Source organism: Chelonoidis abingdonii, chromosome 8, assembly GCF_003597395.2.
Source record: "Chelonoidis abingdonii isolate Lonesome George chromosome 8, CheloAbing_2.0, whole genome shotgun sequence".
In the NCBI taxonomy this organism is placed as follows: Eukaryota; Metazoa; Chordata; order Testudines; family Testudinidae; genus Chelonoidis; species Chelonoidis abingdonii.
In genome coordinates, this window is record NC_133776.1 from 63,252,645 (window position 1) to 63,393,113 (window position 140,469).

At 49.5% G+C, this 140,469-nt stretch overlaps 5 protein-coding genes and 2 long non-coding RNA genes across 12 annotated transcripts; 5 read left to right on the forward strand and 2 right to left on the reverse strand.

Annotated features, from left to right (window-relative positions):
• Positions 1 to 14,177: 14,177 nt before the first annotated feature.
• Positions 14,178 to 49,641, reverse strand: AIFM1 (apoptosis inducing factor mitochondria associated 1). 4 transcript variants are annotated; one of them, XM_032786068.1, is made up of 18 exons: positions 49,588 to 49,641; positions 38,697 to 38,839; positions 32,951 to 33,041; positions 31,028 to 31,084; positions 30,024 to 30,056; positions 29,381 to 29,505; positions 29,109 to 29,239; positions 28,151 to 28,241; positions 27,356 to 27,440; positions 24,701 to 24,777; positions 22,846 to 22,954; positions 20,888 to 20,995; positions 18,810 to 18,898; positions 18,578 to 18,718; positions 17,837 to 17,979; positions 16,307 to 16,431; positions 14,906 to 15,102; positions 14,178 to 14,430 (listed from the first exon to the last, which is right to left on the reverse strand). In XM_032786068.1, the coding sequence occupies exons 2-18, from the start codon at positions 38,784 to 38,786 to the stop codon at positions 14,359 to 14,361; spliced, it is 1,764 nt and encodes a 587-aa protein (XP_032641959.1). In that variant the 5' UTR covers positions 38,787 to 38,839; positions 49,588 to 49,641; the 3' UTR covers positions 14,178 to 14,358. The 4 variants fall into 4 exon arrangements, with proteins under 4 accessions (XP_032641959.1, XP_032641926.1, XP_032641937.1 ...); XM_032786035.2 differs by lacking the exon at positions 49,588 to 49,641 and adding an exon at positions 49,356 to 49,499; XM_032786046.2 differs by lacking the exons at positions 38,697 to 38,839; positions 49,588 to 49,641 and adding exons at positions 37,047 to 37,174; positions 49,356 to 49,484.
• On the forward strand, positions 45,371 to 46,660 carry LOC142047204 (uncharacterized). The gene is made up of 2 exons (XR_012656405.1): positions 45,371 to 46,254; positions 46,293 to 46,660. It is a non-coding gene; the product is annotated as an uncharacterized LOC142047204 (long non-coding RNA).
• On the forward strand, positions 49,617 to 54,486 carry MARS2 (methionyl-tRNA synthetase 2, mitochondrial). Its single transcript, XM_032786078.2, has 3 exons — positions 49,617 to 49,886; positions 50,083 to 50,417; positions 51,623 to 54,486. The coding sequence occupies exons 1-3, from the start codon at positions 49,643 to 49,645 to the stop codon at positions 52,805 to 52,807; spliced, it is 1,764 nt and encodes a 587-aa protein (XP_032641969.1). The 5' UTR covers positions 49,617 to 49,642; the 3' UTR covers positions 52,808 to 54,486.
• Positions 54,487 to 62,871: 8,385 nt separating this feature from the next.
• RAB33A (RAB33A, member RAS oncogene family) lies at positions 62,872 to 68,401 on the forward strand. The gene is made up of 2 exons (XM_032786135.2): positions 62,872 to 63,177; positions 67,828 to 68,401. The coding sequence occupies exons 1-2, from the start codon at positions 62,872 to 62,874 to the stop codon at positions 68,281 to 68,283; spliced, it is 762 nt and encodes a 253-aa protein (XP_032642026.2). The 3' UTR covers positions 68,284 to 68,401.
• A 2,183-nt stretch (positions 68,402 to 70,584) lies between these two features.
• LOC142047203 (uncharacterized) lies at positions 70,585 to 78,072 on the reverse strand. 3 transcript variants are annotated; one of them, XR_012656403.1, is made up of 4 exons: positions 77,732 to 78,072; positions 74,836 to 76,266; positions 71,735 to 71,834; positions 70,585 to 70,927 (listed from the first exon to the last, which is right to left on the reverse strand). It is a non-coding gene; the product is annotated as an uncharacterized LOC142047203 (long non-coding RNA). The 3 variants fall into 3 exon arrangements; XR_012656402.1 differs by lacking the exon at positions 77,732 to 78,072 and having other exon boundaries at positions 74,836 to 76,486; XR_012656404.1 differs by lacking the exon at positions 77,732 to 78,072 and having other exon boundaries at positions 76,192 to 76,485.
• Positions 78,073 to 78,094: 22 nt separating this feature from the next.
• On the forward strand, positions 78,095 to 94,397 carry RBMX2 (RNA binding motif protein X-linked 2). The gene is made up of 6 exons (XM_032786104.2): positions 78,095 to 78,191; positions 78,986 to 79,101; positions 82,677 to 82,728; positions 83,928 to 84,057; positions 86,302 to 86,482; positions 89,553 to 94,397. Exons 1-6 carry the CDS (start codon positions 78,187 to 78,189, stop codon positions 90,014 to 90,016), a joined length of 948 nt encoding a protein of 315 aa, XP_032641995.1. The 5' UTR covers positions 78,095 to 78,186; the 3' UTR covers positions 90,017 to 94,397.
• Positions 94,398 to 100,067: 5,670 nt separating this feature from the next.
• Positions 100,068 to 113,314, forward strand: SLC25A14 (solute carrier family 25 member 14). The gene is made up of 9 exons (XM_032786123.2): positions 100,068 to 100,468; positions 101,372 to 101,519; positions 102,578 to 102,672; positions 104,218 to 104,303; positions 105,297 to 105,392; positions 107,900 to 108,024; positions 109,117 to 109,252; positions 109,816 to 109,896; positions 112,843 to 113,314. Exons 1-9 carry the CDS (start codon positions 100,405 to 100,407, stop codon positions 112,882 to 112,884), a joined length of 873 nt encoding a protein of 290 aa, XP_032642014.1. The 5' UTR covers positions 100,068 to 100,404; the 3' UTR covers positions 112,885 to 113,314.
• Positions 113,315 to 140,469: the final 27,155 nt, after the last annotated feature.

Sequence of the window (140,469 nt, forward strand, 5' to 3'; positions counted from 1 at the left end):
CAATGAGAGCTAAGGAAGCGTTGTTCTAAGTCAGCCATAAAAATGTTGGCATACTGTGGGGCCATGCAGGTACCATAGCAATGCTGCTGACTTGAAGGTATATATTGTCCCCAAATGTGAAATAGTTGTGGGTGAGGACAAAGTTGCAAAGTTCAGACACTAGGTTTGGCATGTAAATAGTTCACAAAACTCGGGGGGGTGGTGTGTGTTGGGGAAATTCAAGGGGGGTGTAGGGAAATCACTGTACAGGAGCCTAATAAAGTGCCAAGCCAGTGCTGTTTTCAGGGTTTCCTCCTGCCATCTCTGGTTCCTGCACGAGCCCATCTACCTTAAGATCTGCCTCACCAGTCACAGGATCTGAGCACCTTCCTGGAATATAGAGTGACAACAGGGAAGGCCTGCGTGGGCTTCCTGGAGGCTGGGCCTGGAGTGGGTGGGATTGACCTGTGCTGGCTGAGGGGTGAAACCTCCGGCTAGTGCTGCCAAGGTGCTATCAAAGAGCGAGGCTTTGCAGTGTTCCCCGAGTGTCAAGACTGAAGTTGCCCGATTCCCCCTGGAGGTTGGCTCCAGAGCTGGCTCCCCTCTGGAAAGAATGCTTTGCCCTCATGGCTAAGGCCTCGGTTCCCCTTGTGCTACTGGCTGGTGTGCTAGAGATCTGGGGCTGCGCCACCGGAACCTGCACCTGGGGGGCCTCTCAATGGGAAGCCGACTCAGCTAGTGAGTAAAGTGTCACACCTAGAGGTGAAACGTGGTGCCCCTTGTGACAGCACCAACCCAGGGAAACCCAGCTTGAGGCCCTGCTCCAGCCACAGGACAGTCTGGTTCATTCCCCCAAGCTGCTGGCATACAGCTCCTGGGCATGTAGGCGCATTGCATTTGCACTGCTTCCTGGGCCATGGGGAAGGATGCATTATGGGGTCCCATTGGTGGAGGGGAAGTGGGTATTTTGGGGCCCCTCCCACCACCCTAGGCACTCCCCTTACGCTCCCTGCTGGCCAGCCAAGGCCCTCAGTTGATGAGTCCATCCCCACCTGGTCCCCAGTGCTGAGGAGCAGCCACTGCTATGATACACGGCCTACCACAGAGCAGGTCCTGGCTCCTGGTCACAATGCACTCCCCTTTCCGGGCATGTTAAGGACTCAGGGTCTGAAGTGCAGGTTTTTAAAAGTAGGAGGGCAGGGCCCTTTCTCCCTTGTTTCCAGCCCTATGAGTTCAGGGCCCCTTGAGAATAATTTGGGGGGTGGCAAGTGCCCCCTTGCGCTCCTTCCCCCCTCCACCCCCCAGTAGTGCAGGTGGTGCCAGGGGGAAGCTCACCCAGTGTCATCTTTACTCTTCTACAGCTGGGGCTCTACCAGCTTTGGAAGCAGATCCCAGCTCCAGGGGCATGTGGCCAAGTGGCTTCCTGACCAACACCCCCTGTGGTGCTGTCCTGAACTTGACAGATGAAGTCCCCTTAGACTCATCAAAGCTGCTGCAGGCATGGCTGAGCTCCGCACTCCTGCATCACTCTAGGACCTCACTCTTCTCTTGCTCCGACTGGGGATGGTACACACCATACAGAGCAGCTGAATCACAGCTCTATTGGACAAGCCTGTGGCTGCAAAGCCCCTCCTTGCTGAGCTGCACAGCATACAGCCAGCACTCCAGCTGCGTCTACACTGCAAGCAAAGCCGTGTTCTTCACTTGGGTTAAAATAGCAGTTAGCTTTTCATTTAGGTTAGCAGTTCCTGGTCCCCAGGCTTCCTTATAGGCAAACTTGAGTTGCAAACTGTAGCCCATAGAGCTAGCTAGGGTATTTATTTTATTCAGCAGTAGCACAAGGAACTGACAGGCCTGTACAATGTAAGACACTGACTTCAGCAGTTAGCGTAATGCTTGAGGCCTATGAAGTCTGGCACAGGTACATAGCCTAACGGTCACCCCTAAGTTTTGGGGAACTGGGAACAGTGTGTGTAAGGGGCAAGTTTGTCCATAATGATACCAGCCAACCACAGGAACATGAGCCAACACCAGCTTTTAGATATTTTCGGATGGGAACATCTGCAGATGTCTGACCACAAGAGTGCCATGGCAACGAACTGACATATATAATGAGATCATTAATATACTAACCCATAGGAGAAGGTCATCCCAGCATTAGTAGGTGAGGAAATACAAACAAGGAAGAGGGGAGAAACCCTACTGAACATGCATTACACAGAGTGGCATCAGCATAACATATTATACAAGATGTAGCTCATCCTATGTGCAGAGAGAGAGAGAGAGAGACAGGAGGTGCCAGGATGATGGCCACTGGTGATGGTGAGGAGGAAGATAATGGCTAACATTTCAGGTTGTTCTGCAAGGGAAGGTGAGAGTCCGAATGTTCAATGGACCTGCCGTATTATCTCTACCTACATTGCTGGGTTAGAGAGTTTGGGACTTTGCTAAATGTAGTAACAAATCCAGAGGGGCTCCTAAAGTGTGAGTGTTGGAGCTGCCCACAGCAGGGTTCTCCACTGAACACTGATTTAAAGAATACTCAGCTTCTTGGCTCAACATCAGGCTGTCAAATCAGATCGATAAAATGGGGAATTATGAAGTAATCAATATAATTAACACATAATCTGTAGACTGGGTCACAAGACAGCCCATCTGCTGCAAGCTGGGGCTTTTCACAGCTGATTGACTTAGGGGCCAGAGATTTCACAACTTTGGACTGACAGCACTTAGGGATCCTCTCTAAGTTACAGCACAGCAGCAAACAAACTGCAGTGACCTGCAGCTGGAGAGTCCCTGGAAAAATACCCCCATGAGCAACAATCCAATGAGCCCTGCAAAGCTCACATAGTTGCATTTGAGCATCTGCACAATCTACTGTGAGGAGCATCTCCTTTGGGCTGTCATGGGGTGCGGTTATGGACAGTATCACTGCTCCCGCTGTCCCCTCCTCCAAGCCCTGTTTAATTTCCCTGGTTTAGTTTGTAACACACTGCCCAGGGCAAAGGACTCCACTATCCTGCCTGCATTCCACGCCATCTGCCTCACCAGCAGCTCCTGCCTCCCACAGCTGGGCCAGGGGTAAGGAGGAATTTAGCTGCGCAATCACCCCAAGGCTTATGGGGAGATGGAGTGGGCGAAGCCATCCACCCACCCCTCTTGCCTGGGGCAATGGGAACACAACACACCAGGCTGCTCCAGCAGGGGTCACTCTAGCTCAGCATTTCCCAAATGCCGCCAGCCGGGACTTTTCTTGCACCCACAGCCTCCTGGGCTGTGATGGGGGGGGGGGGGCAAAGCAGCAGCCCCTCCCCTTCCCTGTTGTTCCTGGATGCACTTCCTTGGTGTTGGCTGCTGGGGCTGCAAGCAGGGGTTGGGCTAGCAATAAATAAATTACTATGATTTGGACATGTATGTATGTATATTTATTTGTTTCTCCTAAAACTAATTAAGTATTTTAGGAAAAAGTGTGAGAGTGGCTACTAGCAAGAGTTCTGAGGCCACCAAAAAATTTGTCCTGAGAACCCCTGCTCTAGCTGCAGGCCTGAGGTGGCAGACTGTCTTGAGTGGTCTCTGACTGTAGCAGCAGTTTGCTGCCTGCCTGCTGGTGCCCCTGGGCATGCTGCACCCAGAACTGGTGCCAGTTGCAGCACGACAAATTCTTTTACATATAAAGTGAAAAACAACTCAGTACATTGCAACTGGCAAGACAAAAAGTGATTGGACTCCCAACCAGAAGGGACCCTAGCTCCGCAGTCTGTCTTCACTCCACAGTTCTGTCAGTTTCTAGGGCTAGCTGCCAGCCATGATCACACTGCTTCCCTTTTCTGAGAAACAGAACAGCTGCTTTCCTCTAGTTAGCTCCCACCTACCCTCTGGCTCAGGAGCTTTCATAGAGGGGTTCTAAGAATTTGGTGGCTAATTCCCTTCATAACCAAACATCCCTGAGGGACGTTGCACCCTATAATACTTTATAGAAATATGCTTGTGAGTGTGAATATAATGTAACTGGAATATGTTTCATGGAAAATGTCTCTTGTAAGGTATCATTACAAAGCTTATAATCTACTGAGTGTGGTCATCCTATTTGTATACATGTATCACTCTTGTATCTGAAACTAGAAATATGAAATATAACTGAGGTCTTATTGTAATTATGCAAAGTGTGGGCCATTAATGGTGGCTTGGAATCTTGATGGCTCCCATTAACCAGGACAATTGATTGTAAATAGTCTGTTTACTTGTAAGTCTTCCTGTATACATGTGTGCTGGCAAATGGGTAATGAAGTTTTACAGTGACATGCTTTAACTTTGGGTGCTTTTCATTTAGAAGGAGGGGGTGGAACCCAGAGAGGGACAAAGGATCTGTGCAAAAGATATATAGAGTGGAGAACAGGAACAAAGGGGCGGCAGTCATAGAAATCCCTAGCTACCACCTGAGCTGGATCAAGGACTGTACCTGGGACAGGATGGGCCCAGACTAAGAAGGAATCCAGTCTGTGAAAGCAGCTATGGACATCTCTGAGGTGAGGTTTCATCATCATCAGTTTCTTGCTGTATTAGGCTTAGCCTGCATGGTTTGTTTTATTTTTTGTTCTATCTATTACTTGAAACCACTTAAATCCTACTTTTTATATTTAATAAAATCACTTTTTACTTATTAACCCAGAGCAAGTAATTAATTCCTGGGGGAGCAAACAGCTGTGCACATCTATCAGTGGTATAGAGGACAAACAATTTATGAGTTTACCCTGTATAAGCTTTATACAAAGTAAAACGGATTTATTTGGGGTTTGGATCCCAGTGGGAGCTGGGTGTCTGGATGCTAGAGGCAGGAGCACTTCTTAAGCTGCTTTCTATTAAGTCTGAAGCTTTTGGTTCAGACCTGGGTCTCTGTTTGCAGCAGGCTAGTATGTCTGACTCAACAAGACAGGGTACTGAAATCCCAAGCTGGCAGGGAAAATGGGCTCAGAAGTAGTCTCAGCACATCAGGTGACAGTCCCAAGGTGGTTTCTGTGACCGAACCTGTCACATCCTGTGAACCAGACATGCTCCTGTCTGACATTCCTCCTTCCCAGGTACCCAGTACCTGCTCTCTCTCACTAACGTAGCATCTCCCTTCCTTACCAAGCTGGTTATGTTGCCTGTCCAGCTTGCTGTGGAAGAGTATGCTGTAGAGTTCAATAGCTCAGCTGTCCTGGGTCATTAACGACAATGACAAAACCTGCAGGTTCCCTTCACTCTGAAACCAGAAAAATCACCAACCAGAGAGGAGATTAAACTGAAGCTACAGTTCCTTAGCCCTAATTACACCCCAGCCTCCCCCAGCAACTGGGTACAGCGAGATCAGGCTGAGACTTTGGGTGTTGCAGACCAGGCAGGAAAGTGAATTGGTAAATTGAGGGTCCCTGGTAGCAAGGGCCATGCCAGCAGGGCAAAGGGAGCCCAGCTCAAGCTCCTGTATAGCAACACAGACGTTCAAAAGGGGGCAAATGAAGGTTAAACAGGCAGCCTTAATTCCAGCATTTCCTACCTTGCAGGTGCTTGACTTTGCAACCTGAATGTTTTTTTAATGTGGAGCTTTTGTTTGGCTTGTGTGGGGAAATTCCTAGGTTTTTAAAAAGCAAACTGAAAAAATAAATTCCCTCAGCAAGGTTGGAACCTTTAGATCCATCACATTGACACGTGAGCTAAAGCAGTGGTTCTCAGCAGCGGTACGCGTAACCCCGGGGTGAGGGCAGGGGGAGGCAGAGGTCTGCTACGGGATACGTCAACTCATCTAGATATTTGCCTAGTTTTACAACAGGCTACAGAAAAAGCACTAGCGAAGTCAGTGCAAACTAAAATTTCATACAATGACTTGTTTATACTGCTCTATATACTATACACCAAAATGTAAGTACAAGATTTATATTCCAATTGATTTAGTTTATAATTATATGGTGGTAATGAGAAAGTCAGCAATTTTTCACTAGCACCGTGCCGTGACACTTTAGTCTTTTTATGTCTGATTTTGTAAGCAAATAGTTTTAAGTGAGGTGAAACTTGGGGGTATGTGAGACAAATCAGACTCCCAAAAGGGGTACAATAGTGTGGAAAAGTTGAGAGCCACTAAGCTACTGGAGCAACTGGGTAAAAGGGTAAACAGGATGACCTGGGTAATTATAGTCTTGTCTGTCTGACATCAATAGCTGGCAAGATAATGACATGGCTGATACAGGGCTTGATTAATTAAGAATTTGAGGGTAAAATAAACAACAAGGAGTCCGGTGGCACCTTAAAGACTAACAGATTTATTTGGGCATAACCTTTCGTGGGTAAAAAACCTCACTTCTCTTACTGCCAATCATCATGGGTTTATTGAAAAGAGATCCTGTCAAACTAACTTGATTTTTTTTTTTTTATGAGATTACAAAATTTGGTTGATAAAGGTAATAGGGTTTATGTGATTTACTTGGACTTCTGTTGACTGGGTACAACATTTAGATTAAAAAATAGAATACAAAGTTAACAAGGCACATATTAAATGGATTAAAAGCCAACTAACTGCTAGGTCTCAAAATGTAATTGTGAATGGAGAATCATCACTGAGTGGGCAAGTTTCTAGTGCAGTCTTACAGGGGTCAGGTCTTGGTCCTACACTATTTAACAGCACTGCCCTTGCACAAAACAGGCAGAGTTTAAACCCCCCATAAAGTGAAGCATGGCTCCAGTACTGATCCTGGTACCAAGATTCTAATTTGGTCCAAAATGGACATAAAATTAAAACCTATCACTAGCACTAACTGTGCTCTTTACCTAGCTAACTACTAAGAGAACAAACACAATATACAAAGAGTGAGGGAAAAACTCGCAATAGCAAGACCAGAAGTGCTCCAACAACCATCACTGGTGGTCAGAAGAAACTGAAGGAGAGGAAGGGGTGGCTCTGTCCTCTTATACCTGCATCCAGTGGTGCAGAATGGCAGAGGGCACTTGAGCTGCCCCAACAAGTACCACTGAGGGAAAAAAGTTCTCCGATAACTGTGCATGAGGGCGTACATACCTACGGTGGAATGGACACGTGCAATTACTCCAAGAAGAATGTTAGCCATACTTACAGGATGGGGTGGGGGCTCTATCCTGGGAAGCAGTGACTCCAAAAGAGATTATCCATCATGGCCCAGATCAGCTGAACATGAGTTACCAGTGCAATCCAAAAGGGCTAATGTGGTTCTTGGATGCATAAACAGCGAAACAGCAAGTAGTAGAGAGGTTATTTTACTCTGAATTTGGCATAGGTGTGACTGCTGCAGGAATACTACATCCACAATTCAAAGTGTCCACAATTCAAAGAGGATGTTGATAAACTGGAGAGGGTTTAGAGAAGAACCATTAGAATGATTAATGGAAAATATGCATTAGTGTGAAAGATGTGACGAGCTCAATCTATTTAGCTTAAAAGAGGTTAAACGTTGACTTGTTCCCAGCCTGTAAGTACTTGCCTGGGGAGCATCTATTTGATAACGGGTGCAGTTACATGATCAGAAAAGACAGTTACTCACCTTTGTAACTGTTGTTCTTCGAGATGTGTTGCTCATATCCATTCCAGTTAGGTGTGCGCGCTCCGCATGCACGTTCGTCGGAAGATTTTTACCCTACCAACACTCGGTGGGTCGGCAGGGCGCCCCCTGGAGTGGTGCTGCCATGGCGCCGGATATATACGCCTGCCGACCCAGCCACCCTTCAGTTCCTTCTTGCCGGCTACTCCGACAGAGGGAAGGAGGTGGGTTTGGAATGGATATGAACAACAGCAATCTCGAAGAACAACAGTTACAAAGTGAGTAACCGTCTTTTCTTCTTCGACGTGCTTGCTCATATCCATTCCAGTTAGGTGATTCCCAGACTATGTAGGCGTGGGTCGGAGTGAAATGTGGCAGAATGTAAAACTGCTGAGAAGGCTGCAGCATCTCTTGACTGTTGAACCAGAGCATAATGCGAAGCAAGGGTAATGGACCGAGGACCATGTAGCTGTTGCGATAGATCTTGTGGGTAGGTACATCTGAGCCCAGCAAGGCGGCAGATGAAGCCTGAGCCCTGGTAGATGCATGGTGATGTGGCTGGGAAATGTGAGCCAAATCATAACAAGTGCGGGAGCATGTCATCACCCAAGATGAGATCCCTGAGAGGAAACAGGTAGCCTTTCCTTCAGTCTGCTACTGCGACCCCGGAGTTGGTAAGGTGTTACAAAATGGGTTTGTCCGCTCAACATAAATCGTCAGAGCAAAGCTCTACAGACGTCCAGGGAGTGCAATTGTTGTCCCCAATCAGCAGTTGAGTGTGGTTAAACATGAAAGGCTGAGAAACCACCTTAGGGAGGAAAGCCGGGTGTGGTCGTAACTGCACCTTGTCTTTTGTGAACATAATGTATGGTTGGAACCACCATAAGAGCCTGAGTCGAAGACTCGTCTGGCCGATGTAATGGTTTACAAGGAAAGCTGTCTTCCAAGACAGGTATAGCAGCGAGCAGTCGCTAACAGGGTCGAATGCGAGGAGACATAAGTCTGGTTTTAAACCCAGGTGAGGTCCCCAGGTTGGGGCTGGGCGGCGTACCTAGGGGCGTATGCGCTGCAAGCCCTTGAGAACCTCGAAACCATTAGAGTTGTGAGAATACACAGAACGACCACCTTAGCCTGGATGGAAGGTAGAGATGGCTGCCATAGTGTACCCTCAGCGATGACACCGCTAGGCCCTGCTGGTTGTCATGGGCCAGAGGGTAGTCCATAAAAGAGGGGATCGAGTGATCCAGCAGGAGTAAGACTTAAGCATTGTCGCACCTGTAGGAGAAACGCTTCCAGGCCTGGCCAGGTACGTTGACCAGTGGAAGGCTTCCTGCTATCCTGATAGTCACGTAGCAGCCACACCGGGAGGTGAAGAGACTGCAGGTCCGGGCGGCGAAAGTCTGCCGTCTGCGTCCTGAGGTACTGAGGTCTGGTGGAGTGGCAGGGTAATTGGTAGGCTATTGACAGGCCGAGCAAACGTGCGTATCAGTGCTGCCTGGACCACGCTGGAGTGATCATGATGATGCGCGCCCTGCCCCCTGCGAAGTGTTGAGCAGACCCAATGAGCCGGGGGAAGGTGGGAAGGCATAAAGGTGTTGGCCCTTCCACGGCATGAGGACAGCGTCCGAGATCAGTCCCGCAGGGCGGGAGAGACTTGGAAGGAGCAGACCTCCGGACATTTCGCATGTTCTCGCGCGGTAAGCGAACAGGTCCATCATGTGGGGAAAAATCACCCACTTCTGGCAACAGAATGCATCACATCGGGCAAGGGCGAACACTCATGAGACAGGAAAGACCCTGCTGAAGTCGAAGCGCCCAAGGAGAAAGGATGCTACCAGAACTTATCGAGTGGGCTATGCAAAAATCCCAGAGATGGACTGACCTCCTGACAAAAGGACGGACCATGTCCCTCCCAGGTTGTCTATGTAGTACATGGCCGTTGTGCTGGCTTGTAAACACTTGCAACGCACGGCCTCGCAGCTGCTGCTGGAACCCCTGGCACGCCAGGCAGACTGCTCTCAATTTTGGACATCTGATGTGGAAATGCCAGCTCCTGAGAAGACCAAAGGCCTTAAGCCCAAAGGTTACTGAGGTGAGCACCTGAGGCTGAGAGATGACCGCATCCGTCGTCAGGGACAGTGAAGGTGCTGGGGCGGATTAGAGCAGGCATCCCTGCCCACAACCAGGAGAGGAGTTAGCCACATTCTAGGGGAGCCTAGGGTGCTCGAGGAAATGGTGACTATCGTGACCATTGGGCCCCTGTCCCGGCCGTACGCCGATTGAGCCAAACTTGAGATGACAGAGCCAGAGCTTAGCGTGTTTTGGTACAAACTAGCAGGCAGCCATGGGACCCGGGAGACCGAGACAAGGTGCGAGCCAAGGTCATTTGGAAAGTTTGCCAGACCTCGGCATGATCGGTGCCATCGCCTGAACCCGGGCTGTGGTCTAAGCAGGATCCGGCTAGCTCGGAGTCCAGGATAGCCCCTAGCAAAGTCTAACTCTCTGCGTGGGAACCAGAGTGGATGTATTCTATAGTGATCATCCATGCCTAGACATAGTGAATAGGTCCTGACGATTGCCCACACGCTGAGTCGACACTTGTGTCTTGGATCTGCTCAGAAAGCCAATCATCCAGATACGGAAAACGCATAATCCGCACGTCGGCGGAGGTGGTGGCGGACTACGGCCACACGACTGTTATATGCCCTGTGGGGCTGTAGAAAGGCAAACAGCAGGACCGTAAACTGGAAGTACTTCAGACCGGTTGGCTAGAAAGTGGAGGTATCTCCTCGTGCAGAGGGAGAATGGCAATGTGAAAGTACGCGTCCTTCATATTCGATGAGCGGCATACCAGTCTCACAGGATCTAAGGACCAGGATACTCATGGTCTCCCAAGGATAGCCATGTGGGAACTCAACGCATCTTATCAATAAACTGGTGAGTCCTCGTAGGTCTAGGATAGGTCTGAGACCTCCATACGCAGTCTGGGATAGGGAATATAGGAGTAATTGCCCCTTCGTCCATCGGCGTCTGGCACACTCTTGTAAGAGAAATTGGCTGCCCGAGAGAGGAGTACCTGAAGAGGACAGGGATTGGAAACAAATTCGAGGTGGACCCATACTCCACCATGTGTAGGGAACAGCGAACTGAAGTTAACTGGACCCATGCCAAGAGAAAGTAGGAGTGGGATCCCGCATGCTTGTAACCGGTACGCCGCCCTCCGGCGCACCTTCGAAAAGTCGTCGGTTTTGCGGTCCCCAGTCCGTGATTGGTGAGGGAACCTCGAGTCTTGGACCCTCTATGGGTCCTGACGGTCGTCTGTGCGACTTTCTATTCTTTTCTCGCCCACGGCTGTCATGCAAGAGTCCTAATCTGTGGCTAGGCCAGAGTGTGCGGGACCTGTGTGGCTGGGATGGAAAGGCCTGCAGTAGGGTCGTTCGTCGCACAGTATGCACGCCGAGAACGAGCGCATTAGGACCTTGTTGCCCAGTTCAGGCTTTGGCAGTCTGGGTGTTGATTTCACCGCAAAGAAGGCCCTTTACCAACCAAATGGTAAGTCGGTGGAAAAGCCGGATGGTTTGAAACCTGAAGCCATGAGATGCTCCCTCTTGGTAATGCAGGCCCTGGAGAGAAGCTCTGGCCGCCTTTTTCCCTCTTCCTCCAAGAGGCCAGTGAACGCTAGTGGCAGAACCTTGATGAGAGAAGCTCCATAAATTTATTCACGTATCCACGGTTGTTTATTATTAAATATGGCTCCCTAAGCAGGGCTTATTGATTTAGCCACACAGGGGCTATAAAGGCCCTTGCAGAATACACCTTCGCTGATGAGTAGGTCATTCGCCCCTAGCCCCTTCGATTTTGGGCTGGCTGCCACCTGTTGGCCATGCCACCGTTCCCTTTTTTCTTAACTCAAACTGCCAGTGACTACTTGAGAAGGGAGGAGAACGGACAGACACAGAAGTAGCGTACCCCCAACAGGAGTATCAGCATCTCGGCCTGGATGCGTCCGAATTAGAACCAGGTAAGGTCCCCTTCTACTTGCGGCAACTGCCGATAAAGTGTCATCCCTTATCCAGGGTCCCCACCTCCTGGGACATTACCTGTGGTCGGTCTGTGCCAACAGCTTGGTGAGGTTCGCAGGGGGGAGATAACTCGTTATTGCGAGGTGCACGTGAGTGCTACTGCTCGTCATAGGAGGCCTGACGGGCTCTCAGGCTGGTTGGTGGGCACCCAGAACACGCGGGTCCATGGAGCCTAACAGCTGTCTGCCGTGGGAAGACACTGATGCTGTCCGGATTGGCCCATGGAGGGAGCTGAAAACCTCATGGGCCAGAGTGCTCTTAACGTCTACCAGACCTTGCCCAAACTCGGCACCCTGGGGCCGAGCCTAAACCGGCAAGCGCACACTGGTACGTGGACGAGATCCCCGAACCTGCCGACCAGATCGGTGCCGGAGAGGTCGACCGAGATCTCTGAGGTTGGAGCAACACACGGAGTCCACAGTGCCTTGGCTAGCGGCGCTGGGAGCCAGAATCGGTCGCCGAGATGATCGGTCGGTGAACAGGACACCAACCGGGGGTGGCGGACGGCGACCCCGGTGCGAGGAGAACACCTGCAGGACTGCCAGAGTGCCGAAGGAGCGGAAGCGCCGACGAGACACGCATGGTCTGAGACCGGTCGCATCACAACGGCGGCGTGGCCCCGCTCGCTGCGGATGGTAGGCAGGTGCCGAGCTGCGAAGACTGCGTCGATGCAAACGCGGACGCCGCCGCCCGGAGCCGAGGGACGCGCGGCAATGCCCAAGAGAGCATGTGTTGACCCCCGCACCGGCGATGCCGGGTGTTCGAGGCAGAGCAATCTACGCTGTTCATGGGCAATGAGATCCTCACCGCTTGACAATGCTTCTCGCGGCGTGAGGAACGAGCCTAAGCGACGTCCGTGCGACCCAATCACAATCGCGACTAGCCGCGGGACTGTCCCACAGCGCGGACTTGACAGCCCGTGTGGACGGGCCTGATCGATGGTCACTGCGACCGTCATGCTCAGTGCCTCAACAAGGTGGCGCCGGGACGCGACGAAGGGGAGGGGCGGAGGCTTAGCGCGAGGTGCCGGCCGCGGATCTGGCTTACAGCTGCGAGTCTCGAACCGGAGGTCCCCGGGTCGACATAGGCGGCCCAGGCGAGTGCATGGAGTCAGGGAGCTCGACCCCAGTGCACCGCCAAGCGATGGGCCGCGGCGGGGGGAGCAGTCAGGCAACTGGATTCGACGCCCTTTGGGACCGGGATCGGAGCGGTGCCGACGTTGTTGGTGCCGCCAGGTGTCGTTTGCTTCGGGCGATCCGGATCTAAGACACGGGCTCTCTGGCTGCCGGTGCAGTTGGGCACTGGAAGCCGAAAAAGAGGCAGGACTACAACACGGCGCATCGGGAGCAGGCAGGCACTGTTCGACAGCCCCCGCAGGACCCGAAAATCAAGGTGCCGGCGTCATCTAGTGGCCGTCTGCAGGTGCGTGCCGGCGATCCGACTAACCGAGCTCTCTGGCTGACGGCAGTTGGCACAGAACCAGCAGCAGGAGCTCACCACGGCGTGCCGCCGGGGAGCGTTGGGACACTGGCAGGAGGAGTTTGTGGGCCTTCCCTCAACCTCAGAAAGAGGGAGCGTGCCGAGTCGACTCGGTGCCAAGTACGGCCGTGCGGCGGGCCGGTGTGATGGAGTGCTTCTGTCAGCTGAGTGGCCAGCACTCGTGCAGAAGGTGGAGGTTAAAATAAATGAAAGGGCCGCTCCATGTTGTTCTCGGCTTAAAAGCCTTGCAAATGGGGCACTTAGCTGTGAAATGCGATTCCCCGAGGCACCGCAAACAGGAGTCGTGTGGATCTCCTGTCAGCAACGGCCTGTGGCAGGCCAAGCACGGTTTAAGAACCGGTGAGCCGGGCACGGGCTCCGGCACCAGTTGCGGGGAAGGAGCTACTCCCCGAACCCCGCTAACCATTACTAAACTAACTATGCTAGTAAAGAAAAAACGTATAAGAGGATTATAACTATATACACAAGAACTACGAGTAGCTAGGGAAGTGGAGGTCAGCTAAGCTGCGCTCCACTGTTCCAACGACCGACACGGGCGGTAAGAAGGAACTGAAGGGTGGCTGGGACAGCAGGAGTATATATCCGGCGCCATGGCAGCGCCACTCCAGGGGGCGCCCTGCCGACCCACTGAGTGTTGGTAGGGTAAAAATCTTCCAACGAACGTGCACGCGGAGCGCACGCACCTAACTGGAATGGATATGAGCAAGCACTCGAAGAAGAACTATATGTTGTGATTTTTAAGTACACATTTGAGATTCTTCTCCCCCTCTCTTGCTGCATAAATTCCTCCATCTGAATTTGCAGTAGTTTAGCCAGCACTTCAGGATGGTAGTCGGGAGTTCTAGAATCACAAGAATTGAAGAACTGCCCTCCTAAAGCAAGCAAAGGATGGAAGTGCCAAGTACCCAGGGTAATACTGTGTGAACATGTGCACTCAATCCCAGGTGGTAGCTCTGCAGGCTGCTAGAATGTGAATGTTAGGGGAGCAGACAACAACACTGCCTTCACCCTAGTGGACCAAACAAGTGACTAATTTTTCCACAACTCCTCACATCTTTAGGAAAAAGGCCTTGAATTTAGAAGAATCTGGTTTTATTTACTGGTGCAAATGTTAGAGTTCTAGATTACTGGAATTATTCACAAAGTATTCAGAACACAGAATCAGCGCTCCGAGGCGGGGAGAGCTCTCAGTCTGCAGCATGTGTGTCCCCACTTACACCGACGCACCCCAGCCAGACAGGTCTTGGAGCAGGGGCTCAATCTTCATGGATGTTGAAGAGCTTCGCTACTTCATTGAGGTCAGCATGCTCCTCTCCATCTTTAATGATCTGAGGAGACAGAAGAGGGCGCTGAGGGCTGCACACGCTATGTATGTGGAGTCCTCATTTCTAGTTGCCAATAGGGGGTTTCCTACACTTCCCCTGAACGACCTATTTACTGGCCACTACTGGAAACACTATAACTAGGTTAGATGGACCAATGGTCTGGTCTGCTGTGGCAATTCCTATGATCCATTCAAAAAGAGACTTCCCTGGCAAGTAAGAGTGTCTGGCAGAGGATAAAGATAGGGTTACTCTCCCTACAAAAACAGCCTGTCTACCTATTTCCCAGCTGGCTTTAAAGACAGGACAAGAAATCGCCGGTGAAGGTACATTAGATTTTAGTACTTAGTCGCAATTTCCTACTATGAAAATGTATTCTGCTGCTCTGATATGCATGGTTGCTGCTGACACATGCTGCGTACATGACACTTGATGAACTCAAGTGCGTCAACCACTCATCAATAGAGAGGAAACATCTCACCTTTCGAGCAATTGGCATTCTGTTGAAGATGTTCCATAAGACAATTCCCACCACCACTTTATCCCTGATGTAGAAGATGACTCCTTTGCCATAGTCTTCTCCTTGCTTTGGAACCTGAGGTGTTGAAGGAGAGCTGGCAGAGATTGTAATCTCAGAGGCTTCTGCTTCCGTTTCACTTTCTGAGCGGATGCCAGTCCCTACAGCAAAAAAACCCAAGAAAAACAGGGGTGAGTCACACATTGGAAATGTCATGCAAGAGTGCAGCTTTTAGTCTGCAAGGCAAAGCCCGTTGTAAGAACTCTGAATTGCCTATCCAGACCATGCCAATAGCTGCAGTGTTGCAAAATACAATGCATCACTGTGAAAAGGAGACGTGTCATGGGTGAAATAAGTTTCTTTACACAACAGAGTCACTTGTTCGTTAAGTGTAGTCTCTAGAAAGTACCTTACGATTTTGTTTGATATGTAATTATTTGTTTCCAAGACCTTTACTCACTAACTCCGGAATTTTTAGTTTTTAGTGACAAACTTATTCTTGTTTTCAAAGTACTGTGAGGTTAAGCAAAGGGCTGATCCTGAGTGGAATCATGCATGCTGGGGTGTACTGTGTTCCTTTGGGAACAGCAGACCTGGTAATTCTGTGAGTGGCCAGAGTCAGGGGTTGGCTGTCACAGGGGAACGCTTCAAAGGGACTCAGATGCACCTATTGTTACCCTGCAAGCTAACGGGCTGGCAGAGCCCAGAGGAAAGTGCTTGGATGGCTAGCAGGCTGGTGTCAGGGAGCTGACACTCAGCCAAGCACAAGCAAGGCTCCTTGACGTTGGTGCAGGGGTAACAAGGTGGTTCTCAGTCCTGGGCACCCCGAGAGCCGTCACAGCAGCATCCCCTGTATTGCTAGCCAACAATTTTTATACCAAGGTGAGCCACTAAACTGTGTTCCTATATCTCCCCTCCGTGCCCCAAAACCTTTGGTTGGAGCTCACCCCCTGCAGCAAAACAACCTGCCTTCTCGTGGAAGAAGATTGGACACTGCTTCCTGCGTGAGGCAGAGGAGATTCAAGCTGAAGCGCTCTATTCTTTGTTTAGACTGATAATGCCGTCCCCAGATGCACAGATCACTGATCTCTGAATCTGACCAGAGGAGCACCAACATTGCCTAGAACTCACTCACAAGGGTGCTGCTCCCTTCTCCAGAGTGGTGTGGCCAGCAGCACTCTCTGCAGCCTGGGCTGGAGGTGAGCCACGTTCAAAGGGCAGGTGACTCCTGATGCTCAGCACCCTGCACAGTTCTGAAACCCCTGCCGCAGGGGAGTGGAGTGACTGCCTTCAATACATGACAACCTTCCACATATTATCACTCTACAGGCAGCTGTACAGCCTCCAGCAATGCCGCTCCCCTACCTGACTGCTCCGTTGCAGACTTCGGTGTGTCTTTTGCAGTTGCTTTAGCAAAAACTCCTACAGTGGGCAAGCTACTGTCTACAAGGCCAATGGCTTCATATCCGACGTCAGGGCCCAGGTCACTCCTAGCAATAAACAGAAACAGACCATTGCAGTGTCCCACTTTGAAACATTAACTAGCCACTTAACAATCTGATTGATTTCAAAGAACCATGAGGCCACAGAACACCCAATTACTCCAGAACAGCTTTGTGCCCAGATGGGTTACCTGGTGGACAGAATACTAGAGGTGCCAGCCAGCACCAACAGGGTGCTTTGGCTGCACAGCTCTCAGCGCAGGCATTCAATGGACAAGTGTAGATCTAACTGAACATGGGAGGGGGAGATGGCCTAGCAAACTTGCCTGTTACTTCACAGTGAAATATTGCAATGCACCATCCCCCACAGAGCTGCTCAGCAATCAAATGTGCTTCTGGGTGGCCAAATACCCAGGATCTACACAGCGAGTGCTATGCCATGGTACCTGGTCTGGCAACACAGCAAGGGATTGGAGAGTAACTTTTAGCCACCACACACTGACAAATGCCAAGCGAGACCCAGTCTGGCTCGCCCGTGGTTAGAACAGTTAAAATAGAATACTGCATGTATTAATCCTACTTGGAACAGCTGCTCCCATGGTACAAGGTAATGTGTAAACATTTGCTCAGACTGTAAATCCCCTCAGGCAAGGGAGAAGCATTGCCCAGTGTGAATTTCTCATTCACCACAAGAGGTGTTATCCCCTGCCCATCAGGAAGGACTACTGTGTCCAAATGTGTCATTGTGGAATAAGGACATCGTTGATTGTTTCCCCCACAGCTCTGAGGAGGGGACACACCCAAGCCCTCATCCCATCGCAGCTTGAACACTGGGGAAAGGGAATAAAAAGGCCTGTTAAGGAGAACTGATTATTCCTTTGCTGCTTGAACTCTGAGGGGCGAGTTTTTTTGCCTAGGCAAGGAGTCCCCAACAGTTGAGCTTGGGTGAGCCCTAAAGGACACCAAGTTTTTTTTAAATTACAGAAGTTTCTATCATCATTTGGAATGGAAGACTAACTTGTGTGCGTGTACACTACCTGCTTTAACCCTGTAAATAACTCATTTCTTTTCTCTAGTTAATAAATCTTTAGTTAGTTCATTACAGTATCAGCTACAAGGGTGGTCTTTGGTGAGAGATCTGGGTGCTGTTGACCTGGGTAAGTCTTTTGGGACTGGGAGTAAACTGAATGTTATTGGGATTTTTGGTGTAAGAGACTATCTATTACAAATGCAAGCTTTAGACTGGCATGCTCAAGGGGACTGTCTGACACTCCACGGTAAGACTAGTGTGTTGGGAGTTCACACTTGTTACCAGAAATCTAATTAAAGAACATACAACCAATCTGGGGCTTGTGCCCTGCTCTGTGACAGTCTGCCCTGAGGCTGACACTCATACTTGTAAGCCACTCCGGACAGCGAGACAAAAGATATATAGAAAGAGGGAGAAAACTACCAGAACATTGACTGATGCCAATAAGGCTTAGCAGCTCCTGTCATGTTTTCTCCAGCTAATCTTCCACTCACAACAGCATGATCATGATGCTCCACCCGTCTTCTGCCTAGCTTGATATCGTAGAAGCAGGCGGCATCTCCTGCCTAAAAGATACATGCACGCAATGCAAAATGGACAAGAGAAAAGGCAAGTTAAAGAGAAAAAGAATGATGGGAAATGTTGCCCAACCATAAAGGGAAAGAAAACAAAGGGTTGCAGGACAGCCTCCAATTTAGCAGGTCTCCATGGCTTCAGCACTTCTGCCAGAACCAGGAAAACTAAGATAGTTTTGTGGTCATACTGATCACACTTCAAGGAGGTTTGGATTCCCTGCCAAGGACCTGTGTGTGTCAACACAGGACTCCTCTGGCATTAGGCAAAGAGGTGAGGAGGTTACTGGGATATGCCAACTTCTCATACACACAGTGCTCATACTTGTCAAGTAGAAGTTTGCACACAGTTCTGACTACAGGAACAAGGTGTGCCAGCGACTGTGCATCAATGAGCTACCTAAGATTGCCGGGAAGGCCCCAGATAGTGTTACGGCTGAGATGCTGTTGCTCTCTACATCTTACTTGTATTGTCAGCCCACAATCCACCCATTCACCTAAACTGGGTTTGTAATCACAGTTCTATGTACATGCTTATTCACTGCAACATAAACAGCAGATAAAGAAAAATCTTCCACCTGAACACACGTACCACCCAGATGTTGGAGCGTGCCTGCAGCTCTGCGTTCACCCTGAACCCTCCAAAATCAGAGTCTACCTCCAGGCCAGCAGACTTTGCTAACTCCACATTGGGCTCCAGGCCCACTGCTGCCACTATGTGATCAGTCTCCACCTGATGGAGAGAGAAATTCAGACCGGTTACATTACTGGTTCCTTCTCCACATTGCCAAGTGTCTGGCTCGCTATCTGCTCCTGGCATTTACCTTTCTTCCATCCTTCAGTTTAATTACCAGCCGGTTTCCACAGACACAGACGGACTTCACCACAGCATTGGGCATGACATTAACACCCTCTGGAAACAAAAACATAGAACACTCAACTGGAGGCCAGGGGAAAAGAGCAGAGATTTCAGGGGAAGCCAAACTGTGTGGTGCAGACACACAAGCAATGTACCACTTTTTGATTGTACCAGGCAGAATTGCGAATGGCTCAGCAGCTAAGGGACACTGGCTTCTTTGTTGTACACAGGATCCACATAGTCCAGAGTAAAAATGTGAACAGAAAGGAAACCAACTACAGTACAGCCTCAGAGTTACGAACTGACTGGTCAACCACACACCTCATTTGGAACTGGAAGGACACAATCACGTAGCAGCAGAGACCAAAAAAAGGCAAATACAGTACAGTGTTAAACGTACACTACTAAAAAAATAAAAGGGAAAGTCAAAAAACATTTAGCAAGGTAATAAAAATGTTTCTATGCTTGTTTCATTTAAATTAAGATGGTCAAAAGCAGCATTTTTCTTCTGCATAGTAAAGTTTCAAAGCTGTATTAAGTCAATGTTCAGTTGTAAACTTTTGAAAGAACCACCATAACGATTTGTTAAGCATTACAAACCACCTCCATTCTCGAGGTGTTTGTAATACTGAGGTTCCACTATAATGAGTCTGAAGAGGATTGTTTAGAAACACAGGAACTACAGCAACAAGTGATTGTCTGTAAGGAGATGCAAGTTACATGCACAGAAACATGCAGGGATTGGGACCTTTATTTTCCAGTCCTCAGGCACTATAATGGATACATAGGTTAGATATTGCTCCATTCCAGCCGGGTCCACAGACCGTATAAGGGATCTTCTGGGACCAGTGGAAGAGAAGGAGACCAGCCCCGTCAGTCACTATGCCCTGCGGCTAAGCCCCACGCTTAAAAGCCCATTAGCTCTATTCTGCCTCCATAGCGGGCTGGGTGATCAGTCCTCTTCCTTCCTCCATCCCAACCCTCAAGAAAACAAGAAATTATTCTAAATGGAAAATGCCAAAGAAGAAAAAGGAACTTCAGACCCGATCAGCTTGGCCAGCTAATCCCGTCAGGTAGGGAAAAACAGGGCCTTGCTTGCCCAAGATGGGAGGCCATGCAAGATGTGTTCCCTCTTCCACAAGTTTTGCTCCAGGCTAGATGGCTGAGGCACAAAACCAGAGGCAGAATCCCAGGTTCTGGCCATTATGTTCGATGCAGCTCAGGAGAAGGTAGGAAGTCAAGTCTTGAAGCCACACTTTGCTCCCAGAATGCTGGGGCCACCTGGCTGCTGATATTGTTCCTGCCACAAATTAGAACAGCCTCAGGGCCATTACAGAGATAGCCATGGACAGGGTACCCTGCCCATGCCCCCTGCACAAATGATTGGGAGGACGGGTGCCACAGGACCCACCATGCCGGCTCTGTGCTACCCAAGGAATCCTCAAGCAGCCAGGTAAGCCAGCCTTAGGGCTGTTTTGTACCACGTAAACAGACAAGTGTTCTATCTAAAACATGTCCTGTTCTGCTCATGGGTTGCCTGTCAGTGAACTGTGCCTCTACTGCACCAGAAATCCCCTCTCAGCATTAGGCAAATGCTCAAGCAGGACCCTCTCCTCTGGAGTGAAGGGACATTCCTCAGAGGGGATGCAGGGAAGGTTAAAAGGCCTGCATGCAGCTCTGGAGTTATGGCTAAGGAGCATATGATCAGGTCCAAGTGAGAAGAACAAGCTAAACCTAAAACCTAAGTAGATTAGAGATTCTACAGCAGACGCATGAAAGATGGAATCAGTGACAACTCCAAAGGTGTCAGTGAGGACACTGATTTTCATGGAAGGAGATGTCTGGCTAAGAGTTCACGGACAAAAAGGCAGAGGCTCTTCGCTGGGGCCAAGCTATGAGGCAGTGCTCTACCACCATGAGGGCTGCTGTCATATACTTTACACGAGTAAAACTGGTGAGGATGGATCTACTCTACTGCTCCCACAGGCTACCCTGTAGGAGAAAGAGCTCTTAGGAAAGGAAGGGGTTAAAGAACAGCTTTACCTCTTTTGACTTTGTCTGTTGTCCAGTTGCTCAGATACTCAGGCAGGACCTTGCCCATGTTGCCGTTCTCTGGGAACATTTGAATCACCTCCAGCCCTGCGGCTTGTCCTGTGAAGAGACCCAGAGAGCAGCCTCTTTATACCACATGGATAATGAGGAGCTGGGCAAAACTGCTTCTATGCTTGTTTCATGATAGTTTACCCTGCTTAGACCAAAGGAGTTCAAGTCCTTTCTTACTGTTAACTTCCTAGACACAAATCACTCTAGCCCTGTGTCTGGCTTCCAGAGTTCGCTTCACAGGTGAGTAACAAAGGGACTGTTCCTGGCCTTTGGGGTCAGACACTGTCTGGATCCCTGACTGGCACCAGCGCACACTGGGGGATCAGACACTGGATTTACACACAGAGACAAGATTGTGTTTGCCTAAAACAGTCTTAGCGGTGTCCATTTCATAGAATCATAGATTATTAGGGTTGGAAGGGACCCTCAAGAGATCATCTAGTCCAACCCCCTGCTCAAAGCAGGACTAATCCCCAAATGGCCCCCTCAAGGATTGAACTCACAATCCCGGGGTTTAGCAGGCATTTAACTGCCCTGAGGGCAGATTACGTCCATGCAGAGAGGCCTACTCTTTAGGAGACCTGCAGAAATTAGGTGAGGAAGATATTCAAGAATGCATGCACACTTGCTAGTGAAAACCCAACCCAGCAGTGCTGGGCTTGTGCTCACAGGTCTTTGGGAGAATTGTTGGAGTGGGGCTTCATTTACGAGGCAAACTTGACCTTTCTACAAGGAGTACTGATCTCCAAATGTACTCGAACCCACCTGCTATTCCAGACAGCAAGACCATAAGAGCCAGGCTCAAAGAATTGGAAAGCACTTCAAAATACTCTGATCCAGTAGTCCAGGGCCCCATTAGCTAAGGAGATGTGTGTGGGGCAATGGAGAGCCTGACAAATCCACACAGCCAGCCAAGAGTTCATGTGATAACGCACCAGACCACTACAGGCAGGCAGACAGCCATCTGTTCCACTGGCCAACTGCCTTGACTGGCAGGGAACCCAAGCCCCCACCTTCTCTTCCCAAAATAAGACCAGAGGTTGGGGAGAGAAGAGGGAAGGATATAATCTGAGGGCCTGTTCAGACAAATACATAGTTCGCAGCAAGCTGGGGTGTAAATCTACCCCGCACTAGACTCTCATTGTGCAGCAGGCTATGTCAGGGGTGGCCAACCTGTGGCTCCGGAGCCGCATGTGACTCTTCAGAAGTTAGTATGAGGCTTCTTGCCTAGGTGCTGACTCCGGGGCTGGAGCTACAGGTGCCAACTTTCCACTGCTTAACCCCAGGCCACGCCCCACTCCACTCCTTACCCCAGCCTTTCCCATCCCCTCCCCTGAGCCTGCTGCATCCTTGCTCCTCTCCCCTCCATCCCAGAGCCTCCTGTACACTGCAAAACAGCTGATCGCAGCAGGCAGGAGAGATGGGGAGGGAGGGAGAGGTGCTGATCAGCAGGGCTGCCGGTGGGTAGGAGGTGCTGGGGGCGGTGGTCGGTGGGACTGATGGGGCTGCTGACGTATTACTGTGGCTCTCTGGCAATGTACTTTGGTAAATTCTGGCTCCTTCTCAGGCTCAGGTTGGCCACCCCTGGTCTATGTGGATCCTGCTGCCATGCACTAAAAGTTCCCTAGTGCACTTTCACCTACCTTACTTTGAAACACGAGAAGGTCAGAGTGCACTGAGGAAGTGTTAATTCGCAGCAGCAGGGTCCACACAGACAGGCAGGCTAGCAAGGGGTAGAATCACACCGTAACTTGCTGCAAACTAAGCATGTGACTAGACAAGCCCTCGGATTTTTCTAGCTCTGGGGTTTCTTAACATGTGCCAGTCTCACGTGTCAGTCTCACATGTGTTGCCTCATGCAAGGGACTGAAGCAAGTGGCCTGGTGCAATCCACTCACCCTTTCTTCCCAGAGCACAGGCCAGCTCACTACCCAAGAAGCCGCCGCCAATAATGGTGATGGACTTGACTTCTCTTGAAATTTTTTCTAGAGCTTTGAAGTCCTCAATCTGTAAGAAGATTTATTTCCATTTCAGATGCCCCAGTCAGTGACAACAGCAGATAGCATTTTGCTGTAGGCCCTCCCTCCAAATGATTTGTGAACATGGAGAAATTGGTCCCACACTCTAATTACAGGAAACATTCTTTGGGCTAAGAGTCATCTGTACATATTTTCCCTTTTGTACTTTCAGCAGTAACTCTTGGATTTCCACCAGGGGCGGCTCCAGGCCCCAGCACGCCAAGCGTGTGCTTGGGTGGCATGCCGCAGGGGGGTGGCAGGCAGGTTGCCTTCTGCAGCATGCCTGCAGAGGATCCACTGGTCCCGCGGCTCCATCGAAGCTGTGGGACCAGCGGACCCTCTGCAGGCACACTTGCAGGAGGTCCACTGGAGCCGCGGGACCAGCGGATCCTCCACAGGCATACAGCAGAAGGCAACCTGCCTGCCGCCCCCTTGCGGCATGCCCCTGTGCTTGGGGCGGCAAAATATCTAGAGCCGCCCCTGATTTCCACTGCAGTCTGATTTGACCCACCTGCAGAAATCCAGAGCACAAAGAGATCTTTCCCACTCCCAGGGTGAACCATCTCCTCATAACAATTTCCCTCCAGTCAAGATGCCTAATCCCAATTAACAGGGCTCCAAATGGGCCTCCATATATCACCCTAAAGCAACCAAGAACCATGCTGCCCACTTTCCTCCTTCCCCAGCTGAGCATGCCATCCCCACCAGGTGCTCAACAGGGGTTCAGGACTAAAAGCTGGTCTGCCAATCGGTGGCACACAGCACGGCGCCTTATTACAGGTTCAGTAACTGAACTAGAATAGAGCCCCAACTTCCTCCCATTTATATTTCAAAACAACACCAACACTGCAGAAACAATGCACCTAAACCAGCGAGACCAGCTGGTCTTTGACGTGTTTTTCATGACTGTGAATTTGGTAGGGCCCTACTTATAAAGCATGCTGCACTTAATCAAGGAAGAACAGAACTATATATAGGAAAGGCCTCTGTAAGCAGGGATGGGATACTACTCAGGAGACATGCACCATACTGGGAATAAGGAGAGAGAAGCAAGAGCCAAGGAGGTAACTTTCCACCCCCCAACCACATTTAGTCACTACTGAAACTGAAATTTCTGTGTACTTGCGACTGTCTACCAAAGCTAGCTGGTCACGTAGTTAGTGGAATCTTCCTAGACTTTTAAATCCTCTGCTCTAATCCATCTGGGCCAGAGAAGACAGGGGCAGAATGAATTTGTGCTTATTGCACTGGACCGGGAATCAGGATATCTTGACTCAACCAATACAGCTGTGGGAAAATAATTTACACTTATTGTGCTTAATTTGTAGTTCCAATCTAATCTAAGGATAACCCCACCCTTCCCCTCCTGGGGATTGGAGGATGCTCAATTCGTTATTGCTTGTAAAATGCTTGGGAGATATGAGAAAGTCCTATGCAAAGGAAGTGTACAAGTACTTGCTACTGCAACCCTAATTTATCTCTACAATCCTGAAGCGAGGGCTCTAATTTCCTGGGGACAAGGTACTGGGATGCTAACACAGCTACCCTGTCAGTTCGCTTGTGGGCACCAAAGCCATATGAGGGACTTTCTAGTTACTGACTAAGGCCAGTCCCTGTCCGTCAAGATCTGTTAAGAACCTGAGTTAGTTCAGAGTTAGCACAGACTGAGGGTAACAGACCCCATCATGACAGGCTTTGGAGAGCACACAAGGAAAAAAAGCCCCCTTGGGATTACCTTGCGGAACAGCGTCAGCCTTTGTTGCACATCTTTCCCTGCTCTCTCGATTGCAGGAAGATTCCTTGGGGAACCACCTGATAACAGGAAGAGACATAACTAGCAACACAACACTCAGATGAGAGCACTAGCCCTCCAGGCAAAGCTGCAGAATCTGGGTTTGGGCTCCTACTGCTGCAGAACTTACTCCACCCCCTGCTCTTCCCTCCAGCCAGACACACTCATATATATCTCAGCTCTGTTCAAAACACAGGGTTCAGAAGAAATCAGTATTGTCAAATGGGACACGGATAACTGATAAGCTCATCAGCAGGTATGAATAGCAATAAATAGCTCAAAATAACAGAGCACAGTCATTGTCAAACATGGCCAAATACAACCCATCTGATATATTTACACAGCCTTCAGGACATTCAGAACATGCTAAATCTGCAAGGGGGGGGGGGGGGTGTCAAAAGTTTCCAGCCCTTCTGTTTGTGAAGAAACTTTTCTAAATGTGCCTCAGTGTAATCGATGCAGAGTTGTCTGCCTGAGTCTGCAGACAGCCTAAAACAAGCATTCAGAGGGATGGACTCTCTTGCCCTCCATTAATCTCATTGAGATGTTAACTATAGCCCATAGAGCAGAGGTCCCCAAACTGTGGGGCACATGACCGTGGGGGGGGGGGGGCATGGAGTAAAGTTCAGGGGGATGGGGAGGGAGTGCCATCCACCAGCTCTGCTCCTGACCCTAGCCCTGCATCCAGGGCCCCGGCTGCAAGGCCCGCATCCAGGGCTCCACTCCTGTCCCTGTCCCTGCACCCAGCTGTAGCCCCAGCCTCAACCCTCTTACCCCAGTATGTTTCCCCTATCCTGGAGCCACATCACCACAGGGGTGGGGGCAGACACAGGTAAGGGGTGATGTGAGGTAAAAAGTTTGGGGACCTCTGCCATAGAGCTAGCTGAGGTATTTATTTTATTCAGCAGTAACACAAGGAACCTACAGGCCTGTCCCCTGTAAAACATCGGCTTCAGCAGTTAGTGTAATGCTTGAGGCCTACGAAGTCTGGCACGGGTACATGGCCTAACGGTCACCCCTAAGTTTTGGGAAACTGGGAACAGAGTGTGTAAGGGGCAAGTTTGTCCATAATGACAGCAGCCAACCACAGGAACATGAGCAACACCAGCTTTTGGATATCTTAGGATGGGAACATCTTCAGATGTCTGACCACAAGAGTGCCATGGCAATGAACTGACATATATGATAAGAAGATCATTAATATACTAACCTATAGGAGAAGGGCATCCCAGCATTAGTAGGATGAGGAAATACAAACAAGGAAGAGGGGAGAAACCCTACTGAATATTCATTACACAGAGTGGTATCAGCATAACATATTATACAAGTTGTAGCCCATCCTATGTTTGGGGTGAGAGAGACATGGGAGGTGCCAGGATGATGGCCACTGGTGATGGTGAGGAGGAAGATAATGGCTAACATTTCAGGTTGTTCTGAAAGGGAAGGTGTGAGTCTGGATTTTCAGATGGGTTAGAGAGTTTGGGACTTCGCTAAATGTATTAACAAACTACTGTAATATAGAGAGGCTCCTAAAGTGTGAGTGTTGCAACTGTGCACATTGGGGTTCCCCTTGAATAGTAATTTAGATAATACTGGGGCTGATTTTGGGACAAGAACCTATCAAACCTCAGAGTGATAACTGGGAATTCTTAAGTAACCAATATACATCATCTGTAGATGGAACTATCTAACTCTAAACCCTTACAATGCCACCCTGAATGTTAACGTTTAGCATTTCAGTGCTAACCATTTTAGCAGAAGGGAGTGGGAACTGCTTAAGGGAGGAAATTGAAAGGGGAGAAAAAAGAAGGAAAACCAAGGAAGAGGTAGAGAACCCAGGAAGGAGGATTGGGAAGGAAGAGAACACAGGGCAAACAGATGATTTTCCCACTAAGTAACACTAAAGGTGGCAAGGGACTGAACAAATAATAGGTAAGGTAACAACAAACAGTTTAGTTACCACCTTAAGGTTGGTATTCTACACTTACCATGAGAGGTGGGGTGGTTGCACAATCATAGGTGATCTGCCATGAACTGTGTCCTATCGTCACACCCTGGCTCACTGACCATGATTAAAAAGGGAATCCAGCCCTCTCCACCAGATGAATTTGGCAGCCTGGACTAAGAATCATAGGCTATAGCAGCAATGCCCCACTACAGAGGGGACTGGAGCTAGATTCTCCTCCTCACTCCTCAGGCAGGCAGGACCTTGAGCATTGCTTGGCACTCAGAGCCTTATGTCAGACTTGAAACAAGAACCTCCTTCCCGATATCTTCTCAGGAGTCTCTTCTCAGCTTGCTGGGCATGATTTAGCATGCCTCCTCTGCTGTCCTGTGGCACAGTCAGCGGAGAACGGAGATATCCCATGGTTTCTATGGGATGAGATGGACTGCACTGGAGCAGACACAGATTCCCATCAGGCACATCCCTGTCCGTGTAACTGTCCTAGACAAAGCTGCGCGGTTCAAGTCCCCATCAGCTGAAGAGTTCTGTCTTACTGTCCCAGAGAACAAAGAACCTCCCCAACATGGTGTGTGACATTACCAGCAGCCCAAGAATTAACACTTCAGGGAAAGATGACACACCACGGAACTTACCTGTGGCAATTAAACATTTATCATAGGATATCTGGGTTCCATCATCAAGTTTCACCACATTGCCTCGAACATCCATATGCACCACCTGCAAGGCACAACGCATAGAGCAGCTCAGGTTTGCATGTCCTGTATGCACTCTGATCAGTGGGCACAGGCTTACCAGGCAGAGAAGCAACCAAAGAAGATACTTTAGCGTGAACAAGGTTTCCCTGTAGACTCTCCCTTTTCTGGAGAAAGGGAGCCGGGGAGGGAGCATGGCTTCAGAACTAACAAGAGGTTTTAACTTGGCCGTAGCTCAAAGCTCAGACTGAACCTTCCCTAGGCTTGTTCCTCTCCATGAACGTTGACTCTCAGGGGAATGCTGATCAGGCACCTGCTATGATTCCATGGGACAAACAGGCTCACTGAAAGGTCATCTGGGCTTGGCTACCTGGTGTACAGGGGAGGGAATGGCCAACCAGTTCACAGGAAGAGACCAGGCTCCCCACTCACTCCAACCATGAGACTTGTAAGGAGGCTCCTAAAGCTAACTACACACACCAACTCAGGGTCAGGTGGTGCTTGGCAGCCTCAGTAACACCCCACTGCAATGCTTCAGAACTGGAGCTCCAGCCCAAATGTCTGCACAGCTCTTTTTAGTGCGTACTACAAGCCTGCACCTGTCAACCTGGGCTCACACTTCCTGCTGCAGATTTTAAAATGCAGTGTAGACAGACTCTCAGGTGCTAAGCTCTGCTATTTGTAAAGCACTGTGTAAATGCATGGTGCTGTAACACCGATTAATGCTCTACCAACCTTCTTGCCACTGAGGACGGCCACTCCACCATTCTCTGTATAAGGCAGATCACGAGCAGGTACGTAGAAAGAAGGTGGCTGGAAATATATACTGTAGAGAAAAAGTACTCCAATGTATACAGTATTGCTCATTTTCCTACATTAGCAGCTACTCAATGACTGGAAGAACACTCACATATCGAAACACACACAGGAGTTTACAAAGAAAAAAAACAACCACATGCTTCCCTTGCAAATTCCAGAAAGGATTTTGTCTCATAAAACTAGGATGTCTATACTGTTAAAAACCAAGCACTAGTATAGCAACGCTGTGCAATGGAGGAAGCCATACAGGTCTAGTCAAAATTGCACAGAGGTTGGCTTTGCACCACATAATTGCACCAAGTTCTTTATGCTCATTTCTTGGAGGTTATACAGTCCAGCTCCAAAGTGTTCAGTATTTTCCCTGAAAACAGAGAAAGATACAGGCTGTAGGACAACAGTGAGAGACACTCATGCTCTGCAAGTTCACTTCACCATAATGGTCTCCAGCACTGCAACATCCTAGGTTTATAGTTTGTTGCTTGGTGCTCCCGACTGACAAGTCTGTGCACAATCTTAGCATTTAAAGCCAGGGACTCAATGCAGCCAGTGTACATAGTGAACTAAGCAGCTCAACAGTGCAGCTTGCAGCTGTTGTCTTCAGTACGAAGATGTAGCTCTTGGAAACTACGTGTACCAGCATACAGTGCTCCTTGAACAGTCTAGCCACAATGCATGGCGGGATATGTATTCTCAATAGGCTGTCCATCCATAGTGAAGATAAGTGCAAGGAAATCTGCTCAATTTTAAGCCCAGTGGTCTTCATGCACCTAAGCAGGCTGCCAGTGACTCCCAGATGAGCATGGTTTGGTCACTCAAAGTGACATTAAGCAATTAATTCAATTCCCATTAGTTGCTGCATGCAGATCGCACATACCTTCTCTCTTTGCCATTCCACTGTTTGAATCGCAGAGTCTCCGTGACATTCGGATCCTCTGAAAACCACAGTTCTTTGGAAAGAGGAGGACGCATATATGGCAGGTCAGGATCTTCAGAAACAATCAGCACCTTTAACGTGGGAAATCATTAACAATCTCACTATGTTTACAAGTTGAGAATGGCATAATGAAAAGTACAAGCTCTAAAGGGAGCATGTCATTTGGCTTTAGACATGCCCTATTCTAGAGCAGAGCTGTGCGCATCCCTTACCCTAGCCCCAGGATCACGAGCCCGAATGGATCGAGCAGCAGCAAAAGCAGCAGTGCCTCCACCAATTAGCAGAAAAGGAGCATGGGATGGACATTCAGGGCGAGCACTCGGATCTGTCTCTGGAGCTGCAAAGCAACAGATCAGACAGCCTGCTGTGAATACAGCAACAAAGCTCCACCAGGAACACTCCCTGCCCCGGAACAGCAGAGGGATAACATTCACCCTTGAAAGAATCATGACATCCTTTTGCATTTCAAATACTATTAACTCTTTGGTGGGCTGCTGTCCCTTAGATATTCACTAAAGACTGCTCTTTCCCATCCCCTCACCCAGAGGGCTGCTTCTCAAATCCCACATGACATTCTGGGAGACGCTACCCTCACCAAGGAACAGACTGAAACAATGAAGGACTCAATGTGTAGTTAGCACCAGAAGAGATACTATGGAAAAACTGCTTCTTAACTCTTAACATACCCAGCTCCCTGTACATGCCAGTCAGGCCTACTAAGTTTAGAAACTAAATCAAGTTTTTACCCCAGTTACCCTGAAGAACCAACACATCTAAGAGGCACAGCAGAGGATTCTGGACGGAACAAAAGAATCCAATAAGATAGCTTCTGTTGTTGGACTTGGGCTCACTCACCTCCCTGCTCAGCTGTTCTCAACCCCTGCTCTGCTGTTTATAATAAAAAAAAAACGAGAGAGAGTGTTAGTTAAAGGAAACTGCTCACGCTCCAAAACGTCTGTTAGTCTATAAGGTGCCACAGGATTCTCTGCTGCTTTTACAGATCCAGACTAACACGGCTACCCCTCTGATAGTTAAAGGAACCTGCATAATGAGGCTGAATTATAACCCCATTGGGACATCCTGTTACTAGGCATCAAATGGAGTTGCTTACTCATTTGAGCATTGCTATTGCACTTAGCTGTAGACTGCTATTCAAACGTCCATCAAGGCTCCTGTTATATTTATAACACCTCCATTAAAAAAAGTTTTGCTTAAATTCACACAGCTGGGTGAAGTGGCTGCAGCATACTCAAGGACTCACAAAGCTTATTGTTGGCACTCAACATGCAACTTTAAAAGCTTCAGGTAAGACTGAGACATTCTCCTTATAGCTCAGGATAGTAGTTTATTCCAGACAAAGCATCAAAGATTCAATGTCTTTGAACCCCACAGAATCAAACAACTGGTTAGTGCTGAGCAAGTGAAGTACTGAAACATCTGTGTAAGTCTCACAGCCTGCAAAATGCTCAAACACCAGGGAGATAAGGCCACTAGAGCAGCACTTGATCCTGGTAATATCCTAGCATTTAACATAGAGACATGTTTGAAAAATGCCACATTCCAAGTGGCTTCTTTGTTTAAATCTCTGATGTAGGAAATCTTTACATTTTAAAACCAGAATCACTTACAGGCAGGATCAAAATTTCACTCTTGCCATTTAGTGCACAGCTTGCAAGTAATCCAAATACATGGAATACTTGAAACCACCTGGAAAAAATTCTGTGGGATGTTTTCTTTTACTCATATACTGAGATGGAGACCAGTTCATAGGAACATGTTTCTCCTACACACATTCAAACCCTGTTTTAAGGAACATATGACTATCCTGCACACAGAAATAAAACCGAGTTCAGAGTTACCAGTGCGATCCCTGGATTCCTTCTCACCTGTTGTGGCCTGGGAGGCAGCACCCACTTCTGGAAGAGAAGATACTAGACTTAATTCAGCAAGATGCAAACTAACAAGAATGAATTTGGGAAGTCACAATTCAGAGTTAATCTCTGGATTCCTCAGCGTCAGCAAGCTCCCCTCAGTGAAGGTGGTAAAGCTTCTCGCTGTCATTAGACTGCTGTTCCAACATTTCACCTAGAGAGGTCTCTCCCCCAACCCCAGCTCTGGCTTAGATCTGCTGTAGTCCAAGTTATTGGTCTCAATACCAGGGTAACTGGTGAAATTCGCTGACCTATATGATGCAGAGGAGGTCAGACTAGATGATCTAATGGTATCCTCTGGCTTTAATCTACAAATCCTTCAAAACGCAGTGAATCTTCAACTTTTTCTTCCTACTGCCTTCATAAGAGAGCACCTCTCATGAACCTACCCCTCACTGACCAGGACCCAAAGCCCCCATTGGCCAGCTCTCAAGAGGTTTCATTCATTTCAGAAGAAGTCTACAGACCAGAGTTTTGAGAAGTGATGCTCTAAAACAGTGGTCTCCAAACATTTTTTTTTTACTGCGCACCCCATCAGTAAAAAATTTAAGCATGCATCCCCTGCTCCCAGCCAAACTGTCGAAGGAAAAAAAAAAAAAAAAAGCACCACTCGGACTCCCAGCCGAACTGCCGGAGGGGAGGCAGCACTTCTCCTGCTGTGCACCCCAAAGGATCCTCTTGTTTAGTTTAAAGAAACCATAAAAATCTTGAGAATTTATGGTGGCTTTTTGTAATTTCTTAAATTTATCTAATTAATTTTAATCAAAATTGGATACAAAACTATCATACTCATGTTTATTGAGGATTAGATACTGATCCCCTTACCCAGCTCTTATGTTTTGTAGCATCACTGATTGCAATGGGACTGTTCTTAGAGTAAGGTAATAAGCAACATGAGTGAGGGTGTCAAAATGAGGACGTACTAGCTTTTGTTTTAACCGTATCATTAACAAAGTAGAACAGATTTATGATGAATAGTTTACTTCTGAAATTTATCATTTTGTTCTATCAAGTAGAACTGTCTTCTTAGAAGCTGTGTTCCTTTCTCAGGTATTTCCTTTATGGGGTTTGAATCTAAATATACTGCATGATGTGGCAATAAGTTGTCAGCACTGCAGAAATGTTGTCCAAATGTAGCCAAACTGCCAAGGGACGGGAATTAAAAAAAAAGCCACTCGGATTCCCAGCCGAACTGCCAAAGGGGAGAGGGGTGAGAGAGAAGCAATGCTGCTCCGGCGGTGCTCTCCTGCCGTACATCCCGAAGAATCCTCTTCTGCGCCCCACTTTTGGAGACCACTGTTCTAAAAGACGTGCAGGGGCCTGTGTGTCAAGCTGTCATTTCAGAAGCAGTTTGAGACACTTGACAGTATAAAAATGTAATTGTGCAAATATAGTTCCTGAAATGGAATGTGAGTTGGAAGTGGCTCTTTGACCACAAAGTGCTGCTGGGTTCACACAGTGATGGAAGGGGATGATCTACAAAATCCAGGAAACTTGAAATATGGTGAAGCTTTTTTTTTTTTTTAAACGGTGCTACCAGATGGCCAAGAAAAGGTGTTTAGAAACTTCCCTACGCTTTCCTCTTGCCCTTTTACAGAGAGCCATTTGGACGGCGAGCGCCACTGTGCATGTTTGAAGGCACAAGGCTGAGTATACCAAAGGCTTACACACCAAAGAGTGACAAGTGCTCTCCTGCCCTAGCTTAGTGCCACCTTGGGCTTTTAAGAGTGTTTTGTCCAGTCTAGTTTTAGATGTCCCAAGTGATCATGACCACTTTTAAGAAAAACCCTTTCTTCTGAGACTCTTAAAAACCTGGGATATAACTCGTAGCTATGATAGGCTATTACTCACCAGAGGTGGACTTCACGTCTTGGGATTTCAGAGCTATTGCTTCGATGCGGTCATTGAATCTCTCTTTGTCTTCTTTCAGTGTCTTGTACACCTGGAGAGGAGAAAAGTGGATGGCAGTTACTCATCTACCATGTGCATATCACTGCATCAATGTAAAATTGTGCTTCAACTCATTGATAGGCTTTTGTCCACTCTGCTCACTCAGAAGAGCCGTCAATTAAACAAAAGAAGCAAAATGCAGCTCACTATTAAAAGAGAACACATGCATGTGTAGGTAAGTCTAAAAAATAATGCACATAGCTGAGGAATTTGATTCCTCCACTGTTCTATTCATGGGATGAAGCTCTCCACTGTCTGGGTACATTCCTGATCATGGACTAAGGATTTCTGCAGATGTCTGGGAGTCGGGCTGAAGATTTGTTCCAAGATGGACTGTATTGTATGGGCCTTGCCACAAAGGCAGCACAACTAATACAAAAAGAACGAGGAGGACTTGTGGCATCTTAGAGACTAACAAATTTATTTTGAGCATAAGCTTTCGTGGGCTAAAACCCACTTCATCAGATGCATGCAGTAGAAGATGTAGTAGGAAAATATATATTATACACAAAGAACATGAAAAAATGGGTGTTGCCATACCAACTGTAACAAGGGAAATTAATTAAGGTGAGCTAGTAGGTTAGCCATTATCAGCAGAAGGAAAACAAAAACTTCTGTAGTGATAATCAGGATGGCCCATTTCCAACAGTTGACAAGAAGGTGTGAACAACAGTAGGAGGGGGAAAAATTAGCATAGGAAAACAGTTTTACTCTGTGTAATGACCCATCCACTCCTAGTCTTTATTCAAGACTAATTTAATGGTGTCCAGTTTTCAAATTAATTCCAATTCTGCAGTTTCTCATTGGAGTCTGTTTTTGAAGTTTTTTTGTTGGAGTATTGCGACTTTGAGATCTGTAAGTGAGTGATCAGCGAGGTTGAAGAGTTCTCTGACTGGTTTTTGAACATTATAATTCTTGACGTCAATACAGACTGCTCTTTGCAAGGGTAGGCCATGGCATGACAAGTGATCGGATCTGCAGAAAGCTATTCTGGAGGAGAGAAGCAAGACAGGATGTACACAAAGCTGAAGCAAGAAAAAGCAGACAGAAAGCAAAGCAGCTCCCAAGCGCACAGCAGAAGAGCACAGCAGAGCCTGGACTAGCTGGATAGGGCTCCAAAGTGGCAAGCCAGAGTCTAACTGGGGAAGATGGCAACGACTGCTGAGTAGGACCATTCATATATATAATGGAGAAGATCCTTGAGCATGGAACAGAGTTGGGAGATGCCAGGAGACAACTGCCTTGTAACCCCTTCATTTTTGTTCTCTATTTGGAAAGAGAAAGAGGAGAAATTCTGGCTGGAGAACTGCAACATGTACTCTAGACCAATGGGGTGAAAGAAGAGGACAACAAGGTGATGGTTTTTTGTTTGCTTGTGGAGAGACACTGCTCAGAGATGGAAGAACACAATGAAACAAAAAAATTCACTGTCTTCAGAGGAGTGAAATATTCAAGCCTTCTCCAAATACTGTAATACCTACACATTCAACGCTAGAGACCCAAGTCATCTAAATCCGTCTAGTGGCTTACTATCTGTAAAAATCAGCACCACAAAAAGCACAGGTACTGAGAGTTTGACCTTCTACAACAGGAATGATACTGTGATTAAAGAATACTGGTTGAAGCAGCAAAGATGCCCAACTTTGACAGAGCTAAATCCTTTTTGATTCATGGACTTAACAAGGCAAAAACAGAGTATGTCTCTTTCATTTGGGAGAAGACATTGGGTGAAGACATTGGGAGAAGACAAGGAAAACTTATAGGGAATTTAGCCTTGTGTAGGTTAGCACTTAAAGGCATGAGGTTAACAAGTTTAAATCACAGCCCTTTAAATCCTAGTCTAGACAAAGGCCTTGGAGTCTCTGAAATAACTCAACTGTCTTGGCTTAGAAAAGAATCCACATGAGATCTTTTAAATGTCTCTCAGACACTTCTAGGATCAGCCGGTAAGATGTCAATGTCAGCACGTCCATGCAAGGGAACGTGGATTTTTGTCAGGAACTTGATACTAAACACCTGGAACCTCTTTCAGCTGAACACCTTTCCCCACGGGGATTTCCTGAGAAGTCAGCCTGGAATATGTGGAGACCTGAGGAAAATGATAGCTGAGCACAGGCTGTATTCTGGGAGACTTTTATTCAGAGAACATATACGGAGGATATATTCCAAACCCAGTTTTCAAAAACTCATGTGCATAGAGAGTGGAAGAGAAAGGGACACTCTGGAAGCGGATCATACCAAGGTATCTCCCCGCTGGCCCCCTCCCCATCAGATAGCTAATAAATAAAAGGGAAGCAAATTAACTGTCTGAAGGTATTGCCTAGCCTTGTGTGATTATGTAAATCCTACATGCACTGCATTTCTCGTAATGCTCTAAGGAAAAGCAACTGCTACAATTTAACATACAATAATTAGACACTATGGTTTGGACCCTTCTCAGAAGGCATTAAAACTGTATACAAACTTGGATCTTTTCAACGTGCAATGTGCCAGTCAGGGCAACTAAAGTTGCAATGGCAAAAACCAAATGACACTGAAGATCTTTAACAGTTTATTAGCAAAATATTATGCGATCCAAACTCTGTTTAATCTGAAGTTAACAATTTTCTTGAGGTTTTGGCATCTCTCCTACTGCCTAGACAGTTCAAACTTTACTTATCTCCAAGATTAAGCTTTGCACAGTGAAGCAAATTAAGGTAAATTCTCAAATGAAATCCAAATGATCTCAACCTTAATGCAGAACATCAATAAAAAGCAGAGGCAGACAAAAGCATATCTCTGGGATAGAAGCAAAATTTCAAGCATAATAGAAGTACTGTTTAAGAATTAGCATAAAACATTTTAAACTGTTATTTGTCATCAATTGTACAAACCCAAGGTTTGTAAACCTACCTCTGTGTTTTAGAGAGAGGTAGAAAAGTGTGAAGTTGAGAAATGAGTTAAAAAGAAAGCATAGAACAAATCAAAATCTGATCATTTAGGAAAGCAGATACATATAGGTGCACATATTAGATCTGACCACTTTAGGCACTACCTCTGGATAGGTTTTCCAAAGGGACACTGCTAAGTATTTATAATAAAAAAACAAAAGCTACTCTCTTAGCTATTTGACAAGTGATTTAATGCTCCTTCTGCAGCATAATTACAAAGGTAGGTAAATGGATTGCCCCCCTTTTTCTAATGGAGCTTGAAGTTAGTGGGTTACTTCCTTATTTGTAAACTTGGAAGGATTAGATCATCAGTAAATGTTGGGAAACGTCAATTTCACCATACACGCAACCAAAGAAAAAGTATTTCCATAGATAACTGAAATATACAGATAGGCAAAGACAAATGCTGCTTAAGAACTAAGAGTTTGATTTAAGGATATTTACTTTGTATACTTTGTTGTAATGTTGATAGCTTGTGTTTTAACATATATAAAGTCTTAATTTTTTAATATCAATATCTAGCATTAAGAAAAATATTGTCTGGGCACCCCATAGTTTTGCACAGCTAAAAATCTGAAATGACAAAAATTGGGGAAAAATGCTTAAAAATATAAGTATATATTATTGGTAAAAATTATAAAAAATGAAAATCTAATTTTGCCAAGCCTATTTATTTGTACACCAGCTCAATAATGTCAGCATAAATCTGGTAATGTGACTCATTAATTAACTTTGCTTCCCTGCTGGCTATGAAGAAAAGCAAAAGACACAGTAAGTCCTACACAAGCTCTGGCTATTTTGACTTTAGATATTCAGTGTCAAAAGATTAAACTCAGCAGGATATTTCCCCATCAGAGACTTGAATTGTGTGGACAGATCGAATTTGGAATTGTATACTAATGGACAATGTTCCTTTAAATAAAACCCCAGAGAGGACATTTATAGGATTTAGTTAAGTTATTATATGACTAACTTGATATTAGACATATGACAGGCAAAGATTTAAATTATGCCATGGTATCCCCCACCCTGCCCACCCCAAAATGCATTTAGTTCAAGCATCTTACATAAGCTCCTGCCCCAGTGACTGTTCCTCCTACAATTAAGTAGTACACTAGGTTGTTGCCATCTTTCCCAGGAACACCTGTAGACGTTAGAGATCTAGATGGGGGTCTTAGATGATGACACTGCAAAACTGTAGGTGAAGACAGGCAATGAAAGAAAAGAGAGGGAAAGAGTACTGAATATTAATGAGGACACTTCATCACATAGCTCTTGGCAAAGCAGTATTCGTTTTCAGTTACCTCACTGGTCAAAAGAAGTGTGGCTAATGCATATTTATCATTTCAGGACTTAAATACTATGAAAGCCTCTTCCCTTTCTATGGGCATATTCATTTCAAAGTGAACATAACATCTTCTAACCAGAAAGGCTCCACTCTGACGCAATGTCTGCTTTCCTGTGTGCAGCTGGGGAAGGAGATGGGCATGTCTCTCTCTCTCGAGGAAGACCAGTTCATACGCTGGGCTCAATTTATAGTTGGATTCTGATTTTTACTGAAGTTTTCCAGCAGGAAAGGAGACTAGGCAGGCAAGCAGCTTACTCCCCAGGCCACATGCTTAGTCCATGGTTTTCCACATTAGAACATGGGTTTTACTGTTCCCAGCCCTTTGTTCTAACAACTTTTCCACAGAATTTCCTTGCTAATTATGCCCTCCTAGAGGAGCACACGATTTAACATTTGGTTCTACTCCCCAAGGAAGCTTTTCACATTCAGGAAGTTCCTGAGTGGCAGACTTATTTATTCTAAAATTTGAGGGGGGAATTATTTCTGACCTTTCCCCACTTAGGTGCTCTACTTCCTGGCTGCAGCTCCATGACAGAGGTCAGATCACGTTTGCCAGGCAGTTGGAGCTGGCATCTCTGAATTGGAGAGGAGGGTGGCAGAGCACACCTGAGAGCCGAAGGAATAGGTAAACCACATTTCTCCTCCAAATTTAACAAACATAAATAAAAGTTCTATTTCCCAGGCCCCGCATCTATGTGAAGAGTTTCATTAGGTAATATCAGTGCAATAGCCACACTAAGTGTTTGGAATACTTGTGTTTGATGTTTTAAATCAAGACGATAAACTGTAGACAAAAACGTTCACAATGCTTCTCTGTAAGAAACAGAACTTCAAAAGGGTAGATTCATATTCCTTAAAATGGAACCTCTCCATTACCAAACGCTATGTGTGTCTTGAATTCACTCTGCCTTGGAACCTGATTTACCACCTCTGCCTCGCTGAACCATTTTGCTCTTTTTCCATTAAATAAAGGGAGGTTAAAAGAGGTCTATAAATATCAGACTGGGACAAACGCAGAACTTAAACTTAGAAATGAAAAAAGAAATTCGGCAAGCAATGGCTTGATTAAGTTTGTTGCTCAAAGGATAAACCATCAGAACTACGTGCTAATTATTACATACAAGATAACAAAGTTGTGGTTAATCACAGGATATACAAAATAATGTTTTTCTAGTAAAGATAAAAGGTAACTGAGACAAGAGAAAATACTGATTAATCTGCAGCCAGTTCCAGTTTGGACATCAGTTTCCTAGTAAGTTTTCCAAAGCAGGAAAGAACAGCAAAGGTAAGAGGCAAAGGAGGCAAGAGAAAGTAATCATTAAACAGGAGCTGTGTTGCAGCTTCTTTCATGAACCGCCTTTCTACTTACATATGCACCTGCTCCTAACGTTGATAAGCCCACAATAAGGACAAAAACAGAACTATCGCCTTTGCCCCCAGGTGCACCAGAGCTAGCCATTTGTCTGCTCAGCTGTAGTTTTAAGGGAACATTCCATCGCTGCAACAAGTTGCCTAAGGAACACAATGTTTTTAAACAAAACACAAAGTATTGTCAATACATAGTAATATTTTAAGGTATAGTAATTAACTGTATTATAAAGCCAAGTAAATCAGCTACTTGTTTGAAGAGCCCAGCGCTTCATTTGACTGATCCTAGCGAATTATTTTGTGCTAAAGCGAGACCACTACACTAAGTTTGAGATCCCACCTCCCCACCTTCAACAGCAGAAAATGGAACTGCTACTGTACTCAGTCTTTGGAATTTGTGCTCAAACTCCGCTCACAGCCCCCAGTTATTGAATACAGTACTGCCCAACAGTGTGTTCACAGGAGAGGGATTTCCAGCACAGTTTAGACCCTGTCCATACTGGGATCAAACTCTTGGCTGCAACTGAGTTTGCACATGCTGGAGGTCAGTCAGTAGGGTTCCCCTGCAACCAGTGAGTATTTCTGTGAGAAGTGAAGCTTCCCCCTGAGCTCTCTAACAACTTATAGATGGCTCTAAGGCCTGATCTACATGCCAACGTTAGGTTGATGCAAGTCACCTTGTGTCAACTTATTTATGCATGTGTCTACATTTAAATTAGTCTCCAGCTGACATCAGCGCCCATTACAGTGACACAGTAAGACTACCTCCCAGTGTTGAGCCATGGTTGAACTACTGAGGTTGATGGCACTGCATGAACTATGTTGATCCTAACAGTCCTCAGACTCATAGACTTTAAGGTCAGAAGGTACCATTATGATCATCTAGTCTGACATCCTACACAAAGCAGGCCACAGAATCTCACCCACCCACTCCTGTAACAAACCCTTAATCTATATCCGAGTTACTGAAATCTTCAAATCGTGGTTTAAAGACCTCAAGGTACAGAGAATCCTCCAGCAAGTGACCCATGCCCCATGCTTCAGAGGAAGGCGAAAAACCTCCAGGGCCTCTGCCAATCTGCCCTGGAGGAAAATTCCTTCCCGACCCCAGATATGATGATCAGTTAAACCCTGAGCATGTGGGCAAGACTCACCAGCCAGACACCCAGGAAAGAATTCTCTGTAGTAACTCAGATCTCACCCCATCTAACATCCCATCCCAGACCATTGGGCCTATTTACCTGCTAATAATCAAAGATCAATTAATTGCCAAAATTAGGCTATCCCTCATACCATCCCCTCCATAAACTTATCAAGCTTAGCCTCCATCAGCTATCTCACAATTCCCCATTCCCTGCAACAGTGATCACCCTGGTCACAATTGTAAACTCCACTGACAAGGGCTCAGAGACCGAAAGCCATCCACCTTAAAGCCCCCCGCATATTTCTGAAATGCCTTTTCCTGATAGCCCACCTTAGCAAGTACACCTAAGCAGCTCACTCCTGCTGTATGCAACTGCCCAACCAACCATGTGCCAGAGCCACTCCTGGCTAGAGTACATGGGAGGTACTGCAACTCCTGCACCTATGGACAGAAGAGGCTGTGCAAGCACAGCTGTGGACCAGACACAGAACTGTGGATACCTGCAAAGAAAGGCACAGGGGTTTGCAGGCAAAGAGGTATGGCAGGGACTGGCAGCAGTGCTGTGTGAAAGCAAAGGAACTTTGACAGGCACACCACAAGGCCAGGGAAGCCAACAAATGATCTGGTGCTGAGCCACAGACCTGCTGCTTCTACAATGAGCTGCATGCCATACTTGGCAGAGGCCCCAGCAGTGCACCACAGACCACAATGGATACCTCAGAGGAGTCCAAGACAGAGCCCCCTGCCATGAACAGCAAGGAGGAAGAGAGGAGTCAAGGGAGATGCAGCTGGGGAGAAGTCTAGCTATATCATGAGCGAGGACCTGCCTGAGACTCCACCATAGTCTAACCAGTCCTGCCAGCCAAATATAGATGAGCCTGCTGAGGGGGAAAGAACCTCAAGTAAGCATGGGCATGTATTTTTCCTTACAATGTTTAAATTTAAAGATGACGCTCGGCCCATCCCCAAGTCAAGACAAAGGTATTCACTTTTCATTGCTCTATTCAGATGAGAAGAGTTAGTGGCACAATAAACAAAGGCAGAATTGGCATCTGCTTTTCATTCCCCTGTTGGGCTAGGTGGGGGGTAGGGTGATCCAGGCTGGGCAGTTTGGTTTTGTGTACATAGGAATGTCCCTCAATGAAACTTTCACAGAGATACTCTGCAATTCTCTGCTGAAGGTTTCTAGGGATGGCTACCTTATTTCTTCCTCTGTGGTAGGATGTTTTCGTGCACCACTCTGTGATGAGTTCAGCTGGCACCATTGCAGTAAACAGGTTCATGGCATACAGACCCAGGTGGCTTCAGGATGCCAATGGAAGCCACTCCCTCTGCATCTTTGTTACACTCTGCAGTGAGATACCAGCTAAAACCTCCACTGCCTGTGGAGAACAGGGCACTCAGTGCCACTGCTCCATGCTCCCATCCTTAGAATAGGGACTGCAATTTTATTGTTTCATGCAACTGAAATTCCTTCCCCCCAACCTGCCATCTTGCCCTGGATGGGCCATACTCACCGTGCCTAGGGCTGGAGAGTGGAGCTGAAGTGTCAATAAGCATGTCTTATTAAAAGTGTTTATAGGAATAAGGGAAGGGAGTTTTGAATCTTATCTTTCTCTTCCCGTAGTGGCTCTAAATCCTATGGCAAATCTGACTATTGTTATCAGCAGATTCTGGCATGGAGGCCTTGAGGGCTGCCCCCTCCACTCCACAGAATGCTTGACCCTGACAAGGAGGAGAAAGAAGAGGACCAGGAAGAACATGTCCAGCAAGATCCTGCAAGCCAGTGCTGCATCAGATTGTGATAAAAAGAACCTGGAGGGCCAATGTGGCAGACATCAAGAGTAGACAGGAGAAAAGCCTGAGAGTCCCAGCAGGAAAAGGAGAGGGAAATGCATGAGGATACAATTGGTCTTCTCAGGCAGCAAACCCAAACACTGCAGTTCCTGGTCAGCTACCAGTCCAAAAATCCCAGACTCCTCACCCTTTACACTCCTTGGAGAATTCCAGCTCCCTACATACCATATGGAATCCTGGGCCACATCTTTATCTCTACTACTCCATGCCGGGAGACAGCAAGGGAAACCACAATTTCAGATACTCTAACCGGAGAGACCCATGCCTGGTGTATATGTAGACACAATTGACTACATTTGTGCGTTCAAAAGCACAGAAATGTTGCTACCTTTCCAATCTTTAAGTTCCCTTCCATTAATTTACAATTAATATTTGTATTTTCTCGCATGCTTTTTGCCCATTGATTTTTCCTGTGCTGTTGGTGCAATTCAATAAATTTCTGTTTTTTGAGAATGAGATTATCTTTATTACTTCACACCACATGTGTAAATGTACAGGATCACAGTGCACGCATGTCCTGGCAAACAGCGAGTCCTATTTATAAATAGACAGCAGGCACCACCCAATTCCTAGCAGCACCCACAGCTTGAGGGTCAGAGAACATTCCTGAACAGCACCCTACTGCAGCTTTTTCAAAGCAACCCTCATTAGCTCCATGCTCAGCTCTTGTGATGGCCCCTGTTTCTGGCTGTTCAAAGTCAGCAGACAGCCACTCATGACAGCTTCCCCCTCTTTGCCTCACAGATCCTATGCAAGACACAACAGACAACTATAACCATCGAGATATTTTTCTCAGGGAGATCTAATCTAGTAAGTAAACACCACCAGCGTCCCTTCACTCCACCACAAGCATATTCAACAGTCATTCTGCACCTGCTGAGTCAGTAGCTGAGTCTTTCCTTAGTGGTCTTGAGGTGGTCAGCGTAAGGTTCATGAGCCAGGGGAGCAAAGAGCAGGCTGGGTCCCACAGAATCACTACTGGCATTGCAAAGTTGCCAATGATAAGATGCCAGTCACAAAAGAAAGGCCCTGCTGGCAGCTTTCTGAGCAGTCCTGTGTTCTTAAAGATGCAAGCATCATGCATCTTCACAGATCAGCCTACACTGGCATCAGTGAAGTGTCCCCGGTGACTGACCAATGCTTGCTTAACCATAGAAAAGGAACCTTTTCTGCTGATGTCTCTGTTGCAAGGTGGACTTGTGCTAAAAATAGGGATACATGTGTGGTCTTTTGTCCCATCACAGTTTGGGAGCCCCTCACTGCCTAGCCATACACCATATCCTGCACATTGCGAAAAGTCACAGCCCTGAGTAGCAGGAGATGATTAATGGCTCTAAACACTTAACTGACAATGGTCTCCACTGTGGATTTTCCAACTCCAAAATGATTTCCCACTCACTGGTAGCAGTTCAGCATTGCAAGTTTCCAGAGTGAAATCATCACTCTCTTCTCCACTGTTAATGCAGCTCTCATTCTGGTGTCCCTGTGTTGGGGAGTCTGGGGACAGCTCAGCACACAGATCCAGCACTGTGGCCTTTTGCATCCAAAAGTTCTGCAGCCGCTGCTTGTCTTCCCAAACCTGTATTATGATGCAACCCACCCATCAGTGCGCATTTCTTGGGCCCAGATGTGGTGCTCAGCTGTCTGCAGCTGCTCTTTGAACCCCACCAACAATTCTGAACTGTTATTCGCTACATCCCTTGGCAAACTGTCCTTGAAGAAATTCTCATGTCCCCCACTGCTGCAGTACTTCCTGTGGGTCTGTAACTACAGGAGAATTGTGCCTCCTGTATTTGCAACGTTCATGAGAATAGCACTGAGCTCTGTGGGCTCCATGCTTCTGTCAGAGAGGGCAGCCACTGAAAGTGCCATGCGGGTTGGTAGGATTTTTTTTAAAAAGGCACAACTATAGGCTATGAATGGCATTATGCAATGGAGAAAATTGAATGCTGGTAGCTTGAACCCTAGCTCCCAACGGTCCTCTGTGACTCATTTCTACCCCATACACATTGCGAAAAGTTCCCAGAAGGCATTACACCCCAGACGGCGACATGCAACACAAGCACTCCTCGTGAGTGCATACAGTGGAGATGCAAGCAGCCAGGCATGCATTTGCATGAGCAATACACAAACTGTAGTCATTGTACAAGAACGTACTTTGTATCAATGATAGTTTGTAGTGTAGACATGTTCTGAGACAGGGATTGGTGTCCGAGACCCAAGTCAAGGAGAAGTTACTAGAACCCAACCAGCAAAAAGGGCCTTGTCTACACCAGAACACTTTCCTATAGGATCCTACCACTGATACCCCGAGTGGAGTCTGATCAATGATATCAATAAGCATGCTCAAGCAAACTGCGCACCAACAGTCACTGGCAGTTTAAGCATTGTCATGCTAATCTGCTCTGAATGCTGCGTTTAACGCAACGGGCCCCGGAGCCCTGCTTACCCTAGCTCCCAATGTTGCTACCATTGGTGGAAGCAACAGTGAGAAATTTTCACAAACTCCCCCCAGTGTAGAAACAAACGATGGTGATTAAACAATTACAGCTTGCTACAGCAGGCTGGACAGAGTTTCACAATGCCTTCGCTACAGTAGACTTGCATATAGCAAGTGAAGATCATTACAAATGAGAACTCTGCCATGCTCCCTACAAACATTAATGCCAGATGCTGTATATTACCCCAGATTATCTCCATATGAAAACCAATTCCAAATAGAAGACAAAGAAGATACTGTCTAGAGTGAAGGTGGATTGTCACTGGGACTAAACGGCAATGGCCCTCATTCTGGTGATCCAAACAGCTACAGTCCCATGTAAGGTGTCAGCAGGCACTTTCTTAATCTCAGAGGAGCAGAGTACAGCAGAGGGGCAAGGCATTTGTCTCCCTGCTAACCCAGGAAGTTTTCTGTGGGTGCACAGGGTTGAGGGGAGAGACCAACTTGATTAACTCAATCAACTCTCAACTTCAAAGAGAGGCCATCGGAATTCAATTATTCAGCATGGTGGACAAAGCGTGTATGGTGATCCCCTTCACTTGTCTGGTTTTCGGTTTATGTTTCCCATAACATGCTGTTCTAGCACAATATTTCAGTTTAAGTCAATGGGAACTACAGGTGCTAAGCATCCCTGAAAATCTGGCCTCAGGTACCCTACACTGGACTTGCAACAACTGAGACCCCTAAAATCAGTGGCCACTTTTGGAAAATTTGGCTGCATCTGGAGAGGCCTAACTGCAACAGAGGAGAATGCAGATAAGAGAGAAAAGGACACAGAAGAGGGTGTTTGGGAGGGTCAACCAACAGTTCTGAGAATTAAACACATATCTATTATGTTTTATATTGAATTTGAAATATTACAAAAAGTGGTATTCATACTATACCACAGTTAAGATAATAAAACATCAGGAAATGCAAAAGTTAACTTGGCCACATTACACATACTGTATGTTTTCATAGTCTGTACTTCTAGGAACCTAGATATTTCACATGAGAGAAAGAGAAAACAGTACTTAAATGCAACATAGCTGAGTAATGTTGGAATATTCGGATCACATCAGTGAATGCAGCAATTATGTATTGTTAACGTTGCATTAACACACTTCTTTCCCTTTAATTTTAAATTTACAGAGTTTGTAAATTCTTTTAATAGAGCTACTAAACTAGCAAAATTTCCAATCTGTGCAGACTTCACAAGCAGCACCATAAGCTTCTTGAACCAATCTGTGCATGTACCTAACTAGCTGTGAACTTGCAAACAATCCTTGTCTCCTGGAGTGTGCATATGGAAATTTAATTTGCTCTTGTAAAGGCTTAGCAGGCAATCTTCAAACTGTCTATTTTATTCAATCAAAATCTAGGTATTTTAAGTGTCGTACAGGCACTACTTCTCAAGGACTGTCCCTATGCCAAGTTTAAATCTTCAGCCATTTTTCATATAGCTCTCTTTAAAAAAGTGACTAGATTTTCTTAATACAGGAAAAAAGTATTTTTCAAGATCAACTGAAAGAATTTTGCTCCAATTTATGAAAAGGCCACTTTTAGGTAGAGATCAACATGTAAAATTTAGGAACAAAATATGAATTTTCCTAAATTTGTAAGCATGAAAAATAGGGTAGTAGAAGGGAAACTTTTGCATAACAGTGACCAGTATAAATATGAGCAACTTTCAAGGACGTGTACTGCTAGATTCTCCAATGGCCTTCCAAGGTCATTGCTACACTCCTGCTGAAAGCAAGGCACTGACCCTTTGGGATTCCTTTTACTTGGCCACCTAGAGAGCCCTGTCTATATGACCCACAGTGACTGTCTGAATAGAGCTTTGAAGAATTAAATTAGCTGACAGAGTAGTCCAGGAAAAATGTGTCAGCCAACTCTTCACCACCACATTCAAACACAGCAACAATCTGTAATGTGTACAAGGCCTAGAAGATCTCAGCATGTCCGATGGGCCTCAAGACTTGCTATGAGCACACTAATTCAGATTTCCCCCAAAGCTGCCATGCCAAGAACAGCCACATGTGAGAATCTGCCTCTGCCAGGAGGGGAAAAACTAGGGTTAGAACAGTCAAGATTCATCACTACAGATATCAGAGGGACCTCTACCACTACTCACATTAGGTGAGTAATACCAGAGCATATGGCTCTTCCTTGTAGCTCCTGCCCTCCAACTAATGAAGAAATCTATCTCAGAGCTTCCTGCTCCACTGTTGTCTCCATTACATTCACAGGGATACCGAGCTTCCGGACCAAGAAGTTCTCTTAACACTAGAGCAAGGGAACATTCAAACAAATTGAAAGGTGCCAAACTCAAAATGGACACCAGAAACTATCTTTTCACACATCTACTGTGGAACCAACTGCCCCAAGATACTGTTGAAGGTAAGAGCTTATCAAGACTCAAAAAAGGACTGGACATGTATAAAGATAACACCATCTGAGAATAACAGCAAAAAAGAAGAAAGTGTACGAATTGATATCAAACCTCCTGCTTTGGGATTTAAACTAGTTTCTAATTATTAGGGCTTAGGATGGAGACATCCAAGGAGAGCAGATTATCCCACACCTGCCTACTGCATGGTTTCTTGTACACTGTTACATCCAAGTTTCGTACATTTTCTCTGTGTGATGTATTGGTGGAACAGAGTGGAAACACGACTGATCTGTGGCGTTGTAAGACAGGCTGACTCTACGTTGTTGAAGGGCTATATAATTGTGGGTGCAGCTCGCAAGTTTGTATTTTTAACTACATTAACAATAAAGTGTAGCAACTAACAAATGCAAGTTTTGTAGCGAGTAGTGTTGCACTGTGTCTCTGCTATACTACCATGGAAATAGAGTCTTTGAATAAAACAGGATTTTATGAACTCCTAGCCTTTTGTCACTTTGACCTTTGCACAAACTTCACTAGTTTTAGAGGGAGAATTAAAGATGGTTGGGTGGTGTAAAACAGGCAGCGTGATAGCGAGGCATGAGTCAGTTAAGTCCCAGAATCTTAAATGTTCTGGTTTTTCTAACAGTGTCAAATTTTGGTCAAGATTTACATTGGGAGAAGTCCACTGGACCACACTTTCAACATTAACTTATTAAAACCAGCTTTGTTTGGGAATTTCCCTGATTTTAAATGAGTGCCAAGTTTAAGTTGGGTTGACATATAAAGCCCAGAGGAAGCACCCTTTGCCCCCTCCTCTCATAGATCGTAGCAAGCTCAAAGCAGTCTCCTTTATTATGTTCAAAGATACAAGCCCGCTCCCCTCACCCTAGAACAGTTTTCATATTTGAAACATCAGATTCTCTTATTTCTTAAAGGGCTCTGGAAAGATCATTGGAGGACCAGATTATTGACACAGAGCAGGGGTGGGAATACAAGAGAGAATGCCAATTCTTAGACCACAAACAGTAGTCTTAGGCTGTCAGTTTCCAGTTTAAGAATGAGCATTGCTTCCCCACTTCATTTTGGAGCATGAGGAGCTGAACCTCAGGTTATAGACCTGTGTGACATCAGTAACATCCTCCTCCAAGGAGCTTGCCAGAAATTGCCAACAAAGAAGGAAATGAGGAGCAGATATTCCCAATATGAAAGACAGACAAGAAGAACAAAGTCTGAGATCCTCTTCAAGCCCTTCTATCAAAGGAGGAGTTGAAAGCAAATGCATAGTGTGTGTGTTGCTTCACAGTTCATTTGTAAGGAAATAGCAATTTCACCTCTCAGTCCTGGAGATTAAGATGGCCTTCCTACAACATAGGATTAGATTAATGGAATGGGAAGCGGCACAGGGGACTTCATTCACTGATCTCATGCTCTGAAAGCTCAAAATGACATCCTCAAACAGTCCTCACACTGAGATGTCACAACCTCAAGGACGATAAACACTGATAAACACAGTAGCTCTAAGAATCCATTTAATCATGTTATGAAAGCTGTTTTTCACTACCCACATTCTGATGCAAAAGATCACAGAAATGGGCAAAAAGCAACACAGCTAAGAACCTCTAACTTTTAGCATTAAACTCCATTGGTTTTATTTCTGTTCTAGACTCAGTGTGTCTTTGACTCACACCACACATAAATAACTGTTTGTGGATTCACTCACATCCTGTCTCTCTTCCACCAAGAGGTAATCAACTCGAAAGCCATTCAGCAGGCAATGCAGCAAGGAGCTCTAGCACAGGGTTTCTCAAACCTTTGCACTGGTGACCCCTTTCACATAGCAAGCCTTTGAATGTGACCTCCCCTTATCAATAAAAAGTACTATTTAATAAATTTAACACCATTATAAATGCTGTAGGAAAAGCAGGGTTTGGGGTGCTCACAAACCCCCATGTAATAGCCTTGCAACCTCCTGAGGGGTCCTGATGCCCAGCTTGAAAACTCCTGCTCTAGCAGATTGTCACTTCACACCTAGAATACTTCTTGGAGTTCAGAGGTCCAACTCCTTCTAGTCACCATCCTGAGCCCTGCTGGCTGACAGCAATGAGATCGGGTTCCATGAAGGGGTAAGAATACAAGAACAACCATTCAGTCAAATCAATTCTCCATCTAACCCAGTATCTTTGGCCAGTACCAGAAGTTCAAGGGGAGTGTACAAAACAGGGCAGCTGGACTGAGCCAACCCCACTTCCCCTCCCGGCTTCTGACAATCAGGAGTTGGGGTGTCTGGAGCACAGGTTGCATTCCTGACCATCCTGGCTACTAGCCACTGATGGACCCACCTTCCATGAACTGATCTACTGCCTTGGCTGCCCCTGCTTAACCCATTCTGCCTTGATGCCCCGCAGCCGCCTTGTTCAGCTAGCAGCTTTCAGAGCATGCCAGGCGGACACTGGTTCCTCCCCACCCGCCGTTCGGCTTTCACACACACCCCCTTTCCCGGAGGCCCCAGGCAGCCGCCGAGGCCCTGGCTCCCAGCATAGCGCCGGGCTGTACTTCTCAGCACCAGCCTCAGACCAGGCAGGAGCGGGGCTAGGCCCCGCTCGACTCCCCAGGGCGCGGGGGCTCGAGGGACCGGCAGCGCCCTGCTCCCGCAAGCAGCGGGGATTGGCCCCGGAGCCGCTGTAGGGCGGGATCTGGTCCGGGAGCTCCCCGCGAGCATCGCGACCATGCCCGGGTAGGTCGGTGTCCGGGCGGCCGGGAACGGGGCTCGTTCACCCCGACCCACCTGCCGCCGCCCGGCCCCGAGGCCTCGGGGTCAGGGAGCGCAGGCTCCGCGTCAGCTTCGCCACGGCGGCCACTCGGCAGCGGAACATGGTTGCAGCGTGCGGCAGCCTCCGCTCCGCTCCGCACTGACCCCGGCGCGCCCTCAGCGCATGCGCCCCGACTGGGAGATCTCTTCACGCACGCGCAGAGCGCTATGGTTCGCGAGGGGAACCGTCTCGCGTCGCGTCCCTCACCTCTCGCGAGCGGGCCGAGCTGCGAAGTGCCGCTCTTTCCCCTCCTCTCTATGGTATGGCCGCCGGTCTGACCATGCTGTCGTTACCGGCGCGCTGTCTTCTCGGGCCGCTGCGGCAGCCGCTCCTGGCGCCTCCTCGGCGGGGAAGCTCCGGTCCCGGCCGCCGCTGGCTTCTCTCCACCCCGATCTTCTATGTGAACGGGCCGCCGCACATCGGGCACCTCTACTCGGCGCTGCTGGCCGACGCGCTGCACCGACATCGGGGCCTGCTGGGGCCGGGCTCGGGCCGCCTCGCCACCGGTGAGCGGGAGCGGGGAGGGGGCGGCCCGGGGCCGGGAGCGGATCCCTGCGGCGGCGGCGGGTGCGGGACTTGGCAGCTCTCCATCCCCACCCGGCAGGCGGTGCCGTCTCGCTGGGCAGTGCCCACGGGAGGCGGGTGCCCCCGCCCTGCAGCCCCCCTGGCTCACCACCCAGCTGCCCCGCTTGACTGTTCCAGGGACGGACGAGCACGGGCTGAAGATCCAGCAGGCGGCGGCGGCGGCCGGGACGGCTCCCTCTGAGCTCTGCTCGCACGTGTCCGGCCTGTTCCGCGACCTCTTCTTCCGGGCTGCCGTCTCCTTCACCGACTTCATCCGCACCACGGAGCCGCGCCACCGTCGGGCCGTGCAGTGCTTCTGGGCGGCGCTGCAGGGCCGCGGGCTACTCTACAAGGACTTTTACGAAGGCTGGTACTGCACCCCGGACGAGTGCTTCCTGACCCAGGCCCAGATCACCGAGCGACCCGACGCCCAAGGCCGCCCCTGCAAGGTCTCGCTGGAGAGTGGCCATCAGGTACAACAGTCAGCTGCGCTGCCTTCCTCCCTGCCCTCCTCCTCCCTGCTTCCCTGCCTTGCTGGCTAGAGCAGCTTTGCAGGTGCTTTCTCTTCTTCCTTCCTACCCATGCTCAGGCCCTGTGCTCCCCTCAGGGATGCTCAGCAGACCGCCTACTTAAGAGAAACAATAGCAGCTCCATAATTAATGTAGCAAGAGAGAAGCTGAAGTTTCAAATCTCTCTAGAATTTTCTTGTATGATTAGATCAGCTTGAAATTTGGTGTGTCTGTTCATGGGCTGGAGCAGAGTTACCTGTCTAAATTCGCACTCATTTAGTCAAAGGGTTTTGAAGATGTAGAATACTCTAAAAGGAGATAGTTTTAAAACCTCAACCTTCTTACACCAATCTCTAGCACAAATGGGGTCAAAACAGAGGGCAATAGCCACATAAATCACGTCACTTCATTGTAGGTGTTGAGAGCTAGTATTCAGCACCAAGAAAAGCCTCAGATATGTAAAAATTAGCGTTGTCAAACAATTTGAAAAAATGCAATTAATCGCTAGATTAAAAAAATAGTTACATTTAATTTCAGTTTTGATCACACTGTTAAATTTAAATTGGTATTCTATTACTGTTATAAATATTTTTGAATTTTTTCTACATTTTCAAATATATTTCTATCAAGCACAACACAGAACACAAAGTGTACAGTGCTCACTTTATATTATTTTTATTGCTGATATTTACATTATATAAACAAAAGAAATAGTTTTTTTCAATTCACCTCATACAAGTATTGTAGTGCAATCTCTTTATTATGAAAATGCATCTTACAAATGTAGAATTATAGAGCCTTCAAATCGAAGCATGAAGGGACACACGAATGTTTAACATATCTGGCACATAAATACCTTGCCAATGGCAGCTACAACAGTGCCAGGTGAACATCTGTTCTCACTTACAGGTGACATAAATAAGAAGCAGACAGCAGAGGGAGAGGTGCAGTCCTTGTAGTAGAGATGTATGGGGACCATGGCTCTGCATTTCCTGGTTTTCCAAGGTTTGAATTTTGAGAATGAAGCTCTTGTGCGTGAGAGGGCCCAAAGGGCACCAAGCACTGATGGATGTCTACAACCATAACTCCCATGTTAACAAAGCTATGGGTGTCTCTTGTAGAACTTAGTGAAAGGTGTTGTTTGTAATTCATTTTTCTCTCCCTCTCAGGTGCACTGGACCAAAGAGGAGAATTACATGTTCAAGCTGTCTGAATTTCAAGAGCCGTTACGGAAGTGGCTCCAGGGGAATCGGCATGTCATTTCCCCTGAGCCCTTCTACCAGGTGGTACTCCGATGGCTGGAAGAGGACTTGCCAGACCTGTCTGTCTCCCGTGAGAGAAACCGATTACAGTGGGGTATCCCTGTCCCTGGTGATTCAACACAAACCATTTATGTGTGGGTAGATGCCTTGGTGAACTATCTGACTGTAGCGGGTTACCCTGATGCACACCATGCCTGGTGGCCAGCTGCTCACCATGTTGTTGGCAAGGACATCCTCAAATTCCATGCCATCTACTGGCCAGCATTACTCATGGCTGTGGGACTTGATCCCCCAGAGCAGATCTATGTGCACTCCCACTGGACGGTCCGTGGGCAAAAGATGTCAAAAAGCCTGGGAAATGTGGTGGATCCAGTGGCATGTTTCAAGCAGTATACAGTGGATGGCTTTAGGTACTTCCTGCTAAGGCAAGGTGTCCCTGAGCGAGACTGTGACTATTATGAGGAGAAAGTTATTAAGCTGGTGAATTCTGAGCTGGCGGATGCGCTTGGGGGGCTTCTCAACCGCTGTATAGCCCCTAGCATCAACCCCAGTGGGATTTACCCACATTTCTCAGAGTCATGCTTTCGAAAGGGCTCTGACCACATTGATGTGGAAGCCTCAGGTAGGGCTTTGGCTGAGGACTACGAACTAGTAGCATCAGTCGATCGCTTGCCTCTCCAGGTGACTGATTATTTTGAACACTTCCAAATATACAAGGCTTTAGAATCCGTTGTTGCATGTGTGAGGCAGACCAATGGCTTCTTCCAGAGACACACTCCCTGGAAACTATGCCGAGACAACCCTGCAGAGAAGTGCTGGCTTGACACAGTCCTTCATGTGACTCTGGAATGTCTGCGGATTTATGGGATTCTGCTGCAGCCAGTGATTCCAGCCACTGCGGATAAGTTACTTTCCAGGTTGAGTATTAAGCCTGAGGAAAGGGCTTTCACAGACTTGACCTTTCTGCCTCGCTACCATGGAAAGCCATGTCCCTTTGAAGGAAGGAAACTTGGCCCTGACATGGGGGCCTTATTTCCTAGGCTGGAAACACCAAGAGGGCATCAGATGGAAATCAAAGGCCTTAGACCTTGACAAATAACTGCTGTGAATAAAACCTCCAGGGACACCCAGAACATCTGCCTCTGTTTAAGTATGGTTTAAAAAATTGTTAGCAGCTCCTTGGATCAGACATCAGCTGGGTGGGTCTCATGCAGCCGCCTCCTGGCTAGGATGCCCTTTCCAGAGCAGGAGGCCCAAATACCTCATTGAGATAGAACCTCAGGAGTGTGAGCCAGGCCTGTTGTCTTTTGCGGGGTTTTCAGTGGAGCATTCAATGATGGTGTCACTGGTAAACATCCTCAGCTGCTCTTTGATTCAGTAAGCAGGGGGAGGGTGAACTGGAATTGCAACACAGAGCTGGAATGTTACTGCTGTTTGCTCTGCTGAGCGGGTGGGACATGAGAAGGGATTCGGATAATGCCTGATTCCCTTTTAAAAGGGTAGATCTTTGCTGCCAGCCCTTTCTAAATAATATTTGGGTTCTGAAAAGTTAACCCCACCCCCACTTCTTACCCATTTAGTTTCCTTTTCCATCCTATCTGCCTCTCTCATTAATGTGAGGAGTAGGGAGGTCATTCTACTAATGATATCTGGGCAAGAGCACAGTAGCCTGTCCCCCTGAATGGCCTCTCCTCTTCTGGGGTGAGACCCCTCCCAGCTAGCACCTCTATGCAGAGAGGACCCAAAGCCCTTGGGGGCACTCAGACCTGCTAGGGGCAGCGATGTGGGAGAGAGTTGAAGTGAGAAGGGTAGGGGCTAATGATGAGGCAGTGAGGGGAACTGGGGTTGCTGCCAAACCCTGTAGCCAGCTGTTCTGCACAGGGCTTTGGATGCCGAGGCCCCTGTACTGGGCTCAGTGCCGAAGCTGGTGCCTTTTCCTGCTGGCATCAATGGCAGCAGTGATAGCTGCAAGAGCGCTCTGTTGATGGCTGTAGAATGTTAGTTTCTTTTATCCTCGGGATACAATGGCCCCTACATGTTATGTTTAGTAGCTTCATCCTCCCCGGGTATTGGGGTTGCAGCTGGCTCATTACAGATGGAGAGGAGGGCAGATGGGTTGGAGCGCATGCAGTGTAGATTTCCTGCTGAGTCTGACCAATTGCCCTGCAGAGCTGTGGGATGTTATGCTATGGGAGGGATGCAGGAAGGTACCACCATCGTACAGCTAATGAAATTGTACTCTGGGGCAATTGCTCATCTGTCCAGAGACCATGTGCAGGCAGGATGTTAGTCTGTCACTGCTGCTGTTCAGTCTGGACATGGGGCTGCTAGGAGGACTGGATGAAGCCTAGTTTCTAGTGTTGTCATGCTCTGTAGCCTTGGCTAGGCTGCAGTTGTAATTGGCCTCTTCCCCTGTTGCTCATGGATGTGCTGCACCACCACCCCCATCGCCCCAGACCCCCACTGCTTCCCCCAGCCCAGCATCCATCCCCCCTTCCAGGGCTTAATTTGGGGTTCGCTGAGAAAAGTGATATTAACAAACATGCAAATATTATTTCTCACAGCAGACTTACTGGCGAGTTAGGAGGCTGTGATGTTACTTGTATGTTTGTTGCTATCACATAGCAGCCTCCCAGCTAGCTACTAAATGTGCTGTGAAGAGTGATATTAACGAACATACAAATATTACTTTTCGCACCATTACTTTTATCCTGTCCGCAAAAACCAAACAAATCCTACATCAATAAATTACAATGCGTTGGGCGTGTGTATTTATTTGTTTTCCTAAAGTTAATTATTTTAGGAAAAAGCATCAGTGCAGCCACCAGCAAGAGTTGGTGGCCACACTCTGAGCCAGGGGCTGATAGAGACATGGCTGCTCCACCCTTCCGCCCAAAGAGGGAGGGGCCTGCTGATACTCTACTGAGCGGGGCAGGGGGAGTCCCACTCTACCCTCTAGAGCCACAATGGGTGGTAGCTGCTCCCCATGGGCCATTGGCTTGGCAAGAACACACTTTCTCTTGAGAAGATTGCCTTGTAACACAGCAAAATCTCCCAGAAACAACCCTCCCCTTCCCCCGAGTGCAAGAAGAGATCCTGGCTGGGAGGGTGCTCCCTGGGCCCTCCACCTCTGCTGCCTTTCCCATTTCCAGCTTTCATTTAAAGGCCTTGTCTCATGCAAACCACTGTGCTGCTGTCCCTTAACCCAGCCTGGCAGAAAGCTTCCTCAGCAAAACCAGACCTCTTCTCATTCCAGGAAGGGGTGAGTGCAGTGCCTAACTTGGGCTATTTACATACCAATATTAAGCATGGGCCATTTTTTCCTTCTTTGACTGTCCCAGTATTTCTTCCCCCTGTGCTGTGGGGAGAGCTATTACTCAGAGTTCAGCCTTGTATTGGCAAGCAGGTCTCCCAGCGGTCCTGCCAGGACCCTCCCACACAGGACAGTGAGAACATGAGACTCCATGTGTGGATAAGCTAGCAAAGAGCAAAGTCCTGCTATTCAGGATGTTCTATAAAGGTAGGAAGGGGCCCTGCTGATAGGGTGCAGTTCAGTTTGCAAAGGGTGTCTGAGGGAAGAGGACCCTGTGGCAGGGAGCAGGCTGCCATGCAGGTGGGGTATCAATATGTGCATATGACTACCTCATTTCCCCCACTGCCTGTGCCTCTCAGTCCTGACCCACATGCCCCCTGCTGTTTCAGGGCTGGGACCCCAGGCAGCTCTGCTAATGTACCCTAGTCATGTGGAGCACAATCCACCCCTAGTTTGCTCCTGGGCTTGCCTCTTGTACAATGCAGTGGTTTAAGAAGGTGCACAAATTGGAATTTGAATAAGTCTTTCCAGACTCATTTCACTTGTGGCTTTTTCCACAGGTGAAGGGTGAGTGCAGCTGTCCTGTGCTGAGTCTCGTGCACTGCTGAGGTACAGGCAGACTCTGTTCTCCACTTTCAGGGCAGGGGTAAGCCAGTCAACCCTTGATAATGATTGGAGATTCCTGTGTCTCCTAAATCCAGACCTGGTTTAGGATCAGTGGCTAATGGGATCCCCCTGAAAGAACACTGTTTTGCTTCTTGTTGAGGTGGGAAGATGCCAGAAGGGACATCCTCCTCACCTATTATGGTAGAAGTGTTGGGGACCTGGCTGGGCATGTGGCTGGATTTGCAGAATCTCAGCTTTCATTTTAAAACAAAAAGTAAGTCTCTAGCCCTCCTCAATGCAGAGAAGTTTAAAAATGTGACCTTTAATGGCTAAAACACAGAGGCAAAACAACAGGACCACAGCTTTATTAGTTTTTAAAATCTCATGATTGTTAAGCCAAACTTATGGTTGTGTGAGGTCTGGGGGTTGGCAGTACTGCATGGGAGATCAGAGAATCACAGAAAAACATGGTGGGGAGAAATCCAGAGGAGCCCAGCCAGTACTTAATTTGTAATGAAAGAGGTGCTGGGGTCAAACAATTTTTTTTTTACTTTCATAGCTGATGTGGCAAGCCCAAGGGTGCCAGGGCTATGAACTCACAAGCCTAGAGGTGCCAGGGCTAAGCCCTGGTGTAAATTAAGTGCTGGGCCCAGCCAGTTCCCCAGGTCAGAGTAGGACCATGTCCTATAGAATATTCACCAATTGAAATGACTCCTGACAGGTCATGCTAGGGCTTCCATCTCTGCAGTCAACCAGTAAGAAGGTGTCTTCTGATTTCAGCTTGTATTTTCCCTCTCATCATCCCCGCTCCCCACCTCCCCTCTTACTTCTACCCCCTTGCCCTACACTAAGCAGTCCCAGTATTGCCTATCCCTGTGCTCAGCAATTGTGAGGTTGGCTTGCAACTCATAAGGTTTGTGCTTACCCAAGGAACAATCCCAAAGGTGGCGTTCTGTTTCTTTGCCTTTTGGTGTCTGAGCCTGTGGGATCTTGTGTAAAAATTTTCTTCAAAACAAGAACTGTAAAAGAGAGAACAGATTAGTCCATAATTGCCTGACTCCAGGATTTGGGGATTTAAGAAAAACACCAAATATCATGAGACTTATGATCAAGTTGTGAGTTGGCAGAATCTATCTGGCTTTTATCTGATACCTTTAGGGAACTGCTCCCTAGCTCTACAGATCTAGCTCTCTGAATATCTCATCACAAATTGCTCCCTCAAGATCCTTCATGTTGCTCTTCTCTCAATTTCCTTACAGTCTGTCACCATCTTTCCAGAATTGTTAGATTCCCCCTACTTCTTGAAGCCAATATAGCATATTGCTGACTCATCAGAGTTGTAGTGTGAGGTGAGACCTCTGCATGTGCAGCCCAAAAGTGCAGATGGGGTCTTGTCCAATGATGCATCTACCTCACAGCTGTGACTGCACACTACAAGCCGTCCCAGAAGTATATGGAAGTCCTCCAGCCGCTGCCCTGTCCAAGCCTCATCTGGGCTCGTTATATAACTAGACCCTTCTTGTTCCTGATGTTTTGTGACTCCTTTGGCTCTCAGGGTATGTCTATACTGCAATAAAAATCCACAGCACTGAATCTCAGTGCTTGGGTCTATTGACTTGGGCTTGCGGGGCTCGGGCTGTGGGGCTAAAAATTGGCGTGTAGATGATTGGGCTCGGGCTGGAGCCCAGGCCGTGAGACACCCCCCCACACACCCTGGGTTTCAGAGCCCAAACATCTACACTGCAGTTTTTAGCCCTGCAACCTGAGCCTCACAAGCTTGGTCAGCTGACCTAGGCCAGCTGAAGCCATGCGGTGGGTCTCTTATTGGAGTGGAGATGTACGCTCAGCTCTCCCAGTGCAGCCTGCAGTCAAAATCTGCATCAAACTCCCCTGGAGTAGTTAGAATCCTCTGAGTGTGTTTCTAATGCACCAGTCACCAGAGTACTCAGATATTCTCCAAGGAAGGGACTGGAAACTCTTCTAAATTCATCACTGTCGCTGCGAACAAAGAATGCCTTAAAGCATTTTCGCCCATCCCCTTCTTAGCTGCACTGTCTTTTTCATCAGCATTTTCTGGGGTGCACATCCCTTCAGCAGTTGAGTGCCTTTCAACAGCCTGCTCCTGTATGCATTTACAATCCTGGCCAGGAGAATCCTCTTCCTAGCTACAGCCATGACTACTAACCGGGTCCTAGCATGGTTTCCTTGACTACAGTGAAGGGTGTTAGAGCCATTCACAAAGCTACAGGGTTGAGGGGGAAGGGCTGCAGCACTATCTGGCTAGCACAGTTTGCAGTGCAGCCTGCATGCACTGCTCCAGGAAGTCATGCTAGGCCCCTATGGGCAGCAGTCACCACTCAGCTTCACCAGTGCTAATAGAGAGCAGCTGCTGTGTCCCCCAGAGATACTGTGGGCGGAAAGGCAGGCAAAGAGAAAGGAGCAGCAGATTGAGGGGTGAAGGAGCACTGCAGAGACTCAGGCACTAACGAAGACCCCAGGATAAAAGAGAGGGCAATGGAGGCTGAAATCAAAGGTCTTATCTGCGCTCAGCATTGTCGCGCTCAGCATTGTCTCGGTGGCAGCCAGTGGTGCAGGCAGTAAGGCCCCTAGGAATCAGCTTCACCATGTCTGCAATGGCAGTTTGCACTGGTGAAGATATGCCGGCACTGGCTGTAAGTGAAGTAGATCCCCAGCGTAGGCAAGGCCAAGGAAGGAAGACAGGGAAGAAAGAATAAATTAATCGTGAGAAACAGAGTGAGGGGAGAGCAACCAAGAGGCTGTGCAGCTGGGGGGAAAGCAGCAGTCCTGCCAAGGGAGGGGGCACAGGTGACATGAAATGTTCCAATACAAAGAGAGCTGGGGCCAAGATATCTAATGTGAGATGCCTCTCCAGGTATCAGTCATGCTAGACTGAGCATCCGGCTGAAGGCAGAACAGTGACCCTACCCAGGGCACAAACCCAGAGGAGCTGGGCAGAAGTGGAGGGACTCTTCCGTACATACCAAGGAGTGGGGGAAAGTTTCCCCCAAACTATCCAAAAGGATCCAAGAACAATGATGGAAGTTTGAGCCTACAGTGGGAAAGGAGGGAGGGCAGAGACAGCATTGTCCAGGGGAGCCACCTGCCAGAGAGGCAGGAACAGACTCGGGGCTAGTCTACACACGAAGTACTGTGCCACTGTATCGCGTCTGGTGAAGACTATGCTGATGGGAGAGAACTCTCCTGTCAGCCTATAACTCTACCTCAGTGAGACACAGTAGCTATGTCAGCGGGAGAAGCTCTCCCATGGACAGCAATGTCCACACCGGCGCTTAGGTCGGTATAACTTATGTCACTCAGGGGTGTGTATAAGTCACCTCTGAGAGCGACATAAGTTACACCAACGTATGTGGTAGTGGGTACAAGCACTCAGATGCTCTATATGATAAAATGGAATTTTCTGTAATACTGTTTATTCCTATGTGACTCAGTTTCCCTATATACTTGCATTGCTACCCAGTAGGTGCAAAAGGGGTAAAAAGCTGCTCTTGGGGCAGAACAGGATACATGAGATGTAGTGTCATGTAACTGTCTGGGATGGAATTAATGGGTCATTAAAGGACTGGCTGAAATTTACCCGTATCAATGAAGGGTCCACAAAAAGGGACTGAGCAGTTGATACTTGTCCATGGGACTCTCTGGTAGGCGATCTCTGTATGGCTCTGCAGCAGCTGGACAATGAACTGAAGGGTATTGGGTGGCTGGTATAAGAGTTAGCCTTGGGGAGAGAGGTGGGAGCTGTTACCTGGGACTGAGGAGAAAGGGAGAATGATAGAAAGCCAAGATGGCTTCAACAGCAGCATGGTTCAAGGGAGCCCTGGCCTGACTGTGACCAGGCTGAACTCTATCTTAACCTTTTCCTCTCTCTGCTAACCGCAGGATTGTCAGATTCTGTAGCCAGGTGACTAATAACTCATTGCCTTTGTTTGAAAAGGTTGCCTGGTGTGGCTCCCAATACTCACGGAGAGCACTGAACCCTGAAGTGGCACAGTACAAGCCTTCCGGAAGAGTGTGGCTTGGCTGGAGTCATGGAGAAAGACAGGGATTGCTGGTGCCTGAAGGCTTACTTTCTAAGTCTTGGAGGCCATAGGCCTGCCCCTGTGGAAATGTGTGGGTCCTTGAGGCCCAGCAAATTGAAGGGGTCACTTTCAAAGGACTGGTTACACAGGCTGGGGCATAGACTAGACCAGGGGCGGGCAAACTTTTTGGCCTGAGGGCCACATCAGGTTGCGCAACTGTATGGAGGGCTGGGTAGGGAAGGTTGTGTCTCCTTAAACAGCCTGGCCCCCACCGCCTATTTGCCTCCTCCCACTTCCTGCCTCTTGACTGCCCCCCTCAGAATCCCCAACCCATCCAACCCCCCTGCTCCTTGTCCCCTGACTGCCCTGACCCCTATCCACACCCCCGTCCCGATAGCCCCCCTGGGACTCCCATCTCCTATCCAACCACCCTCTGCTCCTCATCCCCTGACCAACCCCTCCTGGGACTCCCCTGCCCCTAACTGCCCCCTGGGATCCCACCCCCTTATCCACCCCCCCCGCTCCATGTCCCCTGATTGACCTCCCAATCCCTTTCCACATCCCTGCCCCCTGGCAGGCCCCCCGGGACTCCCTCTCCCAACCCTCACTGTTCCCCATCCCCTGACCGCACCCCCAGAACCTCTGCCCCATCCAACCGCCCCCTCCTCCCTGACTGCCCCCCAGGACTCCCTGCTCCCTTACCCAACCCCTCACTCCCCGCCAGGGCCGGCTTTAGGCCAATTCCACCAATTCCCCCGAATCGGGCCCCACACCTAAGAGGGCCCTGCGCCCACTGAGAATCTCTTTCCTGGCTAGAAGCGCCTTTTTAATTTTTACTCACCTGGCGGCGCTCCAGGTCTTCAGCGGCACTTCGGCAGTGGGTCCTTCGCTTGCTCTGGGTCTTCGGCGGCAGGTCCTTCAGTGCCGCCGAAGCCACTACCCAAAGTGCTGCCGAAGACTCAGAGCACCGCCCAGTGAGTACAAGCCCCATGTGTTTTTTTACATTTTTTTTTTTTTTGGTTATAGTCATCCCTGCTGAGGCCCCGTCAAAACTATTCGAATTGGGCCCCACACTTCCTAAAGCTGGCCCTGCTCCCCGCTGCTTTACCAGTAGCAGGAGCTCGCAGCCATGACACCTGGTCAGAGCCAGCTGCACTCCCCGCTGCCCAGCAGGAGCGGCGGGCCAGAGTGCGGCCCACCTGGCTGCAGGGGGAGGAGGGACATCGTGGGAGGGGCCGGGGACTAGGCTCCTCAGCCAGCAGATCAGGGGCCGGGCAGGACGGTCCCACAGGCTGTAGTTTGCCCACATCTGGACCAGACCCTGTGGCTCCATGACACCTATCCCAGGCATGTGCTGATGGTCTCTCTAGCAGAGACCCAGCATGTGTGTCTGTCACAGGTGTTGGCAGTGCCCAGAATGAATTCCTGTATTGGATGCACACAGTCATGTCTGTACTTTGGTCTGCTGTAAATGTCACTTCACTCTCTGTCCTGCATGTAACCAAGGGAGTTGGGGCCCCCTAAGCTTCATGATCCAGGTTAGCCTTCCCCCGGCCACAGACTGCCTCTTAACTTGCCTACCCTGCTTCTGCTTCACCTGAGCTGGAGAGACTGGGCCTAGAAGAGCAGGTACGGGTGAGAGGGCTGCCAGCTGATACGTGCTGATGGTGCCAGCCCACTGCTGGCTAAATGCCATGCTGCTGTGGTCAATAAGGCTGTGCAAATGTGGCTCTGTTCACCTTGCTCCAGCCTGGCTATTCCCACAGCAGCCTGCAGAGGAGGTGAAGGGGAACAGGGCCTGTGTAACCACTAGGCACACTTGGCGGCCGCCTGGGGCTCCAAGATTTGGGGGTGGCAAAAAGCGGTGCCCCAAATTTTTTTTTCCAGTATTGCTTAGGGGCAGGTACCTGTCAGTCTCCAGTGCTTGTCCCGGGCCAACAGCCTCTTCACCTCAGAGTCTCCCCCGCTTGTCTGGGGGCTGCTACTCCTCTCGGGCTCCCCAGCTGCTGCCGCCATGGCCGCCCGGGAGGACACGGATGGGGGGGCATCGCCATGGAGGAGACGCAAGGGGCTAGGCTTGGCTGGGGCACTGCACCTGCCAGCTAAGAGCAGCAGGAATTGGGCACCACTCGGGGAGCTGGGCGGCCCGAGCCCAAGGCAGCGGCAGCCTCCGCAGCAGCAGGGGCAGACAGGGAGCATGGCCTGCCATGGGGCAGGAGAGGCGGCACTGCTGCTGCTGTTTCCCGCCTACAGCCGTCCTTTGTGCCGTGCGGCAGGGCAGTGAGAATCTTTGTGAGATCTGCGCATGGGTAATATTGAAGGAATAATGTATTTACCTTAAAAGTCTGCTGTATAGACTTGGAGTAGAAATTAGTCACCAGGGGATAATGGCCCTTTGGGGCAAGGGGGATTTGTCACCCTGCCTAACCTGGATGGTGATGCAATGCAAGGCTCAATTGTTTAGCTTTTAAGACTTTGAATGGGACACTATCAGAGGCAGTGGCAAACAACTGAAATGCCTTAAAGGTAAAAAAAGAAACATTACAACAGCTGTTACCCATTCTGACAGGCTGTTTATAATGCTAAGTTTACTAGTTTTCAGAGGTTGGTGGGGGCAAGGTGGAAGTTTCACCTAGGGCACAAAATATCCTTGCACCGGCCCTTGCATGCTTTCCTTTCCTGTTTTCTACCGGGCTTTGGCGAGATCTGGAAGGGAAGGTTCTCTGTGTGCCCCATTTGGGCTGCTTGTTTCCCTGCAGTATAATCAGGCCTGCCTAAGCTTTGCTGATGGGCTGGGAGAGCCAGAGCGGGGCTCTGGGAACGAGCTCTTCTAGCCGATCAGCAAGAGTTTTTCTCTCACCTGGGCCTTTGACTTCAATGTGTGTGCACAAGTCCCGGCCCACAGCATCCGAACGCCCGCGGGGCGACTTTGCTGGACTTGGCTCCCGCAGGCAGAAGCCCTGGCCCGGGCCCTGGGAAGGCGCAGGCGGGGTCGTGCAGTCCGCACCCGGGGACGCCCCTTGTCCCGAGGGCGAGCCTCCAGGGCCCGGTGCCGCTACTCCCCGGGTGCCCGGCTGCTGGCCCGCAGGCAGGCGCTGCGGGAGCGCGTGAGTCGGGCGCGCCCCGAGGCCGGCCCCACCCGCCGGCCGGCCAGGGGGAGGGTCTCCGCCGCGCTGAATATGCATCAGCCACCTGATCCGCCGCGCTCGGCAGCTGCTTCTTGCCTTTGTGTGCGGGCAGCCGCCCGGCTCCGCGCAGCGCCCGGCATGCAGCCCTCCGGGCCGGCCGCGGCCGAGCTGGACGCCTCGCTGGAGCAGTACCTGCGGGTCCGCATCTTCAAAATCATCGTCATCGGCGACTCCAACGTGGGCAAAACCTGCTTGACCTTCCGCTTCTGCGGGGGCGCCTTCCCCGCCAGCACCGAGGCCACGATCGGCGTGGACTTCAGGGAGAAGACGGTGGAGATCGAGGGAGAGAAAATCAAGGTGTGGGGAGAGGCGGGGAGGAATGGGGTGGGGGATGAGGAGTGGAACGGGAGGCTGATGGGGAAGCAGGGGGCATGTGGAGAGCAGCAGGAGCAGTAAAGGAGGAGGGAATTGGGGGAACAGAGCAGTGGGGGAGGCGGGGAATGGGGAGCAGGGGCAGTGAGAACGGAGGGAATTGGGTGCGGGTGGTGAGAGGAGGAGCGGGGGCAGTGGGGGATGGGAATGAGGGAACGGGGGCGTGGCGGCGGATGGGAGTTGGGGAATGGGGGATCAGGGCGTGGTCGTATTTGGGGAGTGGGGAAATGGGGAAGTAGGGGGCAGTGAGGGAGGATGGAATTGGGGGCATGGTGGTAGGAGATGGAGTCAGATGGGGGAGCAGAGGGCAGTGGGGGGAATGGAGGAGGAGGGGATGGGGCAGTGAGGGATGGAGAGTGGGGAATGGGGGAGCAGGGGTGGTGGCAAATGAGAAGTGGGGGAATGGAGAAGCAGGGGCAGTGAAGGAGGCGAGAATTGGGGGTTAGGGTGGCGAGAGATGAGGAGCAGGTGGGAATGGGGGACCGGGGCAGTGAGGGAGGAGGGGATGGGGAGTGAGGAGATCGGTAAGGGTGTGGGGGAGAGGTGGAAAACAAGCAGGAGGTTAGTGACACAGGAGGGCATGGGGCAGAGAGAGGGGGATGCTGGAGAACAGGTGGGGTAGATACAAAAGGTGGCAAGGGCATGTGGGAGAGCAGTGAGTGGAGTAGCAAGTTATAGGGGCAGGGGCTACAAGGGCACTGGAGGGCAGGAGGGGCGTGGGGAGGTACGAGGGCACTGGAGGGCAGAAGGGGTTGAGGTACAAGTGCACTGGGAGAGGTATGAGGGCACTGGAGGGGGGGTATGAGGGCAGAAGGGGCTAGGGGAGGTATGAGGGCACTGGTGGACAGGGGAGTGGAAGTTCGTAGGAGGGCACTGGAGGGCAAGAGGGGGATGGGAAGGTACAAGTGCACTGGGGGCGGGGGGAGGTATGAGTGGACTGGAGGGCAAGAGGGGGGTACAAGGGCACTAGAGGGGGGATATGAGGGCAGGAGGGGCATGGGGAGGTACGAGGGCACTGGTGGGCAGGGGAAGGGGTATGAGGACACTGGAGGGCAGGAGGGAGCGGGGAGGTACAAGAGCATTGATGGGCAGGGGAGTGGATGATGGTAGGAGGGCACTGGAGGGCAGGAGGGGGATGGGGAGGTATGAGGGCACTGGAGGGCAAGAGGGGGGTAGGAGGGCACTGGAGAGGGGATATGAGGGCAGGAGGGGCGCAGAGAGGTACAAGGGCATTGGTGGGCAGGGGAGGGGGTACGAGGAACTGGAGGGCAGGAGGGATGCAGGGAGATACAAGGGCACTGGTGAGGAGGAGAGGGCAGGAAGGTATGAGAGCAGGTGAGGGGAGAGGTGTAGGAGGGCACTGGAGGGGGCGGGGGGGATACAAGGGCACTGGAGGGAGGCTACCAGGTCATCCAGGGGATTGGGAGGTCTGTAGCCATTGGTGAAGTATTGTGTGTGTGGGGGCGGGGGGAGGGTGGTATAAGGGGATGGGAGTATGAGGGAAGGGGCATGGGAGCAGGGAGGTACAAGTGGATGAGAGTGCTTGAAGGAGGGGGAACTATGAAGATGGCAGGGCTGGGGAGGGGAGAAGTACAGGAGGTCAGGGGCAGGAGATGTATGAGGGTTTGGTAGGGAGGGAGCATGGTGGTAGGTGGGGAGTGGCAGAGAGTACTAGAGGTGCTGAGGTATGAGGGCATTGGGAAAGTGGGGGCCATGTACCAGCCCCCTGGGAGGTTCCAAGGTCTGTGGAGAAGGAGGAGGTGGTGGTGAGAATGCTGTGGAAAGGTCCAGTATGCCCAGATTTGGATCAAGGGAACTGCATGGCAGAGTGGTAGTGAGTGCTTGTAGGAAGGAGCTGGTAGAGGCTCCAGACCCCAGGACTTCTGCCACTGAGGAAGGTGGGACTTTGTGGAGCTGGGGTGTAGGCCCAGGAAAGGGCAGTTTGCAGAGCAGAGCTGTGGACCCAGCTACTTGCTGTGACTGTGGCTTGAGGCCTAGGACAGGGTTAGTTGCTGCAGATTGTGCATGTGACTGGCAGCCCAGTGGGATGCTCCTTGCTGTGTCTGTCTTTAATGGCTATGCTGGGAACTGGCCTTGAGCAACTGGCTCTGTGTGGGTGGCAATCCCCTTTTCTTGCAGCTTGCACCAAACTTTCTCCATAGGAGGAGATGACCATTCTACTATCACAACCCCAGATATTCCAAAATCACAAGCCAGGCCCCCAAATCATGAGACTTTAAAATTTTGAATGCTGGGTCTTTTTTTGACTCCTGGTTTCTGAGCTATCAGGCTGCACTCAGGTGTTTTCAGACTTTCCTTTGCAAATGTGCGAGCTAGAAACTACCTTTTTAAATGAAAGCTGAGATTCTGCAAAATGTTAGCTTGTCTCAAGTCCACATCCATACAGTGCATGGGCTGGATCTGGCTGCCTGCCCAGGGGTCTGACACTGGTAATCCAAGCTCGATGGTTAAGACTGGTAAACTTTGACTTGATGGGTAAGGTAACAGAGAGCAAGGGAAGATTGGCAGGCTTGGCATGCTACAGCAGGAGTGACTGCTGGAGGCTGAGCAGTCTGAGGGCTTCTGAAGGGGGAACAGCAGTGCAGCCAACTCTGAAAGGCTCAGAAACCAGGCGAGAGTCATAACCACTGAGCTGTTGTGTCCCTCTCTCTTGCCTAACAAGTATTTAATTAGTTACACAAAATGAAACACTGCAGCAGGAGACAGACTCTATAGCCCAGTGGTCAGGATGCTCGCCTGAGATGTGGGAGACCCAGGTCTCTGCTTCTAATTGGGCAGGGCAGACATTTGAACCTGCCTCCCATCTCCCCAGGGGAGTGCTCTGCCCACTGGACTGTGGGCTGTTCCTGGTTGCTCTGCATCTCAGTTTGACTGGTCCATCCTGGCCCAGGGAACCATTTCAGTGGTGATAAAACTGCATTTTTTACAGGAAAAAGCTTGGTCAAAATGTTTTCAGCCAGGTTTGTTCCTGAGCCCTGTGTTCTTGCTAGCGCAACTTACATCCCATGTTGGCCTGAAACCAGTGTTGCTATTCCAGGCCTGGGTAGCGTCCAGCCTGCTGCTCTCCCCTAGCTGCTTGCACTTGAGCAGTGAGGGGAGAAGGGTTAGTGGCCCAAGCTAACATCCTGTCAGAGGGGAAAAGTGAGGCTTACGTAGCTGAAAAGAGGGTGTGTGAGAGGGTGGGACAGGAGGGTCTGAAGGACAATGAGCCCAGAGCAGCACCCCCTTTTCATGCTGTCCCCGTGATTCGAGTGCAAGGGGGAACTGAACGGCAGGGAAATGCAGAACAAACATGCTTGCTTTCTGTCAGCGTGTGCCCAGCTTAAGACTCCCCTGCTGCGGATACTGGCGCTGGGTTCACAAGGCAGCCAGATGGTTTCAGCATCAGTCTGCAGCTATTGCAGCTTTAAAAAAGAAATAATCAAATCCCAGGCTTCAGGGTGCACCTGCAGGGGTTGGGAAGGAATTCTACTATTTCTTCCCGCTCCAGATACACCATTGTACAACTGGCTGGGTGCATTGCAGAGTTTTTCACTTCTTCTGGAATAGGATGCTGGCGGCAGGGCTGTCCCTAGGGGGTGCGGGGCCTGGGACAAATCAGCCACCTTGCTAGTTTCCTCGCTGTGCGTCCGCCCCCTCAGACACACACCCTGCCTGTTGCTCTTGTCCTTGCTGTCTCCTCACCATCTGTCCAGTGTGCGCCCCCATCCATCGCTCTCCTCTTCACCATCCGCCTGCCTCCCCTACCACCTCCTCGCTGTCCATCAGGTGCATGCCCCCCCATCTGCTGCTCTCCTCCTTATCCACCCTTCGCCTCCCCGTTTGCCTTCTTACTCCGCTCACCCACCTGCTTCACCTGAATATCGGGACAAATGGCTTACATCGGTCGGGACGTGGGACAAAGGGACAGTCTCGATTTTGTCAAAGCACAGGGCCCCTCAAAGCATGGGGCCTGGAGTGGTTGCCCCAATTTGCCCTACCCAAGGGATGGCTCTGGGTGGTGGAGGTGGAGTAATGCCTGGTCTGGTGTACAGATGCCTCTGAAGTGCCAAGTGTTTTATGCACATTATTGCTATGGTAAAGATGGCAATGAAATATGGTTAGCAGAGCACTCTCTTAAAAAGAAGCTCACAGAGCCTGCCATTTAGGTGCTGAGCAAGAGTGACTGAATCCCAACCACTTTGCCTGGAGCAAACCATGCTCAGTACAAGGACAAAGGAATCCAAGGCTTCTGGGCCAGAGTACTGGGACCATTTGCCGGTAAAGCAAAGGGCTGCCCAGGGAGGGACATCTCTCAAAATGTGCTGGACTCAGCGGTGTCAGTTGAGGTGAAGAGGAATTAGCTATGTGGAGCTCTGCAGTTGTCTAGCCTCACTAATCAAGCTGAACAAGGGTTATGTACATATTGAGAATGATATAGACTAGGAGGAAGTGCCCCAAGTCTCCATCCCCCAGCCTCTCCCAACAAGAAACTGCCTGTTCTTGGAAACCAAGGCCTGCGTTGGGGTGGGCTACATCTTGGCTGCCTCAGGCACACTGTGCTTTGTTTTCTAGGTGCAGGTCTGGGACACAGCTGGCCAGGAGCGGTTCCGGAAGAGCATGGTAGAACACTATTACCGCAATGTGCATGCCGTCATCTTTGTCTATGATGTCACTAAGATGGCTTCCTTCACCAATCTCAAGATGTGGATTGAGGAATGCAATGGGCATGCTGTGCCTCCTTTTGTCCCCAAGGTGCTTGTTGGGAACAAGTGTGACTTACGAGAACAAATTCAGGTGCCATCCAGCGTGGCCCTGAAATTTGCTGATGCTCACAACATGCTTTTGTTTGAAACATCAGCCAAGGACCCCAAAGAGAGTCAGAATGTGGAGTCGATTTTCATGTGCCTGGCCTGCAGGTTGAAGGCCCAGAAGTCCCTGCTCTATCGGGATATGGAGGGGCAGCAGGGAAAAGTGCAGAAACTGGAGTTCACACAAGATGCTAACAATAAAAATTCCTGCCCCTGCTGAACAGAGGCTGTGCATTCTAGGTTAATATTGTGGGGGGAGGGTTTTGTGCCTGTATAAGATTGAGATCTGCTTGTTTCACTATAAGTTAATGTTAACAAAATAAAATTTGTATCACTGATGTCTGCTCTGAGTCTTTCTTTGCCTATCACCAGGGGATTCAGAGTAATTATATGCTTGTAGAAATGGGGTCTTGGCTGGAATTGGAACTCTCAGCAAAGCCTCAGGCTGGCTGGTTGTTCATCTCACCGTGTAAGAGATTAACTGTAGGTAAAGTTTAAAGGGCACGTTGCTGTCATGCCCTGAGACTTGACTCCTTGATGCTGTGGTGAGAGGGATCCTTGTAGATGTTCTACAACAGCTGAATGCCCTCTCTGTGCAGGCTGGGCTGACTTGCACGCATTGCTCTGCCTAGGATTCCTGTCAGAATAAAATCTTCAGCTTTGTTCTGGTTCTGCATGACATTTTGATTTAAAAAAACAACCCTAGAATGATAGTGACATTAAGAACAGCCCTAGGGCCGAGGGAAAGTGGCATACTGCTCTTTAGCAGTCAGTTTCAGTTGGCCTGAGCAGCCCAGTGTACCCCAACTCACTATTGTTATTACAGGACATCCTTTAGATACAGATTGTCATTGGATAGCTTTTAACTCACTGGTTAATACTGTGTAATGTAGGTGCAAGCAACTGATGCAAAATTATGGACATAAACTGAAATTATAGTTCTTCAAATGTGTTTGCCAGGCAAAGAGGAGTTACCCTAAACAAAGGAATGTGGTTTCTCCATTGGATATTTATTTCTAAAACACTTCAAAAGATAATGAGAATGTAGTTACATATCACATAAACAGTCATCAAGCTAACAAGGGGTGGAGGCAAACCTCACACATAACAAGCAGGGGAGAAGACAGCCTGGCATCTAGGCCCATCAGAGGAGAGACGCTTGGTCTGGGTTTTACTTTTCAAAGACTACATTACAAAGGCTTACTGGTCTATGAAGACAGGAAGGCTGAACCTCAAATGATAAGCAACTAATTTATAATATAGTAATACTGTATACAATGTGTATAGTGAAGTATTTTCTGAAAGCTGACACACCAGTGATTAATATTGTGAACTGTACATATTAACACTAAGGAATTATGGATACTCATTTATATTAGGCTGTACAGTTTGCCCAGACAGGAGGGAATGTCACAACTATTTACCTGTATTCTATGTAAATCAAGCATAGTGGAAGCCCTATTTACATACAGGGGCATAGGAAGCCCACAGAAAGGAAAGAACAGCATGAGGTCATCCTGCCTCCTGAACCATCACTGAACTTTGGAAAATACAAGCAAAGGCAGAAGCCACCTTTGGCATTCATCACTAGACAGACATATGGAAACAGAGCTCTTGTGAGCTGAGAAAGATGGGCCCTTTAACTAAGGGGAGAGGGTGAAGTGTCTGGGAATTGAATAAAGGTGAGAAACTTGCTTAGACAAAGATTGTTTTTGGACTTTCAGAATTAGATTTTTTTTTTAGTTGTAACTCTATCTTAATTCCTTGTATATGAACTCACTTAATCCTATGTATATTTAGTTACTAAATTTATTTCATTCTTACCATAAACCAACTCAGCCCTGTGTTTAAAGGGAGGGGTGTATTTACTCCCCGTTAAGATCATAAGCTGTGATGTGGTTTTCTCTCTTTACAGGAACAATGAACCTCATTATTTCTCTGAGCTGTCCAGGAGAGGGCTGGACATATCAGTGCACAGTTTTTGAGAATTTCAGGACTGGGAGTGTGTTGGGGTCATCTTGCTAGTTGTAAACAAAGCTGTGTGACTGATTGATGTATTGCTGGCAAGCTGCAGGACCACGGCTATAGCTACACACAGCACTCAGGGTGTGATCTGCATGCTTGTAGGCTGTGTGGGAGCAGCCCAGGTTGCAAGCTACAGCAGCAAAGCAGTGAGGAACCCAGTGTTACAGGACAGGTGGTGACACAGCCCCTCACTGGTATGGATTACACCCCTCACTGACCAGACCATCACAGATATAAAAATAATGTGGCACACATTAAATGGATTAAAAACTAGCTAACTCTGATAGGTTTCAAAATGGAAACTAGAACTAGGGACTCATCCAGTGGGTATGTTTCTAATGGTGTCCTGCAGGAATCTGTTCTTGGCCCTATCCTATTTGACATAACCAGTGACCTAGAACAAAACATAAAATCATCACTGATAAAGTTTGAAGATGACAAAAAAATTAGGGGAGTGATAAATGAAGAGGACAGATCACTGATCTATATTGCTGGGTAAATGGGCACAAGCAAACAATATGCATTTTAATACAGCTAAATGTAAACATATACATGTAGAAACAAAAAATGTAGGCTATATTTACAGAAGGGGGAACTCTATCCTGGAAAGCACTGACTCTGAAAAAGTTTTTTGGGGAGTAGATAATCATCTGAACGTGAGCTCCCAGTGTGATGCTGTGATCAAAAGGGATAATGCAATTCTTGGATGCATAAACAGGATAACCTTGAGTAGAGGTAGAGAGGTTATTTGGTGTTACAGTTGCTGGAATACTGTGTCCATTTCTGGCATCCACAATTCAAGAAGGATGTTGATAAATTGCAGAGGGTTCAGAGAAGAGCTACAAGAATGATTAAAGGATTAGAAAACATGCCTTATAAATTAAACAGATTGAGCTCTTTAAAGGGTGACTGAATTACAGTCTATTAATACCTTCATGGGGAACAAACCTTTAATAATAGGATCTTCAGTCTAGCAGAAAAAGGTATAACATGATCCAATGGCTGGAAGTTAACTAGACATTCAGACTGGAAATAAGGTATAACTTTTTAACAGTAGTGTTAAGGCTGATTCCCCACTCTGGCACTTCAAGTGCAGAAGATGGGAGCCTGCAAGGACTTCAAAAATTAATACTGGCCACTCCAGACTTGTATTAAACTGCCAAGATTACAGCTTTTCTCTGACCTTGGACGGGCAGATGCTGCCACCACCCAAGTGCAAAAACCCTTTGAGGACCCAGGAAGGTGCACTTGGGAATTCCTTCCTGTGGAGTACCCTTAAGCCCTTTCACACCCCCCCACCCCAAGAAGAGCTGAGAAAGAAAAATCAAAGAAAATCAGCTGTTGCCACCAGCTAATTAAAAAAACCAAAAAACACACACATGCACAAACCTTTTAAGACACAGAACTCCAGTCCTGTTCTTAAAAAAGGTAAATTTTATTAAAAGAAATACATCTGAAAACTAAGGCTACTGCTAGATTTAAAAAGAGCAAATACAAGAATTAACCATTAAAAATAGCTCTCGAGTCCAGCTTAAAGGTTACAAGCAAAACAAAATCACCTGGGGTTAGCACAGAGGAATACATACGCCACAAAAAATAAAAGGGATAAACCTAATATCTTTTTAGACATTCCTTAATCTACTTACATATCTGGGGTTTTAGATGAGTAGTTTCTAGGTATGATACTGATTTTTCGTACCTGGCCCAAAGCTTCTTACAGCATTGCTGCTCCCTGTCTGCTTCTCCCTAAGAACAACAACAGATAGACAAAAGGGGAGTCTTGTTTTAATTTTAAAAAGTTCCAGCCTTCCCATTGGCTCTTTTGGCCAGGTGCCCACTCACTTCTTTTTAACTCTTTACAGGTAAAGCAAGTAGAGAATAATTACTATGAGGGATTTTATAACTATCTGGCTGGCTGGGTCCATAAAAGGAAGCTACCCCTTCCCCTTCATTTATCACAAGTTTTGGGACCGGCTCTGTTCAATATCTTCATCAACGATTTAGATGTTGGCATAGAAAGTACACTTATTAAGTTTGCGGACGATACCAAACTGGGAGGGATTGCAACTGCTTTGGAGGACAGGGTCAAAATTCAAAATGATCTGATCAAATTGAGAAATGGTTGAGTAAACGATTGAAAGTTCAATAAAGACAAATGCAAGTCCCACTTAGAAGAACAATCAGGTTTCACACAACCCAGAATGGAAGAGACTGTCCTAGGAAGGAGTATGGCAGAAGAGATCTAGGGTCAATAGTGACCACAAGCTAATAGTAGTCAAGCAGTGTTGGCATAGCTGGTTGCAAAAAAAGCAACTGATTCGGATGCATTAAACAGTGTTTGTAACAAGACACGAGAAGTCATTCTTACGCTCTTAACTCTGCGTTGGTAGGGCCTCACACTGAAGTATGTGTCGCATTCTGGGCACCTCATTTCAAGACTAAAGAGTGAGAAATTGAGAAGTCCAGAGAAGAGCAACAAGAAGGATAACAGTCTTGAGAACATGACCTATGAAGGAAAGCTGAAAGAAATTGGGTTTATAGTTGAAAAGAGAAAGCTGAGATGGGGACATATAGTAGTTTCCTTTCAGGTATCTAAAAGAATGTCACATGAGAAGGGAAACAAACTTGTTCCCCTTTAGCTTCTTTAAGATAGACACAAGAAGCACAGGCTAAACTGCACAAGGAGAGTTTAGTGGACATTAGGAAAAGTTCCTGTCAGTGGTAGTTAAACATTTCTGGAATAAAATTGGCCTCGGGAGGTTGTGGAATCTCCATCTCTGGAATATTTAAGAGTAGGTTAGATAAATGTCTATCAGGGATGGTCTAGACAGTATTTGGTCCTGCCATGAGGGCAGGGGACTGGACTCGACGACCTCTCGAGGTCCCTTCCAGTCCTAGAGTCTATGAATCTATGAATTAACCACTGGAACAATTTAACAATGGCCATGGTGGATTTTCCATCACTGACAATTTACAGTCCAGACTGGATGTTTTTCTAAAAGATCTGCTCTAGGAACTATTGTGGGGGAAGTTCTCTGGCCTGTATTGGTGGTCAGACTAGATAATCACAATGGTTCCTTCTGGCCTTGGAATCTATGAATTTAACTAATGTTCCCTTTGCAGTTTTAGATAAATACAAGGTTCTTCTTTACTTCCTATCCTGTATTGTTACTGCTGCACAGCTGTCCATGTTCCAGGTGTCCCATGTGTTGCTGTGGAGGAGTGATTTATTCTTTTCTCTAAAGTATATGGGGGACATCCTTTTCAACTGAACAATGCTATAATAATCTGAATTAAGATATTTTCTACTTCTCTGGAAAAGTGTTGTAGCTGTGTCAGTCCCAGGATACTAGAGAGATGGGGGGTGGGGTGGGGTGGGGAATTAGGTACTCCCTTTTATTGTAACAACTTCTGTTGGAGAGAGAGACAAACTTTTGAATTACACAGAGCTCTTCTTCTGGATCTGAGGAAAAGCTCTGAGTAGTTCAAAAGCTTGTCTCTCACACCAACAGAAGTTGGTCCAATAAAAGATATTACCTCACCCACCTTGTCCCCCTGGAAAAGGACAGTCTAGTGACCAAAAATGCCTAAGCCCCTAGCCCTGCACACTGTAGAAAGGAAGTTGTTGCTTTCGGGTTGAGCCTGGAGCTAGTCCCGGCTGCTAAATCAGTTGTGGTGGGGAGGAGCATTCTGGGGAGGTCAAGCAAATAAGCAGACTGAGCAATCCCAGTAGCATCAGAATCTCAATGTCTAGGGCTACCAGTGCTAGGAGACAAGGACAGGGGCCCTGCTGCAGCTCCCTGGTCTGGTATCAGTCACATTATTCACAGCTTGGTGACTCAAACACAGCAATGATGAGATCATCACCTGCTAAAAATAATGAATCTGAGGAATAAATCTCTAGCCTCAAAATCTTTTTTTTTTTTTTTTAGTCTGATTTTCAGTGCTGCTGCTGTCATCTACATCCATTATCTAAATGCATCACCATCATCCCATCTTACAACCTCTCCTGGCATGTCAGCAATGAAGAATCCAGTGCTCAATATTAACTGGGGGACCTTAGATATGCAAGGTGATTTTCAAAGCTGCCTGAATCCAATTACATCTAATGAGAACTGGGTGTCCAAATCCTGATATGCTACACCAGGGGTAGGCAACCTATGGCATGGGTGCTGAAGGCGGCATGCAAGCTGATTTTCAATGGCACTCTCACTGCCCGGGTCCTGGCCACCAGTCCGGGGGGGCTCTGCATTTTAATTTAATTTTAAATGAAGCTTCTTAAACATTTTAAAAGCCTTATTTACTTTACATACAACAATAGTTTAGTTATATCTTATAGACTTATGGAAAAAGACCTTCTAAAAATGTTAAAATGTATTACTGGTACATGAAACCTTAAATTAGAATGAATAGAGGAAGACTTGGCACACCACTTCTGCAAGGTTGCCGACCCCTGTGCTACACCAACCAGACAAATGCACCAATAGGGCCTACATGGGTTCACAGGAAGGGCTTCACTGAACAGCCACTGCCATGTTTTTGTAGTGCTGCTAATTAACAAGCCAAGGAAACTAGAGCAAAGTAGCTGTGTGGTGAGAGGGTATCTGGGGCCATGGGGCCTGGAATATTGATGCTCTGGTTGGCTATTTGGAGAGAAAGGATGCCTGTGGAGCAAGGGGGCCAAGAAGCTCTTGTGCAGTCTCAGCACCTAGTGTCCTGTGTGGGGTACACAGAAAGAGATCATTACCTGAGTTATGTCGGTTCATCACAGGAAGATCTCCCCAGCAGGCAAACACAGTATCATGCACAGAAAACAGGTCTTTGTCCAGCCTGGGGCAGCGTTCCCAATTTAGCGAATTTGTCACTAAATCTAGCAACTTTTTAGGTCTCATGAAGATTTTTCAATCTTTACTACGACAAGTTGCTAAACTGCAACTTTTCAATAAATCTGTCAATATTCTGGAGACTTTTGCTTTTGTCCCAGCTTCAGTTCCTGACAGCCAGCCTTGCTTGGAGTTAGGGGCACTGGGGTTAGAGGGAGGGAGAGGATGGTTGGTGGAGTCACTCGTACAGCTGTAGGCAGCAGCATGGGGCAGCCACAGCCTAGCCTATTACTTTTGATGTTGGGAAGCAGCAGAGCAGATGTTGGAGCCTTCAGCTGCAATGGTCACACTGGGCTTGGCAAGTATGGGATAGGGCAACTTGGCAGAAGAACCAGGGGTCCCAGCCTCCCCTGGCCCTCTGACAGAGAGGGGAGGGCAGGGGCTGGTTGGTCCTGGTTTCTTTGGTGGGGTGAGGAGGGAAAGGAGAATCTGGTTTGGGTCTCACCAGTGGGAGGTGTGATAACTGGGCCTACAAATTTACCCTAATTATAAGTCCAAATGTAAGAAGTGAGTAAGTTTATAAAATGTCACAATAACCTATAACAACTGTTGATAGGAAAACACGCAAAGGACAGACAGCAAGACTTAACTAATCCAAACAAAAAGGCCTGTTGTTATAACTCAGACGGTGTTAAGAACATGCCTAGTAAACAAGAACAGCAACTTGCAAGAGACCAAAAATCAATGCACTAAAACTGTTGCCTACTTGGTGGACAAAACAAAGGACAGGCTATTCCATCAATCACTCCCTTCTGGGACCCTTAAAGAGACTTTGAGGGAGAAAAATTGGCTACTGGAGTGAACTTCACCAGCCCAGCTGCCACCCTCACCATGTTCTGAGATGCCAGACCTTTATACCAATCCTGAAAGATGTCCTGATCAGACCAGGCCAGCAAGACCCAGATGACATCACCACATCCAGTGGCTCTGGCTGGGTTGCTTTGTTTTTCTGCCCCACAATGTGTCCTTTTCCTTCCCTACCTTATTTCTTTTCTTTCCTATCCCTCTTTTTTCCCTTCTGTCTAATAAGAGTCTGGCCAAGCCAAAACTGTATATTATTACAACACTACTGTGAGCCTGTGACCAGGAAGAGGAAGCTAAAAGCAATGTCCTAAACAGTCCAATGCTGTTACAAGTTTGCCAGGTCTTGGAGTAACTGATCAAACCATGTGCTGGGCCTGTGTTTTTCAAGAAATGAGGTTATAAGTGAGAGTCAATACCAGAGGCAGAAGCTCCATTGTGTATCTTTGTTGTTCTTTTCTCTCTTCTTTTGTATGTTTGTCCTGTTTTTTCTTCTAGGAAATGGGATCAAACTTTAACAGTATCAACAACCCCAGCCCATCTCTACCTAACTTATTTTTTTCCCCAAAAAGGAGAGTAACTGTCATCTTCAAAACTCCTAAGACAGTGGTCCCCAACCTTTTCGTCTGGCAGGTGCCAGGCGAAGGACCGTGGCAGCAGTGGAGCATCCGCCAAAACGCTGCCGAATTTCTGCGGCGTTTTGGCGGCGACGCCTCTCAATGACGTCGCTTGTTGGCGGCAAGTGGCATCATCAGGAGGCGTCGCAGCTGAATTTCGCCGGCGTTTCGGCGGTGATACCTCTCAATGATGCCACTTGCCGGACAAGTGACGTCATCGAGAGGTGTGGCCGTCGAAATGCCGCAAAAATTTGGCGGCATTTTGGCAGATGCTCCACCGTTGGCCAGGACGCAGGCGCATTTAGATGCCCCCGTGGGCGCCATGGCGCCCGCAGGCACCTGCTAAAAACTCTCTCCAGCTACAGGGAAAATGAATGGGACCAATGTTAAAATGAAAGCCTTACTTGATACTTCACATTTCAAATACTTTAACTGTTTTTCCTTTTCTGGATCTTTAATAAAAGGTTACAAGGCTGTTTAATGGCACCTTTGCCCATACACTAAACAGGTTGATGTCTCTGTATATCAAACCCCAAACCGTGTTTAATACTGCTTAATGTTGGACAATGACAGGTCATGTCAACACCTCTGAGACTATATATTCCATCTAAGGGGTTCTCAACCTTTCCTGATTACTGTACCCCTTTCAGGAGTCTGAAACCCAAGCCTTGCTGACCAGGGCTTGAAGCATGTAATTGAGCTTTGCGTGGAGACTGGGACAATTGCTCTACTTGCCACCCCCTAACTCCAGCCCTCCAGTTGCATCATCCCTAAACCCATCCTGAAACCCCCCCTGGGAGTCATAACTCCCAGGCGGAGAAACACTGATCTAGATGAGCTGATGTACCCCCTAGAAAACCCTGTGTATCCCCAGGGGAACGCATATCCCTGGTTGAGAACCACTGATCTAAAATAATACAAGGGGGAGGGAGAGAGAGTTCCTGGCTGGTCCCAGTCTTTATGATTGGAGGGGAGAGATCTCAGCTAGTTTGGGTCTCTGGTGGGAGGAGAGGGGATGGGGGACAAGGTCTCACTATGCTGGTTTCTCTGGTGGGAGGGAAGGAGAGCAGGGGGAAAGTCAGTCATGGCAATGCAAAGGGGGGGGGGAACCCAGGCCTCTCAGCCCCCTCCTTAGGAAAATTCTAGTTGTCCCCTGTGGCTGGGCACCCAGTACCCATAAGGGTGTGTAGGAGTGAGAGGGAAGCAGGGGTACCACCGACTCCCCACAGGCACCCAGCACCCACCTCCTGCACAATCTCCTCTGCCTCCCCTAGGACCACCCCCCCCCGAGCCGCCTGCCTCCCAGCCAGACACCCACAGTCTCCCCCCACCGTCTCGATACCCAGCCCCCGCAATCCGCTCGCTCCCCTCCCGGGGTACAGCCCTGTGAGCCCCCTGCCGTGCGGCGCAGGCTTCGGACAGCGCCGCCTCCTTGTGCCATGAGACAAGGCCCAGCGGGACGCGCTGCGCGCTCAGCCCTTGGCGGCGCCATGATCTCTGGGCGGTGATGACTGGCCCTGGGCGGCCCCTGGGGACGCAGCGTCTGCAACGCGCTGAGGAGCCTGGACAGGCTCAGGGTCAACCGCCCCGTTTTCGTTCGGCCCCCCGCAACTCCAGCAGCTCCCCTCCCCCACCCAGCGAGCGGCGACGACGACGACGACGACGACGAAGAGAGCGCGCAGCTCGGCCCAGGGGCGGGGCTTACCGCGGGGACTCGGGTGCGCGCTGTCTTACGTTCCGGGCGGGCTCCCGGAGAAGTGCGCGTGCGCGAGAGCTTGGGGCCTTGTCGTTGTCACGATGAAGTAGGTTGGGGGGGGAGGGGCTGTTCTCCCGGTGGGGCCGCTGGTGGGGGCTACATGGGGTAGGGAACTGCGTCGGGGGTGCAGGGGGCTGTTTGTGTGGGGTATGTGGGGGTACAGGGGGGCTGTTTGTGTGGGGTATGTGGGGGTACAGGGGGGCTGTTTGTGTGGGGTATGTGGGGGTACAGGGGGGCTGTTTGTGTGGGGTATGTGGGGGTGCGAGGCTGCGTCGGGGGTGCAGGGGGCTGTTTGTGTGGGGTATGTGGGGGTACAGGGGGGCTGTTTGTGTGGGGTATGTGGGGGTGCGAGGCTGTCGGGGGTGCAGGGGGCTGTTTGTGCGGGGTATGTGGGGGTGCAGGGGGCTGTTTGTGTGGGGTATGTGGAGGTGGCAGGCTGCGTAGGGGTACAGGGGCTGTTTGTGGGGGCTGCATAGGGATATCTGAGTACAGGGAACTGCATAGGGGATACGGGGGCTGTTTGTGTGGGGTATGTGGGGGTGGGAGGCTGCGTAGGGGTACAGGGGCTGCTTGTGGGGGCTGCATGGGGATATCTGGGTGCAGGGAGCTGCATAGGGGAAATGGGGGCTGTTTGTGGGGAGACGCGGGAGGCTGCATAGGGAGTATGGGGGCTGTTTGGGGGTGGCTGCATGGGGATATGTGGGGGGCAGGGAGCTGCATAGGGGATACAGGGAGTGTTTGAGGGTGGGCTGTATGAGGGGTGGAGGGGCTGTGTTTGTAGGGAGGCACTGGACAGGGAGATGTCCACACCTTGGTAACTGTTTGGCCTTTGCCCTGCAGCCCCCTGACGAAGGTGAAACTGATCAATGAGCTGAACCAACGGGAGGCTGAGCTAGGCGTACAGGAGAAGGTGTCATGGCATGCAGAGTACAGTGATAGCGCCTGGATCTTCGTGGGTATGTGCTTGGTACAGCAATCTTGATGCTAGTTCCCCAAGGTCCTGTATCATGACCCCTGTGAGTCAGCTCTGGAGGCTGAGCACCCAGTGAAGACTATTTCACTGTTGCTTTGTGTTGTAACAATGTCAGTCTCTGTTGAGAGGCACTGAGAGAACTTGTGGGTGCAAGGACTCACAGGGTCTTCCTCTCTGATAAGTTGCTCAGGGGATAGATCGTGCAATCGTGATATGCTTTTGGCCCAAAGAGGATCAGGAATAAGGAGCTCTAGGATTTCTTTCTTTCCCAAGACTTCCAGACTCTTTCCTAGCTCTTCCAGGTTCAGGTTATGGACTTCAACTTTGGACATGCTGTCATGATGGACACGTTCCCCTGCTGCTGTGAAAGTGTAATTAATCTCTTCTGTTCCTCTAGCTCTGGATTCCTGATCTTGAACCACTTCTCTTATCAACATGTTGTTAACTGACACTGTTTTTCCTTCCTCCATTCAGCATGCATTGGTTAGTAAAAGGCTGTTATTCAGTTTGTTTTTTTCTATTTGAGATAAAATAGCATTTCCCCATTCTGTTCTTTTTGCAGTATAGCCAGTCTCTGCTGCAGGATGTTCTTTCTGCTCCCTCAGAAGGTGTAATAACCTCCAACTCTCTGCACATCTGTCAATCTGTGTCATGCAGACAGCTTGGCTTCCTTAATACTTGCTTTCCACAAGAGGAACTTCTGCTCAGCTACCTGTATGTCCTGCAGATACCTCTCTATGCATTGTTAACTCTTAGGACAGTGCGGACACATACCCCAAGGCCCTGATTTTTCAGAGTGGACGCACCTGTCGCTCCCATTGACTTAAACTGAACATCCACAACTCTAACTTATTTGTAAACTGCACCCTGCATAACTGAAGATGAGTATACAAGTCCCTTAAGCAGCCACAGTCCCAGCTGCTTAACTAGCCTGTGCGTCTTCCACACATACCCTGAGTGTTCCAGTCCAAGCTCTGTTCTGGCTGGCAAATTATTTTACTACCCTCATTAGCAGTGTACACCCCATCATCTCTCTGCTAACGTCATGCCCTGTAGTTGAATGGATTGTTAAAGGCTTCAGTGTAACTAGCTCTGTGGGTAAGGTTATAAGGTCACTTTCAGTTTAACTCCCAGGTCTCACTTATGAATAATTTTCCAAAGAAGTTTAGTTATTATCTAGTTCTCCCTCATCCATTTATTGTGTCCATCTGTTGTCTCTTGTCTTGTGTTAAACTAGGGACAGTGACTGTCTTTTTTTGTCCTGTGTCTGTAGAGTACCTGTCACAGTGGGGTCCTGGTCTATGACTGGAATCCTTACACACTGCTATAATACAAATATTATTATTATTATTAATAATGAAAATAACACTTTCAATGGAAAATATGTTTGTACTGTGACCAGTGTAGGAATGTTGATAATATTTTTATGATTCTAATATGCCTCTTAGTTTCCCTCTTCTCTCAAGCCTTGTCTATGCTGCCACTTTACAGCACTGAAACTTTCTCCCCTCGAGTGATGCAAGTTTCAGCACTGTAAAGTGACAGCATAGACAGTGTACCAGCACTGCTCAGAGCCGCACTCCCCTCATGGTGGTGGTTTTTTTTATAGCACTGTCTCCCAGCACTGGTGCCTCAACTGCACATCCACGTTAAAGCACACTTTACAATTGGTAGTGAAGACGTACCCTCAGTGATGCATGCCCTGAGTGGAAAGAGCAGGAGATTTCAGGTGTTTTGTCATCTAACTGTCTGGGGTATCATGAATGGGTTGTTCAGGACTGGCTGGGACCAACTTATATCAATTGACTGAGACAATGGAAACCCCAGTTACTGAACAGTTGACAGCTATCAACGTGGGAGGCTCCCAGCTTAACTGGGAAGACAATGTGGGGAAGTGACAGTAGATGGTAAGAAGTACTGGGCTCAGAAAGAGACAGCAGGCTCTCCTGGACTTAAGACAAAGGGATAGACAGAGAAAGGAAACCAAGATGGCTTCTAGCAGCATGGCTCAAGGGAAACTTGGCATTGGCCAGTATGGACCATGTCATAACCTTTGGTTCTCTTTGCTAACCTGCAGACTTCCTGATGCTGTGTTTCAGTTGACTAATAAACCCTATTCTGTTTTGAAAGGTAGCCTAGAAACACTACAAATACTTCCTGAGACGCATTGATCCTTGAAGAGGGGAAAAGTCTCTTGAACAAGAACTTGGTTCAGTTGGATTTGCTGGGCAACACTCATTTGGGGGTGGGAGGGGTGAAGAGGGGGAGGGAAACTGGAGCCCAGAGGTTTGAGTCTGGTAGGTGTTGAGGCCATGTGGCCTATCCTTGAGGAAGAGTGGGACCCCTTGGGAGTCTAGCACACTGAAGGGATACCTCCCAAAACGTGTTTAAAAGTAGCACAGATCCACTGACTTTTATGTTTTGTTCTCTGCTCTTTCCCTTTGTATCCTTGTCTTCTCAGGGCACTTAAACATGCAGTGCAGTGTCTTTTTCCTACACTAGAACAATGGCATTGCTCATATGCATTCTGTGCCCCACACTCTGCTATAACAGCAGCAATAAAGCTACAAGCAGGGTGTGCAGAGAGAGGAACGTTGCAGGACGGCAGAAGGAAAGATCCATAAAATCCTCCTAAACGTGATGAGGAAAGCAAAAACATGTAGCCACTTCTAAAGTCCTGGGTGTACTATTAAAAGGGGCTCACTCAGAAAGTTGAAGTATTTTAAATTAGTTTCAAAACAATTCAGGCTGTCAGTGTCCCTCTCTTGGTCTTCAGGTAACTCAAATGTCTGAAGTTCACACACTGTGTGGATAAATTCCCAATGAGGAGTAGTTTTACTGGGGGCTTGTGAGGATGAAATGTCACATTACTCACCAAATAATTTGCCTAACTGCTTGTGGTGCTATTGAAGAAACAAAAGCTTCCGAGGATAGTGCTGTAACTATATATCTAGAGTGGTGAAGATTAATGCCTAAAGAAATCTGCAGAATACAATTTTTCTATTCCTTAGTGTTACATAAGGGGATTTCCTTTTTCCTAACTGTTTTTTCTAAAAAGACAAACTAAATGCAAAACCTGCATCATCAGAAACACTGAGGATACAAAATCAAACACACCCATCAGGAAATGCAAAGTTAAATCTGTCAGCTCAGTCTTAGCTTGTCCATGTTGGATATACTGGACCAAATTCTCAGGTGCTCAGATTTTCAAAAGAATTAAAAGTGTTGGGTGTTGAGTACTTCTAAAAATCTGATTCTCTGTATAATGAGGTTAATCCAAATTTCTCCATGTGTCTAGTGCTAATTTCTAGACAGATGTCTAAATTAAAACTGTTTTATGCATTTAAGAAAGTTCTGTAGAACTTCTTCAGTATTATGAAATTGTTCTGACTAAATCAAATGACTTAAATATTTGATGAATTGTTGCCTAGAGTATGGGAACCAGAGGAGAGGCATATTGGGTTGAGGGGATCGGCATGGTAATCCGCAAGGCCAGGAGGAAAGGCTGTACTGCGGTCCTATTCAGTTGAGCAGCATAACCTGTTTCTTTCTCCCCAGGAGGTCTCCCCTATGAGTTGACAGAAGGTGATATCATCTGCGTGTTTTCACAGTAAGTGGAATTTCATTTTTCATTCTCAGTAGTTTAGCAGGGTTACAGCATGAGGCCAAATGGTTGGTGTTATGTCTTGCTACAGTAACTTCTCACTTAAAGTCGTCCTGGTTAACTTTGTTTCGTTGTTACACTGCTGATCAATTGGAGAACATGCTCGTTTAAAGTTGCGCAGTGCTCCCTTATATTGTTGTTTGGCAGCTTTGTCCACTGCTTGTAGGAAGAGCAGCTTCTTGCAGCTAGCTCGTAGGGGCTTGGAACCAGGGTAGACTTGCAGCCCCTCTATCAGCTCTCCACTCCCCTAAGTTCTCTGTGCAGCAGCTGCCCAGCAGGGTACCACTTACCAGCAGTTCAGCTGGCCCTCCCCCCTCTGCCTTGGAGCTGCTCCTGGGAGCCTCCTTGCTGTGCAGGGGAGGGAGTAAGATGGGGGCTAATGTCAGGGTGTCCCTCTCCCCCCTACTCCTGCTCCCCACTTACCCCTTCTCCATATAGAGCAGGGTGAGGACATAACAGGGCTCAGGATGGAGAGCTTGCTGGCCGCAGCTGCTTTCTCAACTCCTTGATCTTTTTAAAGGTAGTGTGCTTAGAGTGGTGTCAGGTACTTAAAGGGGCAATGCACATCTCTCTCCTCCACACAGGGTGTGTCTCTCTCTCTGCCATGCTGTCTCCCCTCCCTCCATTTGTGCTGCCTTATAAGTGTGAAGCTACATTAACATGTTAATCCTTGAGGGCTCAGCTGAATGTTAGTTCATCATTTAGCAGTAAGGCATTTCCCAGGAAATATCCCACCCTCTAACTTCACCACCTCAACCAAGCTTCACAATCATCATTGCTGTGAACAGTATTAAATTGTTTGTTTAAAATTTATACTCTCTGTGTGTGTGTGTATAGTTTTTTTGTCTGGTGAAAAAAATTTCCCTGGAATGTAACCCCCCATTTACATTAATTCTTATGGAAAAATTAGATTTGCTTAACATCATTTTGCTTAAAGTCACATTTTTCAGGAACATAACTACAACGTTAAGCGAGGTATCACTGTACTGTATGACACGGGGTCTCTCAGAGACACCCCTCCCCTCCCCCCAGTATCACTGCAGGATGAATCTTGAGGGCTGGTGACTTTTCCTATTAGGTTTGTCATTTCCCTCGCCTTTGGTGCTAAGACTAAGCATTTGTGACTACACTTTTTTTCTTTCTAGATATGGAGAAATTGTGAACATTAATCTGGTGCGAGATAAAAAGACTGGAAAATCGAAAGGTTTCTGTTTTATTTGCTACGAAGATCAGAGAAGCACCATACTTGCTGTTGACAACTTTAATGGGATCAAGGTCGGTATGTCAAAGAACAGAGACCTGCCTTTAAATAAAGTCCTGTCTGTGCCCAGATTGGCTGCTAGTATAGAGCTGTTATTTGCCATGACATTAGGGCACCCAGAGCTCCAGTTCACCATTCTTTCCATGTCCAAGGGTCCACAGTTAGAAGCATTTGTGGCTCCCATTGTGTCTTCAGAGGGAATTACAGCAGTATATTAGTGCTACAAGAGCAGAGATGTCTAGTATGGCACATGGGCTGGATCCAACCTTCAGAGTCCTTTCCTCTAGTGTGCAGCATCTTCTATAACTCGCAAAAGGATCTGGTCTCCAGCTACCCACCTAGGGCAGCTCAGGTATGGAGCAGGAGATGGAGTGATACAATTGTGAAGGGAGCCTGTGTCTGATCCCAGGCACTTATGCCTCCCCCAGCTTAGCATCAGCCCTTTGTACAGCTGGCCTCACAATGTGACGTTGAAGGAGGATCTTGTCCGGTCTCTCTGCACCTGCTGTGGAAGCAGGCTCCTTCCTCCTCCTTACCACATTGAAGCCTCCCAGTACTGGGGTCAGAGGTGGCTTCTTTTCTGCCCATCCCCTGCTCCCTCACCGCTGCTGCTGGGACCCACAAGGGAGGTGGCAGCTTCCATGTTACAGGGAACAGATCTGGGGGGTGAGGAGAGAAATGTCCCAAAGAGGTAGGGTGCGGGGAGGGGGGGGTGCTAAGTAGTGTATATAACTGGAGGAAAATTGTTCACAAAAAGGTGTCATGGCAAAGTGGTCATGAGAAATGCCAGGAGTGGAGGAGTCAGTTCGTCTCTAAATGCCGCATCGATGTTCCCTGACTAAAGAGGCTCATTTTGCAGGCAGACAATACTGCAAAACAGGCCCTGTGCCCTTAGCTCTTGAACCTTTCACTCGCCCCAGAATGTGTTTGATACCCTTGTGCTAGAGTTCTGGCAGAGAAAGCACTTCCATATTTAACCCATTTTTAGGCTTGAACTCTTCAGCAAAAGATCTTTTTACTCTCCAAGGAGAATGCTGTTCACGCCTGATAAGATCTTTCTAACATCTTATCAACATGCGGAATAAAGTGTGCCTCCAAAAAATCACAGTGAAGCAGGAGCTTCCCCAGGCCACAATTCCAAGCAGCTGGTTCCATCAGCAGAAGTACAGTGCTCAGTGCTCTGACAACACTAATGTTGCTGTTCCCTGACCACTGCGACTGTCCTTAAGCAGAGGAGCTCTCAATCTCCTTGATAAACATCCTCCTTATGCCCTTTCTCTGTCTGCAAGTGTTTCTGAAGCTTTTGTGAGCCAGCTGCAGCCAACACCCCTCTATCAATAGGCACATTGGACTCCTGTTGGCACCCACTGCCTCATACAACTTTGTTGGCCTTGGTCCCAGTGAGAGTCATGGGGTTTCTTTCTTTCTGGTCATGGAGCTACTCATTTTCCAATCCCAGCACCATTCCTGCTCTGAGTGTCATTGCAACCCTGCTTCACAAAAACTGCTATATCCTGGGCCTTGGAACTGACATGTGGTTCTGTCAGTCTTACAGACTCTTTTAGAGGGCTAGGAACGTGCAGATTCTCCCTCTTTGCTTCTTGTTTCTCCCTAATGTATATAACTGGTTCTCTTCCAACTCCAGGGATTAGGACTCACCTCCCCATTTTACGCTTCTTGGTAGCATCTTGGGTAGCACGTCAAGAAACCCCTCTGATGTGACTGTCCTAGGAATGTTCCCCTGGCTTTTGGGCTGTGGCTGGGTACTCTTCTTCGCAAAGGCCTTTTACTCACAGTGCTGAGGGGTCACTCGTTATTTTGCCAATGTATTAGTGATAACGTTTTTAGTACATAGGAGTATTCTACCCAGTGTGGAAGGCCATGGAAGGTGGCATGTCTCCTACAGACATCTGATGCTGTGGTAGAGAGGAGTGCAGGGACAGAGAGAGCTCATGGCTGCCCCTGCTTGGATAGGGGATGTTTCAAACTATGGCTGGACTGATCTGGCCTTCTGGTGTCTGAATGGCTCTACTTTGAGTCCTGGGGCAGGGCATGTTCTCTGTGACCGGGGTTTGTAACAGAACCCCTTCTAATGTAATCACAAAGAGAGAGCCTGGTCATGCATTGTGAAAGCAGGAGGTCTTGAGCCCAGGCTTGGAGCCCAAGTCCTGTGGCTTTCGCCTGTGTGCTGTGTACTTTCTGTAGCCTTTTGGGCTTATTGGCAGCTTTACTAATGATCCAGCCTTTCCTTTGTATAGATAAAAGGAAGGACAATTCGGGTGGATCATGTCGCTAACTATCGCCCTCCAAAGGACTCTGAGGATATAGATGATGTAACAAAAGTCCTACGTGAGAGAGGCTGTGGGGCTAAAACTCCTCCACCTACTTCATCTGACTCTTCCTCAGAAGACAGTGAGGTACCAGTGAAAAAGCATACAGGTGAAGCATGTTCGTACCAGAATCCTAATCCTGGAAACACACCACGCTAGAACTCCTCAGTCCCGCAAGGCATCGAGCTGCACAAACAACCAGCTGCCAGTGGGATCAGTATGGGGATACATAGTCTTGCCATCCTGCTAGGGGAATCCATTGTCCTGCATTCTGCTGGCTGTGGATCTCTTTCCGCCTCCCTCTCTCCTCCCCTTTCCAAGACCTCCATGCTCTGCTTTACCAGATGGATCCTTTATGCACAGAGCTCTCTCAGCTGAAGCTCCTGGCTGGCTGCAGGCCTACACTTGAGAGTGGTGGGGTTACCCTTTGTTTGGAGGGAAGGGGGTTGGCTTCCTGATTTTTAAAGCTTAGAAGTACTTGCCTGTCTCATTTCAACATATCATGTGGGCCTTACATGGGTTGCCTGGCACAATCAGATTGTGCAGAATCTAAACTTCTTTAAGTTAGAAGGCAGCACAACCATATCCAGTGGTAGGAAGCTATCATTTTTACTCTGTTTTTGATGAGATTATAAATTTGATTGATAAAGGTAATAGTGTTCATGTAATATGCATAGACTTCTGGAAGGCATTTGATTTGGTACCATGACATTTTGATTTTAAAAAAGCAGATATAAAATGAACATGGTATGCATTAAATGGATTAAAAGATGGCTAACTGATACGTCTCCGAACGTATTTGGAGATGAGGAATAATCATTGAGCAGATGTGTTTCTAAGAAGCCCTGTAAGGATCGGTTCTTGGCCCTAAGACATTTTTATCAATGACTTGAAAGAAAATATCAAATCATCATTGATAATGTTTGCAGATGATACAATTGGGGGAGTGGTAAATAATGAAGAGGACAGGTCACTGATTCAGTGATATGGATCGATTAATAAATTCGGCACAAGCAAACAATATGGGTTTTAATATTTCTAAATGTATATATCTAGGAACAAAGCATGCAGGCCATATTTACATAATAGGGGCCTCTATCCTGTGAAGCAGCGACTCCAGAGATATTTGGAGAGCATGATGGATAATGAGTTGAACTTGACCTCCCAGTGTGATGCTGTGGCCTAAAAAGCTAATGCGATCATAGAATATATAAACAGGATACTCAAGCAGGAATAGAGAGGTTATTTTACCTCTGTGTGGCCCTAGCGTGACCACTGCTGGAATCCTGTGTCCAGTTCTGGTGCCCACAATTCAAAAGGGATATTAATAAATTGGAGAGGGTTCAGAGAAGAGCCATGAATTAGAAAACATGCCTTATAGCGATAGATTCAAGGAACTCAAACTATTTAGCTTAACGGAGAGAAGGCTAAGGGGTGACTTGATTAGTCTATAACAGTGGTTCTCAGACTTTTCTACTGGTGATCCCTTTCACACAGTAAGCTTCTGAGTGTGGCCCCCCTTATAAATTAAGAACACTTTTTTATATGTTTAACACTATTATAAATGCTGGACGCAAGGCGGGGCTTGGGGTGGAGGCTGACAGCTCGCGACCCACCATGTTATAACCTCGCAGCCCCCTGAGGGATCCTGACCCCCAGTTTGAGAACCCATGGTCTATACGTATGTACACGGGGAAGAAATATTTGATAATGGGCTCTTCAGTGTAGCAAATGAAGATCTAACAAGATCCAATGGCTGAAAGTTGAAGCTAGACAAATTCCTATTGGAAATAAAGGTATAAATTTTTAATAGTGAGGGTAATTAACCATTGGAACAATTGACCAAAGATTGTGATGGATTCTGTATCACTGGAAACTTAACTCAAGACTGGATGGGTTTTTGTTTTGTTTGTTTTTAATGCTCTGATTCAATTAGGAATCCTTTCAGAGAAGTTCTGTGGCCTGTGTTATACAGGAAATGTGGCATGATCACAATAGTTAGTTCTGGTCTTGGAATCTGTGAAAGCCTTTAAATCAGGACCAGATGCTTTTCTAAAAAAGGTGCTCTTGTTCAAACAAGTAATGGGCTTGAAACAGTTTACTGGGTGAGGCTCTCTGGCCTGTGTTATACAGCAGGTCAGACTAGATGATCATAGTAGTCCCTTCTGTCCTTAAAATCTATGATATTGAAAAAGTAAGGCAAGGGTTGTTCTTTTTTTAAGCCCTCATGGTTTCAGGGAACTTTAAAAATGTTTACTGAGTTAGCTGATATTCCTGCCTGAGTGTGCAGAGAGTCTGAAACAATGGCTTAAATGTGAGCTCTTTGGCGCTCCATTAATCTCTTTTGAAATGTCAGCTTTAAAGCCCAGTACTAATGCTTCAGTGTGACCATTAACTATATAACTACTAATCATTTTAGAGGATGGAACAGGGAGGTCTGTAAGAAGGAAATCCAGAGGGAACACAGAAGAGAGTCAGGAAAAGGATGGCGAAGGAAGAGAACTGCAGGGCAGGCACAGCATTGGATGTAACAGGGAGCAGATTTCCCATTGAGTGGTGCTGAATGTGGCAATAAAACTGAATACATAAAAGTATAGTTACTACCTAATGGATCTATTCTCTCTCTCTGCCCACTGACACTAGAGAGATTGGCTATGGATGCATGATGGGGAGGCTGTATAGTATGCTGGCCCATGTCTCATAATTAAACATGGAATCTAGGCTTCTCCCTGGAGTCAAGTGTCTGTGTCTTAAGATATCCACCCAGTGGGTGTCTTTAATTCTTATTAAAGAAAACCAGTACAAATATGTTAAGGATGGATTGCAATAATCACTCACTCAGATACTTGGTATAGCACATGATACCATGTCAAATCAAAATGTGCTTGCACAGCTTAGCTGAGATGCTTGGGGGTGTGTGTGTGTGATGGAGTGGGCAGTGTGAAATCAGGGAATGGAGGGGGAGAGCTTCCTGATTAGAGGTGCTGACAGCATGGAGTGGTGGGAAGGGTGGGTGAGGGCAGCATGGGAGGCTAGGAGCCTCTTGTGGTCAGGAGCTGGAAATGTTGGAAGGAAAACATTCTAGGGTGAATGGAACATGGGGAATTGCTGTAGCATACGGGGTTGAGGCTGAGGCAGTGCTTGCTGGAGTCTCTCAAAGGGATCAATCTGTATTTCAGATAAAGAGAAGAGAAAAAGAGAGCAGAAGGAGAAGAAGAGGGGCTTGCAAGGTGTGAAGAGGGCCCTCCCTGCAGGAGAGCCTCCTGCCACAGCCTGGATTAAAAAGGAAAAGGAAGACTCTGCCTACGACCAATATGCTAACCCAAGGCAGCAGTCCCGGAATGGGTCTGGGCGAAAGCATGCAAGTAGGACTTATCTGGAAGAGGAACCTGAGCAAGAGCAGCGTCACAAGAGAGCTGTGGAGAGACAAGGGGACAAGGGGCACCAGGAGCAAAAGGGTCTGAGCAGTGCCTGGAAGGAGGAAGAGGCAGAATACAAGAACAGAAAGGGTGAAGGCCGCAGCAGCAGACAAGAGGAATGTCTAGGGAGCATTAGATCAAGAGAGCGATGGGAGAGAAGCACCAGGGACCAGCATGCCAGGGAACGAGAGCTGTCTAGCTCTCGGGACTCCAGCCGCTATTGACCTGCCTGTCCTGTGGCTGCAGACTGAGCAGTGCTCCAAGCCACTGGTGCTCCCTGTGGAGGAATACAGTGGATAGCTAATAATTGGAAGGGGGAGGACAATCCCACCTGTTTAATCCATTTCTAAGCTTGCCTTGAAGACTCTCGCCTACTTAACTCCAAGGATTTATGCCTTTGTGAGTGCAGTGAAATAGCACTGTATTTTCCTCCATCAGCTTTATATCTCTGCTCCTTATTCCTGCAGACCTTCCTCAAGGACCAGAGAGCCAGACACCCTCCTGCTGTTGTCTTAGCTGGTGGAAGTGGCTGAGGTCTAGGACACACTCAAGTTGCAATTAATAGTAAATGCCCTGTGTTGTTAATAACAGTGAGATGCCTCCCAGGTAATGAGCTTTGTCTGGCCTTTTCATTGCTGGCCCCTGTAGTTCTCGGAAATAACCTGTGTCGTCAGTTCTCTTGGTGAGGGTTCCTTGCCTAGACTGACACAAGTGGTGAATGTGTCTTCAGTAGTCCGTTTAATCTGGATTTATGTAAACTGAGGAATTCTAATGTGGCCATTTGCTACTGCCATGAATTCCCAAGTGTTGCATTGTGGAGTCAGGATAGCTTATTGTTTTAAATGTCATTTAATGCTTACCTCCTCCCTCCAGATCCATGGCTGTTTTACTGTTCTAGGAATAATAAAACTACTTTGATCAAAAGGCCTGCTTCAGATCATCCCTGAGAGAGAGTATGTGACCAATCTGGGGCTACTTATCAATACTTTGTTCTATATATCTGTCCGATTGCTGTAAGGGGATTTGCTGTATGAATACAAGGGGTTAATTTAAGAAGAGGCTGACTACCTCCAATCCTGTGCTGAGTCTGTCAGAGGGGCAGGGCTGCCCCAGTCTGGGGAATTGAGAATAAAAAACTTTGGCGGGTTTTACAAAGACTGTCTCTCAAGGATTGGGGAACAGATGGTAGGGGCCTGCCCAGGACTGTAGGTAAGATAGACATGTATGTAGCATAGTTTTAAAAAAAGAAGTCTATGCTTTGTTCCTACGGTTAAGATTAAACAATACTTTTGATTTAAAATGAGAATGTTTTGGGTGCCTGTATTCTGTGCTGGTCACAAGCTCCCGAAAGGAGGAACTGCAGGTGCCAAGTGAGACCTGCTGGTTAAGCCCAGTTGATGCAGAGTGTGGTATACCACCGGCATGGCCTAGGATTGGGAGAACTGTCATAGTCCACCTCAAGGAAGATAAACGTCTGTGACTTCAGGAGAGTGTCTTCAGAGATCAGAGAGGGGTCAGAGGTGCAGCTCACGCTGTAACTATGACAGTTTGTACAAAGCGCTGTCCTACTGCTGCTGGAAGATACTATTCTAACTTTGTATGCTTTTATTTTAAGGGTCTGAAAGCAGTCTAAGCGCTACCTTTAAACCCTTCAGGGAAGAGGCCCAATACAGCTAATACAGCTTGTATTCCTTGGAGAGCAGGGAGAGAAATGTAGTCTGCCTCATGATAAAACCTGCCATGGTCCACATAGCCTGTTGCTGTGCAGTGTCCTAATGTCTAGATGCCAGAAGGGACCATTATGGCCATCCAGTCTGGCCACCTCTATAACACAGCCCAGAGAATATCACCCAGCTGTTCCTGTATGCTAGGGTCCAAGTAAATGAGTACAGCCACCTTACTTTTCCAAGCTGTGCTAGCACACAATGCCATCTATAGTGGATTGTGCATTCTCTGAGCTCCACTCAGTGGTGTCCAAATATATTCAGGGACTCTGCTGCCTTTTCTGGGTTTGGTTTCCCCTCACCCAAGCTCGTACCATGCTGAGCTTCTTAAGCTTCACTCCCCCCTTTGGAGGCAATAGATACCCCATTAGGGTCTGCTAGTGTCATAATATAGGTGGAAAGGTAGCAACCTTTATGTATGCAGTAGGATAAAATCCCTCCTTGGCAGCTGTACTGGATTGCTTTACCTGTAAGGGGTTAAACAGTTCAAATAACCTAGTTGGCAACTGACCAGAAAGACCAATGAGGAAAGAAGATACTTTCAAATCTGGGGTGGGGGAAGGATTTGTTGTTCTCTTTTTGTTCCCTCTCCAGAGGGACTGAGAGAGAAGCCAAGCAGGTACATCATCTCCTGAAAATATACCTGGATTAATCCATTTAAAACCACAAAAATTGTAAGCAGGGCAAGGAAATGCATTAGGTCAGGGGTCGGCAACCTTTCAGAAGTGCTGTGCCGAGTCTTCAGTTATTCACTCTGATTTAAGGTTTCATGTGCCAGTAATACATTTTAACGTTTTTAGAAGGTCTCTATTAGTTTGTAATATATAACTAAACTATTGTTGTATGTAAAGTAAATAAGGTTTTTAAAACAGTAAGAAAATTAAATTAAAATGCAGAGCCCCCCGGACTGGTGGCCAAGACCTGGGCAGCGTGAGTGCCACTGAAAATCAGCTCGTGTGCCACCTTCGGCACATGTGCCATAGGTTGCCTACCCCTGCATTAGGTTATCTTTTGTTTTAGCTTGTGAATTTTCCTATGCTACAGAGGTAGATTTATTCCTGTTTTTGTGAAGCTGAGCCAGAGGGGAATCCTCTGTGTTTTTTAAATCTTTTATTTACCCTGTAAAGTTACCTTCGATCCTGATTTTGCAGGTGTGATTCTATTTTTTTCATTATTTATAAAGTTCTTCTTTTAAGAACCTGATTGATTGTCCCGAAGACAAAGTGTCTGATCTGTGCTCACATTGCTAAGGCAATTGGTTGGTATATTATTCTCAAGACTCCCCAGGAAAGGGGGTGAAGGGGCTTGGGGGGATATTCTGGGGGAATAGGGATTCCAAGTGACCCTTCCCTGAATTTTTGTGTAAATCACTTGGTGGTGGGAGGAATACTGTCCAAGGTGAAGGAAAGGAATTTGTGCCTTGGGGAAATTTTAATCTAAGATGGTAGAATATAAGATTAGGGGCTCTTTCATGCGGGTCCCCACACCTGTACCCCAGAATTCAGGGGGGGCACCCTGACAGGTTTCTGGAATTTGGCTCTTAAAGTAGGGGGAGGGGATGTCACCCAAACCCAGCACTTGTGGTGCTGAAAGAAGCTGTCACTCACAGAAGATTGTGGAGAGCTGCACATTGTGATCATCTCTCTCCTTTCTTACATGCTTTAAGCAGTGAAATTGTTTATACTCTAATGGCAACATTTGTTATCAAGGAGTATCTTAGATAGTCTCCATCAAGATGAGTTCTGTCTCATGTGGCCAGGGCCCAGGCAGCGCACGGTCCTCTGCTGACCCTGCATGTAATGGCAAAGTTCTATCACTTCAAGCCTCATCAGTTATAATTCTGAACAGTCCCTCTGCATAGTGGTCCAGTTTCCAGCACTATGGGATCCTGCCAACTTCTGTGAGGTAACATCACAATGGACAGTAGCCAGCTGGAGCCACCAGCATTGTTCACCTGGGCAGTAAGGAAAGGATTAACAGGCCCTTTATGGGTCTTAATGCTGTGACTGAGTTTGAAATGTTTCACAATACTTGACTAGAAATTTTTTTTAAATTATCTAGATGTTTTGCTGTAGCAAATGGCAACTAAAAAGTTTATCTTCACTCAGTTTGAAACAGTGAAAAGAATAAATTTTAGATTGAATAAGCTGTTTTAAACAAAAACTTATATTGAGAAAATATCAATCCATTCAGGTGAATAATGGCCCATAGATGTGGTTGGCTGGTATTTTCACGTTGACCAATACATGCTGGCTAGCATATATATTGTAGTATGTATTATCTGCACAATATACACACTAGAACGTATTAAGCACAAATATTTTATAGCAGTTATGTAATCTAAATTAGTCTATACCTTTACTATAATTCTGTTAAGTATTTCATAATACCTTGCGTGAGTTGAAGTAAGCTTGGGTTAAGTAGATACAAAAGCTATCTGGATCAGGGCCTATGATTATTGTACCATAGCAACAGGTAGGGATTTTCACAGGCCTGTACTGGAGTGTCCTAAAGGAACAGGATGGATATGATTGTTCTACCTTAGTATAACTCTAGAGATGCCTTCATGCTCATTGGCACCTGGAATGCATGTGTTCAGAATAAAGAGATGAGGGGTACACCATGCTACCAGAAAGATAAGGTAGAAAGCTGAATAGTTAAATCTAGTTTCAGATGACATATAACCAGGGCCAGTGCAAGGATATTTTGCACCCTAGGCTAAACTTCTACCTTGCCACCCCACCATCGCTTATTAAAAACTTTCAAAAATGAATACTGCATAATGTGGCATTGTTCATTAGAATTAATACACCGGCTTGAAAATGTATTAATTTAATTATTTAGTCTTCATATTTAATGAAAATAAATGAATAACCTGACAGTGCTGACGTTGTTGTTGTTTTCACTTTGCACAACATAGCATGGATCTTAAAATAAATCACATACATTATACACAATACACTGTCACAGAATAACATGTTATAATTTAGTATTTATTTTTCCATGGGGAAGGGAAGCAGACTGGGTTCACATCAGTGGGAGATTGGGTTTGGCAGGGGAACGGAAGGGAAGCAGACTGGATTTGGTCAATGATGGTTCGCGTTTGGCCGGGAGGAGAAGGAAGCAGACTGGGTTCACGTCAGTGGGGGATTGGGTTTGTCTGGGGAGTGGAAGGGAAGCAGACCGGGTTCAGTCACTGGGGGTTCAGGTTTGTCTGGGGAGTGCAAGGGGAACAGACCGGGTTCGGTCACGGGGAGGATCAGGTTTGGCTGGGGAGGGGAAGGGAGTCAGACTGGGTTGAGTCAGTGGGATATCGGGTTAGGTGAGGAAGGGAAGCAGACTGGGTTCAGTCAATGGGGGTTCAGGTTTGGCTGGGGAGTGCAAGGGGAGCAGACCGGGTTCAGTCACTGGGAAGATCGGGTTTGGCTGGGGAGCGGAAGGGAAGCAGACCGGATATGGTCAATGATGGTTTGAGTTTCGCCTAGAGGAGAAGGAAGCAGACTGGGTTCGGGTCAGTGGAGGATTAGGTTTGTCTGCGGAGTGGAAGGGAAGCTGTCAAGGTTCCTTCCCCACCCTGAACTGTAGGGTACAAATGTGGGGACCTGCATGGACACTTCTAAGCTTATTTACTAGCTTAGATCTGGTAACTCTGCCACCATCCAGAAATTTTAGTGTCTGGAGCACTTCCTGTCTCCCCAAAACTCTCCCCTCCCTGGGTGGCCTTGAGGGACTTCACCAATTCCCTGGTGAACACAGATCCAAACTCCTTGGATTTTAAAACAAGAATAAATTAACCATCCTCCCTCCTTTCCCCCACCAATCCCTGGTGAGTCCAGATCCAATCCCCTTGGATCTTAAAACAAGGAAAAATCAATCAGGTTCTTAAAAAGAAAGGTAAAAATCATCTCTGTAACATCAGGATAGAAAATACTTTACAGGGTAATCAAATTCATATAGCCCAGAGGAACCCTCTCTAGCCTTAGGTTCAAAGTTACAGCAAGCAGAGGTAAAATCCTCTCAGCAAAAAAAAGGACATTTACAGGTTGAGAGAACAAAAATAAGACTAATCCGCTTTGCCTGGCTATTACTTACAATTTTGAAACATGAGAGACTGATTCAGAAAGATTTGGAGAGCCTGGATGGATGTCTGGTCCCTCTTAGTCCCAAGAGCGAACCACCACCAAAACAAAAAGCACAAAGACTTCCCTCCACCCAGATTTGAAAGTAGCTTGTCCCCCTATTGGTCCTCTGGTCAGGTGTCAGCTAGGTTCACTGAGCTTCTTAACCCTTTACAGGTAAAAGAGGCATTAACTCTTAACTATCTGTTTATGACATCACTGGGAAGATTGGGTTTGTCTGGAGAGCGGAAGGGAAGCAGACTGGATATGGTCAATGATGGTTCGAGTTTGGCCTGGAGGAGAAGGAAGCAGACTGGGTTCGGGTCAGTGGGAGATTGGGTTTGTCTGGGGAGCGGAAGGGTCACTGGAGGTTTGGGTTTGGCTGAGGAGTGCAAGGGGAGCAGACCGGGTTCGGTTACTGGGAGGATTGGGTTTGGCTGGGGAGCGGAAGGGAAGCAGACCGGATTTGGTCAGTGATGGTTCGAGTTTGGCCGGGAGAAGAAGGAAGCAGACTGGGTTCGCGTCAGTGGGGGTTCAGGTTTGGCTGGGGAGTGCAAGGGGAGCAGACCGGGTTTGGTCACTGGGAGGATCGGGTTTGGCTGTGGAGGGGAAGGGAAGCAGACTGGGTTGAGTCAGTGGGGAATTGAGTTAGGTGGGGAAGGGAAGCAGACTGGGTTCAGTCAGTGGGGGTTCAGGTTTGGCTGGGGAGTGCAAGGGAAGCAGACCGGGTTCAGTCCCTGGGAGGATTGGGTTTGGCTGGGGAGGGGAAGGAAAGCGGACCGGGATTGGGTGTGGAAGGGGGCGGTGAGTGAGGTAGGATTCAAAGAGCCGCAAGGTGAAATGGGCACTATCTTCTCCAGTCCCTGGCATGCCGCAGCAGCGGGCCAAGTGCACTTGGAACAGGGCAATGGGAGCATGTGGCCTGCTTTGTCTTCACCAGTCCGTCCTGCGCCCAGACTGGGGAGTTGAATGCTGGGCTTTTGCTCCACTGGAGAGCAGGACTGTGAAGGCAGAGAGTGTGCAGCCCTGATGCCAAAGTAGGGTCGGGATGGGAGGGTAGAAAGCTGGGGCGCAGGGAGGTGGGTTAAAGTGGCTTAGCTGCCCCTCCACGCAAGAGAGCCTGCAGAGCTGCCAGCCAGGGCCTTCCTCCCTTCTCTCCCCAGGGAGCAGAGCCTCTGCCCTGGAAATCCTGCAGCCCACTCTCCGAGGAGCATGCCACGTGCAAGTCGGCCCCGAATGCACCATACTGACAGCACAGCTCAGCCCCAGTGAGGGGTTTAACACTTCCCTCTGCAAGCTGCTCCACTCTCTGACTGCTGCTGTGCAATCTACAAGACAGAAGCTAGTACTGTAATGGTGTACCTACCAACACAGCAATTTGTACAATTATCGATTCACAATCAAAGGACTTCACTGGCTTCCTAAATGGCAGGCATTGGAGAGCACTTCATTGGGAGTGTGGTTCTTATCACACATGTCCTCCCTATAGTCTGCGATCTAATCAAAGGATTTCCCTAATTGCTGGCTGTCTAGGGTATGGCTACGCTTGCAGCTGTACAGCACTGAGAGTTAAAGCTGTCTTCGTACAGCTGTGTAGGGAAAGCACTGCAGTGTGGCCACACTAACAGCTACCAGTGCACTGTTGTGGCCACATTTGCAGCAGTGTTGGGAGTGGTGCATTATGGGCAGCTATCCCAGCGTTCAAGTGGCTGCAACATGCTTTTCAAAAGAGTGGGGTGGGGTGTGACAGGGAGCATGGGGGAAAGAGAGAGAGTGGATTTTTACAGCTGACACTGTGTCAGCTCCCTGCCTTCCAAGTGCCAACCCCTTCCCTCACCCCTCTCTCATTCACTAAATGCAAATAGCCCTCTTTGTTTTTTTCCTCACAGGCCAGATAAGCAGCTGCTCCAAAACAGACCCCCCCCCACCCCCTTCTCTCCTCAAGCGGACACTAGCTGTGGACATTCCAAAGGGATCTCCCTGCCTCATTCACTGCAAACAGGAGCTGTGTTTGTTTTTTGGATAAGCAGCTCCGGGAGCCCCAAGTTTACAACAAAACAAACAGTGGCATCACAACAAAACAAAGAGTGTAATCTTTACGTAAAAGAATTATGGGAAGGTTCCGGAGGTCAGTTACAGCGTAGTAAGAGTAATCACTGTTTACAATGGCACCCCAGTGCTGCACTCTTTATTCCTCTCATCAAGGTGGAGTACATGCTGCGCTGTAGCCAGGGAGATACAGCGCTGTATGTGCCTTGCCAGTGCGGACAGGGAGTGAGTTACAGCGCTGTAAAGCCACAACCAGCACTGTAACTCTCAAGTGTAGCTAAGACCTAAATAGCAGAAGAGCAATTCATTGGGAGCATGGTTCTTACCTACATCCTCCCTACAGTCTGCAATCTGCAGCCTGTGTCTTCGTTGCTATCTGGTCCTATTTTTAGGCACCACTTTTTGGCACCCCCCAAATCTCGGCACCCTAGGCGGCTGCCTAGTTTGCCTAGTGTTTGCACCAGCCCTGCATATAACGTACCTTTTAACTGTAAACAGGTAGGGTATTAAAAGATGGCTTGAGAGGTGTAACTCTGGGAGCACACCTGCTGCATAAGGTGAATGTAACAATGCTGTACAAGGTGCATTAATGAAGATAGGTTCAATGTGATACCATTTTCCTGTAGTATATTCTTATTGGCTTATAGCAATAAATCTGACATTAGTTGTTTGGTTTCTTTAAAAAATGTGTGTGTGTGACAGACCCAGACCAGTGGGGTACAAGAGTCTGGTAGAGGGGAAATTTACTGGTCACTGGATCACTAGTTTTCTGTTCCCTGAATGACCAGAGCAGGGGGCTGCACTAATCAGGAACCTGCTAGAACTAATTAAGACACCTGGAGCCAATTAAGAAACTGCTAGAATCAATTAGGACAGGCTAGCTAATCAGGGCACTTAGTTTAAAAAGGACTTCACTTCATTTTGTGGTCAAGCATTTCACTATAACATTTATCAACACTTTGTTTTTGAGATAATAAAAAAAAACTATTTTTTTCCATCTTCCTTCATAGGTCATGTTTTCTAGGCCATTAATCATTTTTATTGTTCTTCTCTGGACTCTCTCCAATTTGTCCACATCTTCCCTGAAAGGTGGAACCCAGAACTGAACATGATACTCCGCTTTCGGAGGCCTAATCAGAGCAGACGAATTACTTCTCATGTCTTGCTTACAACACTTCTGCTAATACATCCCAGAATATTTGCTTTTTTTGCAACAGCATTACATTGTTGATTCATATTTAGCTTGTGACCCACTACTCATGGGTGCCACACCATCTAGAATGGCAGCAAGTCCTGCTTCTGTTGGCCCTGGACCCCTTGCAGAATGGGTTTCTACAGTACTCTTGTGCCAATGTACTGCCAGTCAGTGCTGGCTTTAGGCCTATTCGACCAATTCCCCCGAATCGGGCCCTGCGCCCAGTGAGAATCCCTTTCCTGGCTAGAGGCACCTTTTTAATTTTTACTCACCCGACGGCGCCCTGGGTCTTCGGTGGCACTTCAATGACGGGTACTTTGCTCGCTCCAGGTCTTCGGTGGCACTTCAGCAGCAGGTCTTTCAGTGCCACCAAAGACCTGGAGTGAACAAAGGACCTGCCACCAAAGTGCCACCAAACACTCAGAGCACCGCCCGGTGAGTACAAGCCCCACTTTTTTTTTAAATCATCCCTGCCAGGGCCCCGTCGAAACTGTTTGCATTGGACACTGCATTCCCTAAAGCCGGTGTAACGACACTTTGAGCAACCCTCCCGTTACACCGGCCCTGCTGCCCGTCTCACATCACTGCAGTAGTGATTTGTCTCCCAGGACCATGTTCCCCCCTCCACTTGAATCACATTTGGCACCCTTCCTAGGTGGGTTTGGCTTCAGCCAGCCGGGCGCAGAGGTAGGGCCAGACATTACAGCGGGCCTAGAAAGGCCAGGCCGATCCCTGCTGCCTGGGGCGAAGAGGTTCCCTGGCTGCACCAGCTAGCGCGGCAACACAAACCTGGAGAGACGCCGGGCAGGGGTGGATCTGCCCCTGCGCAGGGGGGGAGCGCGCCCTTCCGGGCCGTCGCTGTGCCCAGGCCGGTCTGACCCCCGGCGCTGACCGCGCGGGCGAGGGGCGGGATTTCTCCCCTTTGCCTCACGCACAAAGGCGGCTTCACGCGACACTCGCCCTCAGGCTGCGCAGGCAGTAGGGCCAGGAGTCCCCGGATTCGGAGCAACAACGCAGCCAGTCCGGGGATCGCCCGACCCGTCTGGACAGTCATGCCGAGCGCGTTGCCAAGACAACCGCCCATAACAAACCTGATTGGGTCAAAAAAGTAAAACCCGCCCAAGCCCTAGGAAGCGGAATCGGGGTCCGTGCGTCACGACGCTGGGCGGGGATTGGCGTCTGTGCGTCACCACGCTGGGCCAAGGGACACCGTCCAATCGAAACAGGCAGCGCCCGCGTGACCCGGCTGCACCAAGGGGGCAACAAGCCGGACGTCGCTGATCTCCGGCTAGCGGTCGCTCACGTCACTGCTCGGCGGCGTCGCTCGCGCAGCTGTGCGTCCAGAAGGCGCGACCGAAGGACGCCCTATCCCCGCCCCCAGCTTCTCTCGCGGGAACCCCGCCCCGCGCACGCGCGTCTATCGCCGCGCCGAGTCTGTTCTCCATAGCCTGTTACCGGTCTGTTTCAGGGGCGCGCCGTCGTGACGTGAAGTCCCGTGTCCGTCCCAGGCCCCGCTCCGCCATGCGATGTCCGCGCTGAACTGGAAACCCTTCGTGTACGGCGGGCTGGCCTCCTTGGTGGCCGAGTTCGGTGAGGCGCGGGGCGCGCCTCTGGGTTGTGCCCCGGGGGTTTGCCAGGGCGGGGAACTGCGCCCCTCCCGGCGGGCGAGGCGCTGAGCTGGACTCCCGGGGTCGCGCTGCGGGGGAGAGCGTGAGCAGACCATGGGGTGGCGTTGGGTCTGTAGGGCTGCACGCTTCGGAGAGGGTGTTTGCAGAGAGAAGTTACAAGACCGATTTGAGGCTGGTCTGGCAAACCCGCCTTCCCGCGGCAGACTGCAGGAGCAGGATCTCTGTAGCTCGCCCCAGAGACAGTTGCCGCTTTTACAGATCCAGACTAGCACAGCTACTCCTCTGATACTTAAGATACCACATGCACTCGTGTGGGAAGATGTTTGGCAGCAGAGACCTCTGTGTCATAGCAGACAAAGGCAGAACAAGCTCTAGTGGCTGAAAGCTAGATAAACTCGGACCGGAAATGCGGGGCACATTTTTACAGTAAGGGCAATTAGCCATGGGGCCAGCTTTCCAAAGATGAATGCCCTACCCCAGTTTTTCAGTCAAGGCTGGATCTTTCTTTTTAGAAAGAGCTGCTCTAGTTTACACACGTTGTTATTTTCAATACAGGAATTATTGGGTGAAGTTCTCTAGCCTGTGTTGTGCAAGAAGCCAGTCTGACCATCACAATGATTGCTTCTGGTCTTGTAACATTAAGTACCTGTCCTTGTGCCAGTGGCACAGAGAAGGTGGGATGGGAGGCAGCCTCTTCGTGTGACTTTACTCTGTGCAGCCTGAGCTTTTTAATGCAAGAGACTTGTTTGAGGGGCTGGCCCTCTGGGCGCCAGAGACCTGACGGGTGCTAGTCTGTTTCCTGGGGTGTTGTTCCCCCTCACCTTGCAGGGACTGCAGCCTGACTGGAGCCTTTCTCCATTTGTAGGGACTTTTCCTGTGGACCTCACCAAAACGCGCCTCCAAGTGCAAGGTCAAAGCATTGATGCTCGCTTCCGAGAGATCAAGTACCGGGGCATGTTCCATGCCTTGTTCCGCATCTATAAGGAGGAGGGGATTTTGGCTCTCTATTCTGGGTAAGGTCTGATGCCTCTTTTTCCCAGCAAAAGGCTCTCTGCTTGATATCCTATGTGTGCAGAGTCTCCTATCCCACGCACCTTGCCCTGCTCCATCCTTCGGGGAGAGGACTACAGTCTGACCTGTGGCCATGTGCTCTCCCTTTTCCCACACTGAGCCACTGCCACATCTTTTCTACTGAATGTTGGTCAAAAAGCCTGGGAACGCAGCCTGTCACTGCAAGTCTAGGTGGAACTCGTTCTAGTCCTTGGACTCTCCAGCAGCTAGTCTGTTTGATCAGTTTCCCAAGATGATGTATGGGTCTCAAATATCCAAATAAAGACCCAGGAAGTCCCAGAGAAGAAGAAGAGGGAGGCAGGCCAAGCCTCTTTGCTCTTTCTCCAAAAGTCTGCTAGGCTGCTATAGTCTAAACGTATTTGGGTCTGGCTCTTTTGGAGGTGTGTTGCCAGTCCATCCCCATGCCATGCCAAGTATGTGCAAAGTCATACTTCTCAGACAGCACTTTGCCTCTCACTGGCATTAGGCGTGGGTGTGATAGCTGGCCACCTCTTGGGAGCCGCTGTCCGTATAACAGTGACATAAAGATGGGGAAGTAGGGGGTAATTCTGTCTCCTTGCTGAATGTCTTGTAAAAGCCCCTTCGAAGCAGTTTTGTGTCAGGCACTAGAATGCGGACAAGCAAGTCCCTTCTCCTTTTCTTCATATTCAGATGGGTTGAGTTTGGCACTCAATAAGCTTTGAACTAGTAATTCTCCCATGAGCCACTCGCAGTGCAGGCAGGATCTGTATGAGCCCATCCTGTTGAAGGGCTTATCCCTTACCCTGCAGCATCCTCTGCTATTCTGGTCTTGACCTATTCTCAAATCCATGGAGGTATTGTGATGCTGAGCTCCCTTGTCAGTGCACGGGATCCCACAACAGGTGTGCATATTACATGAGCTGTACATACTGGAGCCTGTATCTGAGGGGGAGTGAGTATGCTGGAGCCTGCAGGAGCATAGTGGTGCTGGCAGGCTGTGCAGCATGTAACCAGATCTTGTGTGTGTTTGCCCTTGCAGGATTGCTCCTGCATTGCTGAGACAGGCATCTTATGGCACCATAAAGATTGGCATTTACCAGAGCCTGAAGCGGCTGTTTGTAGATCACTTAGAAGGTCAGTGTCAGTGAAGCCTCATGTTGAGATATCTGTGGAACTGTCACAAAGGGCACAATGTGAAATCTTCAGGCCAGCCCCCGGTCATTCCATATCTTGGTTCTTTCCCTTCTCTACCCTGCCCAGCTACTGAATTTCAAAGAAGCTGAGGTGTGTTCCGTTTCCTGCTGTCCCAACGCTGGGGATAACTTGATTTTTTTTTGTTTTTGTTTTTTTTAAATGTAATGATAGCTGATAGAGGTCTCAATGTGCTGGTTGCTACTCAGACTCACATGAGAGGCAGGCCCGGTCCCCAAGTGCTCCCCATCTAAACAGAAAAAAGGGTGGGGAAAGGAAGAATTATCCCCATTTTGCAGTTGCAGAATTGAGGCCTGGATAACACCTCGCCTTCCTCAAAGTATCTGATTCTTATTTATCATTGCAGTTTCCCAGCTGCCTTCAGGACAAAGCCGACTGCCCCCCACACAGCAGCAGTTTAAGGCTTGGTTAACTAACCTTTCCCATCTCCCTGCCAGAGGCTTTGAGTCCCAGTGCCATTGCTCAGAGATTATCATCCCCTTAGCTCTGTGTCTTCTCCCTTCTTCCAGAGCTGGGCATGTGTTAACAGTCCTGAGATGTACTTTCCTGGCTGCTCTGGGGCAGGCCACGGGATCTCCACTCTCCCCACCTATCCACTGAAGCAATAAAAATCTAATGGTGTTTCTCTCAAAAAGCTCTGAGTGTTTGGCAAACCCTGATGGATTTGACTCACAGTCCCCACCTCAAGAGGTGGGCCCCTGAGTTACTGACGAGGAAGGACTTGCCCACAGTCATAGAATGCAGTCCCAGATGCTGCCCTAACTAACAAATGATGATCCTTCTCTGCATCTGACTCCATGGAATGTGAATTGGGTCACAAGTTGTCTGTTTCCATTTGCTGCTGCAGCACTTCCAGCTTGGTACTGAGTCCTGAATGTTTGTTTCCCTGCAGGGCTGGGGCTGCCAGTGGCCTGGTCTCCTCTGGAGAGTGCTGCGGTCAGTACCATTGCCCTTTTCCAGTATAACCACTGCTCTAACTCTGGGCCTGGAGGCTTTTCCTTCTGAACTAATTGCTCCTAACCCACTCTGTCTGGGCTGTCCAGTCTCTGCCCTGTGTGTGTTTCCAGCTCAAAGCTCTTCAGCACTGGATGACCCAAAAATCATTTGCAAATACAGTGCCATTGGGGAAGTTGAAATTACATATAATTATGTCTAGAAATGAGGTGCTTGGCAATCTACCTCTGTCCTGATCTGCCAGGCTATGAGTTCAGAGACTGTCTTCTCCTCTGCGGAATACTGCTGAAGCCCCAACATCCCTGCCACTGCCTTCGGGCCCTGGCAGCTAGGGGGCAGGTTTGTCAACAGCTTACAGTTGATTGGTTGGTCTCTGCACCCCACAGCTTCGCTCTCTGCATTGGTAGCTGGACTTTTTCCATCTTTTCCGTCCCAAAGCTTTTCAGTTTCTCTGTTAGGTCCCTGCATTACCATCTCTGGGCTCTGACCTTCTTTCCCCCTGCCTGATTGCAGATGAGACGCTGCTAATCAACATGATCTGTGGGGTGGTTTCAGGGGTGATCTCGTCCACGCTGGCCAACCCAACAGATGTGCTGAAGGTAAGAGGTGCCTGTTTTGTGGGACCATCCCTGCTGGGCCAAGTCCTGATATGATTAAACTGATTCTTTCCTTTAAAGCAGCATGTCTTCCAGCTGGAGCAGACTGCCCTTCAAGCCACTGGCCAGGCTTTGGCTTGGGGGTAGAAAAAAAGTATGGTGTTGGAAGGAGATGGAAAATGCAGCTGCTGAGCTCTGTGGTGAAAGATGCTCTGGAGCCGAAGCACTGGGTGAACTGCGCAAAGGGCTAATAATATAATATATGGAGTTATACCTATCTCATAAAACTGGAAGGGACTCTGAAAGGTCATCGAGTCCAGCCCCCTGCCTTCACTAGCAGGACCAAGTACTGATTTTTGCCCTAGATACTTAAGTGGCCCTCTCAAGGACTGGACTTGCAACCCTGGGTTTAGCAGGCCAGTGCTCAAATCACTGAGCTATCTTCCCCCCAAGAAGGCTAAGAGTGCTGGCCAGTAGCCAGGCATGCCACAAGCCTTCTCCCCTCTTTCCCATGGCCACTACACGCAGCTCTGGTGAGGCACCTCCATTCTGATCTGTAACCCCCCATTACTCCAGTCCTGCAGAGTGACTGCAGAGCCCAGGCTGGCCTGTTCTTTGTTCTGGTGCTAGGTCCAGGGGGCCTCATCTGGGAGAATCTCTTTTGGTTGAATTCACATGGAGCTCAGCCTGTTTGAAAAAAGAAATGGCCTCCCTGGCTTTGTTCTTTGTCTGACTTCTGAGCACTGAGGTCTATTAGCTAGTCCTATAAGGTCCTGCCCTCTCCAGTCCGTTGTCATTTTCGTGGTGCTGCGACCTGCTAGCCACTCCTCCAGATTCACATTCGTGGCCCCTGAATAACTCTTCAACTTGGCAGTTGGATGTTGCTCTACTATACTTAGCTATTTTTCCCTTCCTAGATTGGAGCTGAATCTGTATGTTGACATAACTCTGCCGGGCAGCCACTGCTACGTGATAGAATCTGTCCCTTCATTTCAGATTCGAATGCAGGCACAAGGCAGCTTATTCCAGGGGGGCATGATTGGCAGCTTCATCGATATCTACCAGCAGGAAGGCACGCGGGGGCTCTGGAGGGTAAGCACCCACTGCTGAGAGTCCTTTCTACTTAAGCAGCAGAAGAGTAGGCTGCTTGCTCAGCTGCCATTTGCTGACTAAAGCCAGGTGGTGAGTTCACCTTCTGATCCCGGTGTGCTGCTATCACTTGGCGTAAGTGAAGCACCTGGAGAGTGAACGGGCCAAGAACAGGAGCAACCTTGCTGTTTTGTCTGCTGTCCATGGGGAAACTGTGGCTAGGGTCACTCTGTGTATGTGCTGGATTGGGACACAAACAGGATGTGAATGGGGCAGGTACCCTCATGCACAGAGTGCAGTCTTCTCCAAAACCTTCCCCCTTTCCCAGAATGTACAGCTGCAGAATAGTTAACATGTGGAGCAGGGTCAGGCAGTTTGCTTCTCTCTGCAGGACTCTTTGTTCTTCCCTCTAGCTCACCTCTTGAAGAGTGACTCAGCCTGGGTATCTCTGAGTGGGTTTTGAGCACACCCTTGTGAGGTTAGTGGGGAGGAGTCTGCAGAGCTCAGCAGAATAGTTCGTAGCCTCCTCATGGAATCCTGAGGCTGAGCATGCCATCAGGAGGAGGAATTCTCAATGTCAGCGAGTGTTTCCCTTGAATGTCCTCACCAGAACACTTCAATATAAAGACACAAATTGTTTTAAGGCAAGAAAATCCACAATTTAATGTTCTACAGCAGCTTCAGCTCTGCCTCGTGTCCAGCCTGAGACCCCCTATCCCTTGTTATCTGAAATCTGCCTTGTGTGTATGAATGACAGCAGGATGGCAGCTTCCTGGGGACTGCTGGAAGGGCAGATTGTGAAGAAAGGATCCTGAGCTTAAAAGTGTTAGATTCTTTAGAGCCCACTTGTTACTGTTAGTGCGTTGAGGAGTTAGCTGCACTGCTTGGGGTTTGTGATAAGATACTTGGGCCTGCTTTTACTATAGTGACCTCACCATAGAAATCCTTCCATGAACTTCAACCAGCAAACCCAAACTGGAGAGAGCTCCAATACTGGGATTCCCAAGTCAGATGGCTTTCCCAAATGGAGCGTTCCCCTTTATCTCTTCCTTGCATTCAGTACAATCTTTCAGAGGGAAGATACATTCCTAAGTTGCTCACTTACTCCAAAGCCTCCTCAGCTGGAAGGGAGAGACAGGGTAAGGAGTATCTCCACTGTTGGTTTTGGCTCAGTGGTTACTGTTAAGATTATTCCTGCTCTCTAGAGGAACGCACACGAGAGGGAAGAGAGGATAGAAAAGAAAGGAAAACATGTGTCTCACGGACACGTGCTGCAGGCAGGATACAATACACAGTCAGGTCAGTCACAAATGGGTGCATGCTAGCCCTGGCCTCAGCTCACTCTCCTGGTCTAAGAGCTGGCAAGCTCTGGCCACCTCCTGCCATCTCTCCTTTGTGCTGAGGTGAGCCTGCTTGTGCTGCCTCAGCTTGTCATACTGGACCTGACCAAGTTTGGAAATAGTTACACAGAAGCCGAAGAAGATAGGGAAGAGAGTAGACATGAAACAGCTCATGAGGGATGGGCAGTGGGATTCTTAAATCAGCCTCCCTAAGGTCATTGCAGTTTGGTGTAGTCTGAGAGCTGCATCTCCTCATTGGCCTGTTTGCCAGCTGGATGTACTGAAGAATTCGCCCAGCATCCTCAGGCCAAAGGGTTTTCCTTTGGGTGATATAGTGGCCTCCAGGACATTGATGCCCTTACACTTCTCTGCAGTGCCCAGAAGGGGCAGCCATCACTGTCCCATCTACTTTGCCAGTCCATTGCCCATGGTTTTTCTCTGACCCAGGAATTTCTCATCCATTGTTGTGAAAATGGGTCACCTGTTTGGAGTCCTTGAGGTTTGCTTTGCAGTCAGTTCAGGTGGCTCTTTCCAACTTACTCTTGTTTCCTTCAGCTGTTTTATAACCTGTTCCCAGGCCAGAGCAACCTTCTGCCAGCTCAGCCCAGCTTTTGCAAGTCTAATGAAACATGAAGGACTCTCAGATCATAGGCGTTTGTGCAACAGAAACTGGGGTCCTAGCACCTCCCTGCCATGCTGACAGGAAGGACATGGCCCCTGCATAGCTGCATCTTGTTTCTGGTTAATCTCTGCTGGCATCTAGTTTTGTTAGGTGCTGCCCAGTGGGAGAAGTTGAGTGATTTGAGAGCTTCAGCTGGGGTCTCAAGGGGCAGGCGAGGAGCCTGATCCACCCAGGCTACAGGCCAGGGGGCAGAGTGGCAGGACACACAATTCATGTCGCTAGTAAAGTGATACCAGGCTGGAGGGAGCATAACTCTTTAAAACCAGAAAAGGAAGTCATGCCCAAAGGGAGGAGGGCTCTGAGAGTAAAACCAAGATAAAGCAGGATTCCCTTATTCAAGGGTAATTGCAGCTGGTGAACTAGGGGAGGCAGCCAGAAGGCCTGGTCTGTGGGCTGCAGGGCTGACTGCCATGGGAGGGCTTTGCAGAGTGTTTAGGAGGGAAGGGGGCCCTGCTTCCAGTGGTAAATTGAGTGTTTGTGTTTGGTAGGGTGTAGTCCCCACAGCGCAGAGAGCTGCCATTGTGGTTGGAGTGGAGCTGCCAGTGTATGACATCACCAAGAAGCACCTGATCCTCTCAGGGTTCATGGGGGATACGATCCTTTCCCACTTCATGTGAGTACCTGCAATGCCCTCTGCTCTCTTTGGATCCAGTGAGGCTAGGCATTGCCAGTCAGACCTGCTGGAGAAGGGCAGGATGTAACTGTGCAGTGCAGCCTATGGTGTTAACTCTTGACGAGTTCCTGGTTATGCTGAATACAATGCCAGCAGCTTGGCTAGATCCAACTCAAGGGGCAAGGACTGCAGCTTTGCCGTGGCATCCACTTCTTGGGGGGGTCTACAGAGAGCAGTTCAGCTGCCTGGCACATGGGCAGTAGGGGGTGCAGATCTCCTAGCTAGAATCCCAGTGGGACTTACAGGAGGAGAGATGAAGGGAGTTGGGGGACAGGAATTCTGCAGAGCATGTGAAATGAGCTGCTGCATTCCTAGCTACTTTATTCCCCATTCCTCCTCTGCCCTGGCTTCTGATTCTAGGCTGTTGCTGCAGAGTGGTTCAGTGGGATGATTCTTTTGTCAGGGTTTCTTAGATGGGGGTGGTATGGGGCACCCACTGAGTTTGCACCACATGGCTGGAGGGAGGAAATCACCAGGGTACAATGAGAGCAAGACAAGGGAGGGGAGTAGCAACATGGTTGCTTTTTCCTTGCTCTACCCCACTGCCATTCTCAATGTGGGTCTTCTGCTCTTGCAGCACTCACTCTGCAGAAGCATCCCCAACACCAACCCTGCACCCCGTCCTTGAATTCAGCCCCCACAGGTTTCCCAAACCCACCTGCCATGACTGCAGTGCCACAGTTCTTGGCAGATCTCCATGGGTCATGGCAAGAAACTGCAGCTTGTCCCTGAGGCCAGGTTTAGGAGAGGCTTGAAACATCTCCAGTGCCATGGGGCATTACAACCTCTGGAACTTGCATTTAAGAGGTGGTTGCTATGATAAATGTGCTTCTCCTGCCCTAGTGATAGTGTGTGCATCTTGCCTGCACCGTGGGTTTCTGGATGGCAACAGAAAGCATGAGAGCGGATTGAGCAAAAAAAATTAGCTTCACTATGTTCTTGTGGGGAGTGCTCTCTCTGTGCCCTCAGGTCTGTCTGAGGCATGTCACCAGCCTGGGCCCAGAGCAGCCTGTAATGCTCTGATGCATTTAGTTCCAGTTTTACTTGTGGGCTGGCCGGAGCCATTGCCTCCAACCCAGTGGACGTGGTGCGAACGCGGATGATGAACCAGAGGGCAATAGTGGGGAGTGTGGAGCTCTATAAAGGCACACTGGATGGTCTAGTAAAGGTAAGAAGCCAGATAGTGTTGGGCAAGTGGGGTCACAGCCAGTTGAGCCTGAACAGGTTCTGATGTCACATGTGATTCTGATCCCTGCAGCAAAAGGCACCAACCATGGAGCATTCTTCTCAGGGAGTGTCTTGCAGTGCAATAAACATGGACTTAAGGAGCTGTCCCCTGGGTCTGCTCCTGTGAAATGGGACTCTGGGAGTAGTGGGAGAGACAGTCAGAGCAGGGACTGCCCAAGATCTTAGTAATAGATTCCAAGGCCAGAAGGGACCTTTCGTCCTTTAGTCTGACCCCCTGTATACAGGGCAGAGAACTGCCCTGAACTAATTCTTAGAGCAGCACTTTGAGAAGAACATCTTGCCTTGGACCAGCCCAGTTAAACTGGAGTTGTTCTGTATTGGAGGATGCTACATTGTACGCGGGGAGGGGAGGCCACATTTGTCTCGTCAGGAATGGGCAAGAGCAACTACTGGAGTCATTGCAGCAGAAAGCACCCTGTTTCATTGTGCACGTGATCAGGAGCTTGGGGAGCATTTCATGGTCACTGTCTCTCTCTTCTCCAGACATGGAAGAGTGAGGGCTTCTTTGCACTCTATAAAGGGTTCTGGCCCAACTGGCTCCGGCTTGGCCCTTGGAATATCATTGTATCCTTTAGAGTGACTGGGTGACAGTGTGGGTGCAGCTAGCTGGAGAAAGGCCAGGACATAAAGAACTACGCAAGGCAGAAATGGTTCTTGCTCTAGACAGGTACCATTGTCTCCATTAACCAAATCAAGTCATGGCTCTGTCTTCCCTGCAGTGGCCCGCTCAGATGTACTCCCTGCCCTTCATGGACAGTGATCGTGCAGGATACAGTGCAGCTGTAACCTACTGTATGGCCAAGAAACCAGCAGGGGGCGCTTTGTAGCTTCTAATGTAGTCTGCTGAGTGGCTACTCCTTTATCCCAGTTGTGTCACAAGAGTAGGGAGTTCTGCTATGGCTTCATAATTGTAAAGAACCTTCATTAGAGTGAGTACCCTGAACTGCTTTGTTTGAGGGTCCCCATATCTGTTCTGAGTGCTTTGGGGCTGGCAGTCTCTGGGCAGGCCCCTGCTTTTGGGATGAAGTCTGGGGAAAGCCTTGGGATGCATGGGACAGGTGATTGGAACAGGCACTGTTTGCAGATAAATGTTTGCAGTTATCCTGTACCTCAGGCTCTGTACAACCTCATACTGGACCCTTTTTTCTTTTCTGAAAAATGTGTCTTCCCAGTATGGGAAGCACATGTGCTGGAGAGGCAGAGGCGGCCAGCTAAGCCCTCTATCCTGTCCCAGCAGTTGGGGAGGGTTAGAGACTTCCCTCTGCTGGGCTTCCCTGGGGTTCGACAACTCCCCTTCCCCATGTGCAGGCTGTTTCTAGTCCTAGTGCCCCCTCAAGGAAGGCTTCTGGCGGTATTTTTCTCTTGGAAGTGGCAGTGTGGCCATGCCATGTGTTGGCATTCAGCTGTGTTGTGGTGACCCCTAACACTACTGTAGGAGAAATTCCACCAGACTTTGCCTTGCAGATTTTCTGTCCTTCTGTGAGCATGTGGCAGGGAATGGAGCCAACAGGACTAACCTGTTCCAGGAAGTGTACTCTAGAGAACTCCTGCCTGTTGGGTGCAGTCCTACACCATTCAGACATAGCTGCCAAAATAACAGTCAGCCACAGCAGTTTGCTTACCAGTCATGTGACCAGTAGAGCTGAAAATCTCCGTGCACTTTCCTCCCATACAAACCTGTCCTCAGCTGCTTCCACCGCTGCCTCACTGGTGGGCTTTGCAGTATGCCTTGGAACCTCAGCATATTAGGGCTATTGGGGCCTTGTCAGAGAGTGATCGCAAGAAAAGAGGCCCTAACAGAGAACGCTCACCCAGCCCAAGAGTCTCTGTTGGTGGCAGCAGGGAATGGGCAGAGGGGTGTCTCAAGTAGGTAGCTCCCAAGCAGTTCAGGGCCTTATAGGCCAAAACACATGTTAAACTCAATAGGCAGCCAGCGCAGATCATGGAGGGTGGTATCGTGAGCTGCCACTAGTGGCACTGCTTAGCAAATGGGCCTGCATTGTGCGCCAGCAGTTTCCAGGTAGATGAAGTTGCAGCCCCATGGTAAATTGAACTGCAGCAATTCAAGCTTAAGGAGACAATGGCCTAGATCACAATAGCAAGGTCCATATTTGAGAGAATTACCCATTTACAGCTGGCCAGGAGATGGGACAAGCTACGCCAGTCACTGCTGCATTGGGACCATCCAGCAGCACATGAGCATCCACCATAGCCCCCATTCCACAGACAAGTAACATGTCTTCAGCAATCATCCTCAATCATAGGGGAGATACTGGCCTTGCCATAACTGTGGGTTGCTTCCTCCCAGCAACACCTGTCCGGATTGAGCTTCAGCCAGCTAGCTTTCATCCATACCCCAGTCTCCTCCAGATGCTGGCCCAGGTATTCAAGCAGCAGTGACAGGTGAAGCTGGGCATAATCAGCATGCTAAAAGCACTGCAGTTTATGGCTCCTTGTTAACACACCCATTGTGGCTATTAGGAATGGCTTCAGAGCCAGAGCTCCAGCCCAGCCACAACTTCCAAGCGCTGTCTGTGCAGCTCCTTTTAGAGCTAGCATGAGCCCCACAAGCGCATGTGTGTCCATCCATGCTGGGAGGGTCGGTGCCATGGGCTGTGTAGCCAGCCTTAGACACCTGGCTGGAAACCTGTGGAACTCCTTCACCACCCTCCAAGTGGTTAGTGTTAGAACTCAGAGGAGGAGGAATGGGGCATCCCAGCTTGGTTGCCTCTGCAGGATTTAATACCACTAGCACTGTTTCTTACTGTACTTGTGCTGTGGGAAGGAGTAGCAGTGCCATTGGCAGAGAGGCACCACTGGGCTTGTGAATCTGTCCCATGAGACAGCATCTAGCCAAGCCCTATGCCCTGACTGCCTAGGGGTAGGGAGTGATGTGTGGCAGCTCTTTGCAGTTAAGTAGCCCAGTGAGAAGGTTACCTGCAGGCTTCTCACATCGTGCTTTAACTGCCCAAGCACCTATAGCTTCATACAGAATGTGGCTTTGTGTAGGTGGAGGAAACGCTTGTTGTGTCTGTGGAGGAATGTGTGACCACTCTGCAACGGGGCTCCTTTCCACAAGGGGAGTGTGTGCCCGTAGAGTTCTGTAAAGGGACTGGTGGTGTGGGAGGTGGGCACCCTAACAGACATTACAGATTAACCCTAGAAACACCAGTGCAGGGCTTCCAGTGACCCAGACCCTTCAGTGGCTTCTACCGGGGCCCACAGGCTCTCAGAATGCCCCAGCGAGCCCTGGTTCCAGGGAATTGTCCGCAGCTCCCACCTATGGGATATCTCTGAGACAGCTGGCCCTGTGTGGAGTGTGAGGGAGCTCCTTGGAGTGACTGACACTGGAGCTCAGTGATGATTTCCACGCTGGTTGTGAGGGTGGAGCTGCTCTGGCTTCCGTGCTGCATGTAGACTTTGGTCAGCAGCAACTGGAGTCATCAGGAGCTTGTGTGGGGCGGTGGGCTGCATGACCATGTTGGCCCTGTTCCTTGACATGCCCCTCAGTTTTTTATCACATATGAGCAGTTTAAGCGACTCCCGTTCTAGGGCTGCCTCCAATCCACGAGCACAGCCTCCAAGACGTGCAGTTGGGAATGAGCAGCCCGAAGTTGCCACCCCTTTTTTTCACTCATTTCATCTCCCTGTGTCTTGATGTCTTGGCATGCATGGATTGGGACCCGCAGTCCACTGAACATCAGGTCCTTGGAGCACGTCCTGCCTGCAGTGGAGAGGAGCCAGAGGAAGAGGTTGTTTGTTCTAGGGGAAGTATTAACTGTACCAGTGTCTGGGCCTGAAGCGGTGTCTTCTGTGAAGACTAGTGAGGTGCTGTGGCCTTGCAGTACAGGTGTGGTATGTGCTGGTTGGGCAGGTGCACATTGCTGTACCCTGCCTGATGGGTGGGACAGAAGATGGAGCTGGAGTGGGGGTGGCCATGTTTTCCTGCATACCTGTAACCTCATTAAACTATTTATTGATAGGGCTGTCTGGGTTTGTCTGTTGCTTTTGTGTGGTGTGAGTCCCACAGCAGATGGCCTGTCTCTGCCCTTGGAGAGGAAAAGGAGCAACCATTTAGCGCAGCTGCAATGTCTGATTTTCTTAGAATATATACTGCACTTTTTATAGCACCTTCCAGTGATGGGCCCCAGCCCCCCCTTTAACTTGGGAAACAGGCCCCAAGTGCCTGGAGTTTTTCCCAGACACATACAGTATGAGTCTAGGAATGTCAGACATGGAACTTGACTCCTGACTCCCTGTCTGCTCCTTTACCTACTAAATAAGTGGTGCCCAAACTGTGGGGTGCACCCCCCTAAGGACATGGAGGAATGTCTGGGGTGTATAGGGCAGAGAGAGAGTGCCACCCAGCCTTGCTCTGCCTCCCCAAACCAGCTCTTACTCATAGACTTTAAGGTCAAAAGGGACCATCATGATCATCTAGTCTGACCTCCTGCACAATGCAGGCCACAGAATCTCACCCACTCATTCCTGTAACAAACCCCTAACCTATGTCTGAGTTATTGAAGTCCTCAAATTGTGGTTTGAAGACCTCAAGCTGCAGAGAATCCTCCAGCAAGTGACCCATGTCCCATGGTGCAGAGGAAGGCGAAAAAACCTCCAGGGCCTTTCCAATCTGTCCTGGAGAAAATACCCTTCCCGACCCCAAATTATGGCCGACAGTTACACCCTGACATGTGGCAAGACTCACCGGCAAGCATCCCAGCGAAAGAATTCTTGTAGTAACTCAGACTCCATCTCCATCACAGACTAACAACTGGGCATAACTTACAACTGCTGAATAATCAAAGATCATTACCAAATTAATTGCCCAAAAAATTAGTATCTCATTCAATCCATCCCTTCCATAACTTATCAAGCTTACTCTTAAAGACAGATATGTCTTGTTGCTCCCACTACTCTCCTTGGAAATGCTGCTTCCAGAATTTCACTCCTCTATATGGTTAGAAACCCTTTGTCTTAATTTCAAGTCTATAACTTCCTTATTCGTTTATCCACTTTGTTTCTTAGTGTCCACATTGGTACTGAAGCTTAAATCAATTCTTTCCCTCCTAACTATAAATCCTCTATATATTTATAAAGATCTATCATATCCTCCCTCATAGCTTCTTTTGGTTAGGCTAAAGAAGTCAAGCTCTTTGAGTCTCCTTTCATAAGATAGGTTTTCCATTCCTTGGATCATCCTAGTAGCCCTTCTCAGTACCTGTTCCAATTTGAATTCATCCTTCTTAAACATGAGAGACCAGAACTGCACACAGTATTCCAGATGAGGTCTCACCAGTGCCTTGTATAATGGTACTAACACCTCTTTATCTTTGCTGGAAATACCTTGCCTGATGCATCCTAAAACCGCATTAGCTTTTTTAACGGCCATATCACATTGGTGGCTCGTAGTCATCCTGTAATCAACCAATACTCCAAGGTCCTTCTCCATCTCTGTTACTTCCAACTGATGTGTCCCCAATTTATAACTAAAATTCTTGTTATTACTGCCTAAAGGCATGACCTTGCACTTTTCACTATTAAATTTCATCCTGTTACTATTACTCCAGTTTAGAAGGTCATCCAGATCTTCCTGTATGATATCCCGGTCCTTCTCTGTGTTAGCAATACCTCCCAGCTTTGTGTCATCAGCAAACTCCAGCTGCAGCTCTGCTTCGCCCCTAGCCAAGGTCTGCCCTCTTTCTTTTCCGCCCCCATACCTGCTCCCGTTCTAGTCCCAGCCCCTCCCTAATCCCAATTCTGCCCCCAGCTCTGCTATCCGCCCAAGTTTGTGCTGAGCCAACTGTGCAGTAATGGGGAGGAGGTGTGTGTGTGGTCGGGGGGCAGATTCCATTACTGGTAGGGGGGGGTGGGGAGATGACTGGAAAAGTTTGGGCACCACTGCGCTATATTGTACTGCCCCTAATACTGAGTCATTCTGAAATACTGGCAAGAAAGCACTTGAGACAAAGCAGAGCAGAATAACGTGGAAGATCTCCATGCTCAAAACATCCAGGCTTGGGCAGATCAGGAATATTGAAAGGACAGGGGGTTTTACTCCCTGTGGTTCAGTAAACCTGGATAAATCTAGGAGAGTTGTACATATTCTTGTTGCGCATTTGATCATTGCTTTCTGGTTCTGGGAGCTGCAAAGTGTGGTTCATCACTGAAAATGGCTCTCCCTTCTTAAGCAGATATCGTGTGTGTATCGGTGGATCTGCTCATTGTGGTGTCAAAAGTAAGATGTTACTGTTCTGATTCCTTGAAGGCCATCAGAGTCTGGTTCAATAAGTCTTGGTCAGTTGCACGTTGGCATACCCCTCAGGACAACAGGTCTGCACAGGCATCAGTGAGGGTAGGAGTTGCCCGTGGAACCTTTAAGCTGCATGGGAGGAAAGCCAAGCTTGCAGCAGCCCCACATGAAAACTCTGTCTTTTATTTACATACTAGGGCCACTTGCACAGGATTCACTGTGGGTATGTCTTGTACGTATTGGGTTCCGGGAACAGGACAGGTTTTTGCCAGGTTAATGGATCCCCCCCCAGCCTAAGGGGAGGACCCATAGGACCACAGAAGCCCACTGATTACGGGGGACAACTAATAAAAGAACAGGGACAGGAGTGCGGTCAAAGGGTCATAAGAAGGGAGCCTGACGGGGACACCAAGCAGAGAACCCCGGACAGCGCCCACTGCCCCTCGAAGGCGTCAAGGGAGCCAGCGGACGCCGCCCAGAGGAACTCCGCTCGGATACGTGAACGAACCAGGGACCGGAAACAAGCCCCACAGTCACCGGAGTCTCCATCGGCCAACCTCCTCTCCCTGGTTGTGTAGATGGCTTGTATAGCCATGGCGAGGAGGAGGTTGACCAGGTCGTCCCGGGACTTTGTGGGGCCACGAATAGGGAGTGCATAAAGGAGGAGGTGAGGGGAAAAGTGCAGCCAGAAACATGGGTGTGTCTTGTAGTGGGGTGGTCACCCGCTCCTGCCCTGAAGGGCTTGAAATCAGACCTGGGAGAGGGTTGAGACTGTTAGAGGGCTGCTGCTAGGAAAGTAGCAAGCCTAGGCTGAGTGGGGAAAGCAGCCTCAGCTGGGGGCCATGACCCAATCAGGCCAAAGCTGGCTTAAAAAGGGCCCAGCTGGTCTTTATAAGAGGGCAGTGGGCCAAGAGCATGTAGTTTCCCTCTAGCTGAGGAGGGAGATAGACCGAGTTGCCTGAGTTCTAAAGGGTACTGGAGTGAAGCAGGGCTGGGGAAAGGCCACAGGAGCTGGGGAGCTCTGGGCCAGCAAATCCCCAGGCTGCAGGGTCTTGTACAAGGCCCATGGAGGTACTGGGTTGCAGGGAGAGGCAGCAGATCAAAACCTCCCTTGCCTATGATGTCTGGCTTATGCAGATTGCAGTTGGACCCAGTGAAAGGGGGCTAGATGGTGACTGGCAGTAGCCCATAGGCTGAGGCAAGGTGGGGATAGAGGGTTGAGGGTTCCCCTGGGAGGGCAGACCCTGAGACTGGGGGGTATTGCCAGGGGGTAGCACCCCAAAGAAAAGGGCCACTGGGTCCTGGGACGGTGGCCTGCAGAGGGTGCTCTGGGCTAGCAAGAGCTAATACCCTGAGATGACCAGCAGGAGGCACAGCAGGGGTGAGTCTCACACTGCCACAGTCTACACAGCAATTAAATGCCTGGGTTAGCTGTCTAAAATTGTAGCTGTAAAATTACTGTGTAGACATTCGGGCTTGGGTTGAAGACAGACCTTTGGGGTCTCTTGCCAGGTCTCAGAGCTTGGTTTCTAGCCTCAGCCCTAACATCTACCCAGCAATTTTTAGCCCTGCCCCATGAGCCTGAGTCAGCTGATCTAGGCCAGCTGCAGCCATGGTGTGGTTTCTGATTCCAGTGTAGACCTATCCTGAGACCCCCCAAGCCTGTGATGTGCACTGGCTCATTCAGATTTAAACTGAATTGTAAAGGTGATTCTCAAAGGGGGAAAAGTTGGGCCTACATCACTTTTTTGCTTCTTTTTCATAGCTGCATAGAGTTAGACCACATGGGCCCATAAACTGCTGTGCCCTCGTAACTGTATAATGTACTCACTCCTGCATAGATGTGATAGATGCTGCACCCTGAAGGTACCTATACAATAGTTCCCCTAGTCACACACCTCAGAGGGTGAAAAACAGATCTCATCTCATAACCACAGCTTGGCCACAACTCCAGAGTAATCCACACGGCCTCAAATCCCAAACAAACCTTTACCAAGCAACCCCAACCACCATATAGTATAGGTCCACCTAATGCACTGACTGCACATGCAGTGTACCCAAATAATTTCCACTGGTTACTACCATCTCCTGGGGAATAGAGGGACAACCTTGTCTCTTCCCCCTACCCCCTTTTCTTTTTTCCTTGTCTTTTAATAGTGTTAGATGGAATCCTGTGCATGAGAATGACTGGGTTGGGATAGAAGGTGAAGAGCTTGTATATTTCAGCTGTTGTGGGGTTGGCAGAATAAGGGTGTGTGTGTTAACTCTTTTTCAGAAATGCTGCAACATGTCTATTAAGGTTGCATGGGCAACCTAAACTGCACTTCTACTCAACATTGTGCAAGGGGATGACTATCACCAAGCAGACATAACTCTGAATTAATGGAGCAATTTGCCATTGAATTCCCTAGGTTTTTTTGTTTTTTTTTTTAAAACAGGAAAAGGTATGTTGGTGGTAGGAGTTAGTCATTTAGGTATTTGTATATCACTTGTATACCCAGCCAGCCAACTCCCCTGTATCAGGTATGACCGCACCAGCCCACACCTCCCTACCCCTAGTTCACCAACATTTCTGTTGCCGTTACTGCCACACCCCAACTCATCTGTGAAGGACAGCTGCATTACAGCAGACATGGTGTTAGTGGTCGAGTTTCACAAGGGTTTGAGGGTGAAGTTTGTGGCAGCGCCAGTGAGAGAAGTCACCTGAGACACAGAACACACAGTCCTTTGGCTCCTCCTCGTTCCCTGTACCAAACATTAGACCAGCTGCTGCTGATTCTGCTGTGTCCATAGCAAACCTCCCCACAAAATTAAAATATTAAACACCACTCCTAGCATGAGGTATTGTATCTTTACTGCACAGGTGGACAAAGCCTCCGACTAGAAGCAGCAGCAGTGGTGGGGTGTTCCCTGGGGCATTAACATCAGCATGTTCCCTCACTAAACAGGCTACATAGAAAGTCTTATGCTTTTTTTCTTTGTTGGTGCATATGCACTGTAATCCCTCCAGATTGCATGTTAAATGCCATTCATGGTTTGGGTCCCTCAAAGGCTTAGGACAGTGGTGCTCAAACTTTTTTACTGGTGACCCCCTTCACACAGCAAGCCTCTGAGTGCGACAACTCTTATAAATTAAAAATACTTTTTTATATATTTAACACCATTATAAATGCTGGAGGCAAAGCAGGGTTTGGGGTGGAGGTTGATAGCTAGCAACCCCCAATGTAATAACCTCATGACCCCCTAAGGGGTCCTGACCCCCGGTTTGAGAACCTCTGCCTTAGGAGGTGCCAGGCACCACCTGGGGTAAAAATTGAGCCTCTTTTGACTTCCAGCACAGCAATAGGTTAACCTCTCATTCCGCACACACACAAATCAAAACACACCTAGCAACATTTTGAAAAATGGCTGTTTTTTCAGGGCTGATATCTTAGGAACCTATGGCTCAAATGACCCCAGATTTGAGTCACTAACTGTACTCTGCATGGCACAGCAAGATTCAAGAAAATCTGTGGAAGCAGCAGGCGTTTCAAGCACTTGCAAGCATCCTTTAAACTGAGATAGAAGAACAATGGAGGGAAACACTTCCATTTGCAGCATTGGAGACTCTTGAAGGGTGAGAAGTGGCCCATCCATCTCAATGTGAGGGTCTCAGCTGAATGAGAACACCCATGGAGATGAATGCAATCTGAAACAATAGCCCCAAGATGTGTGAACTGCTTTATTGAGTTTCCCTTCCAGCTCCAGCGTGCTTTACAGCCTACTGAATGGTATGCATGAAGTTTGTCTATTCTTAGCTCCCCACCCAAAGGGGCAGGATTTCCCCAGATCCTGGCTCACATGGGGGCAGGAAAGGGGCTTTAGGCCTGGGCNGGGGGGGGGGGGGGGGGGGGACGGGTCAAACTAAGATATGTAATTTCAGCAACTCTGCTTACTCCTGCTGAGGTGGAGTATGGGCATCGATTTGCGGATCAATTTATCATTTCCAGACAGGACGCGATAAATCGATCCTCAATACATCGAACACTACGTTCCAATCTGGGGGGTAGTATAGACATACCCTCACAAAAAGGCCAGCCTCCCGTCCCCCCAAAATCTGCCTTACATGAGAGAGGGGGTCCAACCTCTGTAGATTGGTATGGACCCTCAGATCCTGACAAACATGGGGGCAGAAAAAGGTGCTCAGACACCCCAGAGGATCAAGGTTTGTATATCCCAGCTCATATGAGGGACACGGGAGGCTTAGACCCCTCTACAGGGGCAAGACCCACCAACCCCCACCTCTGGGCACACATCTGGGAAGAGAGAATTTGAGCCTGACAGGTGCTTCTGCCCAGTGATGAGCTGCCAAAATATTAACACAGGTTCCCTCCTCCTCACCCCACGAAGGGGTCGTGGCTGCCTCTCCCAGGACTCCTGCCCCATCCAACCCCCCACGTTCTTTGACACCCCCCGGGACCCCTGCCCCATCCACCCCCCTTTCCTGACCCCCCCTGGAATCCCTGCCCGACTGCCCCTTGCTACCGCATCCAACCCCTGCTCCTTCCTGATTGCCCCCCCAGGCAGGGCCGGCGCTTTCATTTAGGCAACTTAGGCAGTCGCTGGGGGGAGGGCGGTATTTTGCCAGGGGGCGGCAGTCGGCTCCGGTGGAGCTGCCGCAGTCGTGCCTGCGGAGGGTCTGTTGGTCTCGCGCATTTTTACGGACGGTTCGGTTTGCTGGTCCCGCGGCTCGGACCAGCGGACCCTCCACGGGATTGCCTGCCACGAGACCCGCGCGCGGGGCGGCAAAATGGCCCGGCGCCTAGGGCGCCAAAAACCCTGGCGCCAGTCCTGCCCCCAGGACCCTTGCCCGCATTCAGTCCCCCTGTTCCCTGCCATCTGACCGCCCCACCCCTAGCCACCACCCCAAACTCCCCTGCCCTCTTCCAACACTCCCTCCCTGCTCCCTGCCCCCATTACCGCGCTGCCTGGAGTCACTCGGCCGGGACCAGCACCAGCACCAGTGCCATGGGGCCCGAGCTGCGGGCTGGGACCAGCACCGGCGCTGCGGGGCCGGAGCTGGACCGGGGCCGGGACCAGCTGGGCACAAGGCCGGAGCCGTGGGGGCTGGGCTGGAGCCACGAAGCCGGGACCAGCACCGGCGCTGCGGGGCCGGAGCTGGACCGGGGCCGGGACCAGCTGGGCACAAGGCCGGAGCCGTGGGGGCTGGGCTGGAGCCACGAAGCCGGGACCAGCACCGGCGCTGCGGGGCCGGAGCTGGACCGGGGCCGGGACCAGCTGGGCACAAGGCCGGAGCCGTGGGGGCTGGGCTGGAGCCACGAAGCCGGGACCAGCACCGGCGCTGCGGGGCCGGAGCTGGACCGGGGCCGGGACCAGCTGGGCACAAGGCCGGAGCCGTGGGGGCTGGGCTGGAGCCACGAAGCCGGGACCAGCACCGGCGCTGCGGGGCCGGAGCTGGACCGGGGCCGGGACCAGCTGGGCACAAGGCCGGAGCCGTGGGGGCTGGGCTGGAGCCACGAAGCCGGGACCAGCACCGGCGCTGCGGGGCCGGAGCTGGACCGGGGCCGGGACCAGCTGGGCACAAGGCCGGAGCCGTGGGGGCTGGGCTGGAGCCACGAAGCCGGGACCAGCACCGGCGCTGCGGGGCCGGAGCTGGACCGGGGCCGGGACCAGCTGGGCACAAGGCCGGAGCCGTGGGGGCTGGGCTGGAGCCACGAAGCCGGGACCAGCACCGGCGCTGCGGGGCCGGAGCTGGACCGGGGCCGGGACCAGCTGGGCACAAGGCCGGAGCCGTGGGGGCTGGGCTGGAGCCACGAAGCCGGGACCAGCACCGGCGCTGCGGGGCCGGAGCTGGACCGGGGCCGGGACCAGCTGGGCACAAGGCCGGAGCCGTGGGGGCTGGGCTGGAGCCACGAAGCCGGGACCAGCACCGGCGCTGCGGGGCCGGAGCTGGACCGGGGCCGGGACCAGCTGGGCACAAGGCCGGAGCCGTGGGGGCTGGGCTGGAGCCACGAAGCCGGGACCAGCACCGGCGCTGCGGGGCCGGAGCTGGACCGGGGCCGGGACCAGCTGGGCACAAGGCCGGAGCCGTGGGGGCTGGGCTGGAGCCACGAAGCCGGGACCAGCACCGGCGCTGCGGGGCCGGAGCTGGACCGGGGCCGGGACCAGCTGGGCACAAGGCCGGAGCCGTGGGGGCTGGGCTGGAGCCACGAAGCCGGGACCAGCACCGGCGCTGCGGGGCCGGAGCTGGACCGGGGCCGGGACCAGCTGGGCACAAGGCCGGAGCCGTGGGGGCTGGGCTGGAGCCACGAAGCCGGGACCAGCACCGGCGCTGCGGGGCCGGAGCTGGACCGGGGCCGGGACCAGCTGGGCACAAGGCCGGAGCCGTGGGGGCTGGGCTGGAGCCACGAAGCCGGGACCAGCACCGGCGCTGCGGGGCCGGAGCTGGACCGGGGCCGGGACCAGCTGGGCACAAGGCCGGAGCCGTGGGGGCTGGGCTGGAGCCACGAAGCCGGGACCAGCACCGGCGCTGCGGGGCCGGAGCTGGACCGGGGCCGGGACCAGCTGGGCACAAGGCCGGAGCCGTGGGGGCTGGGCTGGAGCCACGAAGCCGGGACCAGCACCGGCGCTGCGGGGCCGGAGCTGGACCGGGGCCGGGACCAGCTGGGCACAAGGCCGGAGCCGTGGGGGCTGGGCTGGAGCCACGAAGCCGGGACCAGCACCGGCGCTGCGGGGCCGGAGCTGGACCGGGGCCGGGACCAGCTGGGCACAAGGCCGGAGCCGTGGGGGCTGGGCTGGAGCCACGAAGCCGGGACCAGCACCGGCGCTGCGGGGCCGGAGCTGGACCGGGGCCGGGACCAGCTGGGCACAAGGCCGGAGCCGTGGGGGCTGGGCTGGAGCCACGAAGCCGGGACCAGCACCGGCGCTGCGGGGCCGGAGCTGGACCGGGGCCGGGACCAGCTGGGCACAAGGCCGGAGCCGTGGGGGCTGGGCTGGAGCCACGAAGCCGGGACCAGCACCGGCGCTGCGGGGCCGGAGCTGGACCGGGGCCGGGACCAGCTGGGCACAAGGCCGGAGCCGTGGGGGCTGGGCTGGAGCCACGAAGCCGGGACCAGCACCGGCGCTGCGGGGCCGGAGCTGGACCGGGGCCGGGACCAGCTGGGCACAAGGCCGGAGCCGTGGGGGCTGGGCTGGAGCCACGAAGCCGGGACCAGCACCGGCGCTGCGGGGCCGGAGCTGGACCGGGGCCGGGACCAGCTGGGCACAAGGCCGGAGCCGTGGGGGCTGGGCTGGAGCCACGAAGCCGGGACCAGCACCGGCGCTGCGGGGCCGGAGCTGGACCGGGGCCGGGACCAGCTGGGCACAAGGCCGGAGCCGTGGGGGCTGGGCTGGAGCCACGAAGCCGGGACCAGCACCGGCGCTGCGGGGCCGGAGCTGGACCGGGGCCGGGACCAGCTGGGCACAAGGCCGGAGCCGTGGGGGCTGGGCTGGAGCCACGAAGCCGGGACCAGCACCGGCGCTGCGGGGCCGGAGCTGGACCGGGGCCGGGACCAGCTGGGCACAAGGCCGGAGCCGTGGGGGCTGGGCTGGAGCCACGAAGCCGGGACCAGCACCGGCGCTGCGGGGCCGGAGCTGGACCGGGGCCGGGACCAGCTGGGCACAAGGCCGGAGCCGTGGGGGCTGGGCTGGAGCCACGAAGCCGGGACCAGCACCGGCGCTGCGGGGCCGGAGCTGGACCGGGGCCGGGACCAGCTGGGCACAAGGCCGGAGCCGTGGGGGCTGGGCTGGAGCCACGAAGCCGGGACCAGCACCGGCGCTGCGGGGCCGGAGCTGGACCGGGGCCGGGACCAGCTGGGCACAAGGCCGGAGCCGTGGGGGCTGGGCTGGAGCCACGAAGCCGGGACCAGCACCGGCGCTGCGGGGCCGGAGCTGGACCGGGGCCGGGACCAGCTGGGCACAAGGCCGGAGCCGTGGGGGCTGGGCTGGAGCCACGAAGCCGGGACCAGCACCGGCGCTGCGGGGCCGGAGCTGGACCGGGGCCGGGACCAGCTGGGCACAAGGCCGGAGCCGTGGGGGCTGGGCTGGAGCCACGAAGCCGGGACCAGCACCGGCGCTGCGGGGCCGGAGCTGGACCGGGGCCGGGACCAGCTGGGCACAAGGCCGGAGCCGTGGGGGCTGGGCTGGAGCCACGAAGCCGGGACCAGCACCGGCGCTGCGGGGCCGGAGCTGGACCGGGGCCGGGACCAGCTGGGCACAAGGCCGGAGCCGTGGGGGCTGGGCTGGAGCCACGAAGCCGGGACCAGCACCGGCGCTGCGGGGCCGGAGCTGGACCGGGGCCGGGACCAGCTGGGCACAAGGCCGGAGCCGTGGGGGCTGGGCTGGAGCCACGAAGCCGGGACCAGCACCGGCGCTGCGGGGCCGGAGCTGGACCGGGGCCGGGACCAGCTGGGCACAAGGCCGGAGCCGTGGGGGCTGGGCTGGAGCCACGAAGCCGGGACCAGCACCGGCGCTGCGGGGCCGGAGCTGGACCGGGGCCGGGACCAGCTGGGCACAAGGCCGGAGCCGTGGGGGCTGGGCTGGAGCCACGAAGCCGGGACCAGCACCGGCGCTGCGGGGCCGGAGCTGGACCGGGGCCGGGACCAGCTGGGCACAAGGCCGGAGCCGTGGGGGCTGGGCTGGAGCCACGAAGCCGGGACCAGCACCGGCGCCGCAGGGGCCAGGCCGGAGCCATGGGGCCGAAGCTGGGGGTGCTTAGCTGTGGCCGGGACAGGATGGGAATAGGGGTGCTCGGCCGGGACCAGGAGCTGGGCCAGAGGGAGCCACGGGCACTCAGCTGGGGCCGGGACCGGGCTGGGGACTGGGGGTGCTTGGCCAGGGAGTGCCAGGCTGGAGGGATCGGCTCTCTGGGACCAGGAGCTGTGCTGGAGGGAGCCGCTGAGCCAGTCGCACCTCCCCTCCCCCCCGCACCCCAGCTTACCTGCCTGCCGCTTGTTCAGGCTTCCCGCAAACATCTGATTCACGGGAAGCAAGGCAGGGGTAGTAGAAGGGGGAAGTGAGCTTGGGCCGGAGCTCGTGTTAAATAAAGCCCTTATAGAACCGGTTGTCCTGGAAGAACCGGTTCTAAAAGGCCTGCTAAATTTAACAACCGGTTAGAATCATAGAATCCTGTGAACCGGCTCAAGCTCACCACTGCTTCTGGCCCATTCTCTTCCCGTCCCCCTGCTACTCACCCCCAGATCCCCCTTCCCAGTGTTCTACCCCTGCGTTCCCCCTAATGGCCATGCCTCTCTCATCTGAGCCCTCAGTCTCTCATCTACCACCCATCCCCATTTATCCCCCCTCCCCATAACCCCCTCTCCTCGCTGCAGTCCCAAACCCCCTCCCCCAATTCCCCCACTCCTCTGCTCCCGACTATCCCTCTTCTCCCAGGAAGCTGTCACATGACTATTTCCTTGCACAAATACTTTCCATTACATCTCACCCACCCCCCCCAATAAAATTCTCATCCATGACTCTCAGACTGTAGGAATCTCCAGCTGCTCCAGTCTGGTCTCTGTTGAAAAGCTAGGTCAACCCAGCTACCTCGCTCCCCAGTGTGAAAAATCCACACCCCTGAGCAGCATTGTTAAGCCAACCTAGCACCAAGTGTAGCTAGCAGGGGCAGACAGCTCTCACTTCTCTAGCTCTGCTGGACCCAGACCCAGGAATCCAAGGTGCACTTGTAAACCAGCACAGGCATTCCTCCACCCCCATCCAAATCCCTCCCCTTCCCCTGGCACACTGCAGGCTCCACTAACCCACGTGGCATTATATGCACTGGTGTCCAAATGAAGGTGTAGGCATCATCATCTCACCTGTCAGCCAAATGCACATTCCACCTCCACCCTGCATCTACCCCAGGGGTCAGCATCTACCCCAGGGGTCAGCAATCTATGGCATGCGAGCTGATTTTCAGTTGCACTCTGCTGCCAGCCTGGGGTTCCGTGTGCCGGCCCTGCTCAGCCTGCGGCCGGCCTGGGTTTCCAGGCACCGGCCCCCTGCCAGCCAGGGTCCCAGGTGCCGGCCCTGCTCAGCCTGCGGCCGGCCTGGGTTTCCAGGCACCGGCCCCCTGCCAGCCAGGGTCCCAGCCGCCAGCCTAGGGGACTGCGCTGCTGGTCTGCGGTCCTGGCCACTGGCCCCGCTCAGCTTGCTGCTGGTCTGGGGTTCTGGCCACTGGCCCCTTACCAGCCTGGGTCCCGGCAGCCAGCCCCACTCAGCCGGCTGCTGGCCTGGACTCCTGGCCGCTGGCCCAGGGCTCTGCTTCTGGCCTCGGCCTGGCACTCTGCAGCTGCCCCCAGCTGTGGACCACTGGCCCCAGCCTGGGGCAATGAGGGGTGCAGACAAGGACAAGAGGGGGCACAGCTCAGCACCCCGACCTTAAAAATTGTTCCAACGCCACTGGGATATTTTTGCTGTCCTGATTTGCTGTTTATACCATGCCACGTGGAACAGTGCACTGCATTTGACATTGTGTGTGCCATCTGTCGTGATTTTTTTCCTGCTGTGAGTTGAGGGGTACATTTGACAAAATGCCATCTCCTAAGAAAGCACACTTAGATGTCCATTCATTTCAGCTTTCTTGGACAAACACATTTGGATTTATTCAAAAGAAGGCCTGTGCTGTTTGTGCTTTCTGTTGTGAAAGTGTTATTTGTCGCACATCAGGTGTTCAATGACATTTTGAAACAAAGCACAAGAAAAACTTCCTTGACAAAGCAGACAAGACTGAATTGATCAAAAAGGCAGTAGCAGGATATGAGAAGCAAAGCAGTGTTTTTAAATGCTTAAGTGTAAGTAGAAATCAAGCTACAGAAGGAAGTTACAAGATTGCAGAGCACACTGCAACAACCAGAAAGCCATTTATAGATGGGGAATATATAAAAGAAGTTTTTCTCAGAAGTTCGGAGGTTTTGTTCAATGATTTGCCAGATAAAGATAGGATCATATCTAGAATAAAAGAACTGCGTGTCTCTGCCAGAATAGTTGAGAGATGTGTAAGCAAAATGGCAGAAACATTAACGAAAAGCAGACGACTGCATTAAAAGACACAGCAGTGTTTAGCATTGCAGTTGATGAGAATGTGGATATAAATGACATTCTATATTTGGCACTTGTTGCAAGATATTGTGTGTCTGATGAAATCCAAGAGGAACTTTGTTGCCTAAAACCCCTTGGTGGGGGGGGGGGGGAAGAAAAGCTCCAAGTAACTAGGCAGTATGGCGTGGGGTCAGAAGTTTACATTCTTAGGCCTGCTAGCTAGCATAAGTACATGTGATCATTTATCATTTTCTTTTGTTCTTTTGTTTGTGGTATAGGAGGTAATCGATCAAAGGGGGGGCTGCCCAACAGTCAAATTTCACTGTATCATCCATCAAGAAAACCTGTGTGCTAAAATTTCTAATTCAGAGCTTAATAATGTGATGAATACAGTGGTGCGAATTGTGAATTTCCTTGTTGCTGATCTGCTTTGACTCACAGACAGTTTCAAGCACTGCTAGAGAGAGATGGACAGTGCTTATAATGACATTCCACTTCACAGCAACATTCGGTGGCTAAGTCGTGGCAAGGTTTTGGTGCGCTTTGTAAACTGTTTTGATGCAATCAAGGCCTTTTTGTTGGAAAAAGGACAAAACTACCCCGAACTGGATGATGACAAATGGCTGTGTAAGCTCATGTTTCTAACTGACATCACTGCTCACCTAAACAAACTCAACCTCTGTCTCCAGGGTGCAGGGCAAACGGTTCTGGATCTTTATGAAGCCTGGAAGGCATTTGTTGTAAAACTAGCAGTTTTTTCTCGGGATATTGAACTTCGACTTTCTGCTACTTCCAACACATAAAAGAGCTATCGACACGTTGCACTGTCAGTGTCGATGAGATTGGAATGTACATGCAAGAACTGGAATCAGAATTTTCTGACAGATTTCAAGATTTCCAGCGATTTGGCCCAATGCTTTCTTTTCTAATTAAACCTGAAAAGTTCAATGAAAGCGACTTGGATTTGTCTGTATTTCAGTGGATGGGTGTTGAAGATTTTGAAATGCAGCTCATTCATTTAAAAAGCTCAGAATTGTGGGCATCAAAGTTTGGAGATCTGTGGCGTGCACTTGAAGCTACTGAGAGAGATCATGGGGCCTCTATTCTGACCTGCTGGACATCCCTGCCGGTGAAATTTAACTGTTTGAAGAAAATTGTATTTGCAATGTCTTCAGCGTTTGGATCCACATACCTGTGTAAACAGGTATTTTCACACATGAAATCTGTCCTCTGTCCCTCTCGGAGTTGGTTAACAACTGTTCACTCAGAAGCCTGTGTGCATCTAAAAGTATCCAAATACATGCCAGACGTTGGAAAACTCAGCAAGGAAAAGCAAGGGCAAGGATCACACTAAATTGATAAGATCTGCATTTTAATTTAATTTTAAATGAAGCTTCTTAAACATTTTAAAAACCTTATTTACTTTACATACAACAGTAGTTTAGTTTATAATATAGACTTATAGAAAGAGACCTTCTAAAAACGTTAAAATATATTACTGGTACATGAAACCTTAAATTACAGTGAATAAATGAAGACTTAGCACACCACTTCTGAAAGGCTGCTGACCCCTGATCTACCCTGTACATTTATCTTCTACCAACTGTGCTCACCTCAAGGCGGGCACTGGGCCCCAGGGTAATGGAGAAGGTGGGGCTCCCAAAATCATAATGGGTATGGACACCCCATTGAAATCCATATTATTGGGTGGGAATAAAGTCCAGCTTGTCCCACTTTGAGAATGCTGGATCTCCAGAATGCTCTGGCATGATGGACCCAGCTGGTGCTTCACACTTTGGTGTCCGTGACCCTCCCTCAGCCAAGGCCTGCATTATGAATGAGTACTGTCCTTTCTGGTGCTGTGTCCATGTGCACTTTGGGGTTGGGGGTTGGTGGGAGATTGCTCTCCACACCCACAATTACTCTGGGGACATCTGCATCCAAAGAAGTGTTTTTTTTACCCACAAAAGCTTATGCCCAAATAAATCTGTTAGTCTTTAAGGTGCCACCAGACTCCTTGTTATTTTTCTGGATACAGACTAACACAGCTACCCCCTGATATCTGGAAACATCAGCAACCTGCACCATCTGTGGGTGAACTGCAGAAATAATTGCCATATAAACCTCCCCACCACAGCACTGGCTGCTGACTTGTCAGCATCAGACTGATTAGTCACTGACTTGCAACAGTCTTGGGTTGCCAGCCTCCAGATGGCAATAGCAATCTGCCTCCGGACTGGTAGAGTGTCTCTCACTGCGTGTCCTGGTTGTGAAGGATCCAAGGCGAGCTCCAGGAAGGCGATCTTTCTCATGCAGCAGTTCCGGAGTGGCTGGTGGCCATCCCTGGGGCTGCGTGACAATGTAGTCTCACAGTGCTATGCTTTTGGCCCTACTCCAGACCCACTGGTCAGCATAGGGCAATTCCATATCAGTTGTCTCCATTGTGCCATGTCTGCCTGCAATCTGCATGAGTGCCTTCTCAGGGCAACAGCCCTCCACCGTGTCTCGTGCCCTGTATCTGTCTCCTGGCTTCAAAGTGAGAGTCGCATTCATGCCATTGGCTTGAACAGGTCATTATCCTGAGCTGAATCCAGGCCTTGCCACCAGTTGGAACATAAGCTGCAAACAGAAATCTAGAGTGTTCCATGCAAAAATGGTTCTACTGAATTCATGGGCTAAGAGCACCCCAGGAAGGACAGACACGTTCTCCCACAATACACTGCAGAAGAATAAATAGAGCAGCACAGTTTAATACAATGCTAAGAACAAGGGAATGGGCCTCCAGCACCTTAGAAAAGTGTGGGCAGCACCACTGTGGACACAGTAACTCAGGTACAGCCTCGCAGTGTGGACACTCACACCTGGAATAGGCCAATCCAGGAGCCCAGACCCAGGCGCTGATCATCTGGGTTAACTCGGCAGTGTAGACATACCCTGAAGGTTGCCCAACACTGTCACATATGCTTCTAGAATGTTGAGTGCACCGGTCGTAAACAGATAGCTAAGGGTTAATGTTTCTTTCACCTGTAAAGGGTTAACAAAGGGAACCAAACACCTGACCAGAGGACCAATCAGGAAACCGGATTTTTCAAAGCTGAGGGAGGGAATGTTTTGTGTCTGTGTCTTTGTCTGGCTCTCAGCTATGAGAGGGGATCTTTTTCTATCTTCAACCTTCTAATCTTCAGTTTCCCAGCTGTAAGTACAAAGGTAGAAAAATAATAAGCTGTTATTGGTTTTGTTTTTTTTTTGTATTTACATGTGTGTATTGCTGAAATGTTTAAGGTATCTCTGTTTTGAATAAGGCTGTTTATTCCTTTTTCTTTTAAGCCAATTCGAACCTGTGTTATTGTCACTTTAAAATACAGGAATAGTTTTTATGTCTTTTTATATAAAGTTTCTATTTTAAGACTCTAACTCGTTGAGTTTTTTTCTCTCTGGGTTAGGACTAAGGAATGAAGGGAGGAAATTCTCTTTGGTTAGATCTACGGAGGGTGATCTCTGGCGCACCAGGGAATTTGTGGAGGGGAAGAGAGCAGTTAGAATTTTTCTGTTTCCTGTATTTGATTGTTCTTTGTGGAAGAGAAGACATGCTTCTTGTATTGTGATGTAAGAGCATGCTTTCAGTAATCTCAGGTTTAGCCCAGAGAGAATTCCGGGTTGGGAAGAGATGGGGGAAATAGTTAATTTCCCTTTGTTAGGAAGACCTCAGAGCGTCTGAGTCTGTGGTCCCACAGGGAAGTTTTGGGTGGACCCAAGTGTACCAATGCACTGGAATTCCTGGTTGGTGGCAGGCTATCAGATCTAAGCTGGTAATTAAGCTTAGAGGGTTTCATGCAGGCACCCAGATTTTTGGACGCTAAGGTCCAGATTTGGGAAAGATGCTTATGATAGCACCAAGACTTAAACATCTGAAAAGCAGGAAATCCAGAGCTAAGATACACACTAGCTCTGCTCTGCGACCTTAACTCTGCCCCTTGGAGCTGGCATGAGCTAGTTGTCAGTGTGCTTCAGGTAGGACTGTGTCATAATACGCATAATAAGAAGTGACTAAGTAAATGTGCCATTTTTGTGGTCCGATGTGGCCCACAGAATTCTCTGTGTCATGTGCATGCACTCAACCACTCTGTGCTGTGTTGGGGTAGCTGCATAGACTGGGGCAGGGGTCACTTTCTGCAGGTTGTCACAGATCACACCGCACTGTTGGGGTCTCTGAACCCAGCGGGATCACAAACCCCTGGTTTCTGTTCTGAGTTACGTGGGTCGTGCGAGTACAAAGGTCTGTTCCTGCTGTAGGGATTTGTAACCGTCTGGTAAGGCACATGACTGTGCACTCCAGGGCAGAGGTAAGTGTGGGCGATGTTCCATAGAAGGAGTGAGAACACTGGCGTCTTGGGTGGGGTGTGCAGCTGGCATTCACAGAGCCTGCCCTAAATGTGACTTTTGCCTTGGTGAGGGCACAACTGGACAGTTTTATCTCCTGTTTCCACAGTGCTCCAAGGTAGAGAGCTAAGATATCTGTCAGGGTTGGGCCTATTGCAGAGGGGAAGGGGTCAGTCCAGGGGAGGAGGGTGTGCGTGCACCCACCAGCACTTGTGCAAAGTCAGTGTTGGCTGGCTGCTGCTGCAGGCCCAAACGGTGGCAATAGGGTGTGGTTAGGGCTATCACTTCATATCATGGAGAATAAATTGGCCCATAGCTTAGAGGAAGCCTAGTGACAAAAGCATGAAAAGAGTCAGGAGAGCTGTGTTCTCAGTTTTGTCAAGAACAGTCATAACGGGACCCCTGGGAAGTCAGTGCCAGTCTCTGCACATGGGTTTTGTTATCTGTAAACCAGGGATAATAAAAGAAACCAAAAAGGCTGAGCAGCAATATCTCCTCTGTGCCAGGGCTAGGCCAGAGCCTGCTCAAAAGAAGAGGAAGTGGAGACAAAGAAGGAGCCACCAAGAGCAGGAAATAGGTTATAGGCCCATCCTGCTATTAAAGAGCAGTTCCCATATTGATATGGTAATCGGACTCCCTCACTGAGATAATGGCCAGTGTACCTCTAGGTGTGTATTAATAGCTTCCTGTGCTGATATATCTCAGCCAGGCTCAGTGGAAATGCCCCTGAAGTATGATGACTTCTTCCTGCAGGAGCCTCTCCGGGTTGCTTGAATAAGTGATTAAGTGCCTGTGACACATGAAAGTTATGGGCACATATCTGCTTACCATGGGGGCTGGAGACTTGTCCAGGCGTGAAGCTCTAGTCCAGGGGTTGGCAACCTTTCAGAAGTGCTGTGCCGAGTTTTCATTTATTCACTCTAATTTAAGGTTTCACGTGCCAGTAATACATTTTAATATTTTTAGAAGGTCTCTTTCTACAAGTCTATAGTATATAACTAAACTATTGTTGTATGTAAAGTAAATAAGGTTTTTCAAATGTTTAAGCGGCTTCATTTAAAATTAAATTAAAATGCAGAGCCCCCTGGACTGGTGGCCAGGACCCAGGCAGTGTGAGTGCCACTGAAAATCAGCTCATGTGCCACCTTCGGCACTTGTGTCATAGGTTGCCCACCCCTGCTCTAGTCCCTCCTTAGCTGCTGTAGTAATGCACAACAGAGGGTTCCAATACAGTGACATACAGGCCAGCAGCAGTCACACTGACCCTCGGGGCTGTTATGTGCTATGGGATGTGTAGTTCGTGTCATACATACAAGTGGTAAATGCACTCAGAGGCCAGGCAAAGGACCATCAGCACCGCAGGGTCTGGGTTTATGAGACACTGTAACTGTGTCACAGGATGACACCAGCCCTTTAAGAGACAGCAGGGCCAGTGCACCTGTGCCACATTAGCTGATCCAGGTTGGGTTTAAAAGAGGGCACCGGGGCCTGGGGGAAGACTCAGTGAGAGAGATCTGGGCAATCAGAACTAGGAAGTGGGGTCATGGTCTAAGCAGTGGCTGAGTCCAGAGGCGATGGGTCATTATTGGTTCCACCTTCAGTTCTACCTATTGGCATGAAAAGGAGACAGGTGGGGTACAACACTGCAGGAGAAAGGTGAGTTATTGACCCACCAGAGGGTGGCCCTCAGGCTTCAGCCCTGGGGTAGTTGGGCAGCAGGCTCCAGTGGCAGAACTTCAGGAGTCTGGCCATGGGGCTTTGGGTGGTGACCCCTGGAACTGGCAGCGGGTGCTGACCACTGGCTCTGGCTATGTGGCCCCGACCTCTGGCTGCAGGGCTTTCGGCTCTGGCCCCCAGCTACAGCCATACCGTGGTGGGTGCTGGCCCCCAGCTCTGGTCCTGGGCTCTGGCTGCATGGTGATGGGAGTCCGCCCTGCATGCTGATCCTTGGCTTCAGCCGCACAGCAGCGGGCTCCGAGCCTTGGTTCCAGCCCTGGCTCTGACCACACAGTGGTGGGTGCTGACCGCCTATTTTGGCCATGTGGCCCTGGCTCTGACGCACAGCACCAGCTGTGTGGCAGCGGGTGCCGACCCTTGGCAGCAAGAGCTGGTCCTGGGTGCCAACCTCTGGCCCTGGCTGCGCAGTGGTGGATGCTGACTTCTGGCTCTGACTGCAGACACTGACCCCCAGCTCTGGCCACATGCTCTGGTCCCTGGCCACACTACAGGGGATGCCAACCCCTGGCTCCAGCTGCTTGGTGGTGGGACTCACCACCACCACCCATTGCCTTGGGCTACTGCTGCCTCCCTTGGCCCCCCTCCAGCCCCCCCATTGCCCCTCACCCCTGCTGCCTCCCCCTCTGGCCCCCACATCCAGGGCTTAATTTGTCCTGGGGCTTGCTGAGAAAAGTGATATTAACAAACATGCAAGTATACTCCTCACAGAAGACTTACTATCTAGTTGGGAGGCTATGAGTAATACTTGTATGTTACTAAGAGTGCTGTGAAAAGTGATATTAATGAACATACAAATATCACTTTTCACAGCATTATTTTTATTACTGACTCTGCAAAAAAAACCTACATAAATAAATTACAATGATTTGGATGTGTACATGCACATATTTATTTATTTTTCCTAAGGTTAATGAAGTATTTTAGGAAAAAGTGTCAGTGTGGCTGTCAGCAAGAATTGGCCTCACTTTGAGGCCACCAAAAATTTTGTGAGAATGCCTGCGCTAGGACAACCCCTTTGTATTAAGTCCGGGAAGCTTACTAATTGAATGCAGGGACCTTTTCAGGTCAACTTTTAACTTGAACAGTATTTTTCCAACAAGGACACTTGCTTATTCTTAACTAACCAACAATCTATTTATTCACCCAGAAGCACATTCATATACGATCAACAGTTCACCACTGAAATGTAGACGCAACCAGTTGGGTGCACTATACACAATATAGTCTTGCAAGCGATTATCACAGACCAGAGCTGAGACTTGGCACTTATATCCAGGAACAATGCAAATTACCTAGATTTCTTATTACATTTACTTATGATAATAAATTCTCAGTTCCAAACACATTTATCACACTTCTGAGGATGCACTTGTCTTTAAGCCACCTTTTAAGAGCGTGGTTACTTCTCTTTGCTTCTTGTGTAGTCCGCTGGTTCAACTATAACGTTTTCATACTATCTCTTTTTGTGGATTCTGGAGTGATGTGACGTCCAAAGCATGATGTACATGTTTGTGAGCAGATAGGGCAAAGTCATCTCTTTGCTTGGATTGGTTCAAAATGGATAAGTTTAGAATATTAAAAACAATTGCTTAAAACAATTAATTTCAAGTATCAGAGGGGTAGCCGTGTTAGTCTGGATGTGTAAAAGCAGCAGAGAATCCTGTGGCACCTTATAGACTAACAGACGTTTTGGAGCGTGAGCTTTCGTGGGTGAATACCCACTTCGTCAGACGCAGGTAGTGGAAATTTCCAGGGGCAGGTATATATATGCTAGCAAGCAAGCTAGAGATAACGAGGTTAGTTCAGTCAGGGAGGGTGAGGCCCTGTTCTAGCAGTAGAGGTGTGAAAACCAAGGGAGGAGAAACTGGTTCTGTAATTGGCAAGCCATTCACAGTCTTTGTTGAGTCCAGAGCTGATAGTGTCAAATTTGCAAATGAACTGAAGCTCAGCAGTTTCTCTTTGAAGTCTGGTCCTGAAGTTTTTTTGCTGCAGGATGGCCACCTTAAGGTCTGCTATAGTGTGGCCAGGGAGGTTGAAGTGCTCTCCTACAGGTTTTTGTATATTGCCATTCCTGATATCTGATTTGTGTCCATTTATCCTTTTCCGTAGAGACTGTCCAGTTTGGCCGATGTACATAGCAGAGGGGCATTGCTGGCATATGATGGCGTATATTACATTGGTGGACGTGCAGGTGAATGAACCAGTGATGGTATGGCTGATCTGGTTAGGTCCTGTGATGGTGTCGCTGGTGTAGATATGTGGGCAGAGTTGGCATCGAGGTTTGTTGCATGGATTGGTTCCTGAGCTAGAGTTACTATGGTACGGTGTGCAGTTGCTGGTGAGAATACGTTTCAGGTTGGCAGGTTGTCTGTGGGCAAGGATTGGCCTGCCACCCAAGACCTGTGAAAGTGTGGGATCATTGTCCAGGATGGGTTGTAGATCCCTGATGATGCGTTGGAGGGGTTTTAGCTGGGGGCTGTATGTGATGGCCAGTGGAGTCCTGTTGGTTTCTTTCTTGGGTTTGTCTTGCAGTAGGAGGCTTCTGGGTACACGTCTGGCTCTGTTGATCTGTTTCCTAATTTCCTCGTGCGGGTATTGTAGTTTTGAGAATGCTTGGTGGAGATTTTGTAGGTGTTGGTCTCTGTCTGAGGGGTTAGAGCAGATGCGGTTGTACCTCAGTGCTTGGCTGTAGACAATGGATCGTGTGATGTGCCCGGGATGGAAGCTGGAGGCATGAAGGTAGGCGTAGCGGTCGGTAGGTTTTCGATATAGAGTGGTGTTAATGTGACCATCACTTATTTGCACCGTGGTGTCTAGAAAGTGGACCTCCCGTGTAGATTGGTCCAGGCTGAGGTTGATGGTGGGGTGGAAGTTGTTGAAATCGTGGTGGAATTTTTCTAGAGTCTCCTTCCCATGGGTCCAGATGATGAAGATGTCATCAATGTAGCGTAGGTAGAGAAGGGGCGTGAGTGGACGAGAGCTGAGGAAGCGTTGTTCCAGGTCAGCCATAAAAATATTGGCGTATTGTGGGGCCATGCGGGTGCCCATAGCAGTGCCACTGATCTGGAGGTATATATTGTCATCAAATTTGAAATAGTTGTGTGTGAGTATAAAGGCACAGAGCTCAGCAGCCAGTTGTGCTGTGGCATCATCAGGGATACTGTTCCTGTTCCTGCCCCCCATCTCCTAATGGCAGGGCAGCCCTGCCCTTCCACTCTAACCCTGAGCCTCTCCAACGCCCCAAACCCTCATCCCCAGCCCCAGCCCTCATCCTCCAGCACCCTAATCCTCTGCCCCAGCCCTGAGCCCCCACAGCCCCAGCCAGAGCCCTCATCCCCTCTCACTCTAATCCTCTGCCCCAGCCCTGAGCCCCCACAGCCCCAGCCAGAGCCCTCATCCCCTCTCACCCTAATCCTCTGCCCCAGCCCTGAGCCCGCTCCTGCATCATGAACCTCTCATCCTCAGCTCCACAGCTCTCACTCCTGTACCCCCTCCTATCCCCAAACTTCCTCCCACAGCGTGCACCCCCTCCCCCTTCCAACACACCCTCTCCTGTGCCCAAACTCCCTCCCAGAGCCTGCAATCCCTCCCTCTGCACCCTCTCCCACCCCCAAGTTCCCTCCCAGAGGCCGCACCGCTCACCCCCTCCTACACCCCCACTCGTTGCCCCAGCCCGGATCCTGCACCCAGCACCCAAACTCCATCCCAGAGCCTGCACCCCTCACCCCCTCCTGCACACCCACCCTCTTCCCCAGCCCGGAGACTGCACCCAACACCCAAACTCCATCCCAGAGCCTGCACCCTGAACCCCTTCTGCACCCTAATCCCCAGCCCAGGACCTGCACCCCAGACCTCCTCCCCCCACCCAAACTCCCTCCCAGAGCCTTAGGAAGGTGGGGTACGGAGTGGGGGGGGTGAGTTCTGGGCACCACCAAAATTTCTACAAACCTGCCACCCATGCATGGGGCAGCATGTCTGACTCTGTGCAGAGCAAAACATGCTGCGAGGAGCCTCATGGTAAGGGGTCCGGGTCCGGGGTGGGGATTGGATAATGGGTTGGGGCAGTCAGAGGACAGGGATCAGGGTGGGTTGGATAGTGGATGGGATCCTGGGGGGGTGGTTAGGGGTAGGGGGGTTTCTGGAGGGTGCAGTCAGGGAGCAGAGGGGGGTTGGATGGGCATGGAAGTCCCAGGGGCCTGTCTGGGGGCGGGGGTGTGGATAAGGGTTGGGGCAGTCAGGGGACAGGTAGGGGGTAGGGTCTTCGGAGGCAGTTAGGCGACAAGGAGCAGGGAAACTTAGATAGGGGGTGGGGTCCTGCGGGGCAGTTAGGGGCAGGGATCCCAGGAGGGGGTAGTCAGGGGACAAGGAGCAGGGGGGGTTGGGAGTTCTGAGGGGGGCAGTCAGGGGGTGGGAAGTAAGAAGGAGTGGATGGGGTGGGTGTGGGCAGGGCTAAGGTGGTGCTCCCTGGGTGCACACCCTAATGAAATGTGCTGCGCACTCCTATGCCCCTAGCCTGCTCATCACTGATACTTTGTGTCTTCTTCTTAAGGCTACCTGTCTTTGGCCATCTGCCCCATTTCACTGTTACTTACAGATATAGTTACAGAGCAATGTATATAACAAAACAAACCCCACAAAACCCTGACTCAGTTCTGAGCTCACTTAGACTGGACAATTGCTGGGTAACTGAACCCGCACTGTAAGGTGATTGGAGGTGAGAACTCTATACGTCAGTGTCTCTGTGTTCTCATTGGTACATCTTGAAGTAAATTAACTACTGTATTTTATGTAACAAATTCCCACAGAGTTTTAAACCTTTGTCTGAATAGTCTATTGTGAAAATGCGATAAATAAAATAATAAATAAATAAAACCCTCTGTGATGGGTTGGGTCACAGACACACCTTTGGGACTGCCACCTGATGTGCCTAGACTACCTCTGAGCCTGTTTTCCCTGCCAGCTTGGGACTTCAGTGCCCTGCCTGATTTGAGCCAGACACGCTTGCCTGCTGCAATCTAAGTCTGAACCATGTCTCCCACAAGCTGCAGGCTTAACTGAAAACAGCTTAAGAACTGTTCCTGTGTCCAGCACTCAGATACCCAGCTCCCAAAGGGGTCCAAACCCCAAATAAATCTGTTTTACCCTGTATAAAGCTTATACAAGGTAAACTCATAAATTATCTGCCCTCTATAACACTGATAGAGAGATATGCACAGCTGTTTGCCCCTCCACCCCCCGGTATTAATACATACTCTGGGTTAAGTAAAAATTGATTTTATTAAATACAAAAAGTAGGATTTAAGTGGTTCCAAGTAAGAACAGACAGAACAAAGTAAATTACCAAACAAAATAAAATAAAACATGCAAGTCTGAGCCTAATACAGTAGGAAATGATGGAGGTAAACCTCAGAGATGTTCCAATAAGCTTCTTTGACAGATTAGCCTCCTTCTAGTCTGGGCCCAATCCTTTCCCCAGGTACCGTCCTTGTTCCAGCTCACGTGGTAGCTAGGGGATTTCTCATAACTGCAACCTGTTTGTTCTGTTCCAACCCCTTATATATCTTTTGCACAAGGCAGGAATCCTTTGTCCCTCTCTGGGTTCCGATTCCTCCTTCTCAATGGAAAAGCACCAGGCTAAAGCTGGATTCCAGTTCAGGTGACATGATCACATGTCACCGTAAGACTTCATTACCCATTATCCAGCACACAGGTACACAGGAAGACTTACAAGTAAACAGAGCCATTACAACCAATTGTCCTGGTCAATGGGAGCCATCAAGATTCCAAGCCACCATTAATGGCCCACACTTTGCATAATTACCATAGGACTTCACAGTTATATTTTATATTTCTAGTTTCACTTACAAGAACTATACAGTTATACAAATAGGATGACCACACTCAGTAGATGATAAGCTTTGTAATGATACGTTACAAGAGGCCTTTTGCATGAAACATATTCCAGTTACATTATATTCAAGCTCATTAGCATATTTTCATAACATCATATGGAGTGTACCGTCACACCCTCCTGTGCACCTCCCTGAGATGTCTCACATACCCCCAGGGGTACACGTACCACCGTTTGGGAATCCCTGGTATAGATTCTTGCTCCAGCCCCCTCCCTCCATTCATGTGGGAATGATACATTTTAAAAATATCCAGGTTTGCTTGCAGAGGATTATTCTGTGCTGGGCCAGGCCTTCTCAGCCATGTTCTGTGATCTGTCCCTGCCCACACAATCCTCACTGACCCCTCCCCAGCATATTATGCATGCCAGCTTTGGTGATGCAGGGGCAGGAAAAGGAGCGAATGGCTCAAGTGAGCGGTTCCCCCTGGCCTCCCAAACATGCAGTTTGGGTTTGAGCTGCTCTTTATATGTCTTCCTTTCCAGGCAAGTGCTAGCTAATGGTGCCAGGTTTACTGGCCCGCCTCACTCAGCTGCTACCCACTGCGTAGAGGGCAGGAGGAAACATATACAATCCCTGCGAAAGCACACCTGCCTCTGCCAGACTAAGCCCCAAGCAGTGGGTCTTCGCTGTGTGCGCTTTTTGTGATTCTCTGGGAAAAGAGCAGGGCTGCACCTGGCTATTTTCTCTTGTCATCATTTAATTTTCCTCTGGGTGATCTGAAATAACCTCAGCCCTTGAGAGCGGGCTACAGCACCTGCAGGAGACTTAGAGTCACCCAAGGAATTAGTTAGGAAGCAGCCGTGACAAGAGAGGTGTGTCAGTGGTGGAAAGGGGTCCTGAGCTGATGGTGCGAGGCTGCTGTGACAAAGGACTGTTCTGAGCTCGGCTGGGCCAGATTCAGAGGACAGAGGGTCCTCTTGCCCAGTGTGGGAAGGCTGCACCATGGGCTGCACTAGCTTGGGGAACCTCGCTTTACAAAAGGGCCAGAAGAACTTCAGAGGAGGTGACCAGACTGGTAGTGGGAGCGGAGATCTGCTGCAGGGCCCGGAGCTCATTTAATTAGTACCTGGGGGAGTTGGCAAGGGGGACACTCACTTGAAGAGTATGTCTGCACAGCAACTGGAGGAGTAATGTCTAGCTCAGACATACATCCATGTGATAGTTCTGCTCAAGCTAGCATGCTAGAAATAGCATGGTAGTGTGCCAGCTGCCCCAATACGTACCTAGGGTCTCAGACTGTGTTGTACGTGGGTAGCTCACCCGAGCCATCACCTAGGCTGCTGCAACTATGCTACTATTTTTAGAATGTTAGCTCGGGCAGAGCTCATACAGGTCTGTCTATCGCAGCTGGGAAATAAACTTCCAGCTTCAGTGTAGACAAACCCTAAATCTGGGAAGGGAGGGAGGGGGACTGTTTTCACAGGACTCTGGGAGTAAAACCAAGAGCCGACAGACTTAACTTTAACTAAGGCCAAGTATGGGCATTGAACTGGGGGAAGTGATCAGAGGACATAGCCGGATGGACATGAAGCTGATTGCCAGGGAGTGGTTCCTGGCCAGCTCAGAGCTATAGACCAATGCTGTTTGCATAAGTGGCCATTGATTTTGGTGCCGAACTTGAGACACACCAGATCAGTGGGTGCTTCTGAACTGTGGTTGCAACATTTACATTAGGGCTGAATTTGGCCTTGCCAGTGTCTGCAAAATGGAGCCCAAGAGCATGGCCCAGACTGCCCAGCAAGTTCCTCCCAGCTCGTTACTCTCCGAGCCTGTGACGCT

What these genes read in the sequence shown, in the direction of transcription:
- AIFM1 (XM_032786035.2), bottom strand. Translation starts at nt 49,443, where the DNA reads ATGTTCCGCTGCCGAGTGGCCGCCGTGGCGAAGCTGACGCGGAGCCTG. An exon ending in TCGGGGCCGGGCGGCGGCAG is followed by an intron (nt 38,840 to 49,355) that starts GTGGGTCGGGGT and finishes TGTGTTCCTTAG; the next exon opens with GCAACTTGTTGCAGCGATGG. An exon ending in GTCTGCAACGGAGCAGTCAG is followed by an intron (nt 15,103 to 16,306) that starts GTAGGGGAGCGG and finishes TTTTTGCTGTAG; the next exon opens with GGACTGGCATCCGCTCAGAA.
- MARS2 (XM_032786078.2), top strand. Translation starts at nt 49,643, where the DNA reads ATGGCCGCCGGTCTGACCATGCTGTCGTTACCGGCGCGCTGTCTTCTC. An exon ending in CTCGGGCCGCCTCGCCACCG is followed by an intron (nt 49,887 to 50,082) that starts GTGAGCGGGAGC and finishes TGACTGTTCCAG; the next exon opens with GGACGGACGAGCACGGGCTG. An exon ending in CGCTGGAGAGTGGCCATCAG is followed by an intron (nt 50,418 to 51,622) that starts GTACAACAGTCA and finishes TCTCCCTCTCAG; the next exon opens with GTGCACTGGACCAAAGAGGA.
- RAB33A (XM_032786135.2), top strand. Translation starts at nt 62,872, where the DNA reads ATGCATCAGCCACCTGATCCGCCGCGCTCGGCAGCTGCTTCTTGCCTT. An exon ending in TCGAGGGAGAGAAAATCAAG is followed by an intron (nt 63,178 to 67,827) that starts GTGTGGGGAGAG and finishes TTTGTTTTCTAG; the next exon opens with GTGCAGGTCTGGGACACAGC.
- RBMX2 (XM_032786104.2), top strand. An exon ending in ATCATCTGCGTGTTTTCACA is followed by an intron (nt 82,729 to 83,927) that starts GTAAGTGGAATT and finishes TTTTCTTTCTAG; the next exon opens with ATATGGAGAAATTGTGAACA. An exon ending in ACAACTTTAATGGGATCAAG is followed by an intron (nt 84,058 to 86,301) that starts GTCGGTATGTCA and finishes TCCTTTGTATAG; the next exon opens with ATAAAAGGAAGGACAATTCG.
- SLC25A14 (XM_032786123.2), top strand. Translation starts at nt 100,405, where the DNA reads ATGTCCGCGCTGAACTGGAAACCCTTCGTGTACGGCGGGCTGGCCTCC. An exon ending in CTCCTTGGTGGCCGAGTTCG is followed by an intron (nt 100,469 to 101,371) that starts GTGAGGCGCGGG and finishes CTCCATTTGTAG; the next exon opens with GGACTTTTCCTGTGGACCTC. An exon ending in ACCCAACAGATGTGCTGAAG is followed by an intron (nt 104,304 to 105,296) that starts GTAAGAGGTGCC and finishes CCTTCATTTCAG; the next exon opens with ATTCGAATGCAGGCACAAGG.